We start from the raw sequence: 144,179 nt of genomic DNA on the forward strand, positions 1-144,179 counted from the left end.
AACCACATTAAGCAGCATGGTGCAGAATATAACTTAACACTCCAGTGAACTGTCAGTGGCAGAAGTAATTGGAAATTGGTGGGATAGTTCTTCATGTGATGGGGATGGGAGTTTTTCATGCCCATTTTTAATAGGCAAATAGCTCTCAGGGCAGCTTCATATTCTGTCATTAATTTGTAAAGATCCTTTATAATGTAGAAAAGTTAAGATAGCAAAAAAAATTTCCAATTACATGTTTAATGACTTGGCATTTGTGCTAATGCTATCTAGCACTAATTCACCTGTTAGAAAACAGTCTATCTTTTAGCCCCTGGGGTTAATAGAGTGCAAAAGCCTAGTCTTATCAGAGGGTGGGAGAAAAGTGATTAATTTTTTCCTACAAATAAGAAAGAAAAGCAAGAACGACAAAATTGATTACGAGTTTTTGACTTGATTTTTGAGCTTAGACTATTTATTAAATATCTTTTTAAAGAAAAATAACAAACTTCGAATTACAGGTGTCTCTCTGGCACTCAGTATTTTGCAGGGAGGCTGGGAGATTTCGGTTCCTCTGTACCCAAAATGAACACCCACAGGAGAGAGGCATAGACCCACATTGTGTCATGGGGTTGTAGCTGCGATGCAGCATAGCCTGCCCTTGAGATCGAGGCCTGCTTCACTTCTGTATGGAAAGGGGATCCAAGATAAAAAAAATGTGGATGGATCAGTCAATAGGTGGATGGATGGATTTATCCTGTCCTCAGTCACACACTCATAACTGCACTGAAATCAATAGCAGATGATTAAATACAACTAAGAGCAGAATTTGCTCCACAACAGAAGAGGCATACAGTTTGTGCAAACATCCTTATATTCGTTTACTTGATTTTCTTTATCAGTCACTGTTGTATTTGCATCTTATCCTGAACAGAAGGCTAGCAAAGGCATTTCTAATGATCCCTTCCACTTAAAAGCATTTAAATAGTCTTTGAGTAGTGTAAACTGCATATGTCTACTGACTGCTCTGGTGTGAATTTCTGAGTCCACTGATGGGAAGAGAGGCAGCGTTTAGTGTGTTCATGCCACATCTTCCTTTGCTTAATACCAGATTTGTCTGTGTCAAGGCTAAACCAGGATTAGCAGCAGAAATACTAAATGCTGTTAGTATTCATGCAGTTTTGCCTATTCCATGTAGAACATGGAGAGATTGGTAATATCAAAAAAACAAACCAAAACAAATGATTGTCATCAGTGCAATCTCTAAAACTAGGAGTTTCACATTAAAGATAAGTGCTGTGTAATGGCTGGAAAACAAGCCTAGAAATCAAGGCTTATCTCCCCTGTTCCTAACTCAGCTCGTGGTTCATCTGTCACAAGCTAATGAAGGCTGAATACTGAGCATCCAGAATACTGAAATCCAGTGATTTCACCTGGAATTGTGTAACCTGGAGTTTTCTGAGAAGTCAGCCTGTACAGCTCACTCCTGTTCCCTTTAGAGTCAATTATGGGTTTGTCATTAATTTTAGTTGGAGAAAAAATCAAATATCATGTCCCCTGTACACCAGCATCTCCCATGTGTGCAATGGAAGCAGCAAAACCCCTTGCACCCTGGGTCCTATGGATGCGTCTCATGCTTAGAGACTTAACACTTGCAATGTGCTCGGTAGTAATCTGGTTTTCACAGGGAAAAAACGTAAATCTCAACCTCATGGTGGGTTTCACGCCATCTAATATTAGCTTATAAAACCAGTATTTAATACAAGTTGGTCATTTAGGCTCTCTTTGCAGTTTTGGGAGAAAAAATAGGCTTGCAAAACATCCCACCCTCACACAATTATCAAAGGTAAGTGTCATTATATCACTCTTTAATTGCTACTCCCTGCTTACATTGACTCTAAAGCAAGGTGATGTTATCAGGCCAGCTTAAATGAGACACTCGAAATGATGTATCTCACTATAACAGCCTAATTGTAAAGGAATTAACAATCTTTTGATTATGGCTTGAAATTTTATTTGGATTCAGATGCTATGAAAACAGACTCCTCTGTAAAAGGATGGACAGATGGGCTAAATTTTGCCTTCAGAAGCATGGTCAAAACTCACAGAATTTTTTTTTTTATTACTATTATTATTGTTTCTTATTCAGAACAACCTAAAAGAAATGTTCAGTTATTTGGGGGAAACAAGGGGTGCAGGTGAAAATATGAGCCCACTTTTATAAAAGAGTCAAGCTTGTTTTCTCTAACTTAGCTGAAAGTGATGTGCCCTCATTCCCATAGCAAGGAACATTTCCTTTAGTGCAGCTGACAAGTTTTTCAAGGTGTTTCTGCACATCCTGTAGGGAAAGCAAATTGTCATCAAAATTGAAAATTCAGAATATGTTTTTTTTTTCTCCCTGAAGGTCCTTAGGGCTCTTGAAATGCTAAGTAGAAAACCGAGCTCAATGCATATGGAGGAGATTTTCATATTTTAAAAGACAGACAGTGTCAGCCGGCAGACGCTGCAACTCCAAGAATCTTCAAAAAGGCAGAAGCAGAAAAGTTTACTGCTTGTTCGGCGGACATGTTATTTTAGCCTGTGTTCTGCAGATTGAGAGGCAGATTGCCTAGGGTCAGAGGGTGACCCTGCCCTGCAGCATTAGTATAACTCCTTTTTCTTTTTTTTTTTTTTTCAAGTGCAAATTTACATTTGGCTGCAACTTGCCTCCTTAATGATGGATCAGCCTTTTGTGCAGGTATAAGCTCTGATTGATGGGACATGGGGATAGCAGAGGAAACTGGAGAAAACAAGTTTATAAATTTGACATAAGATTTGAATCGCAGCAGGAACTCTGCCAGTCTCCTTAGGCATAAAATTGGACTGGCTGGAGATATGTACTGCATGTATGATGTTTCAGCACTTACTGCTTTCATTATATCTTTACTTAGTCAGTTAACAGACTTACTGAACTTGCAAAATCCAGCAGACTTTTCTTTTCTTTTTTTTTTTTAACAAATCTTGTGAAATAAGGGGAAAAAAAAGGAAAAACTGAAAACTATATACCAGCTCCTCATCTGGTGTAATCCAACATCATTTAATTGATTTCACTGAAGTTACACAGATTTACTCTAGCTGATGACCTGACTCAGTAATTACATTTTGCTTTAGAGTTTTTTCCTTCAGAACAGGCTGTGTTGACTTTTCATGTTTCCTATTATTATTCCTTCCCTTTCTTTGTTTTGAGAATTATATGGCTTATTGACTAAACAGCGTTAGAAAACTAAAGTTAATGGGCCAAAGTCTTCCTTATTGTAACTTTATTGAGTTCAAGTTATATAGGGATGAATGAGTTCAGGGACTCCTCCAAGGAGGGTTATTGCAGAGGCTGATTCTATAATAAAAGGAAAGTCCAAGCTTTGTTGTCATTTCAGTGGAAATTAAATGTTGCAAGAAGCCCAGTGCTTTCAGCTCCAGCTGATGTCCTGAGACCTGAGGGTACTGAGGACAAAAAAGTAAAATCTTACCTCATTTTAATGGGTTAGAAAAAAATCCTTTAATAATACAAAGATTGCATTTAATAATACTCCTTTTCATGGCCTACCTATTCCCTACAGCACTCTGAACTGTATGGCCAACCAGAATGGCCTGCTGACACATCCCATCTTCTCCACTGTATGCACATCAACGAGAACTGACATCCGTGCCAGGAGCAAGGAGATACTGTGAAGATCTGGCTCCTTAAAACTGCAGAAATGCAGCATCAGTCTAGATTAGACCCAGTGAATACAGATTCTTATGGATGGGATAAAAAAATAGAAGAAGGTTCCTAACCGGGAATGTTCTGGGACAACCTTCTCATGGGCTTAACAGATCCAAAATCCTTCTTGCTTGTAAAATGGTACTCGAAACAGATTAAATCAGCTGGTGCTGGCAACAGTGAAAGATGGGACTGTATGTGTGAAGAGATCCCTGCTAGTCCCATGTTTCTCTGAGTACAAGGAATGATGCTGTTGTGCTTGGGCAGAAGATTTGGAAAATGAGAACCTAGAACTGAAAGATGATTCTGTGACAGTGTTACTTTCTGAGAAGAAGCCTGGAAGAGAATAAACAGGTAGAAATTATTGTGCTTTTTACAGCAGTGTTTAGGGTCCAAGCCCTGTGAAGCACAGTAGAAATGCATAAGGGTATGTGACTCTCCTCAAAGAACTCTAGTCTAGAACTCTAGTCTAAATCTAACGGTCTTAAATCGAGGAGATATATAAAATCAGCAGGGAACTGAACCTTGTGAAGAATACTGTGGCTTTTTAAAGTATAACATCTTTCCCTAAGCTCAAGTTACTGGTACTCTGAGTTTTCAAATAGCATTTTACTCTATTTATATTATCTGGATGAGAAACTGAATCCATACAACCACCCTTGTGAGAGCCTCAGGTCTCTCCAGGGGCATCAGCTGCTGGCCGGACACTCTCTGTTAAAACTTTGGATGTTTGTTCCCAGCTCCATGTGGTCTAGATCTGATGGTCTTCTGAACACATTAGAGGCACAGCTTTGCTCCAAGGCTTGAATTGAGAGAAAGGTGAATTTGTGGAGCAAAATGATACTCCTAAATTTGAATTTAACTCAGAATGAATGCCTTTCTTACACCTAAGTATTGTTCTGCATGGCTACTCAAAATTATTCCATACCTACAGTATATGAATCAGTGACCTTTTAATGCACCTATAAATAAATATAAAACATACATTTGAAGAAAGCAGAAGGTGTATTCTTTTCTTAAATTGTATTATTGCTCATTTTTAAAGAAATACAATAACAACTGTGTAGAAGTTCTATTTTACTCCATTGTGGTTCTGAAGACCTGCCCATCATTGTGGTATCCAAACAGCAGAAACTTTCTGCTGCATATTCAGCACGTAAAGTCTTTCTCAGGATATTACTAGAGGGAAAAAGGCTGTTGCCAATTCAGTTTTAGTTCCAGTTCATTAGTGACTGAAAGTCATTACCATCCAACAGATGTACTAAGGGTTATGTACAGTTTTTAGTTGTCTCAGTCCGGTTTCTAGCGGACAGATGTCCACATCCAGAAAAGAAAGAAAGAAAGAAAGAAAAAGAAAGAAAGAAAGAAAGAAAGAAAGAAAAAGAAAGAAAGAAAGAAAGAAAGTAAGTCAGACAACATAGCTACCTTCAACAACTTTGCTGAAAGTCTCAGCAAAGAACGAGAGATATGGCTAAACATATGAACTGATCAGTCCTCTTGATTATCGTGATAGTCCTACTAGCAGAAAATAGATGGTACATTGGCAGGAATGTATGAGAAAGCATGCTGTGCTCTGGCAGATGGTATATACTTCTTATTAGGAAGGAGAGATGATTTTTTTTCTGTGGCTATCAATAGAACATGGACTGCAAGTGATACTTTTGCTTCAAAACAGGGAGAATAGCTAAGAAAACTGTGCTAGAAATAGTATTCTGTACTGTACCCACTGTATTCTCAACGCTTAACCTCATCATGCTCCAGGGACCTGACAAATTATCAAACTGAGAAATAGAAAAGTGATGGGAGAGATTTTAACATGAGTGAAGCAGTCAGGAGTGGCACTGCCATGGTTTCGCACTGCTGGCATTGCTCACACAGTTTTTCCAGTGGTAAGAAAGGCACTATCAGTAAGTATCTAAATCTAGGTATAGCTAGTCCGTTTCTCATACTCTTTGTGAGAAAAATAGAATGGATTTTTCCCTGTATATCTTTATTCAGAAAGTTTGCAATTACTTCCATGTGTTGAGTTAAATTGGTGTTTCAAGACAAAACAGGGCAGGGACAAGGCCATGGCAGGGCTAGAGGTGGCACCGCTGTGGTGTGGCAGGGCAGGGACTGGCAGCCCTGGGCTGGGCTGAGATGGGGCTGGGGGCAGGCGGGTGGGGGGAGGCCAGGGGTGGGCAGGGACGTGAAGCCTCTCGGTGCCCTCAGGGCCTGACAGCTTCATCACAAGTCTGGAAGGGCCAGATGTACGTTTTCTGTTGTTAAGGTGAAAATCAAAGTTTGCTTCACAATGTACTTACAGCACCAAAACCCCTAGCTTTCTGCTTTGCTTCCAGAACTTGTCCCTGTTATCACATATATGCAGTTTTCTATTCAGTATATGTGCTAATTCACTTCCGGATTCCTTCTCGGACTAAATTTATTAACCCCCTCCAAGAGGACACCCAAGTAGAGTTGCTAGGATAGCTTGCTCCTGCATTTGCTGCAGATTGGCAGCACGGGAACAAACCGTGCCACATTTGACACCCTGTGATTGGAATAATCCTGCAGTAGGCCACAAACAGGCAACACCACAATATGCCTTCCTGCTGTGCCCTAGATGCCATGCTATAAAAATAATCCTCTTGCAGACTGCAAAACAACCTTTATGTTATATCAGACAGTTTGAGCTGAAAAACACACACATAAATAGTTATGTCTTCTGGCCAGAAGAGTGGCCATTGGCACCTAGAGGAGAACCAGGCCAAACATTATTGTGGTGCAGATACAGATGGTCCCATCCCCAAGGGCCAAGTCCAGATAGCATAGACGTGAGCTATTCACACTGCTTGACTTCGGGGCAGTTGCGGTATGTTTTTAGCTATATAGACGCAGACCCTGACTCCTGAGTGTGCTGAAGGATCCATGTAGCAGCATCAGGGAGTAAAACAGAATTTTCTGGGAGAAATAATAAAACAAAATACTGATTTTGAGCCAGCCAGCTTGTGTTCTTTCTTTGAAAATGTCTCTGCTGTAGTTACTGAAGTTGGGTTAAGGGACTATGCTTTCACTGAAATAGAGTGTGAACATGCCTGAGCTACCTACTTCTGGCTATGTCTGTACTGATAAATAAAATGAGGCCAAGGACAGTTCTCCGGCTCTGAAATAAAGTGCACAGACTGGCTGCATCAACCCTACCGAGCAGCTGACCCTGGGAACCCATGCTACTATACTGTGTGTAGTGTCTATACTATATGCCACACTATACCAGCTGTATGCTAGATACTATACATAACAGATACTATAGATACCTCAGGCAAGACCCTGTGTCAGTAGTACAGGCGATGATTCACAGACATATCTGGTATGTTCATTACTGTGTTCTTAAGTACTTTAGGATCCTTCTGGGTGAAAAACAGGGTCTTGCTGTCTGCCTGTATGATATGATCTCCATAATAGCAGTATCTGAGAACTTATAAATGAAAGGTTATTAATATGAGAAAGCAGTACAAAATGACATTTTTGATTGAAATTGCATCTCTCTACAATTTTATTGTCAAAAATGTCTTTCCAAAACATTTTTCTCGTCTTTTGCCTCCCACAGACCTAATTTATCTATTTAGTTAGACACACCAGAATCTGAGAAAGTTGGGAAATATACCACTTGAAAGCTTTTATAAAAACAAATGCTAATTTCAAAGGTCTTCAGTCCTTTTCTCCCTTAACTTTTTTTCTGAGGAATAAACAGAACTTGAATAATAGCCTAAAAAGTTTTCTTGTAATGGCGAAATCGATGGTGTGATTATTTAACTGATATTACTAATCTCAATAACTGAAAACATATCCAATCTGTAGAAACTGTAAATGTTATCGAAAAGTGGCAAATTAAGATAGAGAAAACTCTTGGATAAAAGATTATCACTTTTTTGAAAGTTATTTTAACATCATCTGTGTAAAGGAATTTGTTCATTTAATTGAGTTTAAGTTACATTTTGCACTCATGACGCACTCTCACTTCGCAATGCTGGAGAGGAAAGGCTTCATTTTAGTGATATGTGGTCCTAGGTCATGAACTTCTCTAATTTTCTAGTTGTTGAGGAGAAGAAGGAAAAAAGATCTTGTCAAGGCACCTGAGCAAAAAGAAAAAAGCGTTGAGGCGAAATGGTCCTTCTTTCATTAAAGAGTTCATCCTCTTCTCCCATTGCAGGTAACTCTCCAGAAAGGGAGAGGCCTGGCTGAAGACGTCCTTTCGTACCAGCCTGTTCACAGCTCTTGATGTTCACATGAAAATGGAGGAGAACATGCTAGTTCCACACCACAGACTGTTTTTCTTGTGATACAAACAGAGTGTATCGGGAGAGATCACCTCTCTCGTGACGCTCTCTCAAGGGTCGTGCTGCTGCACATCATACACTGCAGAGAGCTACACCAAAATGGCACTTTTTATATTTACATTCAGCAGTCCTGAAAAGTTCAGCTACCGTGGTAGATATGATACAACATGAATCTCCTTTTTTTGTCAGTCCCTTGCTGTGTTGCCAAGACGGAGAGAATTGGTGCATGAAAGTAACAATATGTATATTTTTGTTACTTAAAGTACCTGCAATCCTGAATAATCCTCAAAATATTATGAATTTGTTTAAAATCACACAATTGCTTTCAAAACTTAAGTTGTGGGTGATTTTCAGTTGCCTCTGAGTCTCAGGTGTACAGTCATTCTGCATATGTATTTTATTATTTTTTCATGTGAAATGATGATCACAGACCATCTACTGAKTCTGACAGCTGAGGCTTTAGGAAAAACATAACAAATTTAAAAAAAAAAAACCTACCTCCAAATTAAGTATAGTGAGACTCACAGTAAAATCACTGTGGTGAATCCAACAATTAACTTGTATTTTCAGCAACCTACGCAGCGTTTGCTGTACGGTACTGTTATTTGTGGGAGAAGACAGTTGTCATTTCTGTTCGGCCTTTTTTATAGGTGCACGCAACAGTCACTGAGCCTGAAATTATACGGTGTGTGTGATTATCTCTGAAAAAAAACCCACAAGGTATGCAGCCTGGATGTCTGATTTGATAAAAGTGTCGGTATCTTTATCGGATAAATGGGCACCACACACTCATTTCACGTTTCGTTTTTCCCTTCTGTAGCGATACGTATTTTCTGCAACGAATTTTCCCTCACAGGCCGCTTGGCGCATGCGTGCGCGCCACGCTGACCTCCCACATTTCCCCACACCGGCTGGGCCAAGGGGGAGAAAAACCTGGAAAAGTGTAGCAAGGAGGGCGATGTGGAAAGCGGTTGCTCTGGGTGGTGGCAGCAGAGCTCGCAAGTGGGGAAATACAGTGAAATAATGAAGCGTTTGTGTGCTCTGGCCGCCCACAGCCTCGCCGCAGCAAGGATCAGATCAGAGCCCGAGGAGAAGGAAGGTGGTGCTCGGCCTCCCTCAGATGAAGCAGCCCGGGAACCTGAGCCTTGGCACCCTCAGGAGCATCACCTCCGAGGCAGCCATGACGCAGCCCAGCCATCTTGGCTCTTAGGCGGGAAGCGCCGCCATCTCGCACGCAGCATTGTGGGCGCGGCCATCTTGCCGTGCCGTACAAGTGGGGGCAGCCATATTGATGACAGCGACTCGGGCGCAGCCATTTTGGGGCCGCCCACTCGCCAGAGGCCGGCCGCCTGGCGGCCATCTTGGTGAAGGGCTGTTACCGAGGGAGGTGGAGGCGTCTCGGCTCCTTCCTCCCTTAAGCAACATGGTGGCGGCGGCGCATGCTCAGAGCGGGTCGGCGCGCCGGGCTCCGGCGGCGGCGGCGGCGGCGGCGCTCATGCCCGCGGGCCGTTGCGGGGGACAGCACGGGGGCTGCTGAGGCGGCGGGCGGGGGCCGGCGGCAGCCATGGGCGAGGCCGAGAAGCTTTATTATGTTTATAGCTGCGACCTGGACATCAACGTGCAGCTGAAGATGTGAGTGGGGACGGCGGGGTGGCGGCCGGGGGCGGCGGGCGCTGTGTGGGCAGGGGCCCAGTCCCGCCGGCCGGGGCTGGGCGGGGGGGGAGCAGCAAACTTTTCTCTAAACGCGTTAAAAACACTGAAGGCCTTAAGGCCTGGAGTGCAGGGCAGTGCTTTAAGGCAAAGGGGGATCATCTGTTCAGCGATGGCCTTTCGCCGGCGGGTGTTACAGCTCGCCCCGCAGTGCTGGAGGCGGGGGATGATCCGAAGACGTTGTTTCCCCCTGCTCGTTTGCGCGGTCCTTTGAAAGCGAGCTGCCCTCAGTCGGGTGCTTTGTCACAAGCGCATCCTGCAGCACCTGGGGCTGTTCCGCGCCGGGCGCACGCGAGCGGCGTTGCTAAAGCCGGTATTGCGCCCAACCTGAAGTATTCGCTGGTTCAATTCTCTTAAAGCTGGGATTTTCTGCGTCACCGCAATGGGATGTTGACGTTTTTATGGGAGGAACACGGCTCTAAAATGTTATGTACCTAATGTTATTACAGTTAGGTAGTTTAAGCTGTTCTTGGAAACGTAGCTCGAGGAAGTTTGGTTTTGGGGTTTGTTCACCTTCACCTGGACAGAAAATGGTATTTGAATTGGGGGTCAGATGCACGTGTTCTTGCTAATGCATTCTGCCTGGAAAAAATATTGCTAGCAGTTATCTGTGCACTGGAGTGTGCACAGGGCGATGAGTGTCCTCCTGGAATGTGCTATACTTTTCCTGAAAGAAACTTGTTCACCTTCTCTGAAGTGTTTTTGTGGTAATGTTAAATTTTGCCTTGCTGGTAGATTGATTTTTTTTTTTTATTTTATTTTAATGAGCTCCCCCCCCCCCCCCCCCCCCCTTTTTTTTTTTTTTTTTTTTTTTTTTTTTTTTTTTTTTTTTTTTTTTTTTTTTTTTTTTTTTTTTTTTTTTTTTTTTTTTTTTTTTTGGGCCCCCCGCAACTCCTTTTTTATTTTTACATGTGCTTTCACAGTTATTTAATATTCATGATTATGTTTTGCAGGTATATGCATCATRGTATAGCTGAGGTCCGAGGAAATTCCATCTACTTAATGTAACACTAAAATTCTGCAAATTGTTGCAGAGCTTTAATGAAAACATTTGATGTGTATAGTCAACTTAAGTTTAGCTCTGATACATTGATGATTTGAGAGATGACTGTCATCCAAAGCCAGTTACACGTTTTTGTGTTTCTTAAAACTTAAGGTTTTCTCATCAGCTTTTTTTTTTTTTTTTTCCTAAATAGTATTCAGAGCAAGTGTATGCTGGTGTTTGTTGTTTTGTTTTTAAGTACAAATAATAACAATATATATCATCTCATTGTTGTTGTCCTGCTTAAGGTACCTCATTTGATGCTGTCTAAGAATATACAGGTTCTACTGGAAGATATTATCTCTGTTTGAAAGACAAACAAGTAATCCTTCTCCCTGCTCTTCTTCCTCCCCTGAAAGAAAAAATCTATATTTGCTCATCACTTCACAACCTGAGTTTCTCTCAGATATTTTGATTGTACTGCCTGCTGGTAATCAAAGATAGCCTCAATACCTGGTAAACTATATATAAGCTATGAAAACAGAATAAAGTTTTGAATATGGAGGTGTATGTATCCAGAGCACTAACTTAAAATTAACAGTGTCATTTATTATTAATATTTTAAGTGAAAGTGAGTAGCTAAATTTAGGTTTATTTCTTTCTCTCTCTCTCTCTCTTTTTTTTTTTTTTTTTTCCTTCTTCTTCTTCTTCTTCCTCATAGAGGGAGTCTGGAAGGGAAAAGAGAACAGAAGAGTTACAAAGCTCTTTTGGAAGACCCGATGCTGAAGTTCTCTGGACTCTATCAAGAGACTTGCTCTGACTTGTATGTAACTTGTCAGGTGTTTGCAGAAGGGAAGCCTCTTGCTCTTCCAGTTAGAACTTCCTACAAAGCTTTTAGCACTAGGTGGAAGTAAGTGACTGCCTTTTATTTTATATACCTTAATTACTGGCTCATCAGGTTATATAAATAAATCTATATATGTTTTTTGTGCATGTTAAAAAGATTTGTTTTCTATTGTCTTCTTCAAATAACTTAATGTTTCTTCAAGTCTATTTATGTTTATTAAGTGTGTCTCTGACAGCACAGAAAACAGTCTTTTTTGTTGCTCACCCGTTATGCAATATAGTAATTTGTATGTTTGGGTGTGGCTCACTAATAACTTTTTGGGCCTGGACTAGCATGTTTGTGCTGTTATGGGACAGACTGCTCTTGGGGACTACTGGTGAAAGCCTCTGGCCTTTTAATCATACATGCGTGTAACTTGACTCAAAACTACACTTAAGTATTTAAATGATTAAAGCTTGAAGGAAAATACTTAGAAATTCATATTCTCGGGTGAACCTGGATTGTATAAACTAATATAGAGTAACTTAAATTCTAAAGTTTTGTTTAATAAAAAATGTTTCTCTGCAGCTGGAATGAATGGCTGAAACTGCCTGTGAAGTATCCAGATTTGCCTCGCAATGCGCAAGTGGCTCTGACCATCTGGGATGTATATGGACCGGGTAAAGCAGTTCCTGTGGGAGGAACAACAGTCTCGCTCTTTGGGAAATATGGGTATACTGCTTCTTCTTTCGTGATACAAATTTGAACCTCGCTAATGAATAGTAAGACCAGGAGGTTACATTAGAGTGTTTTTCCTTTTTTTTTTTTTTTTTTGGTACCAGGTTAACAGTGCCATGTTAAAAAATCAGACAAATAAGTGATTTACTCTTTTTCATTTGTTTTTTGTTTTCTCTAATATAACTTTATACATGCTACAATTTTTGGGGGGGGGGGTACTGCTAGTGGAAAACCAAAGTTTAGACCTATTTTTAAATCTCTGAAAGCTTGGGGTTTAAGGTAGCAAGTACTGGAATCACTTCACGTTGTATACTTCTGTAGTGTGTAGACTCCAGTACTGATACCTTAACATGTGTTTGATTATTTGGCCTGTAGTTCGGCTGTTAATGTGGTGTTACTTATAAATAACGAAGTGTAATTCAGGAAATCGCAATACTTAAAATTATTAATGTATACGATAAATAGACAGTCGGCTCACTTAACTTGATAACAATAAGCTGGAAGTGGTTACGAGTATTTTGAAAGTTGACAATACACTAGAAAGATCTTGACTAAATGCAGAGTGGATTGAAAAAATACAGGATGCAGTTTAAGGATAAGTGTGAGGCGTTAGTATTTTGTGTAGTTGATTGTAGTCAGTACCGGATGGGGACCAGCTCCCCAGGAAAACCCTGGAAAAGGTCTGAGTTTTATAGTGAATCTTAAGTTGTGCATGTTTAAATATCATGATGCTTTTGTGAAATGTCCAAACACATTGAATGTATAAGCACAAGTATGTGCATCAGAGGCAAGGTTGTATCCTTCTGCTCAACTCATCCATTCAGCTGAAATGTGTCCAGTTCTATGTATTCCGTTTCAAGAAAGTTACTGATAATTGGGAGTCTAGGGGAGTCCGTATTACTGAACATCTAGAAAGTAGGAGTAATGAAGAAGGAATAAGGACTAGTGAGGCTGAAGAAGACGCTGCGGGGACATTTTTTCTAGTAGTAGAGAGTGTTGGAAAATGGCCTTTCTTTGTGTCTTGTCAGTGAATAAGAAGTAATAAGGCTAAATTAAAGCAGGAGAAGTTTAAGTTAGCATTAGGAAATCTGTTCTAGTGATCACTGAATGCAGGAAATGATTGTAGAGGTAGGTTATATTTCTGTTATTGAAGATCTTAGGGCGGAAAACCGGACTGGATCATTTGGACTGTAGTCCAAAGACTACAGGTGTTTTTTAAAACATTAGAGCATAATTCCTGGAGAAAGTTCTAATTTATAAATGAAGTTTACTTTTATTTCCCAGTGTGGAATGGGGGAAGGAGGCTGGTAGAAAGCAACTAACAAATATTTTGAAATTCTGCTTTTTTGTTTATATACATGGAAATCGTTGTAGCAGTATTCCACGAAGGGATTCCATGAATTCAAAGTTAGAAGGTCCTTCTAGTCCAGTACTACTTAATCATTTTTAATGGCTGACTATTTATTTATTTGTAAGTGTTCCTTTCAGTTGTATTTGTCTAAAATTGTCAGGGAGTTAAATGATCAGCTCTCATTGGCGAAAGTGATGCAGTTGATTCTTTGGGGTATCTTTTAAAAGTGGATCAGTGCACACACGCAAGGGGAGCAGGGTTTTGTAGAGAAGAGGTCTGGTAAGTTACCCTACGAAGTTCTGTTCACTGCACTGTTTCAGTTCAATTGGATGGCGTGTTGGTGGAGTTTTTTTTSTTTTTTCTTTTTTTCTTTTTTGAAGTTCAGGAAGCTGCTTTTTATCAATTGACYTTCAAATGAAACTTATGTAATTTTTTAACTGAATTTTTTTTGCAGACTGGTAGACATAAAGCCAATATTATGATCTGCAAGTCAAGAGGAGTTCTTCATGCCTCATTACAAATAAACTGTGAAGGTCAAGCTCTGTCCTCAGTTTACATTTGTACCATCCCATTGACTTTGGGAATTAGCCATTTTTACTCCACTTGCCAAATAACTTATTTCAGATTTACTCATTTTCTTTTAAACTCCATGTGCCAATAAAAATGAAGGCTATATAGGGCATGAGGTGCCAGGCACTTCTGCAGTTCAGTTAAATTATGCATGGCAACATGTGTCTGTAGGTTTGGCAAAAGAAGCTAGTTCATTTTCTTGCAGCTGCTGCTGTGCTTTGATTCCTGACAGCTCTATTATTTTCAATTTACTGAAGTGATTCTGCATTTTTTTCCCCACAGTATGTTTCGTCAAGGAATGCATGATTTGAAAGTCTGGCCCAATGTAGAAGCTGATGGGTCAGAGCCCACCAAAACTCCTGGGAGAACCAGCAGCACAGTCTCTGAAGATCAAATGAGCCGACTGGCAAAGGTAGTGGAAAAGCTTTTCGCATATATCTTAAAGGTTGCTTGCACTTTTAATGAAGAAGTCCACTTAATGAAGATATGCTTCACATATTGTTTTCCGATGTGAAAATTATCTTCCTTTGACTGTTATATATTTCACAGAATTCATACGAAGAAATGAATAAACTAGATCATACTCATTTGCTTAAGTATTGCTTAAAAGGGGACGTGAATACCATTAACAGCATGAGGAATTTTTAATACATGCAGCATTCCATTGTAACTACTTAAAATCCTAATCCTTTGTAGAGAATGAAAAATGTGATCGTGTCTTGACACTTGAAGCCAAAATGTTAGCTCATTCAGTAAGAGTTCTTAACAATAACTTGTGAAGAAATCACAGGTAAGATAGTCTAGTTTCCTTCGGTAGTCATCCTTTAGGTTTAAGACTGTCTGGYGTAGTCTTCAGACATGTATGAAGAATATCTATGTTAGAAGGAACTTGAGTAGAATTCATTCGTTCAGGATCATGAATGTGTGTTTATATATAAAATATCTTCTATTCTGTAGCTTGGTGACAGACCATATTTTGGCCATAAACACAACTTCTGGAATTGATCAATAAACACTACTACTCTGTACTGCTTGTTTGACTAGCAGATCTCCCTGATTCTTCAGGTGAACTTACCTAATCTTGCTGAATGGCTCAACCCTCTTACTCGGTGTGATTTCATCTTAATTTTGGTCTCCTAGTTCTTCCTTGCCTTTGTGCAAATTGAAGTGAAAGAAAGCGCCAGGCCATAAATACGTCCATTTTCTCATCCAGAGATTTATCATGGCAATAAACTAACTTTCATTTAAGGTCTGTCTTTTATAAGGCTAGTTCACCTTGAATTTATAATGGGAAACTCATTATAATATCTTCTGACTTGTAGCTAGTAGGTCATTGTAAAATGAAGAGCAGCACAGGCAGCTTTGATGCAGAAGCACATTGAGATGCAACCAAATAGTTTTCTTTGTTAGGCCGAGAAGTAATATAATTGCCTAACTTAATACTGATTTTGTTGAGAGTTCAGACTAATAGCTTTTTTCCAACAGCATTCTAAAGAAATGAAACTGTGGAAGTGTTTGACTTAACTCTTTGTGGTTTTGCATTATTGGTGGAAACTTACGTTAATCAATGCTGACACCCACTTTAGTTTGCATRTGTTTCTTGGTTTTACCGGAAAGAAACAACATAGACTTTGGATTGGAGAAAGGGAGGGAGAAGAGCTTAGGAGGAGGAGCACAGGGCTTTTATGCACTTGCATCTGCTTAAAGCTTTCTGCCAATCATGTTGCCCCATTTCTTGGTCATAGTAAAATAAATCCCCTCTAGCATTGAGGAAGCTCTGTAGAGGGGTGCCAGCTATCAAGGCTTGCTTATATTTTATCAGATGGTTATGTGAATGGGAAGGTGGGTCTTTGAGCAAAGGTGTTGGATTGTAGGCCTTCCCTGTCCTGCGAGTTCCATAATGCAAACATGAGCATACCCTACTGGTACTTTTCCTTCTCTTCCCTTCATTCCCTTCTGCTCCCTAACTCAAGAAATACAAGTAACTTTAATAAGTGGTGTATTTTAGTCTTGGAATACCTGGGTCCATTCTAGCCTGTTCTTCTGGCAGGTGGGAGATGACTGCTCAAATCCCCTGAGGAAGAGAAGGGGATTCTCCTTTTTTTTCACATCCCAAATGCGAGTTCCAGCTAATGACTGTTAAAGGCTAATAGCATCACTGTCACCATCTTCTGTTCTGAAAGTTGTCTTGGGAAAAACTAATTTCTGAAATATGGAAGTCTCATTTTGTTGTGTTCTTGTATAAAAACATCTTACAGATGCTGCTGGTAAGGAAATTGAATAGGGTTTCTGGGTAGTGTGTGTATGGGAGCTTTCATTTGCACAGAGCTGATGAGTTTGTGATGTGCCATTCATAAGTAGCTGTTGTTCGAGTATAATCAGCTTCAGTTTTTCCTATAACTTACTCATCAGTTGCTTAATGCTTACTGATGCTACTGTATGGGAAGGTATATGTAAATGTAGGTGAGAGGAGCTAATCAAATACCAGATTAATTTGGGTGGACTTTTTCTTGATTTTTTTTTTGGGGGGGGGGGGTAAGGATTTTTTCCTTTTTATGTATTGGACAGACTTATGATTTGTAAAAGTGTCATGATGTTGACTGATGTCCGATACAAGAGGCCAAATTAGAGTCCTCCAGATAATAAATCTTATGAGAGGGGGGGTAAGGATTTTTTCCTTTTTATGTATTGGACAGACTTATGATTTGTAAAAGTGTCATGATGTTGACTGATGTCCGATACAAGAGGCCAAATTAGAGTCCTCCAGATAATAAATCTTATGAGAAGAGCTTGCTAGAAAAGCTTGCTGACCTTTTCTCCATGTGAAAGATAACTCAGAAGCATGTCAAGGAAAAAAAAAAAAAGTTTTTGTTTGTGTATGGTATTTATTATTATGGGGAATTCAGATAAAATTAATGACTAGTTGCCAAAAGAATGGAATCCATGACCTTCCTAAGTAATTGAAACCATGGCAAGTTCTCCATTTCATGTTGAAGTGCTGTATGGTTATGCTATTACAAAACACATTAAAATTGCTTGTGAACTTGCTACTGGTGAAAGCCATGACTTTGTATCCTTAGGGTCATTGTGAATGCTAGTTCTTTCTCCCTGTACTAAGGAGGTTGAATGCGGAGTGTGTGGAATATCTTAATGCACTCAAATATTAATGATATCAGGATTTTATTGCAAAATAATTTACTTTCATAAGTGGTGGGATAATTTATTCCTCTTAAACAAAAGGTACTCTAAGTTCTTTTTTTGATCCATTTGTTTCCTTCACCCCTTCTGCTAGCTGAATGAAATTATCTAATAACAGTGGTGAGCAATGATGCTTCTTTTCCTGAAGAAATACCATTCAGCTTCTACTAAATAAGGCATCCCTTTAGACATCAAGTTTTTTCTTATTTTAAGCTTTAAATACTAATCTAACAGAACAGTTCTTCATGTGTATATATACACTTACAGATCGGAGCCTTGTATGCAGGTGCAACTAGTTGATGTATTATGACCTTTTGTCCTCCTTATAACCAGGTTTAAGAGACTATTAAGAGAATAATTTTCCTTTAAAACACACAGAATGACTTTCCTTTATTCTCTGGTGCAGTGAAAAAGAAAATTAACTAATAACTTGACAAACACAATTTAAATAATGTTTTTTTGCCAAGGGTTTGATAGGCTTGATCCTAAATCTTTTTATGAATGCTGGACATGTATATTTGGTATTCTGAAAATTTTGATGTGTTGATTCCAGGTGGTGGAAGAGAGCTACTTCGAGTAAGAGACAATGTATTTGTTTTTAGGTTAAAAGAAAAAAACAAAACAAAAAAACGTGTAGATGTGGCTGAAATGATGTACACGTGAGGGTGAGGAACTTCTTGGTTGCTGCRGGTGGAAAGGCCTTTCTCATAAGCTAGGTAGGACATATACAAAGATGGAAGTGGTGGAATCCACGCTGCCTGAAACAAAGTTTCGGTTATGCATGCTGCTGGTTCTTTATCATTAGAATATATTATGAAGTAATACATGAGGTAAAGGGCAAGTCTTGTGTCATCCTGTTAGTACAAAGTACTGTACACACTGAAGTAACACTGCTGAGATAGAATATAACACAAGATTACAGAACTCTATTCTGGTCCTGTTTACAGTCCTGCTGGTAAGTTAAAAGAACCTGAAAACTGTTTTTCTGGTTTCTGTGCTTTGGTTGCATCCAGCATTCTGAAATGTTGGTCAGGGTTGTACGTTTTTTCTTCCTTTTCATTTTGTACTGTTTAAGTCTCTGAAGCTAATCTGAAGATTAGCTCTTCCATATGGGATTTTCTGTTCCATAATTCTGTTTAGCAGATAAATACTATAGAAATTTATTAGTTCAGGCTTTACTAGAAAAGAACTATATACTGAATGGAATTAGGTAATTCTTACAAGCTGCAATGGTCTTTGAAAGTTTATGATACATCACATCTTATTACTTCCATAAAGCATTACTGGGGTCTAGAGCTTGAAAAAAATGTTAGGTGAATCAGCTGCCTTAGGCAATCTCATAGTCATGATGAGGTGATGTTTCTGTGGTTCATGGGAAGAGTTCAGAACAGAAGGCCTCTGATGTTCATGGCCAGTTTACTACTTAGTGCTTCTTAAAATGGCCAGTTTCTTGGATATCTGAAAATAATATTTAAAAAAAAAAAGCAGGATTTTTCCCTCTCAACTGGATAGCTCTTTGACTACTTTTCAAATTGTGACTACTTGTGATCGGTTCTTTACTTTGACTGGTAGAGCCAATAACTAAAGACAAAGTATAAAGATTTCCACTGAATATTAATCCTTATTTGCAGAGTTTAAACTATCCCAGGAACCTAGAATCAGAAAAGCTGAATTGTGTAACATACTTGTGAAGTGAACAAATACTGATATTGAGAGCTGAATGCCACACTTGCTTTCATAAGTAATGCGATTTAAAATTTAATTTAGATCTTGAACGGAGAGGCYATTGCAAAGACTGTATTGTATTCCAACTCCTTCTATCTTAAACTATGTTTCCAAGAATATTAAATCAATTGGGATTCTTGTTTGGTACTTGGAGGTTAGGAACCTGCTTCTGAAATGCTGTTAGACCATAGCGTGAAATTTGACTCTAATTAGGGAAGCATATAGGTTCTATCTATTTTCCTTGTCTTTTGAAATAACAAAAAGTTACTTTGTGAATAGCGAACAAGCAAGACTGTCTGTTGTTAGGCATTAAGGGGCAGTTGATTAAGGCGTTAAAGGACAAGGATATAAATGCTTTCCAGTTTATCTTTGACAGACTGATTGGGCTTTAATGGCTTCCATAGTATTGTAGGGAATGACACGTACTTCACTGTTGTTTCCCATTACCCACTACTGATACAAGAACACCTGCAGAGAGGCTGTAGGACACTGAAATTTAATTTAATTATTGGTTTTAATGGTTGTTTGGAGTCTTTTGGAAACTAGATGATATTTGTCTGTTACGCTAGCGTTGCGTCCAGGAGATGTAAGAACCTATTTGATTCCACAGCTCACAATTTCTGAAGCTTAGCTTCCTGTGGATTTACGTCCTGTATGTACTCCCTAGATCCGTCAGGATCCAGACCTGGACATGCATTTTATGCTCTTTTCAAAGTATATCACTAAGTGATTTGTTTGGCCCAGGTCATTCTTGGTAGGCAGAAACTGCTGTAGGATGCCTGTGCATTGATGCCTGGACCCTGATTGCTAAGACACCAGTTCACTAGCAATTTGAGTGAGAATGATGAAACAGTACTGCTGGTGCAAAGTGTTAATCTATTTTCTCACAATGACCCTTATGTATTTTTTCTTATATATATCTTTTTTAGCATTTCTTTGTGATATCAAAAAACAACTTGTATACTTCAGCTTTTCTTATCTTTTCAGATGTTTATAAAGCTGACCTGGAAGAAATCAGTAAGAAGCAACCAATAATCTGTTTGTCCAAGGTGGGAGTGAGGGGGGTCTTTAAGTCATGTGAAAATGAAATCACATGCAATACTGGATTTCTTTTTCTAACCTACAAAAATGATCAGAACTTTTTCTGTCCTTAGAGGCTACAGAAGAGGACAGTTTTTTTGTTTTTTTTCCCCAGTCTTTTGAGGAAGCTGAGATAACTTTATTATTTTTATTATGTCATATTATCTTAACACTGAGTTACTGATTATACAGTAAAAGCTAGGGTAACAAAAATACTTCACTTAAGATGATTGGTTTATACATTTGGGAAACATGCRGAAGGGTTTTCTCATGCAGAAGGGTTTTTTGTTTGCTTGTTTTCTTTAAAGCTTAGTATGAACCCAAACATTTATTTTCTAGCAAGTGAGATGGAAAAACAGATAAATTGKAAGTAAATCAACAAAGATATGTTTGTAATACAATTCCAGAGTCTTAAGTCAGAAAAGGAGTAAAGAACTGTAGGTAGTTTGCTAGCTCCTCTTTCAGTTTAATATCTACTACTGTAATTAAGATTTAACTCTATTATTTTGCCTTTAATGCAAACATCTAGACCAGCTGTCACATACCTGAAGTGAAAACTTCACACAAAAACAACTTCTTTTCATACACAGTACAGACTTTCTACCAACTAGATCCAGTATTCCTGTGTATGGAAAGAGAATCAACTTCAGCTTTATGTGGCTTCACGATGTTTTGACTCTGCCAKCCTCTTAGACGCRTTTAGTAAGTCTATACCTTCCTTTGGTATGTTTAGCTCATTTTAGAGCAGATGAAAATGAAAGTATTTGCTCTAATTGTCCACTAAGCAGTGCAAACCTACCCTGGCAAATCTTAGAGGCTTTTGAGGAAGAAAAAACTGTTTCCTATYGTCAGTTACTTACATTTGTTTTTATTATATATTAATATGTTTGAGCGGAAATGCTCAGCACYTTTACTGAGGTGAGTTTATGTTCATTGTTTATCACTTCTTACTTTTTTCCCTGTCATGTTTCACTTTTAAGGTCTCTAGGTGAAAGATTTGTTATCGTTCAGAATCTCTATTGTAGCTCTTCTCACCATCTGATTGCTATTGTTCTTGAGGTTATGCCCTTATTCAAGATGACTCCATCGTTGTGCATTGAAGCTATAGACTTCCTTTATGCTGCTGAACAGCCTTTTCTAGCTCATAGTGATAATTCTTGATCTAATAAAAGATGAAACTATGTTGCTCTTGAGGAAAATGGTAGCTAGTTGATGGTTCTGTGTGAATTGAATGGAGACAGTAAAATGTGGATATTCATGTGGTAAGGGGAGTAGGGAGGAAGAATGTGTTTGCAATTGTAAGACAGTGGGGAACAGCCCTGTTATACTAGGAAGGGTAACTTACAGCAGAAAAGCAAAATGAGAAGGAAATACCACGAGGTAAGTAATTGGACTGAAAACCAGCTGACCTGCCAAGTTCAAGGGGTTGTGCTCAGCAGCACGAGGTCCAGCTGGAGGCCTGTCACTAGGGTTATAGCCAAAGGGTTGATATTGGGGCCAATATTGTTTAATATCTTCGTTAATGACCTGGATGATGGGATGGAGTGCATGCTCAGCAATTTGCAAAACTGGGAGGAGCAGTAGATAACACCAGGTGGTTGTGGTGCCATTCAGAGGGACCTCAACAGGTAGGAGAAATGGGCCAACAGGAATCTCATGGAGTCCAAGAAAGGGAAATGCCAGGTTTGCACCTGGGATGGAATAACCCTATGCCAGTACAGGCTGGGAGTGGGCAGGCTGGAAAGCAACTTTACAGAGGACCTGAGGGTCGTGGTGGACAACAAGTTGCACATGGAACAGCAGTGTGCCTTTGTGTATTTTTGAAATACCTTCTTTTTACTTTTGACTTTGTAAGTTTTACTATATGAAATATAGTAACTAAGAAAAAAAAAATCAATTTTCCGTATGTGACTCTGCTTAAAAAATAGGATCCTATTTTAGTGTGTTACAGATTCAAAAATGAAGTGCCTGGAACATGTAGTTTTATTCTTTGCCCTGACTGATGTTTTAGATATTAGAAGTATATTTATGGCATGGCTTAGCTGTTTATGAGAGTCTACATTGTGTAATGTAAAAGCAGTTTTTCCAGTTCACTTTTTCCCAGACTTCATACGTTAATGTCTCTGTAAAATTATGCCTTTGATATCCTTTCTCTTAATCGCAGCAATCTAAATATTATCCCTGTATATTTCCACGGCAGCTCACCAAGTCTCATCGACAAGGTCACATGGTAAAAGTGGATTGGCTGGACAGACTAACCTTTAGAGAAATAGAAATGATCAATGAGGTAGGTCATTGTATGTCGGGTTTGTAATGGGTTTTTGGATCTTGCTAACGTGGAAACCTTGTTTAGACGACTGTAACTCAAAGCACTTGTCCTATTTCTTCTTCAACCTCTAGTGTATACATTAAAAGGAAAAATAATTCTTTTAAGTTTCTGAAGTTGACTGGATTTGGGCAAAAAGGAGAATAGACAGCTGTCTTATCAGTTGTCAGCTTCAGTATTTCAGTGAACTTGATCTGAGAAGAGAGAATTAATTAACGAGCTGGGATAGTTTGGAACAAATGCTGTTATGTTTGACTAACTGAACTGTAGGATTTAGGTTGTGATGGGAAGCCTTCAACTCATACAGACTGTGCCTTGGATTTAGGYGTATTTGCGAAGGTTGAACTTTGTTTCAGTTGATGTTCTTTTGGGTATTGGGGGGAAAATACTTACAGAATTTGTTTACTTATATTAAAAAAATAAAAATAAATCCTAGAATTTTATTCCTGAGTGAAGCGTTACCTTCATCGAGCAAAATCATTCCCAAATTGTTAACTGATTGTCTTGCTTAACAGAACTCCTTTGTTTTCTGCTTGGCATTCTGAGATTTTGTTTTCTTTGACTTATTTATACTTAGACCTCCAGGAATCAGATCCTTTTGCACTTACATAGGTCTTTTTATAACCTCATATGAAGCATGTATTTTTTTTTTAATTCAGCCTGTTGCTTATGAAATATGGATTTTTTTTTAATCCTCTTCCCCCTTTTGTAAGAAGCTGTTTTTTCCAAACTCTTGGTGATGTCCCAGACTAGCTGAATATATAAAATTCACTGCTTCTGATTCCTAGAACCGTACTTTAAATGCAGAACCACTTTGCCTGTTTTGGAAAGCCTGATCCATCACTGATGCACGAAATGAACTTGAGTTGCTTATCATTAAAGGGCATGCATATTAATTTTTTAGTAAATATATGTTACTGGTGGTGAATATGTATAATTCCTTTCTTTTAAGTTTCTAAACATTTTTTCTATTTAAGCAATTAAAAATGCATACATTGAGCAAATCTTCCTCTGCAAGTCAATGAGCTGCAAATCTAATGCCTCATATTCTAAGTTAAATTTGGCTTTTTCACTGTTTTAACTAAAATAGTGATTTTTTTCATGTCCTCTGATTTTTTTTTGACTCCTAAATATTCTCCAGTGGGATCCATAATTGTGTGTAATGATTAAAAAAAGAAAAAAAACAAGAAAAAAACAAGAAAAAAAACCTGTTGTCAGCCTGTTAGTCTTCCTTATGGTTTTTTTTTTTTTTTTTCAGACCTTCAGGTCCACAAACTGAAAGGCACTGATGAAAACAGTATGCTTTTATCTGTTACATAGAGGTGTTTATCATGAAGTGTGAATTACCATAAGAATGTCAGGAAAAAGGTGATACGGTTTTAAGTAGTGTTATCAGATGATTACCTGAATAACGGCTATAACAACTGATAATCTAATTTATTGGTTACACCACAAAGGAAATAGAATAATTACTGTATTGAGAATTCTGATGATTGATGCTCTTTAATATAAGATACACAGCTGTGGTGGTTCTCTTTTCAGAGGGAAAAACGAAGTTCTAATTTTATGTACCTGATGATTGAGTTTCGCTGTGTCAAGTGTGATGACAAAGAATATGGAATAGTTTACTATGAAAAGGTATGTGCCTCGATGGTTTTATGGTCTTCTTTAAAAGCAACATTTGCACCCAAAAGTGACAGGTTTTTCCCCTGAGGTGAAATATTCTGCTGCGAGATAGCAGCAGACAGCTGTCAGTGGCAGCTGTTTATGTACATACAAATCAAATGGTATAGATGCAGAAAGATTACCGAAGTCAATCATTCATGTAATATGGTTCGAGATTACAGAATTTAATAAGGGTGAGTGATTAAAAAACTTTTTGATTTATTGTTCCTTCAGTCATCCAGCAGTACTTTCAGAATAGCTTTATGTGAAATTGTGTCTTGTATCAAGAAGAAATGTACCTGTATTCGTTAGTAACAATAACTTACTAAGTCTGTGCAGGGAGGCTGTGCTGGTGAATGTTTTTTTTTAGTGTGAGCAAATATAAATTTACTTTTTCACGCTGAAAGTATTTTAAAAATCGTTTCATTTAAAAAGGGTGAACTTTTGAATTGAGATGTCTTGCTTCTTTTCTCTTGCTGTTTTGTAAACAGCAGTCTCCAAAGCAGTCTCTGAAATTGGTAACTGTTTTAATATTCTCACATGTAAAAAGTGCATACAAGCGTAGATGCCAAGGGGGAAATCCAGGTGTGTTTTTTTCAGTGTGTGTAATAGGACTTTGTCAGTTTGTATGCATACAGAATTACAGTTTCAGAACACCACCTTCTTCCTCTGTAGCTTAATACTTTCTCCGTCAAAATGGAAGCTTCATTCACTACTTGCTTTTTAACTATGTCGTTCTGAGGTATCAAGAAAACTATAGGCTTGAAAAAGCAAACTTTGAAAATGAAAAAGATGCTACAGGATCTCTAGATCAGGCAATACAGTTGCAGTGCAACGTTTAAGGGGAGGCATTAGGCTGTCATGCAGTACCAGCAGAATGGTTAAATTATTTAGCAGTTGAAAAAATCCTTGGAGTTTAGGGAAGGCGCAGTTCACACGAGAAGAATGCTACAGGATTTCCTGTTATACCTTCCAGTCCCCTGAAGGAACAGAATACGAGTATGATGTATATACTGAGTGCCTTCAGTGTTTTTAAGAGTTCAAATCTAATAGAAAGAAAGATTGATAATGAACTTAACAGACATTGGGGTGACTTTGGAAGGCATAATCAATATTTTAATGGACTTGTGCCTCAGAGAAAGATCCACTGAAATAGAAAAAGCAGTATGTCTATAACTYGGTTTCAAAAAAACATTTCACAGAAATTATCTCTTAGGATTTTCAGCATATTTAGTTTCATAAGAATTCATAAAGTTGTTGAGTAATACAGCTATRTGGGCAAGAGAAAGAAAGTAGAAGATAACAATAGGCTGGAGTCCTATTGAGATCAAAGGCACTAACTTTAGGCAGTATCTATTCTAAGAATTTTAAAAAGAAGTGTAATTCAATACAGAAGAAGTTAATATAATGGAAAATAGATAGAAGTATTTTTATGTATATGACAGCATTACAGGTTGATCTAGAAAGCAAGACTGTTATCACATTTAAGATTTAAGAAGATGGTGAAGAATGTAGTACTAAATTGCAAAAAGCAGTATTTCAACAAAATATGTATCCAAGAAGGGGTAGATCAAGAGATAAGTAACTCAGCTTCTGTTTCCTCTGTTACAAACTATAGTTTGTGAATGTTAAAGAAGGAATGGTAGGAATGCTGTTAAACTAGTCYTTTGAACTAGGGTGCTATTGATTATCTGAAACTATTAGTAGTCTTAACTTATTTTTGTTTTAAGAGATGCCACTATAAAAGAAGCTCTTCAAGCTGTGCTTCAAATTGCTGTAGTCATGCCAAAACTGAGCAGCTGATTTGAGAAATTTTCCAAGCCCTTGGAAGAGTTCTGTCTTGCAGACATACARAATAATACATGTGGATGTCCAGACTCTCTCTGCATAACACATACAGTGGTAGCTGCCTTTGTAATGCCTCTAGAAGTAGTTGTTCCACTGAGCACCTCCTCCTGTGTCAAAGGCAAATCTGTGATGACCAGCCTGTGGGCTCTTCCAGCCTTCGTGTTGAAGCTAGTCACTTTGCAGAGAAGAGCTGTAAGGCTGTAGGGCCAAAGAGAATGGGAGGATCGGTAGCTACTTAGCTTGTTTGGGACACTTGGATAAGAGAGAGGATGACTGGATTTTGGGCTGAATTCTCCATTTCATGACTATTTCTATTTTGCATCTGTTCTGTATGCTGAGATGTTCTGGAATCCAGGCAAGGATGTCTTCTAAAGAGGAGGTGCTGCAGTCCTGTAAGAGATACCTTTTTGCAACTTGTTGCAGCATTTTATTTCCTATCAGAGAGCTAGAAGTTAAACTTCAGTCTTAAGAGATCTCCATGTTCATTCTGACAGTGTTGATGTTTYAAGGCATAAGTTATTCATCCTTTCCTCTAAGCAGAGGAAACTGAATACATTTTTATATTGAGTACTCCAGTCTCTGGTTACAGCTTGAAGTTTTGAAGCGCTACTGTCCTATCTGAATGGACCACTTCTGGATAAGTGAGTGCATGTTGACCAAAGGTGCATGTGTTTTTCCTAGCATTTATTGTAGGGAAAGCTTGGTTGCTTGGTTGTGTCTGTCTGTCTCTTTCTCCAAATCATCACAGAAGAGCTTGAAGATTGATGTTTTAAATGAACAGAGCTTGTTTAAAATTTTTTAAWTAAATCAGCTGGTGGAGTTTAAGAAAAAGTGAAACTCTGTTCCTTAAGCAGGTTTTTAGCCCAGACACCTGCCTAGTTTCCTGCAACTCTTTAGCATTTTCTTTGGTAGACTGTATTGAACAGGGGAGTCCTCCAAACCTTCTCAAGTTTTCTTACCTGTAGAATAGCTTGTTTTATAGTATTTTTATAGACTTATCCTGGAACCAGCTAATTATATTGTTTTCTTGAGGAATTTGACTTTACAGGTTTCATTCGTATTTATAACGCAATGGAATTTTGTAATAGTAAGATCACTTAAAATTTATTTACTCCTGTGGAAATCAGGGAAGTATTTTTTTTTCTGGAGAATGAAATGGAACATAAAGTATTGAGACACTTTACATTGTTGCTGTATTGGAGTAATAGCTTTAAATTAAAATGTGCTTTACCTATTTCTCACAGGTACCAACTGTTGAGTGTGGCTAATATGTAGCTTGAGTTCTCTTGGCTCTCTTCATATTTGAATGTGATGTTTCTAAAAATGGTTTCTCTCCCTTACCTCCAGAAACCTACCAATAAAGATGAACTACTCCTGATGTAAACACAATTTTTTTTCCAGTTGTCAGTATGATTTTCCAGATGTAGAAGGCGAGGGAAAGAAGATTCAGACTTTAAATACATGTATTTCTTGACAGCTGTTACTGAAGCTCATTAAAAGTGCATGGAACAAAAAACTATAGAGTGCTCTTGTGTGGAAAATAAAATAATTGAATGCGTAATAGCACATACTCAAACCGTAAGTAACTGCAGCTTGAGGGATTTGTTGATATAAAGTAGCTTTTCAACAAGTTCTTGACCCTCTTCTGGCAGCAGTAGAAAACAGTACATAAATTAGTGCCTGTCTTCCCAGTTTTGTCATACTTCCAATTACAGTGTACAGTATACATATCCAGCATCACCACTCCAGTACATTGAATCTAATGAAACTACGTTCTGTTGTCACCTCTCTGTGAGTGATAGTCGAAGTGAAGATTACTTGTCACAGTTCTGTTGATAAATTTGTTTTCTAGTGTTTACGAAGAACTAGCCTGTTAAACAGTAGCCGATAAAATTTGAGATTCTTTGACTCAGTTCTCAGTTTCAATAATGTAAAGTGGCAGTGGCTCTTTCCATGTTCTCTGTTAACTTAGTTTTAATACAGCATTCTTGATTTGAAGGATAGGAATTGGCATGTAGCAAGAGCATCTCTTCTGATTTTCCATTTAGGCAAAAAATTGCTGTGAACTTCCAAGTACAAATATCACCAACGTTTATCAATTTTCGTTTTGTGTGGGTTTCAGATGAAAACTAGTATTGTTTGAATAAAGTGATTGCACTGCTGCATCCAGTTTTAAAAAAGATCTCATTATCAGATATCCTTTTCATGACTTCAAAAAAAAAAAAAAAGTGATGCCAACAGGATTGGGTGTCCATTAAGGTTTTGAATGCGAGAAGTTGGATCCCATTGATGTTATTTGAAATGATGTTTTGACTAAAGAATGAGATAAGTAGAACCTTCTTTTTAATGGTATTAATGAAACTGGTTTTCAGGAAAGTACATCAGAACCTTGCTGATCCAGAAAATTCTGCAAATTTTGTTGTTTTTAACATGACTAATATTTATATAAATTCACACACACTGAATTTAATGTAGTGCAATCCCTCTAAAGCTCTGTGACAGACTGTCTTAAAGCAAGGTAATGCTGTAGGTATACTCTTGACATTGTTTCCCTCTGGCAAAACAGCAGGTCATCTCTGGCTATGTCTATGTTATCAAAAAATGCAGCCTAGAGGAGCAGATTTGCAGAGTGAGGAAGTTGTTGCTCAAGGCCCAGTATCTGTGCTATGCGTGCGTGCTTTGGACTAGCTCTAATCAGGTCCCATGGGCCGAATAGCTGCTAGCAGTTGGAGCATTTTGCGTGTTCTCCAAGACTTCTGTGGCATAAACTAAAGCATATACCTGATCAAATTCAGGTGCTAATTTAGATACACCTTCAGGCATTGGTATGGTTTAGTAAGTTTGTATGTTCAGGGTCACAGTGATACACATGATGATCTCCAAGTATGACAGAGATAGAGTTGCGTGTTTATCTAATTGGAAGGTAAGTAAAACAACTGACTCTCTTCACCGGCAAACTAATGACATGCTGTTTTATTGAGGATTTCACAAAATAGTGTAATCTGAAAATGCTTTTAACTCCCAACACAATTTGGCCTAGGAAGGTTTTGGCACAACTGGGTTTCATGGCAAATTTTGGCTGAAGCTTAAGGCTTTGTTCTAAAACACAACGAAACAGGAACAAAGTCTTCCCAGTATCTCAGCTGAATAGCTAGGGCTTTTCAGTTTGATGCTTCAACATAATGTAACTGCATTTGAGGAGAGGGGTTTAAAGAACATTCGTCATAATACTCCTTGTGAAAGGTTAAGAAAAGAGAGACACATCAACAGTTTAGAAATCATTCTTTTAACACTAATCTTGGAAAAAATTCCCTAGTCTTGGTTTTAGAGGATATTATATATATACACTGGAAAGCGATGTCCCTTGTCTAGTTTTGTTTTGTAAGTAACCAAATCTTAGGCAATTGCACTTTGTCATTCTAACCCTAGTAAGTTCTGAATGAGTAATCACGGTCGTGTGCTTCTGCTTGCATGGTAGGTACCCCATTTTTGCAAGCTTAAAACCTTTGTCAGACTCTTCCCTTTTGAGCTGCCTGTTTTATCCGAATGTTTTCACYGAGGGAAAGATGCAGTAGAATGGGCATTATTATTTATCAGAGAATCCACATGGGATATGCATGTCTTAAATGCTTCAGTAGGAGTTTGAACATTTATTAGTTGCTAATAAACCCACTCTTTTGTCAAGGTTTTCATGCAGAGCTTTTATGTCAAAGGTCCAAGCTCTGAGGGGAACCTTGTCGCTGGGTTTCTGTATTTGTTCATTGTTTTTATAAAGGTCAGACTGTAGCCTTACTACAGCTTGATTGAGAAAATAATCTATTTGTAGATATCAATCTGTCTTCTCTTGTCCTCAAATTAGTTTGTTCTGTGGGAAGGGATCCCCCCCGCCAAACCTCATTCATTAATATGTCATCATTTGTCTTTTTTTATGTAATTTGACTGTGTAACACTAGTGTACCATGATCTGAAAGTTCTGTCTAATGATTTGGCACAGGTTTTAGTACAGTGTGAGTGCTGATCTGTCAGTTGTAGCTCCTACTCAGTCTACTACAATATTGAAGTGATAGTGTTCTGTTGTAATGGAAGTGTCTTAGCTTTAAACTAATCATATGGCAGCACTACCAATTCTAAGTTCATTATTTAGGCGGAATGGTTATAAATCAGAAAAACTGTAAACAAATGTCGTCTTTGTCCTCTTCACTGTTTGTATGTGTACTCTCATTTATTTATTTAGCAATGGCTAATGTGAAGAGCAATATCTTTGTTTAAATTCTGGGACCATCATCAGCCGTGTGTGTACATATATACATATTGCCTTTAACTAGAAAGGGGATGCGTGTTTGTATATTTATTGTCATTATTCTGACTGTAAAAAAAATGCTCTTTGGAAAGGTATAGGACACTCAAAAATGAAGTAAAAGTATCTTCCTGAACGTGCTTTTGTATAATGTGAGCTTTTTTACTGTAGTCAGCAATGCAGAATTTATATAGCTGAAAAAATGGGCCTTTCCCTGAAAGGATGGTGGTAATTTTAATTAATTCTTGTGCCTCGTTGTTGGTAATTCTTTTTTTTTTCCTTAATATATCTCTTTGCTTCTTTGAAAGTTATGTCTGAAAAGTAAAGTTATGTCTGAAAAGTATAAGACTGACACATATGATTGGAAAAGCAAAGGAGGGGAAAAAAAGGGGGGAGGGGGAGCAAACCTAGCAAACCAGAGTAATTTAGCTCAAATTTTCTGTTTTAGAGGGAAATCTTGATATTTCAAAAACTTGTGTTGCTAATTGAGCTGAAATGCCAGTTTCTCTTAAAATGAAACTTTAAGAGTTAAGTGCTTCAGTGAGATAGGTTCTACTTTACCTATGTATATTTTGGTTTAAAATTAATGAAGATAAAATAGATTCCTGTGGAGTAAATGTTTGGTAGAATCACTTTGCAGTGGTGGTGGTGTGTTTTAAAGATACTCTATCAGTGTATTTCTCATTTGAGTGGACTACTGAGCATCTCTTGACTAAGTAACTTTTACATTTTTCAAGAATTTGTCAGTTAAAGCTGCATATCTGTACGAGTTCTACCATTTTTTTTCCTCTCCATACACATTCCTAATTTCTCTGGAAACTGTACAAAGAGCTGACACATTGAAGATTAAAGATCTGATCTAAGCCTGTTGAAGTCAGTGGGAAGACTCAGTGTTGACAGTAGTCTTTTGATTAAATCCTCTCGGCTGAATTTTCAAAGGTAAAAATGTAGATTAGGTGCTTCAGAAAATAATTCCAGCAGGCTCCTGATTTGTATCTTTAGTGCCTACTTGCCTTTGAAAATTGGGCTCAGTGCTCAGTTTAATTTTGGAATTTCTGCYGTATGTCCTATTTGACTGTGCTGGCATTGAATATTTTTATTAGGATGCACTCCTGAAAATTATTTCAAAATAAATGACAACAAACTTAAGACTTCCACAGAACATAGTATACTGTGTTTTTCTTTTTTGATTTTGCTTTTTTTATAGTCTTTTAAATGAACCGTCCTATAGGTCATGTCGAGTAATGCTTGATTACACTTCTAGAGGAAGACAAAAACCTGCTGGAAAAGAGGAGGAACAATGTTGCTGCTTTTTGTCTTGTGGTGGTGTGTGGTGTAGACTTTGGGGGGGTTTTTTATTTGGTTTTGTTCCCCCCCCCCCCCTTTTGCCTGATTCAAACAGGAAACCTGTAGCTTCTCCCACCAGTTATTCAGCAGCAGGGCTAGACTACCTGTAGAAAACCTATCAGGCTTCTGTCTTAGTGTTGCAGATCTGGACAGCATGAATTCCCAGAAGCAACTGTGTCACATCCCGTGTTGAACCTGCAATCAATAGGCACGTGTATTATCTTCTCAAATTCAGCTGCATTGTGGAAAGCCTTTATGCTATACTGTTTTAAGAAATTTTCAGTTTTATGATGTGGCTGCTGTTTCTTGAAAATGTTTTGAATTCAGTGAAAACTGGACCCTGGTTTTTCTTTGTGCTTCCGGAACACATATGTAAATTTGGTAAAATTGTCCACTCGCTTCCTTCTTTGCTAGCATGGTAATGAATTGCCAAGTGGCATCTCCTCGGATGACCTTTCATCTGCTTTGCCACCTGTCTATCATCTGGCAAAAGCTAACATGAAAATAATCCATTTCTTATGTTCTCTTTTTCCCCTTTATACCCATGAAAAGACAACAGTGTGTAGCTGTTTTGTTTTTTCACTGTAGTATAGTATACAATACACGGATACGGCATGTTGTGGATTTTTTTCCCTAAAATGCAGGATGTTTAATGTGCCTTTAACTTGTTGTTATTCAGGATGGTGATGAGTCATCTCCAATTTTAACAAGTTCTGAAATTGTTAAGATTCCAGACCCCCAGATGTCTATGGTAAGCAATCCGTAATCCATAATCCTGTAATGCAATCCATATTGTTGTACTTCTGATGAGAATTTTTCATAAATGGAGATAAAAACTTGACTGTATTATTGTCTTGAATAGTCTAAAATTGCAGTGGAAAGATGTATTTCACCATTTGAGAAATATCAGTGGGTTCAACTTTTTTTTTTTCCTGCTAGATTAATATGTAATAATTGACTTAACGCTTAATGTTCTATCTCCTTCTTTCCATACCTAATATGCTTGTTTCTGAGGTGTAGGAAAGGGGGATTGTTAGCAGAAGAGGTCAGAGGGTGGGAATGTGAGGTAAGAGGGAGCTGAAGAAGAGAAATGAAATTTAGAAGGTGCAGTAACTTTTGGTCACTTAATTTGTTAAAATATTTTCTCCCTACGCTCTCTTGTGTGTTGTCTTTCATGTAGACAGTGCCTAAGTACAGTTCTAGAAAAGATTTCCATTATTGTGGATGCCAATTCAGTGGGACTGGTATTGGCAGCTTTGGGAACCTTAATGTAAGTGGGCTTCTACTGGCAACACTGTTTTGAGCACTGTGTAATCTAACACTGCAAGAGCAAGTCTGACAATGCTGAAAACTGCCTTGGCTGCTGAAATCTTGTTGACACCGTTGCTCCTATTGTTGCTCCTACTGTTGCTAACATGGTATTAACAGTGGGAATTTTTTTGAAAACGTTTCTCTTGCATACAAAGCTTTAGACTGCAAACATCATCCTAAAAATGTTTGCAAAGCGGCTAGCACATTTGAGTGCTGTCTGAATCACAGATGTGTTGACTGAAACACTTGCGTTTTGCAGCAATTCACCCAAAGGCAAGGTAGGGCTTGTAAATTGTGTGAAGTTTTAAAAATATATATATATATACTTTTGTGGAGTAAGAGAGCATATTCTTGAAAGTGTGTCTTCAAAAAATTTAAATCCAGAAGATGCTGTAGTTCTAGATGTGAATTTTAATTGCCGTGCGTTATTCAAGACACTGGTGAGTCTTTGCTAGACAGTTTCATTTCAGTAGTAATTTTCTCTGGAGTAGAAATATTTATAAATACTAACTTATCCTCTGCATTCAGGAGAACTTAGTAGAAAGCAAACATCACAAGCTTGCTCGAAGTTTAAGAAGTGGACCTTCTGATCATGATCTCAAGCCTAATGCAGCTACGCGAGATCAGCTTAATGTAAGTCAGTGTCATGTAATGACTACAATTCTATTAGGAACTTTTTGGTATTAATGTATTGTGACAATCTGAAGAAAATACGGTTCATCTCAGCTCAAAGGAAATCATTAATTAAGAAATGTTATCAGGTGTTTCTTACTTAGTGATTAGTCAAATGTGGCCCAACTCAGAAATGACCAAAGGTACTTGCTCATTCTTGCAAAATAAGTTAATTGTATTGCTGCATTTTTTTGGGGGGGGTGGGGGGGTGGGGGTGGGGAATAAGAATACCTACTATGCACACACTGTCATGTTGGCATTACTGATAGTCTTAGAAATGCATATGTTTGCCTACGCTGTCAGTTCATTCAGCCTCAACTGGGGAGCCTCACCATGATAGCCTGAGAGAAGTGTGTGGTGTTGGAAAGCCTTTTTCTAACCACTTTTCTGTGTTGTCAGTATTGTGTTTCATCACAGTATAGTCTGTTCACTTAGTGATTACGCCTGTTCATTTTCGCTTTCTGACTATGTTTTTAATAGATCATAGTGAGTTATCCACCAACAAAGCAGCTAACATATGAGGAACAGGATCTGGTTTGGAAATTCAGATACTACCTTACTAATCAAGAAAAGGTAAGTTGAATCACTTCAGGGGATGTATTAATGCAAGAAGTATTGCATCCTGTTTTATCTGCCACTGATTTTTATAATGTTCTGTCCTTGCAGAGATAGAGAGCGTCAATGTCTCAGAAGCTAATCAAGATTTTTTTTGTACTATTTTTTTGATCCACAATTAGTGACTTTTTCCTCGAAAATCATACTAACAGGCTATTCTTGTAGCAATCTTCCTACAAACCCTGAGTGACTGCTTAAAATACTAGTGTTTCCAGTTTTTCTTCAGCAGAGAAAAATGATTAAGAAGTAACTTCTTTCATCTCTTTTAGACAAGGATTTGCATTACCAGAGTATGTACTAGCACACCAAAAGCCCAACTTAATCACACAGCAGTCGAAGCTTTTTAGGTAATGGTGATATAACAGTAACCATTGACTTTACATTTTATTTATATGATAATCCAGCTGCTGCTTTTCAAAATGTGTTAAAACAATCAAATAGCATACATTAAAATGACCAGCTGTTCCATAGTTAATGCTTGTCAATTAACAAAACTGAAAGTCTGTGCTATACTACTGCTGTGATGTTTACCAATTGAGAATCTAAAGTTCTTGATTTTTTTCAAAGCATTTAATATGTGCCTTGCTAATTGGGGTAAATTAGCAAGCCATTTCTGCTGTGTGTGCATCTCTTCTCACCTTTTTTCCACAATATAAGATACTAAAGCAACTGGCAACACTAAGTAATCACTGTGTCCGCCAGTGGTATCTTAGAATTGACTTCTGTGACTTGTACTAGAGGGAATAGGATTGGAAAAGACCTTTTAGTGTCATGTTTTGGTTTACTGCTTACTTGCTGACTGCTGTCAACCCTCTTCTTAATACTGAAAAAATGTTGTGGTAGCTGAGTGTTGGTGAATTTTGTTAGTTAATTTCCATAACTTTATATGAGAAGTGTTCTAGACAGCATCAAATTAATTTGGAAGATACCTGAGCAGGAGTTATACTTCGAGTAGGCATTATCTTTCTAGTAAATGCTTCATAGTCTAATGTGCTGGAAGATCTGTTTAAATGTGTCATATTTATTAAAATACTTGTTAAAATTGGTAATAACAAGTAGTCTATCTCTGTGTAGCAAGCCTTTTTTCCTTCTTTTAGAGAGGTAGCCATTACAAAACATGCAAACAAAATTAAATGATAACACGCTTTTTCCCTTTTCTAGAAAAATGAATGATTTCTGCTCTGTAACTCTGAAATTCTCCCTTAAGTAGGCTGAGTTACATTGGTGAGTAAGTCTACAAGAAAAAGTTTGAGGAAAACCTCAGTTCCATTCTTTATAATGCCTAGTAAAACAAAATATTTGAAATACCATAGAGATCAAAATAGCACAGTATTGCGTAAATCCTTGATCTTCCCATGTTCTGAATGTTGTATGGAGTTCTCATCACCTTATTTCAGGAAGCAGCAGAGAAAGGTGACAGAGCTGAACAGAGGTATGAAATAGCTTCTGAAAACAATGGGATACTTCAGGATAGGGGGAAGACAGTGGAACTGGGGAAACACGCGAAGGGTTTCATTAATTTTTTTGAAAAACTCAAAGGCAAGTAGGTTATTGACTATGAAATTATTCAACAGCAGGATTAAAATAAGTGGCAGTCTTTTACACTGGATATAATTACATTATGAAAGACCTAACTAAAATTGCAAATATGTTCAAAATGGATCAGGTAAGTTCAGGATGGATAGTTATTTTGCTAGCCCTCCTGTTTTTCTTTCAGAACTAATACAAGGCAGCATCACTTTTAACTTGGGTGTTTCAGTAAATTTATTTTTAGTAGGAAATTAGAAGAAAACCGTAATGTTAAAAGTACCCCTGTATAATGATACATGTATATATAATATGAGACATCATTTTTATGTATTTTATATATAATGTATATCTATCATATTCTGTGTATATATATGCAATGATATATGTATAATGATGTGCAGATGATATGTATGGTATACTGCTGTACAATGATACAGGGTAAAACTTGCACCTCGAGCTGAAATTTCAGATTATATTACAATCAAGCAGCGCCATACCGTGGTTCCCTCTTCTTTCCCCTCCCCCAAGCTAGGTGAATGCTACCATGTGGCTTTAAGATTCATGGTGGCATGCTTAAGATAATTATCTAATTGACTGCACATTTGGAAATGGATCAGAGATTTAACTTCCACTTGTTCAGCTTCCTGTAGATCAGCCATGGTGGTAAATATTTATGTTATGATACCGCAGTTCAAATGTTTTGGAATAAAATGTCAGCTTTGTTAAGTTGAATGTGATTTTTCTTAATAGTAAGCCATTTTTGCTTCTCACAGGATCACAGAAAAATTGATAATTTATCCAGTAAGTTAGTAGAAAAAAAACTTATAAAGGCTGCTAAGCCTTTTGTTGTTGTTTATGCTGTTTAGTTTTTCTAGACTAATGTCATTTATGTCAGTAGTATTCTTGGGTTTATGCTTACGTAAATATAGCCTGAATCTAATTTTGCCTTGACTTGAAACATTAATTTCTCAAATTGATTGTTAATCCTGGGTTTTCATAGATGAATTATCCAATTCCTCTCTTCTTAGGCCTTGACAAAATTCTTAAAATGTGTCAACTGGGACCTACCACAGGAGGCAAAGCAAGCATTGGAGCTACTGGGGAAATGGAAGCCCATGGATGTGGAAGACTCTCTAGAACTTCTGTCATCTCACTTCACCAATCCAACAGTTCGGCGATACGCTGTCGCTCGGCTTCAGCAGGCTGATGACGAGGTATTCGTTGTTCTGTGAGTGCATGTGAAAGTCAGCCGATCTAGGGCTTGGAGCGCGGAGTTTTTATAGTCTTATCAAGTACTTTAAATGTTTGCTACTTTTTAAAGTGTTTAAGTGACTATAATAGTAATGGCAAAAAAAAAAAAAAAGTTCAATGTGATGCTGTTTACTGAAAGCTCTTTACTATGTGGAGCAAAGTCTTCCCAATATAAAGCGGCATTCAGTGATAGCCAGCTTTTGCCAAAAAAGCTGAAATAACCATATATTCTACCAGTGATAAATTTTGAATAGCCTACCAAAGATTTCCAACAAATTTGCCTGGTAAATTGAAGTAATATATCATTATACTACTTTTGTTAAAGAAAGTGAGTAGGGAAGCATCTGTGGAAATAAGGTGTCTCTAATGGTATACTGATTAGGATGTGATGAGCTGTGATTTGCGAATGTAGCCCACTTTAATAGAAACTAATTCATAAGTTTTAATTACCATCTATTTTATTTTCTTTTGGCAGTAAAAAATAAATAGCAGGAAGATACCACTGTAACTCTTCAATCAATAGGGATGAAAATAGGGAATATAAATATCTCTAATTTTAGCAAACCCTTTTCTCTAGCCAAGGTGATAATACTATGATGTAAATGTACCTTTTGCAAGACGCTTGAAGGCAACTAAACTGGCCAAGTGGAATAGCAGAGGGAACATATTCATTAAAAATGGCAAGTGATCAAAATCTTATTTTTCAGTCTCAAGTAGATCAGATATTGGGATTTATTACCAAGGATCAAAAGAAATACATGATAGAAGAAGAGGAGAGAATCTGAATTCCTGGTATCCTTGTCCAGGTTTTGTGCTTGAATTCCATTCTCAGAAGTCACAAACTGAATAGTTTGTTTTATATGTGCTGGAAGCAAGTAGGGCAGCCTAACTAAAGAGCATTCTAAAGGAGTAATTGCATTGAAATACATACTTAATTAGCATTTACAGCCTTTTAGTAATGAAGAGTTATTGAAATGAGAACTGAGTATCTTCTGCGAGTCAAACTTCATCCTAAACTAGTTTTTCAATTGTATATTGCTTACTAGTGAGACCGTACTTCCCGCTTCCTTATAGGTCACTCAAAGTTATTCTGCAGATAAAGAGTTCTGAAAAGATGAGAGTTCCAAGCAGTTTTGACTGACCTTTCAATTTCTTTTCTTTTTTCCTCCCTGAGGATTTGCTGATGTACCTGTTACAGCTAGTCCAGGCATTGAAGTACGAAAACTTTGATGACATAAAGAATGGACTGGAACCAAGCAAGAGGGACAGTCAGGGTTCCATGTCTGAGAGCATGACTACATCTGGAACTAGTGGTGCAGAAATAGACAGGTAAAAAGCTAGAATTTGGGGTGGAAAAGCAATAGTAAGTAATGTCATTAGCTCTCAAATTCTTTTTCCCTTGTAGGGACCGTTGCATATTTGACATTGAGGCTTCATAATCTGGAGCAGTGACGTAAAAAAATATTTAACCTCTGAGCTTTCACAGAATGTATTTTCTCAGTACAGATAGTTCATAGAACTCTTACAACTCTAAATCTTAAAGTTGTGGCCTTTGGCCTAATTGTATCGAAAGAAGGCAACGTTTGGAAGAGCAATGGCTTTGCTTTCTTCTGTCTTTGCAGTAAATAGGCTGTCTTCAATGAAACTGTTAGATGAAACTGGACATCGGATTCTTATATAAGAATCTTGATCTAAGAGCTTTGATCAGTCTGAACTGGGAAGAAATTTCTTCCTGCTGCTTCAGAAGAACAGGAAGAGAGTCCTCTGAACGTAAAGGAACCAGAGAGCACATTTTTTGTTTCCTGCAGGAGTACGAAAGAAAGCCTGAAGTGGCTAATTAATGCGGTATTAAGTAAGGTGCAAACAAACTTGATTAACAGAATTCTCTGTTTGAACTCCCTGGGAATAGTTAGTACAAATTTCCAAGGCTTCTAGCCTTAAGGTTCAGTATTTAATCTCTTAAGTCACTAGTATGTGCTCTTCTATTACAAGTGTACTGCTCTGCTTGATCCTACTGCAGACTAGGTGTCCTGGGATGCGTGGTGTCTTTTTGAGGCTGCAGTGCCACTTAGATATTAGTAGACCTGCTTGATTACTTCCTTTCAGGTAAATTTACTATGCAGGAATTTTGCCTAGCCAGCATTGAGTTTGTCTAATCTGATACATATGGTTGCGTTCCAGAATTGGGTGCTTGCAGGTGTTGTATATGAGCAATTTCATCACAAAACAATATTTTAAAAAAAGCTTATACTGTACACTTGGATTTGCTAAGTTTTCATGAATATCTGCTTATTTTCTACAGAAGCTGAAAGCAAAATACTAAGTTCAATACGAGTGAATATTCTTCACGGCTATAAACAAACAGTGTAGTTATCCAGGCAATACAAACAGATGATTTTTTTTTGCTGTTTTCCAGAGAGGAGCTTCAGCTTTTGTAGCTGCTGTTCATGCAGTTTATCTTGAATTGAGGACAAGATGATTCTTTGAAGATACTTCTCTTAGTTTTCTGAATTTAATATGCTGTGGGAAGTGAAATGCATTGCTATTTCACCACCCAAGCAAGAACTTTTCATCACATTAATTATATGTTCTTCTTTATTTGTAGTTCCCAGATCATGAGTCCTATTCCTCCTGTTTCTTCACCACCTCTTACTTCTAARACAAAGGAGCTTGCAGACAATGAAAACCTTGACGTAAGTCAAACGCTTTGTTACCTTGTGGCATATCAAAACAGAAACTTAATGCAAATTATATTCATGGTATTTGAGGGTTTTCTAGTGAACTAGTGCTGTTTCTACTTTTTTGTTTGTGAATATTTGAATCTTCCTACTGTATCTTGCTGAATGCTTTGGAAGAAAGTGCTCTAAGAGTATAAATATGAATTAAATGCTAAGGAAATAGCAATACCTTATGTGAGGGTTTTTTATAGGCCATCTATTCATGAACATGGTCACGTTATCCAAAACTGAGATTGGGCATTGTGTTTTTCATAATAACAAAGTGCTCCCTTTTAAAGGAGAAAATTACCGCAAAGGCTGTCACATGCGCGTTAGGTACTAATAGTTGCATGTAGCTGAAGTATTTTTAAAGCAAAGATTTGTGTGAAAAACAGTTATCCAACTGTATTAATTTCTGCAGTCTGTTCTTCCCAGAGCCTGATTCTTTGGCATATCTTTGTGGACCTAAGTGACACTGATTTACAACTGCCAGGGATTTTACTTTTCTGCTTTTAGTAGAAATTGGGTAATAAAAATGGGACTGAAGGAAGGGAAAGATGAGGTAAAGACAGTTGGGGAATTTGATTTTAATCTCATATGCAGTTAATTGGTCCTTAATCCCTTAGATGTTGCAAACTTTCTTTTGGGATCTCAATATTGTGTAGAAAATAAACCTCAAATGGAGCATATCAGTAATGATACATAGATTTCTCTTTAGTTGGACTGTCAGACCCTGAAAAAGCAAGCAAGTCCTATGTATACTCTACAGATTCATTGCTTATGTTAAGACGCAAAACATCTTAGCAATATTCAGATCTTCTGGATGCAGGAAAGTGTAGCAAATCCCTTCCAGAGTTGAGTGGTACACTTGGATGATAATTGTGTAGGAGGCGAATGTAATGTGTTATAGATGGACATTTTACATTAAAGGTTTATAGTTGGAGATATCACATACTTTTACTGTGTTTGTAAGTATATTACTGTAGAGGCAGACCTTATCTGTAGTATTGCTGCTGGATTTTTTTGGAATAATATTAAAAATAATATGACTTAACATTAAGTTAGGTCAGATTGGATACAGCCTTTAAAAGGAAATGAATTTCTTAAAACTCCCTGCAGTTCAGGGGGATTTTTCCTTTATTTTGTACATCTCTCAAGTGCTCAGATTTCTTATGTAACTTAATTTTGTCTTTCTTAAATCCCTTCCAGCAAGACCTTTGCACTTTCTTGATATCACGAGCATGCAAAAATTCCACGTTGGCAAACTACTTATACTGGTATGTTTGAAACTATTTATTTATAATATATGAATGTCTCATTGAAATCAAGGCTGTAATGCCCAGAAGGATGCCCAGCAAAAGATAAGCTCTGTCTTGAACTTGAAAATTTTAATTTCTGGCAAGATGAAGTAGTAGGTTTAAAACAACAACACACAGTCAAACAGAATAATTAGTAAAAGGAGGACGCTCACTCTTTAAAATACACACACTGGTCTTTAGCAATGCATTAATTACACAGTGATCAAAAAGGAAAAAAAAAATTGCTCACTGTATGGTTTGAATTATCATTCAATTAGTTTGTGGTGGCAGGTAGGAAATAAGCTCGTCTTCTGCTCTGCTTTTCTGTTTGGTTTGTGTTTATAGTTTCTCATAATGTTGGCTAGAGTATTAAAGTTAGTAACTTTAGTATATCAAGAGTGTATTTTATGAAGGATCCTAAAGCACTCTAAGCCTTTTGTGATATCCTGACTTTTTTTTTTTTAATCCCATTTGTGGGTATGTCATGAGCACAAACAAAATGTCTTTGCAGATGTGTGTTTTCTTAAGGGAGAACTTTAGTTGTGAATAGATCATCTAGATAGTGAAAAAGTAAGATGACTCTTAAGAATCTTGTCTGTCTTCAGCTGTTTAAGAATTAAGTTGGATGCCTAAACTGGTCACCTTCATGCCTTCTTTATTTAGTGGAGGGAGTATTTCCAGAGCTGAATTATCTCGTCTTATCAAACACACACACACACGTGTGTGTGTGTATATAAAAACGTACATATGTTCATATATATGTATCTCAATGGACATTTTAGGTGCCTTTTACATGGCTAAAATTAAGTCAAATGATTCTCATTTATTTCCTTTTAGAAGCCTCTAATAATTAATAAAAATATTCATACACTTCAACATATGTAAATGTGTTATATTAACCACAGAAATGCTGTGAATTTGGAATTGGTTGTGATATGACAAAATAAACTTAAACTGTTCCTATAAAAAATTTTATAGGAATCCTAATCTACCCTGAGAGTGGGTCCATTTGTAAATCTGTCTTTTTCTGTTTTATTTTTGATTGCTTTCTCAGTAATTTGAATTTAAGATATTTAAGTGCATGACTTAACTACAGTTCCTTAGCATGCATTTTTTTTTCTAGTGGCCAAAGATAATGTTTGGCTTCAGAATAAAGATGCTATTAAATTTAAATGATTAAAGTAATTGCAGCTGGATTGATGTAGATAGAAGCCAGATGTTTGACCTAATCAGATATTCTGATAATCAGATATTAAGGTAAATGTTGCTAGATTAGCTTATTTCTGTGACATGATGAGCAGAGTTGAAGTTGCTGTGAAATGAATTCACTTCTGTTTATTAAGACTTTTTCTCACATAGCACATGGATATAAACAATGCACTTGTATTTCGGCATCATCTCAGACATTTAGTCTACAGAAAGTTTGAAAGTATCCATAATTCTAAAGTTTTTGTCTTCTGACTGCAAAAAAATCAGTCAATTCATTCTTTGTTTTCTTTCCAGACATCTCAATTTCTCAGTGACAAAATACAAACCTTGCAGCCACTGTTAGAGCTGACGTAACCATAAATCCTCTTGGCTGCTGATCAATTGCTTGTTTCAACTATCCAGACACAGCATGCACCTAAAATAATCAATGGAAAAAGTACAGTAACCCTTGAAAATCAAACCTTATTCAATTATCATTCTAAAGCTATACTAACCTTATACTTTCACAGTGCCTACAGAAGTCAGTACTACTGCTTATTTCTCYGTCTCCTCTTTGGATGTATGAGATGCTTCCTAAAGTGTGAAGCGTCATTCTTGCTTCTTGTTTCAAGACAGCTTTGAGGAACTGTCTAAAAGTCTTTTTTGTTGTTTTGTTTTGTTTTAAATGAGTAAAGATGAAAATGACAGGCTTCGATTCAGTTTTTTATACTTACATTACTGCAATCTAGTGTGTCATTTTAGTTAGGCAATAATGTAGGACAGTGAATCAGTAAAGTTTCAGAAGCAATCTCTAGTTACAGATTTCACTGAGATAATAGTACTCATGAAATAAGGTACTTATGCCACGTTTTAATGTGTACTGAATGTGTTATGTGTATTCAGAAGTGAGCTTAGTAAAATTTGACATGCACAAAGTTGATGTTTTAACCACTTCTAATAGAGTTCTTAGGTCAATATGAAAAATAAAATCCAAAAGTCTTTGTGCAGACAAAACTTAATTTGCTTTGAAAGAAACCAAAGTAACAGTCAGATCTGCCTGGCTATGTATCATGTGTACATTGTAACATTTCCATGCAGTCCAGAAATGTGTATGTTTGTAGCTCTTTCACTGATGTTCCTTCCAAATTTTCTCTTTGTTTTGGGAAAGAAGAATTGGATTGTGGAGAAGGGTGGGGGGTTTTTTATGTAAACTGTTGACAAGTGACTTTCTTTCATTTCCCTTCTAAATATCTGACAGCAGTTTCCAACTTATAATTTAAAATAGAAAAAATATTAAAATAGAAATAGGATATTTTGGCATATATCTTTTACCATATTATAGCTGAACTGAAGTCAGTGTAAAATTATTACAGATAACTAAAAAGAAGGTCAGCAAAACTCTATATTGTTCATTTGATTCAGTCTTGTGCTGTCATCGTTCTTGAGCACTTGCGGAAGTTTTATAGGAGTCCAAGTATCCCAGTACTGTGTTTTCGCAGCAAGTCATCTTACCCCTTCCAATACCACCAGTAGAGGAGAGCAGACATTTCATTTTTGTCTGTTGGCTGCAAATGACCATCTTAAATTGACTTGTTTAACTTTTGTAGCTGAATCATAATTTTAGAAATGAAAACTTATTTCAGAATATAGACTTTTTAGAGCTGCATTGGGATCAGTAAGGTCTCTTCCGCTATTACTGCTGGTAGAATAATGCCAGAGTCTCACACAGGCAGTGTGTGATTTTGCTTTTGCAGGTATACTTAGTTGTATTGCCAGTTTGTAGCCACTATATTATGCCTGGACTGTAGAAGGTAGATAGTGGAACGCCCACTCCCCCCACTTCTCCTGCTTGGTTGGGGTGTTGACTGGGACATCTGACTTGTCCTGTGTGAATGACGCCGCTTCACTGTAAGTGAAAAACCTCAAACTGTTATGTTCTCCGTAGCTAAGCGGGAACTTGTCTGACTATGCAATTCTGAAGCCTTCACATGTTGGTTGAGGTAGATTGAAGTGAAGACTGACTTTGTTTTTAGCTCCAGACATTTAGTAGAGGGCTACTGTATTTCACTTAAAAATTGCGTAGCACAGGAGTACAGCATAACTTGAATTGTTTTTATGCTGCAGGTATGTAATAGTGGAGTGTGAAGACCAAGATACTCAGCAGAGGGACCCAAAGACTCATGAAATGTACTTAAATGTGATGAGAAGATTTAGTCAGGCTTTGCTGAAGGTAATGCTTTTGTGTAAGGAAATACTTAATGGCTTGGGATAATCATCCTTCAAAAAGGCTCAGATGCCTAGGAGCAGGACAGTCATGCATTAAAATCTAAAAAGCTTCCAGTTTTCCTTGAATATTCACTGTAGTAAAACAATAACTTTACTGAAAAATGCAAAGAATTTTTGAGAACTTTATTTTATTGCTTGTTCTCATGAGTAACATATTGATTCTAAAATCCTCTGCCTTTTGTAATAAGTCTATTTCATTAAATGTTTCTTTAATGGAAGTACTTGTCCTTGCAGTGTGAACTTGCAGAGTGCAAGGACAAGAGAAGATAGGCCTGTCTTTTGAATTCAGAAACAATGTTTTTCAGTATATCAGCAGCAGAGGGTGCTGAAGCAGTGGGGAATAAAGCAGAAACAGAAGTCTTCCAACCTGCAGCCTATAATTTATAGCAGATGTGCAGTCTTTGCTGGTTTTAGTGTATCTCGCACTTTACATTTAATTCCCATTTTAGCAATGTTGTTCAAATATCTCTAACTCTTAGGATACATAAGAATATTCTGTGTGCTGTCATGCTTATCCTTACTAACTTATTTTGGCTGTGCGAATAAGCTTGTCATGCATGGATGTTCATGACTAATTATTGTGCATGCAAATTGAAGTACGCTTGTAGGTCAGATAATTGTTTGCTAGTTACAGTGATTCGGACTATGTTTTACAGAAAACATCTTTTGAATTGAAAGGAAATTGATCTTTATTCACTTACTTTTAAAAGTCCATAGGTCGAGGATTAAGGAACAAATTCCAGGGAAAATAATTATGGAACAAAGAACTAATTTTGTTTCTTTTAATTCACTTAGGGTGATAAATCTGTCAGGGTTATGCGCTCATTGTTGGCAGCCCAGCAGACATTTGTAGATAGGCTGGTTCATCTAATGAAAGCAGTACAGCGTGAAAGTGGGAATCGTAAGAAAAAGGTAAGTAAGGGATTGGAAAACTTATCTCTGGCTAGAATTTGAGGAGAGGAATACTAACTTTTCGCTAAAAACTCTTAGCACTGAGACGTGCTAAATGTCTGTCTTTCTAATAAATTTAGCCAGTATTAAACTTAGGAGGGGATTAGGTGGCTTGAGGTTCCTATGTGTTCTGAAAGTTGGTATAGGAACAGAGGCCCTCTGTCTAGTGATACCGTTGAGGGTGAAAGCACGTAGAGATTGGCACTTTCATTTACTGTATTTGGTGAGCCTGCAACTGAGGGGCAGTGGTCAGCTGGCTGATTCACGTAAATACCTAACTCATCTGCATGGTGCTGCCTCTTGCCCAAACTAAAGGCCAAGTTAAAGAGCTTGGGTTTGGGTTTAGGAGAAACACCTTTGGCAAATAGAAGATACAGAAAACACGGAAGAAGTAATGATATGTTAGTGAGATGTTGTAGGGGATGTAGGAAGTGAGCAGAGGTTATTGTGTGAGAATTATGCAAGGATAGATAAATTTCTATGAAGCAAGGTCTCTTTTGTTGCAAGGTTTCATTTGTTCCAAGAGCAGCAAAACTATTCTTTTATGGGGTGGGGCAGGTGTTATTGAAAGGTTGCATTTCAAAGAATAAGCTTTCCATCACAGATGCATTTTAAGATGCTTTGCCTCACCTAAGATATCTTAAGAATATACTTGACACACTGGTACGGGGAGAAAGCAGGAATGCCAAAGAGATTTCTATTCATGCATTTTCTTTTTCTCTATATGACATATAGCAGGGGGGTTTTAAACATTACTTTTTCAGTGTAGTATCAATTTCAGTCACCTTCTTTATTTCTTTAAATCTGCGAGGTATATTTTTGCAGGAAAATGGAACACTTGAGCTTTATATAATTCTTATGAATTTTTATGAATGTGTTGTGCATCAGTAATAAAGTTGTGATCACTAAAAGAAAATGATTATATTCTTGGAGGGGTTTTTAATCCATAAGAATATATTTCTTGCTTGCACAATATAGTGGTAACATTCTGTCAGATGCACTTTTATAATTGCCAAGACATTTCCATGAAACTAAGAAACAAGGCTTTGATTCTGGATTAAAATGAAGGCAGCAGCAATTAACCATTATAAGTATTCCCAACAGTACTGGGCTACCTTGCTGCGTCTTTGTGTTTATACCTGCTTTGTTCAGTAGGGGAAAAGACTAGAGACTTTTATGTATACGACCTTCATTATGTAGGACACCAAGTGTAAAATACTAGGAAAATTGACTGGTATTGAACTTCTGGAATTGAATTTCTGGTATCTACACATATAGGAATATAGAGCAAGCTCTGAAATCGGGTCTATGCAAGCTATTGGCAGTTTGGTCACTGGGGATAGGGAATCTCCTTGAGTTCAGGGATTTACAAGATCAGACCTGACGACTTGAAACAAGTTTTTAAAATAGAACTAGTACTGATACTGGTATAGAAAATAAACCATCTGCTACTCTTGCAAGCAATTTAAAAATAAATTATTGCAAGACTATTGTATCTGACACTTACAAAATGGCTCAACCAGATTTAGACTAGATGGAATATCTCCTTGCTTATTCAAATTACTGCAAACGGAGAATTTTTATTTCACTGGATTTTAAGAGTGAAAACTTTCTGTTCTTTGGAAGAATAAAGAGTTGAATAAATGGAATATTTCTTAATTATTCATATATATTCTTTGTTAAAATACTTTTTGTAATTGTTCATATATACTTACTGTCTGTTCTTTTAAAAAAACAAGATCTGGATTCTTTTATTCTTTTAGAATGAGAGGCTACAGGCATTGTTAGCAGATAATGAAAAGATGAATTTAGCAGATATGGAACTTATTCCACTTCCACTGGAACCTCAGGTGAAAATTAAAGGGATAATCCCTGAAAAAGCCACACTCTTCAAGGTAAATGAGATCTTCTGAATAGTTGAAATGTAACCCAATCTCATGATCACCAAGCTTAGAAACATCAGCTGGCAGATTTCAAGCAAGAGGCTGACATAGCGAAAGCAAAATCTAACTGTAGAGTGTCCTTACAGTGGTTAAATAGCCTATCAGAAAGATTGCTCTTTATTTTCTTTGTGAATTCCCATGCTTTCAAGTGCAAATTTCAAAGCAGTGTTTTTCTGCTTTTGTAAGATCGATGAAGTGTATAGATTAACTATATTCTGCTTTTGAAAAGATAATTTTTTATGCGCAAATGTTCATTAGCGAAGGTTGTTCCTAAAGTGGAGACATGCCTGCTATTTCAGGAGTCCCTGAACTGTAGTTTGCTGGTTTTCAGTGGGAACATCATTTGTGATCAAAGTCATGTGGTGCTGCTTAGTCAGAAGTGCTGCATCTCAGCTGTATATATGAGTCTGTTCTGTTGCAAAGTAAAATTGTTAAATTATTAGAGATCAGAAAGTAATACAGTGATCCATTTAACTTTATTGAAGTGGAATGGCAGGTAGATCCTTTATGTTACCCCAAGGTTAGTAACTCCTTCACAGAATCACAGAATGGTTGAGGTTGGAAGGGACCTCTGGAGATCATCTAGTCCAACACCCCTGCTCAAGCAGGGTCACCTAGAGCACATTGCACAGGATCACGTCCAGGCGGGTTTTGAATATCTCCAGAGAAGGAGACTCCACAACCTCGCTGGGCAACCTGTTCCAGTGCTCTGTCACCCTCACAGTAAAGAAGTTTTCCCTCGTGTTCAGATGGAACCATTCTAAGTCAGTTGCCTGTGGCCGTATGACCATACCCTGACCTGGTTACTGAACGTAACTGAACTGAAATATATTGTTGAAAAGGCTGGGATTACTTTGCATCCTATGCTACTCGGAATCTAAGTTATTGCTTATGTCTGATGATGTAGGACATCTTTATGAAATTTACCTTCAACTCATATAGGCTGCTGCAATCTAATTTTAAGGTGACCAAAATGTACTTTACTGGCCAGGCTGAGGACCAGGAGGCAGCGTGCAATGGTTACAAAGCATTCAAGCTGCCACTGCAACCACTGTTAATCCATCATCTCTACTAGGTCATAAACTTATGCTCAGTAGTTTGAAACATTTTTGACAGGCTCCTTGTTGAATGTGATATAACATATGTCTACTGAAATCAGAGGTGAACCTTTTTCCATGGCTTTCTACCACCCAGTCTTTTAGTTCTAAAGCTTTGGTGGGCTGCTTTGTGCATCTGCTACTTTCCTTGAAGAGGGCACTTGTTCTATTCCATGCTCTTGCACTTCGAGTTGGAGGCAGCCTTGGAAAGAATTTGTCAGACCTTGTCAGAAAAGCAAGGTTTCGCAAGCTTGAGAGTCAGCTTTTAGTGTGAGTGGGATTTAAAAGAAAACAAACAAACAAAAACTAAATGCGGTTAGTTTCACTGTGTTCCTGGAACAGCAACCAAATATTCCCAATCAGGAACAACAGCTTAACTTGTCTGGTAAAAATCAAGTCAGATAGTCTTCTATTCAATGGCCTTTTTTAGCACAGTAGAAAACTTAGGACCAAAAATATGAGCAAATTAAAAAAAATATATATATATATATATATTTGAGAAAATGTGGGTCCAAAACATTCATTGCATGTGAAAATCTTTAATGAAACTGCTCAAATATTAAAGTCTGTCTTTTTTTTTGGATTATTATTGTTTTGGTTTTGAGAGTCAGTTTGGTCAGTTGCAGTATATGAAATTAATCATGTAGGTAATTGATCCCCTTCGATCCATTTTGTACAGCAAAACTGCAAACAATTAAATTAGCTTTCTCAAACAACAATGTGAAAAGACATGCTTGCTTTTACTAAGTAGATTAAGAAAGCAAGCAAATGTTTGAGATGTCTTGCCCCTAGCATTTCTTTGTTTAGTGTATAGTTCTCTCTCTCTCTCTCTCCCTCTCTCTCTCTCTCTCTCTCTCTCTCTCTCTCTCTCTCTCTTCTGGTCAATTTAGATTTGTTTTGTTCTGACCTTTTGCATAGCACTTCTATGTTGATTTGGATTATATGCATACAAACAAAATTTGCATCCTTCTTTCTTTTCCTCTGCTGCTGCTGGGAAAACTTCCTGCTAACTTTTTTTTCCTCTCTCAGCAATGGAAAACCTGAAGAGTTTTCAAAAACATGCCTAGATCATACTCTTGGTAACTAGAAATGGCATGTTCTGAGTCGTAGGTAGTATGTAACTGGTTTAGAAGATTTTTAGAATCAGCTCTCTTCTGCCAAACTTAAGGAACATTAAAGAACTCCTGTTCCTCAGTGCCATGCCATAGGTAACCAAATAGGACTATTCCATATCTTTTTGTAACTGATTTTGATATCTGGAACCCATGATCTGATACTTGTTTAATTCATTTTTAATTTACAGTACTGTAAATAAAGATGATTATTTTAGAATTCCAGTGTAGCAAGATGTGAATATCAACCTTGCTATGAACAAATTTAATAGAGTAATTTTTCTTTTTCAGAGTGCCTTAATGCCTGCTCAGTTATTTTTCAAGACAGAAGATGGAGGCAAATATCCTGTAATATTTAAACATGGTGATGATTTACGTCAAGATCAACTTATACTTCAAATTATTTCACTCATGGATAAGGTGAGAATTACTAACCGATGTCCTTATTTTTTGAAGTTATTGATTCTCCTCGTCAAGAGCAAGAATGGGGAAAAGTGTTAATGCGGCTTAATTCAGTTCTTCAGTTGTTGATAATACATTCCACAGTTTTCAGATCTCTCAAATGGCTTACTCTTTTTTTTTTTCCTTAAGATATAGGCAAAGATCCAAGAAAATGATTGGCAAAATGACTTTTGCTCATCACTGATTCGAGTGAAGAGCAATGGAGATCAATTCGATTATAGAAACTTCAGCTGTTTTTTGTTGTACTCATATTTGCATTTCCTTTCTAGCTGTTAAGAAAGGAGAATCTGGATTTGAAGCTGACGCCCTATAAAGTGCTGGCGACTAGTACAAAACATGGTAGGAGTACCTTGTTTTTTTAAAAAGACAATAACAGGAGGAATTTTCTTCTGTCTGTTCATTGACTGTCATGATATAGTGTTTTCGTAAGAGATACTTTGCTTAATACATCATTCTAACAAGATTATCTTACACATTTGAACTTTTTTCAGTATAAGTCTTGTGGAAATAAAAAAATTTGAGTGACTACAGTATTCCATAGGGGAGACAAATGTTTTCATATAAGAAACCAGATCTAATTTTTGGAACAGTCAATAGAATATGTACAGCATTATCTTTGCTTACTAGCTTGCAATGTAATCTTGGGCAAAGCACATGTAGTACTCCTGTTTATCAGTTTCTTCATTAAATAGAAGAAAAAGAATACTTGGCTACATTTTTAAATACATTGTGGTACTGGATAAATACTTAGAAAGCCATTGATTTATTTTCCAGTTTTCAAAAGTATTTGGAACAGCAGACCTTTGTAAACTGTTTTAGAATCATGAAAAGTAGTTTTAAATTCACTGAACACTGAAAATTGGAGAAAACTTTTGTTTTCTTTGCCAATGAGAAGCAGTTGAGTGAAAGTGTGCATTCGTGTTGCCCTTTTATTAAAGTGCATTATAGAGTTGTGTTGTTTCAGAGTTTTGTGCACTGGAGATTTGTTCGTTGTTTTCTGTCACAGGTTTCATGCAGTTTATTCAATCAGTCCCAGTTGCAGAAGTTCTTGCTACTGAAGAAAGTATACAGGTATGTATTGTGGGGCTTCAGAGTCTTGCTACTCATCAGAGAGTATACATTAGATTTCGTGCATCAGTCTTCTGAGGCCCTTAACTGACTTCCATATATTCTGTTTAGAACAAGAATTCCAAACTGAAACCTAAGTGTACATACAGCAGATTGTTTTAGAAAAATACACTTAAATCACCACGTCAGTATCTCATGACCTAAAAATAATACCATTTAAACTACTAGATTATAATTCAGTGGTGGTACTGAAATTCTGACTTTGCTATACTGATGAATGAAAGATTTCCCCCCMCACACAAGCAATGTTTTATTTGAAAGTACCTATGTTGTTCAGTAGTTTTGGTTGCGGCACCTTGTCAAAATATGTTTTAATGCTTTTTTGCTCCACCAGCTAATAGCTCTGAAATGCATTTCCCTGCCAAGGTGAATATGTAGATCCTCTGATTAGTTAAGAGCAAGCTTTCAGTAACAGTCATGGAATAGAACAGAGACACATAATTAGTGACGCACAAAATTCTTGGTAGTTTTTTTCTTTATATATATGAATATTCATATATTTAAATGTATGTCTTTTATATATCTGTAGTTAACATATATATAAAAATCAAACTGCCAACTGATATATACTATATATTTTATATAGTATAGATAATATAGTATATATCAGTTGGCAGTTTAGTACTTTTTAATGAGAACACAGGGTATTTTTGTTGGATTCAATCTGTCGGAGTGGTGTGGGTTGGTGGATACTGAAGTGTGCATCTGGTCATAGCTCAGTAACTGCGAGCCAAAATAAATAGCTCCTAGCTATTATAACCTACATGTATAAAACCATGGAGATAGCAAATCCTGATCAGTCCAATCAGACAGTGACCAACATCGTTACATATGTTTCTTCAGCTCTCAGCTGCTTACATATTGGGATAATCCCCAACTACATTGACATTCAGTCATCATACAGTTTATGAAGTATTTCGTCTGCAATCCTTTATAATCTTGCGATGGTACTATTTATATTCTAGTCCAGTATATATTTTCATAAAATAATGACTTTTTAGAAATGCATGCAAAATTTTCATTTTGCAGTTATTTATAAATCATACCTATTTAAAATAGATGACCCACTGTTTTAGCTGCTGTGCAGATCTGAGGAGCAGTCCTGCCTTAAAAGAATTATTATTTTAAATAGACAAGACACTGAAAGAATGTTATCTGAGGTTACTTCACAGATGAATGGCAAAATACATTACAGAACCCGGATTTCCTATGCTACTGACAGCGATAAAATATTTGGGCAATGTAGAACAAGGAAATAAAAATTAAATGAATGCTTTCAAGCATCGTGTAAGTTCTGTAAGTTTTGTCTTCCACTCTCCAGTCTTTAGCATTTGGATGGTCTGAAGTCTAATTTTACATGCTGCATATAAAATTTTGGAGCACTGAACTATTCATGGAGAACTACTGAGTACACTGTTAAAATCAGTTGAAAACTTCATTTCTTTTAGGAATTTGGTTTAAGAGAATCTTTCTACTCTTGAATTAAGATATGGCACCAAGAACTGTCAGCTTCTTGAACAAATCTCAGTAAGACTTCTTCATCTGTGGGCGAAGATAATTAAAGCTTTCTCCAGCTCTAACATGTACCACTAAATCATGGTACATGTTAGAACAGGACTGCTTTTCATACAAAAGTTTCTTAAATAGCCTGCAGGTACCTTTCTTAAGTACCTCTTTCTTTTGTAAGATTTTGTTCAATTTTTCATTAGGATTTTAGTCGTTTAAATGTCACTAGGTGCCTAGAAAACTCCTCTGAGTGCTTGCTCACCTTTAAGTTTGCTTACTGAAAAAACTTGTGTATATTATATCCCCAGCATAAGCACATCTTTTTCCTTGGTCAGGCCAAACCCTGTCTTTTTTTGAATAGAGAGGAGGACTGTTTTGGCCTCTTGCATGTGAAATTTCCATTTGAAGACTTGAAGATGTCTTCCTTTTAAAGTTAATAGCAGTAGGTTGTTTTGAGGAATATGGAGAGATGCAATGATGTTAAGCCTTTAAGTAAGAGGTGTCCATGTCCCAGCTGTAGTTACTAATCTGAACTGTTAGTCCTGTTTAGCTTTTGTTAATCTGCTGTAAACTGTTTCCTGTGGAAGTATTTTACCCTCACATTTATTAATTAGTAATTCTTCAATGCATTGTTAGTTTTATGAGCCTGTTATGAATCACAGAATCACACAGAATCACAGAATGGTTGAGGTTGGAAGGGACCTCGGGAGATCATCTAGTCCAACCCCCCTGCTCAAGCAGGGTCACCTAGAGCACGTTGCCCAGGTTTGTGTCCAAACGGGTTTTRAATATCTCCAGAGAAGGAGACAAAGAAAAAGTGCTTTTCAGTTTAGACTTTCAGATCTGTTTCTATCAAGTGTCAGAATATGATGATTAGGATAGAAAGTAAATTTAGCAATATAGAATTTAATTAGCTCTAATTTGGTTAGTTGGGAGTGGTTGTTAGTTTGTCAAAGGAGATTTAATAGTTCTGAGAGGAATACGCTCCTCATTTGGCTTCTGTGGTCTAAGCAGTAAGATTAATACCTGAAAAAAACTTATGGATTATATTAACAGCCATTTGTGGTCTTAGTTTAGGAATGATCAAAAAAGTAGATTTAAAAATTTTTTGAGAGATCTTGTGGAATAAATAAATATGCAATTTTGTTGTTTTGTTTTTTTCTTCTCCCTAGAACTTCTTCAGAAAACATGCACCTAGTGAGACTGGGCCTCATGGAATAAGTGCAGAGGTGATGGATACATACGTTAAAAGCTGTGGTAAGTTAAGAAATTAAATACTCCTTTCCAGAAGAAACCAAAATTTTAGCAAATTTTAGCAAATCTTTATTTGTTTTCGAAACAACTGATTTATTTCTTGAGTTAGGCTACTTTCTACATCTCATTCCATTTGGATAACAAGGAGAAGTTGTGGTGTAGTTTTTATTCAGTAAACTGATTAAAATGTTAGTGTTACATTTGCAGTACATGAAACTTCTCATTGAAGTTAACTTAAAAATAATGTCATTCTATGATGAACTGTTATTTTTCAACAAAAAATATATTTTYGTTATTCTGCTGTATCTGCTCCTTTCCCATTCTCTTTCTGATGGCTCATCCCTTAGGATTATTTTGGACTATTCTGGCTAGTGGGTAAAACTAATAAGAACACTTTTCATTAGTTGCAGTTTATTTATCACCACCTCACTTGCTGCTTAGCTCTTACATAGTGTTGACATAAAACAATACAAATCTGACTGTAATGCCTCTTTGTAAAGTTTCTAAATGTCTTGAAAGAAGTTCAAAATGTCTACATCCATTTTGTTCAAAATACTTTATCTTGCTTTGTCTTAAAGTATCTTAATCCCAATATTGGAATAATTAAACACTAAATTATTGGGCATATAGTTGTATAGTAAGAAAAGAATCTTGTAGTACTAAATACATTTTGTAAACTTATTTTATTACTCTAAATGTTCTTCATATTGCTGATAATTCTTATTATTTCCCTCCCTCATTCTGCAGTTCCTTTGGTATATGATTATTTGTGAATGAGAATTAAGATATGCTGTTGTTAATGATGTGAAACTTCTATCTCTTCAAGAAGGATATCTGTATTGATACAATTTATTGTTACAGCTGGTTATTGTGTAATTACTTATATCCTTGGAGTTGGAGACAGACATCTGGATAATCTTTTGCTAACAAAAACAGGTAATATTTTTAGTAGTACAATTTTAYAACCGCAGTTGTTTAATTTCTGATCTTTTGGTAATGATTTGCTCAATTTTTCTTGGGGATATAACACCCACTGAGTACTCTAGACTAGATTTTTTATTTTTATTTTTTATGTAAAGTATATTGTCACATCTAAGGTGACAAATGGTCAAGTAAATCAAACTTTAGATAGAAATTATTAGTAGTTTGAAGTGGCAGCTGAAGCTTAAGAAAGCAAGTAGATTATTTAAGTGCTGATTAAAATATTAGTATTACATTTGCAGTCCATGAAAGTTTCTCATTGAAATTAACTGAAAAGTAACTTCATTCTGTGATGAAATGTATTTTCAACAAAAATCACATTAGGTAAAATATAACGTGTATGTGGTATTGATATCAGTTTAAGATCCATTTGTACATTTGTAGATAATGGAAGTCTAAATTCACCTAAATACCACTGTTTATAATAAACACTGAATTTCTTTTTAGTTTTTCAGTTTGCTTATTTTACAGTCTTGTGTTCACTGTAACATTTTCTACATTGCTGAAAGCTGGACTTCTATTTTTGCTCTTATATGCAAATTATGCAACAAGAAGATGCATGTTCCCAACTAAGAATGGGTGGTTCTGGGGTTTTTTTTGTATAACACAAGATTTTCTTGAGTCAAGCTGACCTTTTTTCGGAAGTAGCATGGGCATAGCGTGCAGTAAAATTTGACTGCCTTTCCCTAAGATAGGAAATACAGTGCTATTACCTTAAGGCAGGCTTAAAATCATTCATGATGTTTTCTCAGACCTCTTGGTCCAGAGCTGAAAACAAGGATGAAATAATGATTATTTGGAAAGTGACTCCAATTCCAAGTATTCTAATTGTTCTCTATTAATTTAAATTTTCATTAAATTGTTATATTCATATGTCATAGGTTCTTTCACATGCTATCAGAAAGCAATTTCAAGATCTGTTAACTGGATGACTTGTAAAAAGTCTGTGCGGAATGTCTCAGCACCTACTGTACACTCCCAGATACAGGAGGAGTTAGACATGTATTATCAATAGTCGTATGGATATTAGATATAAACTTGATGATTTTACTAAGATACCCATACAAATTCTTGTCCCCGGTTTGAGTGTCTTTTAACCAAAGTGGTTCTGTGAGCTTTCCAAGTCTGTTTTCCTAAGAAGCTAACATGATACATTTCAAAACTGGGAATGCCATAGAAGACCACAGAGCAAGACTGACATAAGCATTTTCCATTGCCTAATGAATCTTTTTTGGGGGTAAAAAGGGACATTTATCCATGTGGAAGGTTTGTTAGTTTACAGATGTGCCTGAATTTAAGTCAACACACTCTGTATAAAAGAGTAGAATATTAGGCACCAGGCACAATTAATAAAAAAGGTCTTGCTCTAAACACATGGGGATCAGTTTAAGTGAATATTTTTCCTTACCTGCTTGGGATTGTATAGGTGTATGCATAGTTATGGATCGTTAGTCATGGTCCAAAGCATTTCCTATAGCAGACACTGCTTGCTACCTCAGGGTAGTAATATTTCAGTATTTTGATTTTGGATAATATACATCTTTCCTGTGTTGGAAGGTAACAGCAAAATCAGTTTGGCTTAGTGGAAGAATTTAAGCAGTACAGCAGAGGGCAGCACACATCCACAGTAAATTCAGAGTCTGAAATTCTTTTCAACTGCTACCTATGCTCTGTCATATACCAGGACATTTGTGGGCTTACACCGATGGTCATGTTTAAAGAGCTTTTTTTAACTGCTAAGAGAAATTTCTTAAATTCCAAATGCAATGAAGACTTGCTACTAAGACCTCCATTTCTTGCTACTGAGAATAACATTGACTCAAGAAGACTAACTTTAGTCTTCTCTTGAAGAATGGAAGCTAAAAGTACCTTTCTTAGTTTAGTTAACATGATCATATATACCTCCTTTCTTAATAAGATTTATTTAAACAACTGAAGCTTTTGTTTACAGTAGGATAAAAAACACTGAATCCATTTGTGGGTTCGCATGTTTTGGTTTCAGATCTATATGGAAATATATATCTCTTCTTCCTGCCCTTCTGTCGGTCCTTCCATCTATCCATCCATAACAACATCTGTGTTGGATTCTTTCCGATAGAATTGTTGCATCATCTTCTAACATACAGGTGACTAGGCTTATAATAGTAGGGTATAAATTAAATATTAAACAATTTACATTAAAGTTCATTAAAAGCAAATTGTTACCTAACTCTAGAAACATATCTTGTGCTGTTGGATCAGAATGCCTGTCATCTAGTTGAAATCATTTATGTCTGGTTTCATCACTGTTTGACCCCTCTAATTCTAGAGATATGGCCTTTTTTTTTTTCTTTTAAGTAACTATAAACAAGAAATCTAGGTTTGCAGATATAACTGCTGTATAATGACACTTCAAGAGCAGCTATAGGAGTTTGTTTAGAAAGAGATGTTTCTCACATAGGGTACTTTCAGTTAAAAAAAAAAAAACAAAAAAAACCTCATCTATCAGTAATGTGAAAAGTTTKTATAAATACTTGCATCAGTTTTATAAAATGTGCATTAACTTGTTACCCTGAAAGTCATATTACATTAATCAACATTGTCTTAAAAGAATATTTATTTTCTCTGAGAACATTCAGCTTCTTATTTCTCCTGAAGATGAAATGTGTTACCGATTCCTGTATGCTTTAATTTCTTGTTTCAAAATCTATAATGGCAGATGTTAGTGCCTTGTAAACACACACTCTGTATTGCAGTGGAGTACTTGGCTTTAAGTAACATCAGCCCCTTGTAGGATTACAAACTGATTTATATATTAATGCCAGTATTTGAAAGGCCAGCCCGTCATTATAGGATCACAAACTGATGTGCACAAGGAAGCCAATGTTTGACTTATCAGTAGGTATCAGTAGCCCTTTGCAGCCATGGCAGGAGCGRCTGGTTGTGAATTTGGAATGCAATATACTAGGTGCAATGTGTTTAGTTAAATTTCATGAAATATGCTATAGAAATATCAAGTGCTAATGTTCCATTTTTTTCTATCTCTTCTCTTGAAGACCCTTTCTTCTGCATTTTTTTAACCTTTCCCTGTTTTTAATGTTGGAGTTGAGATCTAGCTCCTGATGTAGACACGCAGAGATGGATGTCTTCGTATATGCTAGGCATTTAAACTGCAGAACAGTCAGTACAGTCATCATTAGAGCTTAGATAGTGCTTTAGCTATGATAAACACGTGAAGTCTGTTGTCCAGTTTGAGTTTTCTTTGTACCTTCAACTTCCATTGTAGACAGGTTCAGGTTTCACAAAGGTTTTATCATATTTGCGACATTCAAATGACATTCTCGAGTGGCCATGCATGCATATGTATAAGCAGCTAAATCTCACCCTAGTGGTTGGTCAGCTTAATCTTTCAGTGCTCACTAGATCTTTGAGGACTTTCATGTAAATACCTGTTATAGGTTCATTAAAAATAGGTGTCTTAATCTGAATCCTGCACCTGAAATTGGACTGTCTGTAGTAGTAGAACAAGTTGCTACATGGGCAAAACACTGATGTACTGTTATCCTTTAGATTTCTCTGTGCAACTCTGTATCCTGAATAAGACCTTAATAGTTCATACAATCTTTTTTTCCATATTTGCATAGTCTTCAGAAAAGTTAGAACATGTAGCTGATGACTAATGATGACAGTGAACTATGCATTCTGATTTTTTTGTTGTTTTTTGTTTTTGTTTTTTGTTTTTCTCCCCACAGTGGCATTGCTGTATTAGCAAAAGAGAGATTTTAATAGTGGCATCAGAAACAGCAGGGAGAGCTAGGAAACTTTCACCCTGTTTTCATCAGAGGAATTTTTATCCTCTTGATGCAAATTTAAAATACCGACTTAGTTATGTATATTCAGTAAATAATACTTTTTCTATACAAGCTAGATAAAAATAATAGTGACAGCTGTAGTTTACAGAAAGCATATTGCAATTTAGACCTTGATTGTTTTTTGGTTTTCTTACTTGTTGAATGAGTCTTGAATGAATTGAATGAATTGTTCAGTATTAGCATCTAACTCGCTTTGTCTTATACCTTCATCTAAGGATGTTGGAGTTCTTATGCTGGTTTTCAGTAGTTACTCCTAACAGTACTCTAGTGAAATAAAGCAATTTCTATGCTGCTATACAGGAACTCTGTCCAGGACTAGAATTGAGGCATTAGCAGTAAAAGTGATGGACAAATCAGCCTCTSCAGCCTCAGTAAGATTTCATTGGTTATTTGAGGCAACAGATACCAATTTTTAGTCTCCACAAGTCCATGTTTCACTTAATCAAAGCCCACTTCAGTCTCGAGGCTGAAAGGAGCTCAGGTGGAGTTCACATCCCTCGTGTCCTGACTGCTAGTCAGTGAAACTTTCCATGTTTGATGCCATCTTCTTGATCTCTCCAAGGGTCTGCCCCCTTTACTCCATAGGTTAAGAAAACCAAGTGTTCGGTAGGAAAATGTAGTCAATGTGTGGTTTTTTTTGTTGCTGGTGTGTGTGTGTGTGTGTTTTGTTATACAAAAATATCAGCTTTTAGGTTGTGAAATAAATAGTTTTGTGTGCATGTGTGCTGCATAATTGCATATTCCTGGAAGCATCTCGCCCTCTTCCAGTCAGTAAATGCTTTGTCTTTCTTTAGATTTCAGACCAGGTGAAATTCTGCAGTAAAATAGCTTGAATGGAGTGGAGTCATGATTAGGGCCCTGTCTTTTCAGGCGAGAGACTCTGCTTGAAGTCTTTTCACGTGGAGATTTTCCCACTTTATGAAAGAACGCTGGTGTCACCTATTAGACTTSGAGTGAGCTATTTTCAACCCTAGAAATTTCAACAACTGGGGTGAGCTGGGTGTCTAAAGTTTTGGCGTCTAAATACAGACATCTAAGGCCTTTATAGGTCTAGCTCTACAAGAACATAAATATCTCAGAGAATCAAATAGGTTTCATCCGTTGTCTTAAATAACTTTTCTTGATGTTTTTAAAGCAAAACAAAACCCTCTCATCCATATGATAGCTGGAGGACTGGGATTTAGCAGTCATTCAGGAACAGGAATAAACCAATACTTGCAGTCCAGTTGTGTCTTTAATTGCTAAGTATGCACCAATAATTAAGGTGTTTTTCAGATTAAGATATAATAAATGGAAAATGGGTTGGAAGCTGAGGGTAAAAACGTGATGGTCTAAGAGACCAAGACATAAATATCATGGCAGTGACACTATATAGTGAAGGAAGGAAACATGTTGCACAGTGTTCACAGCTGCTCTACTGGGAGGATAAATGATAATCATTTATAAGTACCATACTGTTTGAKTATGAACTAAGAGTTTAAGAGAGTCATCTTTCAAATTCAATTGAAAAGGAGTGTTTCTTCCTAACCAAATTATGTAGCTTTCAGGAACATTTCAAATAAAAACTATATAAATTGGTATGTGACATTGCAAAAGAAAAAAATCGAAAATATCCCCCAAAAAACTCAAACCTTGACAGCTGCCAAAATATGATGCTGTATGTTTCCCCGTAGACTGTTTTTCAGCTCTGGTTATTAGTTGTGGATGGATGGGTTTTTTGTTTGTTTGTTTTGTCATATCTGAGGCTGACAAAATTCAAATCAGTAGTGTTTTGAGGAGCAGTACTTTTGGAGGAAAAGCAGATGATTACGCTGACAAAAACAAACTCCGAAGTTGTTACTRATGGCTTTTTACCTCCTCCCTTACAGATTCATATCACGAGTGATGGCTATGTTAGGAGACAATATGCTTTTCGCAGTGGAAGATCAATCCTGACAGAATAACAGTCATAAATTATATTTGCTGCCCTTTCAGAATTGTGCCTTTTGTGCAAAAATTGCTACACCAAACCAGTATTTTTCTGTTTGAAGTTCATATGATCTAGAACAACTGTTTTATGCAGAGCCAGAGCATTCAAGTTCCTATTTTTATCCTGCTCTGTTTCTGCTACTGTTCAGTATTTCCTGACAGCACACATTGTCAAATAGGTCCCAGAAACTTTCTCTAGCCTTGTTTTTGTAATAGAATTTGCACTGCACTATAGTCTAAAGGCATGGARGGGGGACTTGCAGGCAGATAAGGTGGTGGAGTCACAGTGAAAACAGCTGGTGAGAGCTGAGGCCAAAAAATATATGGTCCAAGACAAGAAAAAAATCACAAAGGTGAATATAAGCCTCTAGAAAGACTGCTAGGAAGCATGTCAGGGTTGTCTTTCTAAATGAGAAGTTCTGGTTATCAGTCTGTTCCAAGTCCTTTTTTTTTTTTTTACTTGGTTTGTGGTTTGTTTGCGGTTTTTTTGTGTTTCAGGTTTTGTTTTTTTGTTTTTGTTTTTCTTTTACCTGATACACTCCCCACTGTCTGCCTAATTCAAGGAAGTAGCCTCTTCCAACATTGCATTATCACATCACTCTTTTTTTTTTAATTGATCTTCTTAATGAGGTTTAGCAGGTGATACTCTCTCTGGTGTGACATGTGGGAGAACACTATCTTCAGAGTCACCAAGTTTGGAGTAAAATCTGCTGAAAGATCCAGGAACCACSTGAGCCATCTCCATCATTAATATCTTGAAAGTGGGATGCTGAGTGACGTACCCTGATACGACTTTGCCTTTGGGTGATCACTTGAGATACTTGTGACCTTTTTATCTTTCTTTTTATCTCATTAAAAGATTTCAAATCATTAATAAATAATAAAAGCTCCACCTAATTTTCAGTAGTGTAATATGCAAATAATTTCACTTAGCCAAAATAAACTGTCCATCTCCATCATTTGTAAGAAGAAGAAGAATGTAAGTCAGGCTTTTCTTTGGAAAGCTCTGAAACTGCARTTCTCCCTCAAGCTGGCTGATCAGTCTTTTCTTGAGTGGGGTAGTGACTTGAAGCAAATGCCAAAGGGAGCCTTGTGTCCTGGTATTGTAGTCTCTTATGCTGACTTAACCGAGCTTGAAAGAGCTGCGTGAATGGAAATGRGTTAAGTCTGTGTTTAGCAKGTGGGTTTGAAAGATATTTAATATRTTTAATATATTAAAGTGAAAGCTTTTGACATATGTTATTTAGAGTTGTAGCCTAAAATCTGCTAAAATTTGAAGTACAGTTAAGGAAACTGTAGTGTTAATGCAGGTTGGCGTCATGTTACTTTCTTTTATACTTTGATCCTAAAAATGAGTACTTAAGTAAACTATTTGATTTATATAATTTATATTGTAATTTATACAAATGTGTATCAGGCAGCTATTAAGAATGTTTTTGAATGTTTTAGATGCTTCTTTGTTATCAATTTAAATTATTAATTAGCACCTCTTATTCCCCATCTCCAGCGCAAACTAAAAAAGATTTAATTACTGCCACAAGAATTATTGTTTTATTCAAACGTTGTCTCTTGACTCTTCAAGGTGACAGGTTTGAACAAGTGAACGGAAAACAGATTTCCCTTCCCCCCGCCCCAAACTTTTTAATTAAACATTTTTTGTAATTGAATGAAGCTCTGTGTGTGTGTGTATGTATGTATATGTATGTGTATATATATATATATATAATCTCAAAGTGCCTACTTCAAAAACTTGGTGTACAAAAATGAGCTCTAAAAGTAACTCATGTAACAATTTGAAAAAGCTGTTGAAGGAAGTTTCTGAGCACAGACAAATAGGTTTGCAAAATGTAACGATTGTGACATTTATCAACTAGTGAATACTTGGTCTGCTCATTAGGCATCCGTGTGATCTCCYGTAGAAAATTGACCATGATGGAATTTATGTATCTTGGGTTGAAGAAGAGTGCTTACGACAGACTTCAARCCTTCTCTGATGACAGAACATTTTTTTTATTCAATAAAATGGACAAAGAGGGATGATTAATTGAAAAATATTAGSTGTTCTGATTTTTCAAGAGTGCTGAGCACCTAAGCCTATCAAAATATTAAAATGAATACAGACTCTACAGGTTAAAAGATCCACTGGAAAGTAGATGTCAGTCCTTAACACTGTTCCCTTTTATAATTTTGAAGCAAGACTTTGTACTTGTATATCGTGTTTTATTTGTGACTGTCTATATAACAATCATGTTAATCATTTTCCAGTTACTTGTTTATAAGATCTTTCATCTTGTATCCACGTTTCATTCTTTTCTCTAAATTAGGTATTAAAGCTAAAGTTGTTAATATCATTAGGAAGCTTTGCTTTAGTTGCAAGACTTAATACTCATATTCATTCTAATAGTTCAAACATGCATCACCTTTTTGACCTTAATTTATTTCCCAGTTTCTCATTACTGCTGCCTTCAGGAAGATGGTTTCTATCTGTCCTAAGGAAATCACTAATGACCCAAGTCATTTTTTTGTTAAACTTATGCATCTCAAAAGCTAGYACCAAAGTGAAAATCTGCTTGCGTAACGTTTTCAGAGGCTTTTTTTTTTTTCTTGCTTTGTATGGTCAATGTTTTCCATTTAAGAAACGGGTCAAAAATATTCCTAGGAATTGGCTTCCTAGGAATTATGAATTGTACTACTATGATTTTCACTGACTATATTTTTGTTCACAATTRTTTAATGTTTAATCTTTAGAATATCTGAATGTCTTAGTGTGTTTTTGTTTTTTGTTTTTTTTCTCTTTTTTTAAGATGCTGGTATTTCAGTTGTTTATTTCACAACATATTGCATCTCACGTATGGTTCAGCACTGTTGAAAAGGGATACATTGAATGCTTCCYGGTAAAAATATGAACAATTTTGTAAACAGCGTGAGGATGATTCCAGATTGCACACGTGCTGTTGGGGTGGGGGGTGGATAGGAAAGGGAATTGAGCATTTGAAGCCAGAGACTTTTACATGTCTTTATCAGGTTGATGCTGCAGAAACATTTCTAACAGGTGGTTAGCCTGCAGTTGATTTAAAAAGAGAAAGATTTGGTCAAGGTGATAAAAGTCTTGCATGTTAATACTCAAAGTTCAAAACAGACTTTGGAGCATTTGAAATATAATTTCAGATTTGAAATGATAGTGTATAATGGGATTTTTTTGAAGTATTTGAAAACTATTAATAAAATTTACCATTGTTTCAAAATTCTTTAAGATTTGAGTAGCTTTGAAATTTTTTTTGATATTTAGTGGCTTCAAAAGGAATCCAAGTTTCCTGTTTTACTTGGGATCATGAGTCTTATTTTCCCTTTGGTGAACCTAACATACAACTGAAATAACATATCTGCCGCAAGCATAAGCAAATGTGATATTAAAAGCAATGGAATATGTGTGTTAATATTTTAATTTGCTAACAAATTCTAAAGAAAAAACACAGAGTAAGTCACACTTGCATAACTTTGTATTTAGTGTCTATTGGCCAGTTTGGACATTGATTTGAGTCTTTGTGGCTATGCTCCATACATTTGGGAGGGGTGGGGGGACARCTTATTTGTTTGTACTCTGAATGAATTTGAGATCAACTTTTTGCTTAAGCCCATAATTTGAAGTCAGAAGCTGAAGTTATAAAATATACAGTTACAAGCCTTAGACAAACCAGTAAATTGGGTTTTTTGAGAGCTGGTGAGCATCTTCCAGAGATTGCACATATAGGGTGTTGGGGTGTTTTTGTTGTTTTTTTTGCTTTTGGTTGTTGCGTCAAGATTTGATACTGTGTGAAACACTGAAATAAATAATTATGTTTGCCTTTCCTTCTTATACAGGTAAACTATTTCACATTGACTTTGGTTACATTTTGGGCCGTGACCCTAAGCCTCTGCCTCCTCCAATGAAGCTGAATAAGGAAATGGTGGAAGGCATGGGAGGCACGCAGAGCGAGCAGTACCAGGAGTTCCGTAAGCAGTGCTACACAGCCTTTCTCCACCTCCGCAGGTAGCAATACTGTTTTGATGCAGAAAGTTATTAGATCTGCCATGAGGTCGGGGAGGAGTGAATGCATTGGGAAAAGGTTTCTGTTCAAAGCTCAAAGCCTACACGTCTACATTCAAAATTTGAGCAAGAACCTGTACAAAGCGAAGGGATGAGAACAACACAACAAATACATATGTGACACTGAGCTTGAATATAATTCTGTCCTTCAAGTTAAGGGTCTTAGTTTTGCTTTTCTAATAACCTAAATAGCTTTTTCATAACTCTTGTAGGTTGTTAAATTGTAGCTTCTATTTTGGATTTTTTTGCCTTTCTTTTCTCTAGTTATTGATGGTAAGTAACTGTTTAAATCATTACTCATTTGCTGCTTTCCTTCCCTCCTTCACTTTAGATTAGTGATGATCAAAATCTATTATTCTTTGCCTTGAAAATGGTGTGTATAAGCTTAGTTGGATGTAGATCCTGCTGGACAATTATTAGCTGCTTATGGTGACAGTTAAGTATGTTAGCAACTTCTCTGGTTACCCAAAGCCATGACACCTAAAATGTTTTTAGACTGTATTCACTTATGAACCAAAGAAACTCACCATCATATTTGGAAGCAACTTCATTCTCTTGAATGACCATACCATTCGCTGTCAGCTTTCTTGCTTTATTTGTCTTTTGGATGGCCGAGTGGCTCAGCTTTGTTCTGTTTGAACAGAATACAGGCAAACGCTCTTGGTCTGTCGAGTGGTTGATTTAGCGCATCTTCCGTGGAGAGGAAAGAATTTCACTTTATCTAGATCACGCATTATAACCTCCAAATTTGGGAGAAAGATTAGTAATATGAAAAGCGTATTCGAAAAGTGTATGTAATATGAAAAGTAGTCAGTAAATGATATGAAATCATATCAAAGAAATGTTAAAGGCAGTTTTGTCTCCTTTTAAAGAAGTGAAAAGGAATAAGGAACTGTTTTTATATACTGACATTGATAATGGATTAAGAGTAATTCAGCAGAACGAAAAAGCATGTTATCAGCAAACAATCTTCATGACTTCGAACAATCAGGCTAACTATTCTGCATTTTAAATATTGTTCAGAACTATTTTGTAATATTGAATTTCTCATACAGAATTATTTCATGTTGTTATGTATGATGAGTTTTTCATAGATGCTTGAGAGTTGCTTTTTTCCGGTAGCGTTTAAACGTAACTATTTTAGTGGAAAGGTCTCTTACATCAATGAAGGATTATTCATTGCGTTAACTAGTTTATGTAATGATTTGCTACAGATCATAGTTAGGTGTGGAGTATAATGGTAATTTTGTTATGAAACTAAGCTGTAAATCAGGATGGTTTCATTTGTAGTGACTAGGCCTATAGCTATAATTATCTAATAGTCTCTCCAATATTTGTTCAGTTTAATAGTAAGTATTTTTAAATGRTTCTGGAAAAATATCTTTAAGGCTTTCAGCAAAGAAGGCAGAGGATGATATTGATATTGCTATAACTATTACTGTATATAAGCAGCTAGAATTAAAAATCAAGATTATTTACTTATTGAAAAAAGAATARTTAGAGGGGAAATGGCTTAGCTCTTACAGTTCTGCATGTTGACACAAATCACTTCACAGATACTTCCAGCTATAAAGTGAGGACTCTTAACCTCTAATTGCTAAGACAAAATGCGAATTTCCTATTTATCATCTCTATCAAATTGTCTTGTATTCTTTTTTTCTCCTACATTTCCCTGAGATATGGGCAGTGCCCTGCATATTTTAAGTGGTGTATTTCAGAGTGGTTCGGTGTTTCTGGAGGAATGCCTGTTGGGTAATGACAACAAAAAGAGTTTAAAAATTTAAAGTGGAAAAAGGCATTTTGTTCTTTGTTCTAGATAAGTAGAAGTTTGCTACATGATCATTGGTTTTGCTGGGGAAAGATGTTTTCCACTTGTTTGATCAGCAATGATCGGTTGTGTATGTCAGCAGTGGTGTAATGAAGGAGCAGCCTCTGCAGGCCTTCCGAATGTGCTGCAGGACAGAACTTGCATCCTCATTTGGGAAGCAGCAGCTTTGTGCACCTCGGTTATACGCATTTAAAGATGTTTAAGTCCTGTTGTGTGTTGTCTTTCTCCTCCCCCTTCCTTAGCGAATTCTCAGTTTACAAATTCTCAACAGGCTGCAACAGAGGAGAATATTATCATCAACATTTGAGTCTTTCCAGGACGAAGTTCTAGATTGCGTTAGTCCTTCCCAAATAAGGATTTCCCTTGTTTTCATCAAGTTTGATGTTCAGTTTGAGTTATTGGGCATAGGTAGTGGTAGGGAAGGAGGAAGTAACTAGTGGCAGCAGCTGTGGGTTGGGCTGAGATTTGCTCAGGATGCATGGTGATAGCCAGCTGGCTGGACTGGGTTGTTTTTCCCTAGTCTGTTCACGGGGRTGTAGTGGACAGAGGAAGGGTAGTAGCACTATAAGAGTGGATATGAATGCAGAAACTCCAGGTAGCAAGCAGAAAGCTGTGAAGTGCTGATCCTTTGGAAGGGTTCTAGCTAGGCAGTGGGTGGTGTGAACGGCTAATGTTAGACAGAATGAATCTGGGCCTTCAGTGGACCAACTGTGAACATCTTGGCTTATTTGCCAAGGATGTTGTCTATGGGAAGGATCAACTTAGACAATCAACTGTCTAATGTAGACAGCTCTTATCTCTCTTTTCAAATCCTAATTTTTGCATTTTTTTTCCTAAATTTTGCAAAATATGTGACAGCAATACTAGAGGCAGCTAATTAATTTACTTGATAGGCTTTTTATATCCCTAGGCCACCATCTGGTTGAGCATCAAATTGCAGAAATCTTGGCATGCAGAGCAGAGAAAGACATGTGGATACTACAGTATAATGAGCARCTCTTTTTCCTGATTTTTGTCTTTTTAAAATTTATACTGGAAAGTATTAGGTAGTGCTAGTTCCAGTTAGTTAACTGTCAACAATTTTTATGGAATTGTGCTTTTCTAGAGAGATTTTTGTTGAGCTGTATTTGCTTTGTAAAATATGGCTAAGAAGCTGTCTTTTTGGGTGGTTAAAATACTTTGTACTCCTTGTAATTGCCAGCTTATTTATATTCGGAAGCTAACTAATAAACAAATGTTGCTGCTAGGAACTCGTTTTCCATCATCTACGAAGCTTCTAGTGATCTTATGAAAGCAATATTCCAGATTTTGAAGTCAGCTACATACTTTTTTCTGAAGGGAGGACTAGATCCCCTTACAGAATAAGGGAAGCTTCAGTTTATATTGAACAGCTTGAAAATTATCCTTTAGCTGCAAGTTGCTCTTTGAATTTCTTGCAAGGGCAAAACAATGTTCTTTAAAAGATTCACAAGTACCTCCAACACCAGCRTGTTAAAACTGAAAACTCCCAACAATGGCACTATTTCTCCTTTTTTATGTTTATCTTTATACTTCAAAAATACAACATGCCTACCCAAGCTATTGCAGTTTCATTGGGCAACTGCAGGCTTAATTTCTGTTAAACTCAGTGGTAAAGGGATATATTCAACCTGTTCTGGCAAATGCTCATGCAGCAACTTGAAAGATCTTTTTTTTTTTTGTAATTATGAAGACTTAATTGTTTGAATTCTAGTTTAGGTGATACTGATGTATCACTGTTACCCATTTTAATAAGTAACTTTTAAATCCATATTCTGGCATATGTCTGTCATACCAGAGGTAGAAACTTTGTCATTAACTCTTAGAGTATTTAAAATTATAATTTGTATTTGGTATGTCTCTAGATAAATGTTATGACAATTTTTAGAAGATTAGAACAAAACCAGAGCAGAATGTATTCAGTTTTGACAGTTTGAGACAATGGTAAAGCTTTCATTGCTATTGTCGGGTATCTTACACTTTTAACATAAATATGTTCAGCTRTTTTGTTATGTATGGCTCTCCTCTTAAACATTACCAACTCACATTATCTAAGACAGTGTGTTCCTTTCTTAAATGAAGTTGTTCACAAAATACTACCTTTTGTACGGTTTGCAAAATGTTTTACCTAATCTGCTCCTCCATTTAGGTATTCCAACTTGATCTTGAACTTATTTTCCCTTATGGTGGATGCCAACATTCCAGATATCGCTCTTGAACCTGACAAGACTGTAAAAAAGGTAACTGGAGAATTTCTTTTGTCTTTCAATAACCAAAATCTGCATATTGTGACATTTTTCAATCACTTAGGATGACTTACAAATAACTGTGACCTGAAAGTGTTTGTTCCTATTTTTTGGAGCCTGAACAATTTCTAGAATCATTGAAGTTAAAGGAGTAAACTCTTGASATCAGCAAGCACACGTACCCATAAATACAGAATAAATCTTTTTTGTCTGTGCAGCAGTGCACAGTCTGTTCTAGCATTGTGTTCTAAGTGATATTTTAACATTCTCCTGAGAATAGTGATCCCAGCCTAGCAAAACTGTTTTAAGAGGTGAAGCAATCAACATTGACTGTATTGTAAAAGATTGTTCTAGCTAGTCTAGAATCCTGCAAGTCTCAGATGATTTTTTCGCAGTGGTTTTATATCTTCCTCACCAAGAAGTCTGTGTTTGTGAATACGAACTTCTRTTTTCTGTGAAACGTGTCCCTTAATTCTAGCTTTGTCCCTCTGCACAAGGCTGATTCATTCTTCTCTGTTTGATGTTTTAACAATAGTTGACATTAAGAGTACGATAAATGTTCATATTGATTTCATTATGCTTGCATTTTAGGCAAATCTTGGCTTTTTTTAAAACCTGATTTACAGTGCAGGCTATCTGTTTTAATTCTGCGGAAGACTTTGTGGAGCCTGACTATCCAATGGAAATCAGCTCAGTGCAATTTTTATTCAAGAGCAGTGTAATTTCTCTAAAATAGGATGGTATTCAGTGCTTTCAATATGCTGTGAAAGCAAAGATTCAGAATCATTAAATTAATATTTCATGTTCTAATGCAATTCTCTTAGAGTTTAAGAAAAATGAATTGTGACCGACTCTAACAGAATCTTTCTTCTGTCCTGTGAGAATATAAGCATTTCTGTTCAGAATTTCATAGTTCCAAATTAATATTAAGAGATCATGTGTCATTCAATTTCATTTCCAGAAAGGCTAGCCAGACCCTGCTGTATTTTGTGGAAAAGATGACAGCCCTCCCACCCCCAATTGTTTCCCCATGAAACTGAAAACTAATTCTTTTCCATATGAAAAACAGTGTTTGAACAATGTATCTCTGTCCCTAAACACTGTTAGGTTTGAATAGGTTACTTGCCTAGAACTTGGAAAATACAGACTTGAATTAGAAAACTGAAACACTCTTTCCCMTGTTGTAGGTGAGGGGAGTAACTACGTTTGTTCTTGAATTCTCTAAGAATAATACCAAAATCTCATGTTGACTCAAGAGACAATAGTATACAAAAGAACAATAGTATACATGCAACACCTTTCTACAAATTTCTTCCTTATAAAGAAAATGTGTTTGCTTCTGGCTTCCTATTGCAGAATGGATAACAGTACATTTTCTGCTTCAGTGATAAAGTATGGGGAGGAAAAAAACCTCTTAGATTTCAAAGTCTGCAAAGAGATATACGGCAAATCGTGGGAGAGATTAAAGTATGCGCTTGTTTTATCAGAAGTCAGTTTATTTTAAGTCTAACAGTTTCTCAGTAAATACAAAAAAAAACTTTGCTTCAGAGGCAGTCTACAGCTATTGCAGGGGCAATTTTGGAATGTTTGTTGTTGACTGAAATAGTCATCAAGAGATCAAACTGACAGTTTCATTGGATTCCAGAGGTGTTGGTCCTTTCATGTTTGCAGGATTGAGTTTGAAACTTGCTGCTTACTTTAATCTCATTCGTCTCTGTCAAGAGTTCACTGTTGCTTGCCGTGATACTGTTCATTCTTGCCTTGAATACTCTCTTGTAGCCTCTCTGACATATATATATATATATATATATTTTTTTTTTATATCACAGTCTCCTAGTGTTCACTGCCAATTAAGATGCAATATCCTTGCTTCTTATTAATATCTTGGCATCATCTTTTATGTTGGTAAAATTCATAGAAGCATTGTCCAGAGRTTTTTCCCTATTTGTTTTCTATAATGAGTGATAGTAGCTTGTCAAATTCTGTAAAATATTTGTAAAGGGTGGGTTTTTTTGTTTTATATAGCAACATTTGAGTATTTCAGGCACTTAGAAAATTCTCTTACTTTGTTTCCCATGTAAGCTTCTGAAATAGCAAATCGAGATACAGTACAAAATTGAAAGCCAAGAATTCTTTTCTACAGCTACTTAAGTATATTAGAGTTCAGTGATATACAGTAGTAAAAATCCCAATGATGTAAAGCAGGATTATACTGTATCGAAATGGAGAACATGGGAGAAAGCAAAACCTAAAAGGAAGTTCTGACACTTGTGAGTTAGATCAATATGGTTATTTCTCAATTCCCTTATAAGTAATAGTGCCTTCTCTGCAAGAAACGGATATATGCTTATTTGCTGTATGACAGTTYGATATTAGATCAAATGTAATAATTTATTATTGTGATACTGAACTCTGACAATGCTGCAGCTTGAAGAATTGTGACTTTTAACCTCTTGACTGGTTCAGATTCATTTATTCTCTTAGAAGCTTTAAAATGTTAGAGCTAGAATTGAACCATTAAGGCACATATTTCTGCTACGGAATTCCAAATGGCTTCAGTGTTTTCCAACGTTGTTCCACTTGGGAAAAGCAAAGATCTTAAAATAATTCGATGCAAAATAAGTATTATAAAAGGATACAGTTACTATACTGAAGATTTTACTTTCTCACGTTCTGTTTACAGTGTGTTTGTTCCTTTAAAATGAACAGGAAGATATTACCAGAAAAATAACAATTTTTTTTAGCTGTTTATAAATGTTGTTTTTGTATGTATCTTGTACAGTTTTCAACAGCCCTCCCTGACCTTTCCCAAAGTGTTATTATTTTAAATAAGCTTTCATGGTTTTTGACAGTTCTGCTGTTTATAACTCCAAAGAATATTCTGTTCAGGTTTGGTCCTCTGCTTTAAGAATAGTACTTTGAATACACAATTTGTGCAAAAATTATACCTTATAATGGGATCTCTAAAGAGTAGGTGAACAGAGGACCCTTCTATAAAGTTGACTTTCTGACCTGCCAGATGCATGTAACTATGTTCAAAGCATCAGAGTAATTATTTTTAGGAGTTCTCTGCTTTTGGTTTATTGATTTCTTTTTTCTATAAACAGTTGCTTTTTAGCAAGTTGACTATAAAATGGTCCAGCATCAGAATCATCTTAATCCATTGCAGAAAGATGAATATGTCATTGCTGACTTTCAGACAATGTGTTTGAGAAAACTGTTTTGGATATTAAATGCCCAATAGCCTGTCTCAAATCAGTTATGAGCTTTGTTAGTAGTAATAAAAAGGGAACTAGGTGTCTTGCGTCCCTTGGGCTGAGTGACAAGTTTGTTCAGTCGTTTAACAAGATAATAGTATACCTTGTGTTGGAAAATTAAATAAATGTTTTCAGCATCTCAATTGATTTCTTTCTCCCCCCCCCCACTCCCCCCCATGCTTTAAAGAAAAAAAATCTATATATATTTCAACAGACTCAAATTAGCTACAGATCCATTTTGGACTGACCTGTAAAATTAAATTACCTTTGTCTGAGTCAAGTCAATAGCCATCTCAACCATGATATCACTTTCATGGAGGACAAAGGTGGAGATTTACAAACTTTTTAATCTGAGAAGGCATCCTGCTTATCAGTGTAGGTGGAAGTTCACGGCGGGCATTTTCCTTATGGCTGCTGTAGCAATACTCACTTTTTGTTTCTGTGGGCTGCTGGGCTAGTGAAGCCGTAGTCTCCAACGCAGCTGAAGGCAAGTCCCTGAGGCAACAAGACAGGTTACCTTTAATGACGCTTGATAATAAATCAGAATACTGCTTTATTGCTTTGTGATTAAACTACAAGGAAATGTGTATGGTAGGAAAAAATATATWTWTTTTTTGTTTTTAAAGCAAGAAAGGTTTATTGRAAGGAGTATTTTGCATCAATTATTTTAACGAAAAGTTTCTTCAGTAAAGTGACCCTCAGTTTTGGAATTTTTCAGTAGTTGCACCTATACTGCCGTTATGAGCAGGTATAAATTTTTCCAACTACATTTATATAGGTTTGTCCTAACCATATTTAAAAAAAAAAGTCACATAATAACATACTTAAAATGAATGTATTCTGAGCTAATTCATTCACTGGCTGAACTGTTTCCTTTGAACAAGATCTGTGAACTTCTATGGACTTCTTTGACATGAATTAAGAAAGATTTTTCTTCTACAACCAGTTTGATACCTCAAAGTGGAAACATTTTGCTGTTGGATATTAGCTTGGGTTCCGGTCTAACCTTCAGCTTTACAAAGTAACCTAATGCCTCCCTCTTACTTCTGATAGTCAGGGAGGTGTTTTATGTGACAGGAAATACCTGCTTGATGATGAAGAGTATGGTAAGATGTAACAACAGGCTACCAAGTCAGGCCTTGCATTGGAAATATTTTTGGTGTCCCCCTTTCCCCAACTTTCAGAAAGTAATACACCGAATTTTTGAAGCCTGAGTGAGGTTTAATTTTTTCAAGAATATGCATATTCTAAATAAAAAATAAAACTTGCAAATTGCATCTCTAGTCATGCAGTATGATAATGATGGATAGAGCAAAATAATTCTAAATAAATAACACTTGCCACTTTGTATGGCTTTGTTTCTTGTATTCTGTTTTGTTACTTATCAGTGAAAGAAAACGATGTGCATTTTCTTCCCGACAGTGTTAAAGTACCAGAAACTCCCAATGATTTCAAATGAAGATGTAGATTTAGAAATTATTAAAATCTGACAGTACCTTCTCACTTGTTTTGCATAATATTTGTGTTCAGAAATTAAATCAGTGCTGACCTTAATGATGCATTCTCACACCTAAAATTGGACTAAAGATGAGTTTGTTGGCATTGGCCTGAAAAAATTAATGAAATCTCTCTGGTTTTTCAAATTTCACAATTATTCTGTCAGTGTGTATAGAAAACTTAATCTCAACCAGCTATCCACCTCCAACGTGTAGTCCCAATCTCACTAGATTAGCTACTACCTTTTAATTGCAGGAAGATGTTTGTTTGTTTGTTTGTTTTTTAGTGACTCTCGATTCCCTCAGTCCAGTTTCAATCTGTTTTTCCCAACAGAAGACAAACAGGCAACAATGATTACCAGCTGCGCAAAAATTGTCCCTTCTCCTTTCACCCCCTGCCCTGAGATTTAGGAGCCTTCTTAAAATTCTTGCTGTTTTGTTTAATGGTAAAGCATTTGCCTTTTTTTTTTTTTTTTTTGGACAAAAAATAGCTACGGAATTTAAAACTAGGGTTTTCTGTTTGTTGTTTTTTTAGGGAGAGGGTCCCTTTCATCTCCTCCTTTTGCCCTCTCCTACTATTTATAAAGAAAACTGTCGCTCAGCCTAGCATGCTTCACCTCATGGTTCACAACACTGTCTGATTTAGGCCTTTTTTGAAAACCCACTTTGGCTCAAAAATGTCACAAAATGAAATTCAATTGAAAAGTAGCAGAAGATTCTCCACAGTTTGCTTCTCCCTTTCTCTGGCCTCTGAGGTAATTGCTTTTAAAGCTTCCCCTATTCACTTCTCTTTTTAYACCTCTCAGGTTTTTCAGGAAAAAGACTGGGCAAAAATCTGTATATACAGACTTGTCAGTGCATAATTGATAATACAATGCCAATCCCTCACTTTTTTTTCTGCCACTTCTGCTTCTTTTTTCTTTTTTTTTTCTGTGCAGCTGCAATACTAATTGCGAATTGTTGCTTTTTTAATTTAGCCCGTGCTATAATTTCAAGTAGCAGTGACTCAAATCTGCAGTCAATTATAGAGCCAATTTTGCATAAGGAAGAGGTAGCCCATTGCTCTTCAGATGTAGCGAATGTATTCAGCCTTATCGCTTCTTCACAAAAAGAAAAAGAAGCGCTTTTTGATTTTTCTRCAGGAAAGCCAGATGGCTTGTATCTGTCCTTCATAGCAAATTTGACCTTTAAATTGGAAAACATCGGGGACCAGTGATTCATTGGCACACAAAGAACTCGGCAGGCGTTAAAGGACAGCGTTCTAATTGACTGAACTCTGTTTCAAATGGCCACTGATTAAAGAAGGTGCTGCAGAGATGCTGCTGCAAACGCCTCACTTATCCGCGAGGTTATCGTGAAGGTGTATGGCGCAAATACCTGGCTTCCCGCAAGCGGTGGGTAGCTGCTGTTTGTGAAGGAGCCCTTTGCAGTTTCGATAACCCCTTTGGGTATAGGCAGGAAAAGGCTAATTCTAAATGATTCTGCAAAGTAGAGAATTTTCCTCCTGCAAAGCGGAGCACCCTCTGTGTTTTCAGGTCAACGCGAACGCTAACTAGGTCTCRCTGCGCTTGGTAAGAAATGAGTGGTAGAAATGTTTGGAAACTGGCAGGAAGGGAGAGGGAGGTGTGTTTCCTTTTGTTGCTTTGACTTTGAACATATCAAAGTAAAATGAGTCCCGTTCTAGTGGCAGAAAAGCTGAAGCAGGGATGTGATTTGACTTGAGGTTCACAAAGAGTTTCTGAGCTACCTTGTTTCTAAGCCTGAGCTAATTTATGAGGAATTTTGCCAGTCTCTTCATTTGGTTTGTAGTAAAACTCCCTGTTGTCTTTCTCCCTTCTCTGCCCTCCCCCGGAGTCAGTAAATGGATAATTAAGTGCTGAGTTCACAATTTAGCGAAACAGAAAAGACTTCTAATGCTTGACATGCTTTCTTAGGCAGCAGTAGATATCTGTCCCTCTTCAGCTGTCTGAAAATAGCAATGTTTGTAAAGATGGAGCTATGAAACATTTCTGAGATCTATTAGTGCTGAGAGGAGATTTAGTTTTATTCCTGTGTGAGAGAAACTCAGTTTTACTTGGTCGGAGTCTGTTCTGCTTCAGTATTTGTATTTACTTCCTGCTCTGAGGAAGTGAGACAGGTTTATTCTTTGTAAAAACTCACATTAGCATTGAGCTTATTTTGCATCAACGGGCGTTCATCTTTCTGTCCATTTGGGTACTAATGCTGCAGCTGCACACCCAGCTTTTCTGTTTCTAGGCTGCTGATTTTTTTGCATGTGTATTAATTCATTTCAAAATCTAAAGATGCGGAATAAATCTCAAAGTGAATTGTGTGTGAGAACACACCTTTACTCCTGTTATTTCTTATTGTGCCGTCTATTTGACTATAAGTTTTTTCGCCAAAATGATGAAATTCTGAGCTGGAACAGTATCATCTTTGCATAATGCAGAGGCTGAAACCCTTGTTTTTGTGGAAGTTCAGTTTAGAGATGTTCACTAATGTTTTTACTGGCTTCTATTTAAAAAAAAAAAAAAAAAAAAGTGCTACAAAAACCTACACAGGCTTGTTTAGAAACTGCGATTTGTTCAAATGAAAGTCTTGAAAACAACAGCTGATGTCGAAATGGCCTTATAAATACAAATATTCATGCAAATAGAGCATCTGAGTAGTTTGTATAATGTGTTGTTTGGAACATGTTGCAATCAAGCAATGGAGAAAGCAACAAAATCCTTTGCTGAAAAAGATGAAATGTGATACAGATTAAGCCAAGAATTTAAAGCCTATTTGTGCTACTTGAACATTGAATGCTGACTACTGGTAACAATTTTAGGGCAAAACAGTAAAAATAATCATGAAAACCTCACTAAACGTTGTTATTCTGCTATTAAATGATTTACCTCAAATTTTAGCAATGGTCGGGATGCTTATGTTCAATACATGTTATGACCCAATCAAAAGCGATGCTGAAGTTTCTCTTAAGCAGCTGACTTCGCAAGGAGCAATCCTTTATTCTAGTGATAAAATTATGTTGCTAGTAGTTACAGTAAACATGAGCGGTGCTGGTTAATCTTGCTGGAAGCAGAGATACTACAGCAGCCAGCGGTCTTCAGAATGACTGACTCACAATTAGGCTGAGAATGAAGTATCGATAGGATTGCCTGAGAAACGCTTGTCATGTATATGTGATCTGCTTGCTCCGAATGTGTTACTGTCTTCTTCAGTAATTGCATAAAGCTTGGCTACAGATGTCCCTGACGCAAGGGTACAGATACTGCCCTGAGAAGTGTAAAAAAGCTTCATGAGAGTTCCTAAAAATATTTGTATTAATGTTGAACCTTAAGTACCTAATAATCCGGTTTAGGTACCATTTCAGCAATGATCTTGAGAACTGCCCATAGGATTGGGGAATGCTTCACGGTTGACTCCATTTTAGAAGATGCTTGCTCATCAAAAACAAATTCCTGAGTTTAATACAAGGATAGCCATGGTTTGTATTATACAGCAGATCAAACTTGATGGGCGGGGGGGGGGGGGGGAGGAATGACTCCACTGTTTGGTGAGGGAGATGGGGGAGGTTGTGGTTAAGGAGCAAAGTGTAAGTGAAAAATCTCAAAACTTGCAATAAAGTGCACTTAACTGCACTAGTAGTATTTCTGAAATGGTATATGATCCCTCAATCCTAGGCCTATCATGCATCCAAAAATACAAAATTACCAAAAGGGAGAAGGATAATCTGGACATAAGTTCACCTGTATGAAGAACATAGACCTTCTATTACCTTACATGCTTAACTGCAGTTTTTAATATGATGGTTGGACATTTTTTGAGGTTTTCCTCTCCTCATTATTGCTGTTCTGCTTTCTATAATGTACTACAGCATTCGGGGGGAGGCATGGCTGGGAGTATTCAATGAAATCAACTTTGTACAAAACACTTGATGTTATTTCGTTCAAAAATTGTAGTCTTCTGAGTTCTTGGAGACATTTCAAGCAAAAATCAAGTATGAATTTATCTGCAGTTAATGCTCTGCAGTGTTCTGGTTGATGTTACAGTCTCTTTGCTCCTGAATTAACTTTGCAGGTTCCTTGTTTCTAGTGAATTATCACATGAAATGTAAATAGACCTAAAAGCTTGTTTTCTGAAATTTCCTATCTTTAAAAGAGGTGTGTGTGGGGGGGGGGGAGGTATTAGTGTTTTCTGTGAAATAGCCAAATATCTCCTGCAGCCTCATGCCCTAATCGAATAAGTTTGCTCCATCTCTGTGTTCTGTTTTTGCATAAACAAATAGTCTGGGACTTCTTTTATCTAGCCCGGAAATGAGGATGTGGGATACAAGTGAGTGTTTACTTTGATCAGACTGTGTTACAATAGTATCCTGGGTTTTCTGCAAAATATGGATGATGTGACCATTTGACACTGCTTTTGGAGGGCTAGAAGAGGGGAAGGTAATTCTCATTTTGACTGGGGCCTGATAGTTCTTTTAAAGCAAAAATGTAGTTAAAACCAATGTCTGCTTTTTCTTCTTTTTTTCCTATATGCTGACACCTTAAAACTCGCGCCTAGACTATTCGAGAAAGCATAATAACGTAGCTGCAAACTCTGATCTCATTATAACTAAAATGCATAAAAACAGCTTTAGCCCATATTAAAAATGAGTGCTGCTGTGTAGGTGCTTTTTTGTCTTTGTGCAACACAAGATCTCTTAGTTAATGCTTGAATCTGTGATCTCCCTAGATACTGGAAAATCCGTGTCTTGGGGGTAGCAGTGATGGAAAGCATAAAGATCTTTCAGTTGCATTTAAAAACGCACGCACACATGTTATTGTGGTGTGTTTGCACCCTGTGTTGGGCCTTTAACTTGGGGAAGGTGGGGGAGCTACTAAATCTTCAGTTCCTCCTCTTGTAATGCTTTTTCTTGAGTTTAACGACGTATTGATAAGCCTTTAATTTTAGATCTGATAATCATGGTGCAAAGTAGTATTTCTTCCTGGTTATATTGTAGAATACTCCTTTTATATTCCTTTTCTTGACTTCTTACCTTGCTGAATTCCCTTTCTCTAAATGACTGCAGAAAGTAAGGATCTGCTTCTTTTTGGTACTTAATTTTTATATACTTCATTTATCAATTCAGCCCAAAGTAATTAATACTTCAGTACTTCCCTCTCACCCCACTACCCCCGGTATTTTCTTCTGAACTGTCCCTCCTGCTTAATCTTCATGGCCTCTTCCCCTTCTCATTCTGACTTTTTTTTGTCTTGGAAAACTGAGTTGTGCCATGATGACTATCAATGGCTTTCTTACAGGACACTTCAGATTAACTGAGGTATGACAAAATTCCTAGACATACAAATTCATGCAACTGAGTTGCTGTTTTTAACCTTCTATTTATTACTAAATCAGACACTATGCAGGTGGATAGGAAGTGGACAACTCTAAGCCTTAAGGTGGAATGTCATGATTTTTTCATCGATGTTGTAGTTCTTTATCCAACCTTTTCATCCTTAAACATTCAAATTCTACTATTTTGAGACCTAATGGAATATATGTTTAAAATTACTGTGTGTATATGGTGTGAGGTTTAAAATTTTCCCTTCTGGAAACAAAGCAAAAGTTCAAATAGATTGATCCAGTATGTTTCCGTTCTCTTTGACTAACAATGAGAAATGACGCTAACAGCAAACAAAGAAGAGTTACTTAATAAAATGCTAAAGTGAGACTTCTGTATAAATAATTCATATAAACTTATAAATAAATGCCTTCATGATGGCCATTCTTAAGTGTTTATAATGAGATAATTGTGTAACTCATCAGAACATGACCCCAAAATTTGCTTCCTTTTTTAAACGCCATACAGAAATCTTGCTAAGTAGCACCTGCTCTGTGAGAAACTATTGGCTTTCAGAATGTATGGTTTGCTTTGCAATAACAAATTGTCAAATAACAATTACTATTGGTTTTGTTATAAGAACCGTAATTCAGTGTATATTAATCTTGCTGCTGGTGTTGCGGCTCAAGAAGTAATTTCTCATCTTGCCATATTTCTTCTCAGGTTGCAGCAGTTGCTTTTAATTGTTGAAAAACTTGCATGCAAAGATGTAGTTGTCAGCAGCTTCTGATCCTGCTGTTAAATTGCATACTTATTTTAAGTTCTAACTGTGGGTAAATTTCTTTCCACGTATTATCGGCGTGCCAGTCTGTTCCTGGGGAAGGTGGTAAATAGTTTAAATAGCCATTAATTCCATATGACTAAGGCAGCATCTTAGTGTTAGTAGCTCCTAGACTTTCTGAGATGTTCATGTATGAATGGATTAGAAGAGGGCTTAAGTGCTTGATTACCAGAATTGTATAAAAGAATTTGTCATTACAGTGGTGTGGGGTTTTTTTGAAACTGCAGTTAGCAATTTTGCTGAATACCCATTGCATCACCTTTTCCATGAGCATGAAAATAAACATGATAGRCTTATATATTCTGATTTGGGAAGGTATTAAGCTTGTGCATAAATATAAGTGTATGAATAGTCTCATTAAATTCAGTTGCATTCTACTGTGTGCTTTACTGGTTGTCAATCCTCTAAGCATGTCTCTGGGAGAAAATAAACTTTCTCTTCTAATCATGTTTGGTATGAAGATGAAAGATCTATAATATTAGGCTGAGATATTTTCTAATTCTGTCTCTGTTGCTTGCTTCCTTGAGAGTTTGAACTTTTCCAGCTTATTCTGTTCTTTCATATTGATCAAAATTCTTTTTGAGAGGAAGTTGAGGAAAAACTCAATTTGTACTTACTTCAAGCACATCAACAGTTATAACTGTATTTTGAATGAAGCAGTGTTATCTTTCCATACTTGGCAGGCTAACTTATGCTTTTTATTGTAGCACTAAAGGGCGATATTCTGGAATACATTTCCTTTGAAAAGGATGATGAGTAATGATAAACTGAAATCTCTTGAGTATTTTGCTCTTACAGAGGGTGGTTGCATATGCATTATTCTTGGTGCATAGGAAGGATAAAAACGGGAAGAGCAGTTCGTATTATCTCAGTAATACAACCTTATTATGAATTGCTGAAATAACTTGTCTAGCATTTTTACCAATACTTGAAAAAATAAATAAATGGAAAGTGTTCAGGAAAGACTTGATTCTGTCTTACAATCAGTCTATTTAATCAAGAGAAAGTTAAGAAATGACTTAGATCATTAGATAGTTGTTACAAAGATTTCTCATGGGCAGTTCTTTAATGTAAAAAAGTTTTAATGGATTCAACTGTTTGGGATGGAAGCTGGACAAATTCAGATAGGAAATAAGTCATGATTTTTAAATAGGGCGATTAATCATTGGAACAACTTACCTAGGATGTGATGGATTCTCTTTCATTACAAAAACTCTAAAAGATACTTTCATCGATAAAGCCAGAAGTTACAGACGATGCAAAAAAACCACTTCATACGGTTATACCTATACCTTATTATGCAAGGGACTGAATTAGATGGACACGATGGTTTCCAGAAGAGCTCACACCATTCTAACTTTATCTTATGAACATAAAGTAAGTGGTTAGTTAGCTATGATTCATCTTCTGCAATTAATGTAAAATTGCTGGGTAATTTTTCAATTGTGATCAGCACTACTTTGCAAGGGGGCTAGGAATTTTAAAGTTATATGTTAGAATTGATTAGAGAACACTGGGATTTTAAATTCCTTAATTTTRTTCTGAGAAGTCATGGACTCATTGCGAGTTCTTGAATAGCACAAATGGTTTTCCAAATTGAACACGCAAAGCTATCAATGTTATGCAAGAAACCTAAATTTTTTTCAGAAGGAATCTGAATGTTTGCCATTCCTGATATGCAGACCTTGCTCCACAGCCAGATCTTCTGAAAACTTAGGAAATGATGCTATGGTATTTGTAGCATTTCCTCAGATCTGTACTTCAGATTATTAGAACTCATCCAAAGTGGTTATTTATGAATCTACCTCTCATAAGTGATGTGAGGGATAAGGTATGTCTGCCAAACTTACTTGGGTTCCTCCCATTTAAAAATAACATAGTTCCTGAAAAGCAAGATCTTTTTCTGTAGATCTGTTTAAGCTGTTGCTGGTTGTGTGTGTTTTGAATATTACCAAAGAAATGTCTGTGGTAAAGGTGCTTGTGCGAGCTAACGTCTGGAGTAGTCCTGAACAATTGCCATGGAGTTGGTTGGAATTCGCAAAAAGGCATTCACTGTATTTTTGTAAATATTCATGGATCAAGGCTTTGCCTGAGGCTGAAACAAGGAAATTTAGATGTTGTTGCTTTATTCTTAATTATAGTGCTGTCAGCTTTTAATTCATATACAAATTGCAAGTACCAGGCAAAACAAATCTAAAATATTGGTACAGTATTTAAAATATGTTGCTGTCAGAAGAAAAAATGATGTAAGGGGTAGCAGTGTCTCCAACCAAGTGTTCATGGATGGCAGATGTAATCGGAGTTGATCAAGTTCTTACCTGTGATGTAAAGATCAATTTTGACAGGACTGATTTCCTCTGATTCCATATTCTCTACTTAATTGCCTTGCAATTTCCAAAAGACAGTTTTACCTGAAATTAAGTTTAGAATGAAGGCTTTCAGAAACTGTTAGGCTCATCCAGAGTCTTTCAAGTTTGTATATGTCAGAGGTGTGGGTTTTGGGGGGTGTTCTGTTTTTTGTTTTGTTTTTAAGCTGGCATTTGCTCTTGCAGAGTGACTTTTGAGTCTTTTCTCCTTTTCACCTTTTCACCTTTTAATGCTTTAAAATAGCATTTTAATTCTGTTTAGACTGGTATGTCCAGGTATTTCTCTGACTTTCTGGTTTGGGACTTTGAAATGATTAGCTGAAGATGAGGGGGAAAAACACCAAAATTTTTAATAGCTTTTTCATTTTCATGATAGTATAGATTTAAAAGTAGACATTTCATATAAAGTTGTGAATTTACAATGATGTGTTGTAATTTAGAAGTAAATTAATTCGTTATTAAATTTCCACAATTGAAGTCATGATATCAGCTACTATATAGATGAACTATAATAGTATATATTGTAACTGGTGAGAGTTTTTTCCTGCATAAATGAATTTCTCCCATTTCTTCCCCCCGCCCCAGGTGCAAGACAAGTTTCGTTTGGACCTCTCTGATGAAGAAGCTGTACATTATATGCAGAGTCTAATTGATGAAAGCGTCCATGCCCTCTTTGCAGCTGTGGTGGAGCAGATACACAAGTTTGCACAGGTGAGGTAGCTTCTCAGTTGGTGGTCTCTCTGAAAACTAAGATGAGAGGTGGCAAACAGTAGGTTCAATGCTTACCTTCATTGTTTACAATGTTTTCTGTCTGAATATGAGAAAAAACTTCTTTAACTGTGAGGGTAACAGTGCACTGGAACAGGTTGCCCAGGGAGGTTGTGGAGTCTCCTTCCTTGGAGATGTTCAAAAGCCATCTGGACACAACCCTTGGAAACAAGCTCTAGGCGACCCTGCTTGAGCAGGGGGGGTGGACTAGATGATCTCCAGAGGTCCCTTCCAACCTCAACCATTCTGTGATTCTGTGATGTTTTAGTTTGTATTCAACAAGTTCAAAGCGTTCTTGCTGCCAAGACTGGGGAGCAGGCCCTCAGTGGTGCTGCAAAATTCCTTGAAGAACCTTAGCAAACATTCTCTCTAAGGTATTTTGGATAAGTATGTTTTGAWTAATAGCTGTGCCTAGTAAGAGAGAAATCTGAAAGTTTGAACCAGATCTGAGCATTTCATGGATTTCATAACAGGTTTTGTTCTAAAATATAAATCGTTTGAGGGTTTTTGTTTGTTTGTTCTAGATAAGTGGATATTTTTGTATGTTAAACCAATATCTCTGCAGTGATTGTATTTTGTCAGGTAGGGCTATTAATAAAAATAGTTTAAAGGAGGTCAGATTTTTGCATGTTCATCTAGGATTTAATAAGGTTTTAAATTGATTAACTGAGATTGAGCATGTTCTTCATTCATCATTGGCTCCAGACTTGTTTGCTTCTGAAGCCRTGGAACAGGGTTACCCAGTACAAAGCAAGAGAGCTTTTAAAATGTGCCCTTGAACTCTTTTTGGAGGAAAATTGGGGAGYTAAGCTCTAAGTTCTGAGGTTAACTTGTTTTATTCCATATAATTATGTCATTTTGGTGGGAAGTTACTCATTATATTCCTAAGTGTAAGACCTGAAAATTGGAAAGCCTGAGTTCTGTGAAAGAAGGATCCAGAACTCCTTAACTTCTGGTCTTGAAGTGAATGAGTGAGGATGAATTGCCTTTTTTCCTACCTTTGGTAGACTTCCTGCAGACATATCTACTGAGTGACAGAATAAACCTTTTGTGCAGTATTCTGAATTGTGCATTCCAGCTGGCTATCTTGATAACTAACAGACCCAGCAGCTTGCACAGCAGGGTGTGCAGAAGGAGGCCAGGAACTCTGCACCCATGTCCTCTGCAACAGTGGCAACGCTCTACAAGGCAGAGTCTCCAGCAGCCATTGTAATGTTGGAGACCTCAACCCAGACAGTTCCTCAGGGAGGAGACAGCTTTGCAGGTCTGGGGCTGCAGGGAGTGTCTGGGGCCTCTTGATGAGGCATGGACAGCAGGAGATGGGTGCTTCAYTCACAGGAGATGTGTGGTGGTGTCATCTGTGTCACCAAGTAAAGGAGCTGTAGGAGGAGATCAGCAAACTGCACAACATCAGGGCTGACAAGAGATTGACTACATCTTCTCCAAGACCCTGCAGATACAAGAGCCTGAACCCCCAACTGTGGTGAAGGAGGAGCAGGCAGTCTGTGCTTATCAGTTTGAGAAATGGAGACTCCCAGGATGGTGAAGGCTGGAAGTTTGTGATTTTTGGAATCAGGAGGATGGCTCCTGATCCACCTGCAGATATAGATCCAGTGCACTGATAACAGATGAGGGGCTGGGAGCTCTGTCCAACAAAGCATTTGAGCCAGCAAACTCTGAGCCATGCAGCAGCACCAGGAAGGAAGCAGTGAATGACAGTAGAGAGAGATTCCCACACGTTTCCTGCTTTAGGGGATGGAGTCCCCATCTGCTGACCTGACCTGCAGACTGTGAAGGTTTGCTACTTACTGGGGGCTTGGATCAAGCATGTTATGGAAAGTCAGCCATGGCTTGTCCAGCCCTTAGACTATTACCCCCTGCTGCTCTTCAGGGGAGACCTGGAGCATGTGAAGCACTGACTACTTGTGTCAAAACTGGGTGGTTTTCTCCACAGTCCTGCCAGTGAGGGGGAAGGGCCTTAAGGAGGAGCAGATGGACCCTGTGGGTGGTGTCAACAACAAAAATTTGGGTCTTCATGACCATAGGACCCTCTTTGAGGATTGAGGACTGCTAGGGAGAGACAGAATCCACCTGACTAAGTTGAGACAAAAGCAACTTTGCCAGCAGGCTGGCCAGCATGGTGAGGACACCTTTAAACGAGGAGCAACTGGGGAGGGGAGGGAGATGACCCATGATCCAGCGAGGACATGGTGGATCTGTCTGGCAAGCAAAGGGTGCAGGATGATGTGGACAAGAGAAACCTCCTAATCAACAAAACAGGGCTGAAAGGGGGCCCACTTGAAGCATACAAAAATAAATAAGTACCTACAGGACACCATTGTGGGAAAGCTCCTCATACCTTTTCTGGGAGATCAGCATGACTGGATGTCTCTCTGAAGTGCTTGCACACTAATGCACGTGGCATAGGGAACAAACAGGAGGAGTTAAAGGTCTGTGTGCAGTTGCAGGGCTACAATCTCATTGGGATCACAGAGATGTGGTGGGACATCTCGCACAACTAGAGTGCTGCCATGGATGGATGCAGGCTCTTTAGGAAGAACAGACTGGAGGAGGGGGAGTTGCCTTTTATGTGAGAGCGCAGCAGGAATGCATGGAGTTCTCCCTGGGGACGAACAGTGAGCCAGCTGAGAGCTTATGGGTCAGGATTAGCAGGCAGACCAACATGGGCAACGTTTTGTCTGTTTGCCACAGACTGCCTGATTGGGATTCATTGCAAGGCCACTCTTGATTATCTTTGAAAGGTCATGGCAGTCGGGGGAGGTTCCTGAAGACTGGAAGGAAGTAAATGTCACTCCTGTCTTCAAGAAGGGCAAGAAGATGGGTTGGGGGAGCTACAAGACTGTCAGCTTCATCTCAGTCCCTGGGAAGGTGATGCAGCAAATTACCCTGGAAAATGTTTCCAAACATATGAAGGACAAGGAGGTGATTGGGAGTAGTCAGCATGTATTTATGAAGGGGAAATCATGCCTGACCAACTTGATAGCCTTCTATGATAAAATAACTAGCACGATGGGTTAGGGGAAAGCAGTGGATGTTATTTATCTGGACTTTAGCAAGGCTTTCCACACTGACTTCCATAACATCCTCATACGCAAACTGGTAAAATATGGACTAGATAAAGGGACACTGAGGTGGATTGAAAACTGGTTGATCTGCTGGACTCAGAGTTGTGATCAGCAGCCCAAAGTCCACTGGAGGCCAGTCACTAGAGGTGGACCCCAGGGTTGATACTGGGGTCAATATTGTTTAGCATCTTCATTAATGAGCTGGAAGATGGGATGGAGTGCACCCTCAGCAGGTTTGGAGACCATACAAACCTGGGAGAGCGACTGATACACCAGATGTTTGTGCTGCCATTCAGAGGAACATTGACAGGCTGGAGAAATGCACCAAAAGGTATCTTGTGAAGCTCAACAAAAATGCTGTATCCTGCACCTGAGAAGGAATAACCTCGTGCACCAGGACAGGCTGGGAGACAACTGGCTGGAAAGCACCTTTGCAGAGAAAGTCCTGGATGTGCTGATGTTCACGACATTGCACATGAAACAGCAGTATGCCATTGGAGCAAAGAGGGTGAATGCTGTCCTGGGCCGCACTAGGAAGAGCATTGCCAGCAGGTCGAAGGAGGTGACCCTCTAATCAGTACTTGTGAGGCCCCATCTGGGGTGCTGTGTCCCGTTCTGGGCTCCCTGTTGCAAGGGAGGCAAGGACCTATTGGAGCAAGTCCAGCACAGGGCCACAAAGATGATTTAAGGGCTTGGCACATCTGAGACATAAGGAGAGACTGAGAGAGCTGGGACTCTTTAGCCTAGAGAGGAGAAGGCTTGTGGGGAGCATCTTATCCATATGTACAAATACCTGATTTGGGGGAAGAAGAGGGGGTCAAGAAGATGGAGCACAGCTCTTCTTAGTGGTGCCCTGTGATGGGACAAGAGGCAATGGGTGCAAATTGAAGCACAGGAAATTCCGTTTAAACACAAGAAAAAGCTTTTTTTACYGTGAGGGTGTTAGAACAGTGGAGCAGGTTGCCCAGAGGGGTTGTGGAGTATCCTTGAAGATGCTCAAAACCCGACTGGTTGGAGTCCTGAGCTACCTGCTCCAGCTGACCCTGCTTTGAGCAGGGGGACCTGGACTAGACAATCTCCAGAGGTGCCTTCCAACCTCAAGTGATCTCTGATTCTTGATAATGCTCTGAGGTGGCAGTGGAAGAATATTGTCTCCACTGCTTCTAGTATTAAAATCCCTGCTGTAGTATGAAGAATGAAATGTTCAGCCACATGTGTATGTGCTGTCCTACAATAGACCACTGTAAGACTATAAAATGTTTAATTCCCCTGTTCAATAAAATTGTGTTCACAAAAGCATTTCATTTCATCTCYGAATCTGTAATGTTTTTTTCCTTAAAGCGCTCTGACACTTTTAGTTTGTGTTTATCAGGGATTTAAGATATTACACTGTCTGTTTGCCTTAAGTATTAGTCTCATGACAAGACGTGGAATTCAGAGGAAAAATGAAACTGTGATCTCAAAAGCCAGTTAGTGTCAGTATTTTTTTTAATCTATTCCTTTTTTCAAAAGGCTGATCAAAATCTGGTACAAACTGATGAGAACAGTTTTTATGGCTATCCATTGAGCTAAAGGTCTTCCACCTAATTTATTGTTTGCTGTAAACTAAAATTTTATTTTCAAGAACAGCATTATAGTGCAGGATAAGCAGTAAAAATGTCATTTTTATCTGCATATATATTTAATAGAGATGATCTTTTTTTCACATGAAAAAGGGAAGTGTAATTATGTGGAAATGTTGCATGTGTTGTCAGTCATGGTGCGTTGCTTTGATTGCAGGATGTAGGGCAGTAGTATCATAAGCAAAGTGAAAAATATCTAGCATCTACATTGAGGTTTAAAAAGAACAGTGCTCATGTCATTGCAAAGATACAAGATTAAATTTTAAAGTGCATCCGATAGGTGCATAGACCTTTCTTTTAATTGCATCCTGACACTCACCTTTTTTTCCTTTTCCTTTAGACATAATTTTTTTACTTCATTGTTTTTAGGTGACTGCCAGACTCTCCCAGATAATTGTTATTGCATTTGTGAAGCTGTATTAGTAAGTCAGAGTTTATGGGTTTGATTTAGGTGACCTTTTCTTTTTCCAGTCAGACTTGTTCTTGCTGGACTCTTTCAGCACTTAACAACTGCTTTTAAAAATCACAGGACAGATTTGTTCAGAATAAAGATACCCAAGAATTTAATCCCAAGGCTTCTAGCTCCAAGTAAGTGTTCTGAACCATAGGCTATAACAGTAGGCACACATCACATCTTCCGTTCATATTTTGGGAGTTTAAAACACAAGCTCTGCTCGCATGAGTGTTGCACTTTGGATAACAAGAAAGCAGATGTGACAGCCTCCAGCGTAGGCCTGCTCAGATTGTCTTGCTTCAGGTTTTTCACCCTTCCAGTTGGCTGACGTTGGACTCCAGCATGGAGGCTTTGGGAACTGCTTTTTCTGACGTGCTGAACCCTCTGCATGTGCTATAGAGTTTGACAGCTATGTCCTTCAGGCTTTCCTATTCTCCTCTTGGGATCAGGGACCTAAAATGTAATGCGTTGCTTCGTAAGTACCTAAGGCATCTCTTGGCTCCACACGATGCAGGATTCTTCTGCTAGTTTCAGAGCTGAGATTATTGCCTTTATTCATGTTCTGTAAGTAACTACACTTGCAGGCTCCCCCCTGCAACAGTATTTAATGCTTATAAAGATGAGGAGGATACAAGAAGAATAGTCAGAAGTGAATCATCAGTTGACAAGAATTTGAGGACTATTTACATCAAAAAAGAAAAACCTTACCAAAAAAATCCATCAGAATTAAATGTAATAAATGTCTGTTCTGTACATATTACAAGCAAGGTAGGGCACTTCAGTGATATTTAGTACTTCATTAGTCAAAATCATTATCTTTACTCTTTGTCTGAGGCAGCCTTCTTTTTAAGAACTTGCTGCTGGAGTCTTTACAGAGTCTGTAAATCGTTGAACAAATGAACAATTAATGCATAATTGAATTTGCAATAAAGTGGTCATCTTACACAATGGCCAATTGAAGCTTTCAATTTTTTCATATATAATGCTGCATTGAATTGTCAATGGCCTTGCTCTAAAAAGTATTAAAAATTGTCTTAAAAAAAAAAAAGCTCTTAGGTATTATAATGCATGCTTAAACAGCAGATTAGCCTTAAGTCATGCAATTTTTCATTTGAAATGCCCTTCATCATGTGGTTTGTTATTTATCTGTATGTATTTATTCTTACTGCCTCCAAAATAGGCCTGCAAGCACTCGCACACACAATCTATGCTGTCTGTTCCACCAGTTAAGAGTTTTTCAATAAGGTTGGTTGTTTTAGTAAGCATTGTGTATCAGTGTTCAGTATGTCGCTCTGTAGTAAATAAAGCTCTTGTATAAAGCAGTCTGTATATTTTGGCATCYGATTGGTACTTTTCTTTTGTAACAGTATTGTAAATTGGATTCAGTTCAAAGCCGTGCTATGAAGCCTTTACGTTAGTTTTTCCGTGTATCTTTAATCTGTTATCTAATCACATATTCTAATCACATATCACAGGCCTTTTTATATGGTATTTTTTTTTCTCTCTTAGTGGTTATCAAAAAACTGGTGTCTCAAAGTAAATTCAGCATGTAGAATATAAGTTGGTAGTACTGTACAAGACTTCTCAAGAGGAGAAAAAACACATACTAATTTCAGTTCATATTGGTGAAGACTGGATAGCCGTTTCTCCCCAGAGAGACATTTTCATTTTARCTTCTTTTTCCCCCCTGCAGAGGAAAGAAACAATCTCCAGTTGAAGTGACTAATTTCCTATTTTATTTTCCTTGTAAATTTACAAGTTGAGTCAGTTGCATCCTGGGCTCAGGTTAAGTAGTGATATAAAAGTGAAACCGGGGGGGGGGGTGCTAAAATGTAGGTGCTTGATTTAGGATTATACTGATGGTTTGTGGCTCTCTGTTTAGGAGTGAACTCAGTTTAAGTTGTAATGGTGAACTGGCTTTAGGTATCTCTAAGCATTCCTCTCCCAGTGCTGCTGCAATCCAGAATGCAGCTGTGGTTTCTTTCCCTCAGTACAGAGCTTCTGTGCTGTTCCTCCTGCTGGAGGAGCAGATCTTGCATGCCAAATAAAATAGGGGAAACGTAACAGCAGGATTGTGTGAATTAACTATTTGTCAAGTGACAGATAGAGTTGGTTTCCCAGCTGTTGGTTCTGCTGAAGGGTTGTGAAAATCAGGTGAGTAAAGTGCCTTTAGGCACTTTACAATGTTTTAAAACCCAAAGTTCAATTTGCACATAACTTTTGTTCTCTGTGAGTAAACCAGGTTGAATGAATGTCCTGCTGTGTTTTTTGTTTTCTTTTAGTATTGGAGAAAATAAGCCTTTCGTCTACCTGAGGTGGAAAGGAGCCTCAGCACGTGATGAAGAGGATTTCTCAAGCACCTTGTGGACTTTCCCAAACAGCTTTAGAAGGCAAAAGCTGCACATTTGGTAGCRTGGAGAGCTGAGAGCTCAGGAGACAGAGCAGCTTTTTGAGTCTACGTCATTTGAAGGCTTAAAAATAACCATGTTTTAAAGGAAAATGTTTGTTTATACCATCCTTTAGGCTCAGATATTACTGCATTTCTTTCTGGTGAAAATAATTGAGCCATAAAGGTTGAAGTAAGCAACTTCCTCCCAAGCCAAAGATAACTGGAAGAAGCTGGCATTAAATGGTAAACTCTTGTACCTGTTAATATATTTTCTTATTTAAAAATGGAAATTATTGCTGTACTGAACATGGCTGTGTACAGGATACAGCAGAAAGGCTACAGTTCCTCAGTGCAGAAAAACACAAAACTATGGCAATCTCCTCTCCTCCCCTTTGTACCTTGAATAAGTTTTAAATATAATTCATATGATCCTTTATTTCCTACCTTGGGCAATGTTATAGACTAGAAAGRACAATCATATCTTCCCTGCTTACAAAAATGTTTTTAACTGCTGATAAGTTAGCCAGCTGTAGGCAGCCAATTAAATCATCACTAACAGGCTCAGCAACCAGAATGCACAGTGAGCAGTTCAGTGTTTCACACTTTAACTCTGAATGTTTTCTGTACAGTGATTATATATTCTTGACTCTAATAAACTCTTTGTTGTTGCAGTCTTGAGGCGTTTTGTTTTGTCTTTGTAATCTTACCTGCTGAAACCTAGCACGCTAGAAGGTTATGTTCATAACTCTTGGATTTTCTGTAAGGATTTTAAGTATTCAGTTTGCTTGATGCAAGAATAAGGCCACTAAAGAAATTACTTTTGTGCCACACGTTGAGTTCACAATGAATCTGTTTCGAATGATCAGCAATGTAATTAGCTCTTTATAAATGTGTGGATCTCCTCAAAGGGTGCTCTTATATTCATGTATTTTTTTTTTTAATAACAGTAATTTAAGTCGGGAGGAAAGCCCTCCCAATTATAAAGGTAAGGACTGGTCTGAATCTGGTTGATATTCCTGAGTCAGGCTTGCTTTGTGCTTCTGCTGACCAACAYCCAAAGGGCTTTGATGGAAGAAAATCCACTAGGGCTATAATGGACCCTTAGAGTTATTTCAGTATATTACCCAAAGTTGTTAGTTAAGCCCAACACTGGGTTCAGCCCCTCTGATTATTTGCCACTTAGAGGATGTATATTATCCTGGTTACTTACTGCTTGTGTTAGCTGGCTAAACACAACAGCCCAGAGGAACCACAGTAGTACTTGCTGTCTTCAGTTTGCTTCCCTCTGAAGAAGCAGTAATTACCCTTTCCTTGCGTGGGTTTTTCTCCATCTTGGTTCATCTGKCAGAAATACAGTGGAGCTGTATGGGCTCTGTGACCTTTGTGAAGAGAATCAAAGAAGCAATTCGGACTAAAAGGTTTGGGGAACCTACGTGCCCCCTTTCCATTTCAGAGATAATGGCCCTCAGGGTCATCTTTGTCACAGGGGTGAGAGCCTAGCTTAAGTGAGAAATATTGTTTTCTAGAAGGTGTGGATTGGGAGGTGGGAAGCACGGGTTGTGCTCAGAAGATAGTGGAGGTAGGAGAGGCTCCTGGAACCCACTGCTGTTCTTGTCCCCACTGCACATGAGTGTTTTGYCTCGTTGACAGTCCTGTGGTAGCTAGAGAATACTGTGTTGCAGTACCCAAGAGGAGGGCAGGTTCATGAACAATATGTTGACACTTTCAGAACAGAAGCGTATGCATCAGGCAAACCAACCAGCTTGTCTACCCTTTGCTCCACCTTCAAACAGGTAACAGGTCATTGAGCTTATGTTGTTTTGATGAAGCAATGATTTTTATTATTCCTTTCCCCTTCTTTCTCTTACTGTCAGTACTGAGAAAATACCCAACTGTCCTCAGACTGTCCTGGCAGTTCATTGAAAATTGCATGTCAGTATGCTGGTGCATATGCTAACTCCAGCACTTGATGGAGTATCCACTGTCTTCCTGATGGATGAAGCAGTGCTTCCTCCTCATGCAAGACAACCTCTGAATGTGGCATTGGAAAGAGGGTTGCATGGAACAGACTATGGGACTTCTCCACTAATTCTTTTGTGAGATTCCTCTGAACCTTTGGCTTTCCTGGAATCCTGCATGTCACATGTATTTATACATCTATTTATAAATAGAGGATGAAGATGCACTTTGTAATCAAATGCTCTGTGTGGATTTTTCATCATCTGTGAGTCATAATTTTCAAGAGGCCTCTTCACCTTTGGCTAGGTTCAAGGACAGCATAGCTGAAGACATGAAGGCAATATGTCCTGAAAGAGACGCAAGATGAGTTACTGCTAGGAGACTGAATTCTCTAGCAAGACACGTAGATGCAAACCTGAAAGCAAGGTAAGAATTATCAGCTCTGCTCCCAAGGAGGAGGAGGAGAAACAAGATGTRCTGTGGAAGTAGTTGTCCTTCCTGGGGTTTTGTGCTGCTGCTGGAGCCTCTGTATCACAAGAGGTGTCAATTGCCCATCAGTGGCAGAATCCCTACCTCTTCCCACTACCTTTTTCTTGTCCATACTCCCTAAAGGAGCTGAGGCCCCAGTTTGACTCCTCTCTATCCTTCCAGTGGTCAGCTCACTAGAGACACTGCAGGGACTGGGCTGGTAGGGTGTTCTTTTATTTTATCACWCTGTGCATTCACTCTAGATGCTTTGCAGTAAGTGTACGTCTGTATTTTAAATGGTGTGTTGACTTTTACGCAGACTTGTAGGAGAATGGGAGTCAGGGAGAGGAATGGARTGGAAGCAGAGATATCTTCCATTACAGATGGCTGACCAGTAATCTTGCAGATATCAAAAGGGGAAAGGCATATGGAGRGCAAAAGGCAGAGTAAGGTAAGAAAGCTGGGTGTCTGGCTTGTGTGGGGAAGGAAAGTGAGGTTTGGTGGGATGCAAGGAGCTGGCTGGGTGGATTGCTTTTTGGATTGATGAGAACAACTTGTTCATTAGAGAAGGGGTTTGAGAGAATTAACTTTTACTATTTCATGTGAGGAAGAAGGTTAACATTTCTAGTTTGTTTTACATGTTTGGAAGAACAGGAAGAAATGAGAAATGAAAGTCTATTTATTAGAGAGGGGGAAGAGGAAGGGTATGTTTCCAAGTTGCATGAGGGGCAGAAAGCATCCTTACAGCTAGGAAAAAAGAGCCATTTGTCAGACTATATTCTTCCAGCCCTAAGGTAAGAGTGCGCAGGTGGCTTCTTGCGCCTGCCTTCTGTCCCAGGAGCCACGGTTGTAGGGGCTGGCAGCGCCAGGCTGGGCATACACGAGCGGAGTGCCTTGTAATGTGACCCATGTAGAGGAAGGTCATTAGCACCCTAGTGCAGTTTGCACATTGTACAGCATTTGTGGTGCTCCTGWCTGTGTTCTCCCACCTGCCGTACAGTTGGGCTCGCAGAATTATCTGTCTTGAGGTCAGTCAAGTCAACACTCAGCTATCACCCTGCTGCACCCAGGCCTTGAACATGTGTAAGAAAATATCCTCTGGGTGTTGAAATACGGGCTTCTGTCTAATTGTAGAAAATAGTAGGCAGTATCAGCCATGATGTCCTCTGGCATCCTGACCCCTCTGATGGCCATGTCCTTGGAGTTCATTGGCATCTTGAGTTTCACTGGTGAAACTGGTCCATGATTCTCTTACAGTGATTCGGAGATCTGCGGGCTAAGAGAATAATAGCCTCTACAACAGATGGCTTCATAAAAGAAGTCTTGGGGTTGTCTGAACAAGTCTGAGACAGCACCCCTCGCCTAGCCTCCTAGGTTTGGGAATCAATGTGGAATCCTTCACAACCTTGAGGATGTGGCTAGTGCAGACCATACACCTTTAAAACACCTTCAGAATAGCATCTCTAGCAGCATACCTATAGTGGACTTCCTGCTTTCGAACTTTTGYTCCACTTACTGGTGGGAGTCTGATCTTGTAAGGCTCCACTGATCAATRGACTGTTGAAGATGGTGTTTGTATCACMCTAGGGAYGTAATCCTCAAAGTTACATAAGCTACATACTGAGGGCAGGCTCTGTTACAAGCGTTATTCAGTGTACTTCTCTTCCTCCTACCCAAGACTATTTATGAACAATACGGTCATGAGCCACTCTGCACCAGTAGACCAAAGGAGCCAAGGATAACCCCTTATAATAAACCCAAAAGGCAATATAAACCTGATCCTACAGCTTGTAACATAACTTAGAGAAACAAGTTAATCAAACTTCATCCTCAGATTCCACTTTGCAAATAGGTTTATAAAGTGTTAAATGTAACTTTTATCACCACATTACAGATGAAAGCACAGTTGTTCACTAGGTCACTAGTATGGTGTTTGAAATGAATATAATAACCTGTTCATATTCTGGACCATGCAACAGTCTATGAAAACTGTATATTATGACAATTTTAAGTGTTAGCACGTGAACCCAAAATGAGATCCRAGTATGATATGTAAGGCTTAGAAAGGCACTGACTTCATTGTAAATCACTGACTAGTTTACAAATGAAGATTCTGAGGCACAGAAATGAAAAGGCTTGTTTAAGGCTTGTCTGAGTCAGTTGAATAGAATCCAGCCAGTACATTCATCTGTTTTTCCTAGTTGCTGAGCTGTATTTTGTGACCTTGCATATTTTTTCAACATATTTTTCAAGGAATTTTGTAGAAGATGAACCAGCTGAGTGCTGACAAACTGTCTGGATATGTCTCTGATCCAACAAGTGACTCTTCAGGCTGATCTGCATGTACTGTTCCCAGCTTCCATGAACTCTTAACATGAAGAACAGCACAGCAGTGGGACCTCTACAATGTACTGGCTGTAAGTAAATGCATGGAGTCTTCTCTTCTAAATACAAACACTTTTGAAAATGCTTCTCAAAAGTTCACACACCAATGGAGTTGTTTTCATTTTATTTATATATATATGTATATATATATATATGCGCGCGTGCACACACACACACACACACACATATATAAAATCCTGATTTACAAAATACTGACTATTTGTAAAATCAAATGGCTATTAGTGTTTAGCGCAGTACCATTATCTATGCAGAGCAAAACAAAAGAGCAAAACCAGGGGGAAATCAGTTATTTTTAAAGGGAAAGGGTTTTTTTGATTTTTTTTTTTTTTTTCCCCCCTTCTTCGGTAGTGTAAAGCCTTGATTAACAGCAGTAGGAATCTTTAATAGTATGTCTATGTTGGCTTTACATCTCCATGTGGTCCAATACTGCATCTATATTATGTGTCTGTCTCTAATAACTGAATCTCTTGAACAACTACTAGAACTTTTGACTTGAGGAGTACAAGTCTTAAAGGTGGATAAAGTTCCTGCATGTTTCATAAGGGTAACTCTCCTAGTCAGAGGAATGTCCCAAGGGGGATGTCACACAGTGGTTTCAGCTTGCACATGTGTATACACAGGAGAATCTGCATAGAGTGAGGCTATGAGCACCGTCACATGCATCTAAGCGCGATGCACCACTTGATAGGAAACTGGACTTTAGCAGCTGTGGTGCTCACAGAATGACTTGTCAACAGTCACCCTGTAAAACCTCACCAGGAAGTGGAAGAAGAAACAGTACACTCAAACAATAGTTTTGCCACAGCCTTGTTTTTCCCAGCAGCTGTGTTTTGTATAAATAGAGTTAAAATGTACTGTAAAGCCAGCTTGTGGGTACTTTGTTTTCCTTGCTACATTCACTTTGGTCTCATCCTGATTTTATTTTTTCCTGGAATCCCTACTCTTATTTCTCTTGGGATGGGGCGGCGAAGGAGGATTAAATTGTTCCATCTATTATTGGTCATCTTCAACTGCCAGTGCTTCAGGTGGCACAGAGCCTTCTAATTTTCCTTTTTTTGGAAGAGGCAGTAATTGCCAAAAGGTATTTTGTGAAAAACTGAGAGGGATGGGTTCTTTGTTTTAATAAAAAGGCAGGTATCCTTTTAGCAAGAATTGTCCCTGTTCTTACAGACTGTTACCTGGCTTTGTTATCTTGTGTGTAATTGGAAATAAAAAGCACTTTTGCAAGGCTTTTGGGGGATAATGGCTCTGGATGGGGGAAGGAGGAGTAGAGAAGGGGAATCTAACACTTCTTCTCAGAGTCATGGTAGCAGCAAAGAGAGGTAGTATTGCCAAATGGTCTCCCTTTTGTAGTCAGCAGAGATTTTACTCTCAGGGCCTGGTATCATCAGTGGACGGTAAAATACAGTGGTTATTATGAAGTATCTTGAGCATGTACATTTAAGGAGTCTTAAGGGAGTCATTGAAAACAGATTGCAGGTAGATTGTGTTAAAAAAGATTTTTGTAACCTCTTCAGCTGATGTGGCAATTCTTTGTAATAGTGGAGCTGCTTCAAATACAATACTGGTGCCCTCCTGTCCTTCTAAGCATTCACGATTTAGAAAGGACTCTGCTGGGGGGGGGGGGGCAGATTTCACATTGGAGGGGAAAATACTGAACCCCAGTTGCTTCTAGAGTATCAAGCAGTGATGTGCTTTATCTGCCTGGATGCTAATCTGAAACTGCAAGAACGCTGCTTGCAAAGGCTCATCTAAACGCAGACACCAGTCACTTCAGCTGAGGTGTGGGATGGTCCTTTCCAAAGTGGATTAAACTAAACCACAATGAGATACTTAAATTCTGAATAAAAGCTTTCCACAATTAGAAGTTGTGCAAAATGTAACAAAAGCACTTTGAATTAGTTTCCTTGACAGAAATGTGGTGGGTTTTGTTTTGTTTTTTTTTTCCTTTGCCCCCTGTCCCTTTCAGCGATGGTGGAGGATCAGAAGGTGGCAAACCTACAGACTCATTCAGGGGAGAATGTTCTATTCATAAACTACAGTGCACAGAAAATAAGAGGGTTGAGCCAAGATGGAGACTCTAGGGAGCTCTGGGATCAATTCTTTCACGGGCAAGTCATCCAGTTTTCTCCAGCCTGTATTCCTTGCAGTGACAGTCGGATAATGATGCTTTACCCATCTCGTTCGGTGCTTAGACATTTAATTGGAATACATAACAGGTAAATCATACAGATGCGTATTCCACAGTGTCAGACTACTACTTCTGACCTTGATCTATAAAATAGGAAGACCATCTTTTGCACAGTCCTTTCTTCAGTGTATCTTCTTTCACTAGGAATCAGACTGTGAAGTTAATTGTAACCAAAGGCTTTTCTCTCCCTTGTCTATTTAATATAAAATCTCTCATTGATTAGAGTCTGAATAATCCCATGTTGCCACAGTTTTTTTTTTTTGTTTTTTTTTAATAGGTATCTTCCTGGTACAGTCATATATAAACAGCTTTGTAGCTGAGATGATTTGAGGTAATTAGGGAAATTCTCTGCTCTTAACAAACCATTCACAAACTGCTTCCCCTTGAGCTTTGGGTGCAATAACAAGCTCTGTGTCTGTGTGCACGTATAGAAGGGTGCCTACTTATCTTGCCTAGCTGCTGTTGCAGTGCCCCATGACAGTGTCCCCAGTACAGGCACAGGCTTTGGTTTGGTTTTGTTGTTGTTCTTCTTCTTCCAGTAAATATTGGATTTTTTTTTTCCTTATCTGGTGATGTCAACTGTACTAATTCAGTCTGGTAAGCTGTCTGCCACCGTTCCAATGCCATATCCTTGTCAACTGACACATCAGGGGAGGATTTCTGACGAAAGCACAACAGGTCGTGTAGCCACTTCTATTCCCTGAGGTAGGCAGCTTCCATTTCAGCTTAAACTTGGGCTTTTTTTTCCAGTGGCTGTCCCTGCTGAGAGCCATTCTTGTGTCGATAATTGTTTCACTTCTGACACTTCAGGTCTGATCATGCAGTGGCTGACTTAGATGCAAAGTTTTCTGACCTAGCAGAGGTGAAGGAGGAGGCAGCTGATGCTGTAATGATCATCTGATTCATTCCCCAGCCTCAGGGGTGAGGACTACAGCATGCATGGGAGGAAGTTCTTTCTTCAAAGCAGTGATTCAGCTGAGGTCTCTGACCAGATCACGCCAAGGCAGTGTTACATTGAAGTTAATTCAGTTTCTTTTCCTAAAAGCACAGCAACAGTGCAGACCTTGAGAGAAAGAATGAGGTCTTTTTAGAGAATTGGCYATCACAAGAGCTGTACTTGTTGAGATCCTAAATGGGCAGAAGAATGTGGTTATATACTTAGGAGGTGTTTTGTGAGGCTTGTCTACACAATTCAGTACTTAAATCTGTAGGTGGTAAACTTTCAAGGATATTGGGCCATATTGCGTTTTTCTTTTCCAAGTTACAAACAAGAAGTGACTGACAAAGCTCTGAATGGTATCTTACTCTGAAGTGAGGCGATGACAGGTCTTAGCTCTCATTTGGCTTCAAACTTGACAGGATCTGACAGACACTATTTTGAAATGGGAGTCGAGAGACTGTATTACAGTCCTGACTATGGCTCCCTTCTGCCATTGGCCTTGAAGATTTTTCACTGTTTGAACTTCATTTCCCTCCCAGTTCTATAAACTCTGTGGCACAGAACTCATTTTTAACTTGTCTCACACCAGAAGCACCATAGCTTGGGGCTCTAATTTCAGCTGGATCTGGGAATCTGGATCCTGTCTTAGGAAGATGTAGTATAAAAAGGGAGAATGAAAAGACTTTATTTGTTTTCATTAATTAATCCTTAAATTCCGTATGTACAMAAAAGAAAGCTTAACTGAATTACAGCAAAGTAAGGTGATTAGTTTTTCAGCTGAAGCAAGCAGTAGCCAAAAGACATGTTGTCAGATCTTTTTATGAGGGTCCAAGTTTTCTGCTTATGCATCCAGCTTAGTGGGTACCTGATTCTGATTTAATATGCTGCAGCAGTGTGTACRTCTTTTCTTCAGTGAGGATGTATAGCCAGAAGGGTAGCTTAAAGCTGTACATTTTTTCTGGTTTAGCACTATATGGAGTGTAAATAGCTTTGTAGGTGTATAACTGAGAACAATGAGTTCCAAGGATAATTTTTTCATGTACAGTTAGAGCTATATGATAAGCTAGAAAACCTTGTTGAAGACTTGTAAACAAGCATAAATTACCACACCCACAGTTCAGTCTTAGATCTCCATTACGCATGTATACAAAAGTACAAAGTTCTCCCTAGTACAAGAAAGACATGGATCTACTGGAGTGAGTCCAGTGGAGGGCCACAAAGAGGATTAAGGGATTGGACCATCTGTCATRTGAGGACAGTCTGAGAGGGGTAGGATTGTTTAGYCTGGAAAAGAGAAGGCTTGGAGGGGATCTTATCAATGTATATAAATATCTGCTTGGAGGGAATAAAGAAGATGGAGTCCRACTCTTCTCAGTGGTGCCCAGTGACAGGACAAGAGGCAATGGGTGCAAATTGAAACATGAGAAATTCCRCTTAAACCTAAGAAAAAGGGGTTTTCTTACTGTGAGGGTATTTTGAACACTGGACTGGACTGATTGCCCAGAGAGGTTGTGGAGTCTCTATCTTTAGAGATATTCAAAACCAACTGGACGTTGTCCAGGGCAATATGCTGCAGGTGACTCTGTGTGATTCTGTGAAGTTAGATCAGATGATCTCCAGAGGTCCCTGCYAATTTCAACTATTCTRTTACTCTGTGAAAAGGCTCACCTAGCATGTGTTTTCCCACTATTTCGTTATTTTACATAACTCATGTTAAAATTACTAGTCATGTATCTACTAGTCCTCCTCAACAGCARTTTTAGATTTGATCCTTCCTTTTGYTCAGTCRTAAAAATTGCTTTCTTTATTCCTCAGTTTTTCCCATATTGATTTCTGGTGCATTATTATTGTAACTTGCCATTTTCAGGCACGTTGTTGGTACTAATACAAAGGCAGGCACAGGTGTGGTGGTAGTTACCAAGAATGCTAATTTTTGCAACTGCATAGTGTTGCCCTTGGACTAGAATCTCTCTGAAGATGGCCTGAAGCCTGGTGAGTCACTAGGTAAGCTGTAGTTAAGTATTTGAGCAATGTACTTTACGGGTGCAGGAAACAGGAATCTAGGAGCATTGCAGCCAATGCCTTACAAACACAGATTTGGGGCAGTAACCCTACTAGGTTAGAGCTGCTAGATTTATGCATGTTCTAATCCTGCAGATAAGAGGATCTACAGGATCCTGTTCAATTCTTTCCTGCCCTTGGAAAACTATGGAGTAATCTATCCCTTCCCATTTGTTTTGCCAGRCAAACAAATAGGGATCATCAACCTTTGATTTCTATTGTGACAACTGGATCACAGATTAGTATTTCTAAATCAAGGTGTCTCTATCTTGGTGTTTCTGTCTAAGCTACATCCCAGATCTAGCCAATATCCCATTTGGTCTCTAGCTACTGCTCCAGAAGAGCATGGATATCCTATAGCTCTCAAGTTATATCTGCCAGCCTGTCATGGAGGTCTTGGCTAACCCCAGCCATTTCAAAGGAAATTGTGTGCTTACTTTTAGCCAGATTGAACCAAGGGTCATATACCTACTTTAGGATGAGCTGGCTCCCTAGTTGCTAGACTCTGCTGACTGTACTGAATAGATTTCCRTGGACCATAGTGGGAACTTAGATGCAGGTATATATGTGATGCTGAATTTCCCATGACACCTATGTTTTCTAGTTTCTTGCAAGGCTGAAACAAAAGGCATACCAAGCTGGATCTCACACTCCCAGTGCTGGGAGGCTGGAAGTTGGTATCATTTTAAGGAAGTCTGAGGTTCTATTTCTCCGCCCTGCACCCCTCCCTGAGCCCCCAGGCACTTCTGCAGTAGGCCATTTCCTCCTCTAACAGAAGATCACAGTCACTGGCACACAGACATTAGGATTCTGGGTGGAGGACAAATCACCTGGCTCAAAGAGACTGCATGAAATCTCTGTGACTAAATATGAATGACTAAGAATACCATGTCCCAAAGTGTGTTCAGCACTAGGGACTAAACATCTTCTGTGAAATTTTATTGGAGATCATGGTGTGCCTGGTGGGTCTCAAATAATTTGAAACAGGCTATATAGCACTCTGGGGGTAGCCCTTCACAGTCTTTTGTGCTTGGCTAACCAGGGTATGTAAGTCTGTGAGCAGTGGAATTAGCCTGGGATGTGGATTAAGTGTTCATCCAGTTCCCATTTAGGCTTTAATTTGTTTATATGGTCACACACTTGTTTTCTGAGAGGAGTTGTAGGTACAGGAAAGTTCAGAGAAAGGGTTAATCTCGTTGTGTTTTCATCTAGCTGTTAACTTTGAAAAGGTCTTTGTTTCCATGCACCCAGTTTCTTCTGCAGAACTTCAGAGCTCCACCTATAATAAGTATTAGGAGTACAGCCCCATCACCAAACACTGAGATACCTTTCATGGCTACAAATGTCAGTAAACTTACTTAGAATCATGTGGATGAGAGGTCTTCCTCCCAGAATTGTAGGAGATGGTGGTGTCCCAACAAGAAAGACTGCTTTTACTTGAATTTAGTACCAATGATGCTGCAGCAGAGGGTACCAGGTTTCTGGAAATGCCATCTTCTGAGAAACTGGAGCAGAGTCAAATGTATTTCACACTAGGCACATTAACCAAGCTTAAATCACAGCTGAGATAATCACATTGCCCTAGGAGATCAACAAGCTGTTCTGTTACGCCCAGCTTTGGGCTCTAAATCATCATGTGGTATCCAGCTGCCGTGGTAGCTAGGCTTCAACTGTGCTTGCTGTGATCTCTATTCTTTACCTGCTCTCAGGTGTTTTGTGACGCTTAGAATAACAGATGTGTTCAGATATTGGTAGTGGAAAGATGCCAGGTGAGGCATAAATTATTTACTTTTATGAGCTAGAGATTTGCTTGAATTATATGAAGTTATAAATGGATTTCTACTGATGCTGCACTTTTTGAATGTCTCTTGAGGCTTTTATTGATTATTTCCCTCCTATTTGTTTAATTCCTTATAATCCAGCATGATTGAGGGAGGGAAGGAGGCTACTTTATTTTTGATTTGGGTTTTCAATCAAAATAAATTAAGAAATGAGCTTTACTTGAAAAGAATTTGGAATCATTATAGTGAATTTCTTCTGGCACAATACAGAAAGGACTTGATCCCAGTGCTCCATGGATATAATGCCAGCTGTTTGCCATTTCGTATGTATGAACAGTTTATCCAGTCTTCTTGAAATCCCATATATCTAGCATCAGGGATCCAAGTGGTTCTTATTTCATCTGTTGCTTCCATCTGTGTTATCTTCTCTTGACCTTTTAAATTTGTAAGCTCTTCTGAGCGAGGACCACATCATTAGGTTTGTAAAATGATTGTCGCCGTAAGTCTGGCATCTCTAAGCACTCCTATAATACAAATAATTACGGAAAGAATCATCATGACAAGCTTAGCTGAAAAGGCACATGTACGTACAACAAAATAAGGAGGACACTAGATATCTGCAAAGAAGAGAGGATCTGAAGCAAATATTTTCCTTTTCATAGAGATAATACACCCTGCACCTTCACTTTGGTCTACCTGAAAATATGAGGAAAAAATGATGGTTTTTTTAGTTTTCTAAATCAAACTGAGAACAATTATAAAACTGAACTGTTGTTGTTAAATCAAACTGTATTAAACACCCAGTGAAATCCTTCAAGTATTCCTGCTCGCCTGTGTCCAATACCTTATTTTGGAGAAGGAAACAGTTACTATATTCAGACCTCTTTTCACCCCTTGCCAACATGTCAGACAGTGCTAGAAAGAAATGCCTCATCTAAAACAAACTTCAATTAGAAAAATGTTATTGTCAAGATGGCAGCAACATGTTCCTTCAAACTTCTAACTCCACACCAAGAGGCTGTGTTTTGATTTACAAAATCAAATAGCCAAGACTTGTCTGTAAGAGAATAGTCATGCCTTTGGCCGTAAGTGCTTTTTGAGTGCTTCATGGCCTTTTGGAATGAAATCCTAAAATATGCCAATTCCTACCTCATTCATGGCAGACCTCTTCCTACCTCATGGCAGACCTCTTTTCCTACACAAAAGCCATTTATGATCAGATCTCTCACAATTTTTCATCTATTAATCTTCATGTCAGGAATCTCCTAAGACTTTCTGGAAAAGTGAAAACAAAGCAAACCATGCAAAGATTTAAAATAAAGCAGTCTCTGTGGATGTTTGTCTTGTACAAGGAGTTCCAACTACTTCAGATGCCTGCAAGCGTCAAGTTGTAGGTCAGGTTTTCCCTTGTGAGCACACTCTCTGTCTAGAGACAGCTCTGAAAAGTATCTACGCAGTTCTAGAGACAATTTCTGTTTTTCTGTCCCCTTCTCTTTTGCCAGAATTTAGAACCAAGCCTTGTAACTTTGTTAAGGGAAGGTACTTTGTTAAAGTACCATCCTTCCAGATACATGACTCAAGTGTTAATTGATTGTGATTTCTGTTGTGTTGAGCTAGYGTTTACTTTACAGGGCTATCTTACAACAACTTGACAGCATAGCCAAAACTGAATTTGCTGCCCTGGGAATAAGAACTTGGGTCTCAATCACTCCAGCCAGGAGTGGCAGAAGACCAGTAAAAAGCCTTAGAAAGAGCAGTTTTTTCCTTTTTTTTTTTTTTCTTTTCTTTTTTTCTGCTGTCCCTGGGGTGAAAGGTGGTTAACAACTGCTGCCACCTTAGAGCAAGCTCATCCTCTCTTGTCCTCTCTTCCTGTGTCTCTGCAGCAGGAGCTGCCCTCCCTGTGTGTCTTAGCAGTAGGCAACCTGACTTTAAAAGTTACATGGCAAAAATGGGTAGTGAAGGCATGGCTGTTCTGCTTCCCCTTCCATTTCACAAGCCAGAAGTTTTCAGCCTTTGTATTATTTACTTTGCGTATGGCTAACATTGTCCCCACAACTTTTATAGAGGTGCCCTGACTCCTCTGCCATTGACTAAACCAGCATGTGAGTGTGGAAGGCATTCCAATAAGCTATCTGTAATCATCTCAAAAACCACATCATCTGTAGTATCAATATATTACTTCAATATCACGTCTTTAACACATACATTTCCTTCCCTTTTTGTCCTTGCTTTTCTCCCCTTTCTTTTGCTTTCCTATTTTGCCATAGGAAAACAGTTGAAAAGGAGCAAAAATACAAACGCAGAATAAAAAACTTTTTTGGTTTTTGTTTGAAATATCAAAGCAAAAACTAAAGAAAGGATATGGGGAAGCATTAGAAAGTGATTCTAATAATAATACCATAAGGAAAAATTGGCATTATTACAACCCCATCTGTTAAAAGGCTCATTCAGGAAAGAGATTGTAGAGTTGTAATAGGTAGTTTTATGAAAACATCTTTTCATGCTTGGTAGCAGTCAAAAAGCAATTGAATCTTGGGAATAATTAGAAAAGGAATAGAGAACATACAAAAAACATCCTCATGCCATGTGTGTGTGTGCATCCACACACTGAATGGTCATCCCATCCCAAAATGGATATAGTAGAACTAGAGCAAATGAAGAACAATAAAAGGAGAAGCAAGGGCAGGAGATGGCTCCCAACACTGGCTTAATGACTGGACCAGGAAACTTCGGTTGAGAAAGAGATGGCTGAAGAAGGATATGACGGAAGTCTTTAAAATCCTGAGTAATATGGAGAAAATTGAACAGGAAGGGATTGTTTGTTCTCTTTCTTAAAAAACAGATGGTATCAAAAGGAAATGAACAGTTCAAATTTATTTGTTTGAAACAAATAAAAGGAAGTGCTTTTCACACAGTGCTTAACTGAACTGTGGACTCCTTGTCATAGTGTTTTGTGGATGCTAAAAAGCAGTTAGAGAAATGCATGGAAGAAAAATACATCAGGGTCAGTTAAACACTATTACCTGCAGTTCTTGAATTTTCTGAACCCACAAGTCATTGGAAATTGAGAGAATACACCAGAGGTGTATCAATATATTTTTACTCTTTTCCTTACCCTTCCTTAGACTTTTGGCATGGCCACTGTTGAAGACATGATGCAATACAGCTGACCTTGTGTAGATGGTCATATGTTTGAAAATATAATGCATATGCACTTTTTGGTCCCTTTTCACTGCAAATGCTCTGTAAAAAGATGCTAGCATAAGAGAGGAATGGGTGTTTATCTTAAGAAAAGAAAATATGTCTTGAACAGAAAAAGAAATTATTTGCACAGAGGGCAGATTTCTTGAGTAAGCAGATCCCATTCTCATGTCTGCTTGTGATGAATGCTGTATTTTAAGACCTTTATAATACAAATTGTTTAATATATAATGCAGAAAATTCCATATTGAAAACTATTCAAGCATAAGTGAAAATTTAATATTATCTTCAGGGGCTTTATGTAACTCCAAAGTGTATAAGTATAGATAAAATGACAATGGAGTTAAATGGAAATTAGGAAATCCATTTCTCTTCCAAGGCAATGGGGTATATCTGCATATTAGGAGACGGGAGAGTTTCCTGTTTTAAAAAGAAAATCTGACGATTTTAAGAAAATCTGGAGCATATGGTGAAGAAAGGGTTCAATCATGGTTTATTCTTAGGCAAAATAGTGAAGAACTTAATTTACACAAGATGGAAAACTGATGTTCTCTGTAACAGAGTGAAAGTGAGGAGATTGAGCCTTGGGGGTTATTTTGTTTTTGACTAAGACAAATAAGGCAAATCAAAAAGCAACTATAGTCTTATCCTAGTGTGGGGAAGGAGAAGTCTGGATAAGAGACTTTTTTCTTCTTCTTTCCTTTTTGGCTGGAGACCTGTATATTCAAACTGAGAAGAAAGGACAAGTTGAAGTGACAGGATTTTGTGTGAAGAATCTGTACAAGGTTGAAAATGTTGAAAAATTAGACAGCGTGGGGATTAATTGAAGTCTGGACAAGAAAGTTCTCTCTTGAAGATGAGAGCAGTTGAAGCCGCCTTTGAACTGATGTCAGTGGGACACTGTGATTAAATACATCTTGTTTTTAAAGCACTGCCGGTCCCTGTGGAGCAGTGATTAGGAACCCAGATCAATTATATGTCGGTATGAGTTTAAGGCTGCTTTTTTCCTGCAGTTGTCYGCATTGCAAGGCTTTGGAATGAGATGGTAAAAAGAAGGAACTCCAGGTTACTGACCTGGAAGAGCTGTTAGTTTTGTTTGGGTAAGAGGGGCCCCATGGAATATCACATCTATTTCTTCTTCCAAGTTCATTCAAGATGGTCCAGCTGTTTTTCTCCCCCCCACCCCCATCTGCCATGAGTGAMTACTGACCTGCTGTGGCTGACAGCTGAGCCTGGTGCTTTTTGTGCCTTCAAGCTGTCATGAGCTTCATCTGGAGAGYTGAACACAGCTGTAAATGCTGTAAGTTCCCTTGCCTATAGTTGATTGCTTTGATAGTATTCTTCCATCATGTGTGATGACAATTAAATAACATTTAAAGCATCAGACACAAAGGAAACATGAAGGAACAGTGCTGGATGCAGAAAAATGCTTTCAGTATTTCACAGTAAGGTCATAGTTAGGGAAAGGGAAATTTCAGGAGGAACCTGAGTGCTTGAAATGGCTTTTAAGCACAATTTGAGTGCCTGCAATGCTGACACCACTCACTGAGTCAGACAGGACTTTGACAGATCTCTCACTTGTTCTCTTTGACCTTAAAGTTTGTGCCTCAGGATGAGTACAATATTATCCTTATTTTGCTAGGGTTAAACAACTTAAAAGCTTAAACCAGKACTCTGAAAGCAGGTGATCCTCTCAGTTTGTGACAGACTCAGTTTTATGGATTTGCTCTGAGGAGGTATAATAACCCTCAGGAAACTCTAACATTGCAGAGTCGCACCAGCCACACCAGTTGTTTGGTAGTTTCAAAACTCTTCCAGAAAAAGGAGGGCCAAAGTCAGTGCCCTTTCTGGGTTTGAGGCTGCAAACCAGAGGCTGAACTCCTTTTTCTGAGCCCTGCTTATTTCCATGGACTGTTCCGTGATTTCYCTATGAGAACTCTGGTTTTGTATGGGGTGACTAAGTGAAAGTCCAACATTACTCTGGAGGCTAGAGTAGGAAGGTGACCAGAAATACCCCTTGTGGCATGGTCAGTCCAACTGCTGGAGCTCCCAAAAGCAGCTGCCATTGATGACTGAAAAGTGAAGAGACAAAAGAGGAAAAATGCCCCCTTGGAAAGTGTTTCCATATCCTTTATTCTTAGTCCATAGGCTGCTATCAACTGTATGTGAGCTTACATTGTCATATAATGCAGAAAAGACACCGTAAACATTGGCTGGTGAAAGATCTTATATATAGCATTTATGAACACAGAGATCTTTGAAAAGCTACTTGTAGTCCATAACACAGTCTATAGTCTAGCCTATACTCTTGTGACTCAAGCCACTCTCATACAGTTTGGACTGACTTTGCAAAAACAAAAATAATGCTACTTTTGTTCTGTTCAATCATCCTTCCATGTAGTGACTTGCTGTGAAAGCAAAACCTGGCTGTGCTGACAAATGAAACTTTGACAGTGTTGGGTTTTCTCCCTTTCCCTAAAGAACTTATAGGTGTATTTGTACATGTTTGCTTTCTTCAGCTTTGTCTGTGCATCTGCAATGGAAAACTGAGTCCTGATAAAAAATATTCTGCTACCTGAATTCTCTGTTTCTCGGTGTCTCTTCCCATGGTTTGAAACTTTCATTCTCCAAAACTGTCAGGTTTTTCATTAGCCCAGGATTTTTGCCTGTTGGTGTTTTCAGAGCTCTGCTCTCAATTGGTAAAGCTATCCTGTTTAGCAGATTAACCATAGTATATGGAAATAATATTCGCTAAAGAAAAATTCCAGAGTGAAGTAGCAGTGCATGAGGGTCTGCTCTGGAAGGAACAGTTTCCCCCTGAAGTTCTGTAGAGCTTGTTCTGGGACTCTATTATAAGCCATATACTGTTGCCTCCAAGAAACTGTCAGTGTATAAAAAAGATCCCAGTCAAAAGGGGATTACTGGGTATAGGTCACACGGGCAGTGAGACATGAAAAATGATGCACCACTTCCCATGGGAATGATTTAGTGGTTCAGCACAGTGGCCAAAGAAAAAAGCCTCATTTAATTCTGTTTCTTCCTAAAGGATGAGGAGAGGACATCTGTGCTGTGGCTCAGGACACGGAGTTCAAATCTTACTCATAGTGACTTTCTGTGAAAGGGGAGTGGAAGGGGAGCATGAACAAGTAATTACAGGCTTCAATGTACATGAGTAAGAAATATATATTAGGACTGAAGGCATACTTAAATTAAAGGATGGCAAGTTCAGGTAGAGAGGTTCTTTTCCTAGCTCTGTCAGTGTCCTGTTGTTTGAGTTTAGGTTAATCTAGGTCCTGTGTTATACAGAAAATCAGATTAAGTGGTTGCAGAATCAAAGAGAAGCTTTGAAGTTGCTCAGGAGTCATATGAGTGAGTCATATGGGCCCAGCTAGTTATAAGTATGTTCTTCCTTGCGACGTTTTCTCTAACAGCAAAACTAATTTGAGGAAATCTTTTCTTTCATTTGTCCCAAAGTCTCAGTTGTGCCTGTGCATGATACCGTGCTGCCCTTTGGCTGGGCCACTGTAAGATTATATGGGGTAGTCCTGTAAAAGCACTGATGAAATTATCTGACTTAGCAATAAAACCAACAAAAAACCCAGGCCTCTCTTAAATAAAGAAACGGCGACAGCAGAATGGATAAAGAAATGGGAGGAGAGCAGAACTTAACTCAGAAAGGTGACGTATGCAGTTAAGGGTACATACAGGGGAAAGAAAGATATGCCCTGCCAGCATTCAAACATATGTAAATCGATTTCTGTGCACTGCTTGGAGTGTTGCAGGATGAGTGGAGAGGGCTCCCGACGTGACAGGGAATGAATGTACCCACTGAGCAGGACTGTGGGAGGAAAGGGAGACCCTGGAGCTCCTCCTCCCCCAGTTCTTGGGGAACATCTCTCTGCTTTGAAAGCGTATAGCTATTTCCAGTCCCACAATGCTTCTTAGCAATAATAACGGTGCTGCAGTTCAGAACCCAGGAGGTGTCTGCTTTTCCCATACAGCAGACTGCAAACATCTGCTGTCCATTCTGCACAGTCCCCAAGGAGCGCAATTGCTCGAGTTCTCCCGGTTAGTGCAAACATAATTGAAGGCAGCAATGCGGTGCTTCCTTCCTCTAAAGATAGCTGAGCTGTCTTTCCAAATAGGTCCAGTCCTTTCTCCGTTATCCTGCTGCCTTCTAAGGACTTTCTGGCAGTGGGTTAAATGCTTTGCAGAAATCATGGGCTGAAGATGGTTTAGACTATTGGCTCCCATTCAGCTTGATACTTTGTCATTTAATTTTAATAATTAAATAATCCAGTGGGACAATTCAAAGGCATAGAGTCCTTTAATGAGATGGATTAAACTTCTTTGAAACAAGAGGTTTAATAGCCATTAAAAGCCGTTAGGCTTCTGTATTTGTTCACGTGTGCCAGCAAAGTTATGCATGAGATGGCTAGGTAATAGGGTAAGCTAAAGCTGTTTTCTAGGAGAATTGCACATGTGAAAGAAAAGTAAGAAAAACATCACAGAATCAGTCACAAAGAAGGAGAAAAAAGCCATAAAAATGGGCATCCAAGAGAAGAAGGCAAAGACAGCTGTTAAATTCTGGCTGAAGGTGACTTGTAATAAGCAGCCATGCTACTGTTCGGTTTCTCTTTTCTGGAAGGAAGAGGGTTTTGATGTGTCTTTTGTGAATTGGAGGCAATARAACAGCCAGAACAAAAGCAAATGGCAGTAAAAACAAAAATAAATCAACAACAACAACGATAAAGTCTTATTGTAGCATCATCATCTTTCTCTGCTAAGGACAGGAGAAAATATGCCTAGGACCTAAAGTTTGGCCAAGTCGGAAAAGGGGCACGGTCTAGAGACTAGGTTCTAATGTGTGTAATGCTGTTCCTTGGTGATTCTCTTGCTGAGTTCCCAAGATGTATAATTCGTGGCAATTACCATCATTTCTCATCTTGGATGGCTGGACTGGGACAGCTGGGATTTGGTGTAGTACTGTGAAATAGCTCCTTTTCTTTCTTCTAAGTTTAAACTGAATCCAAAGAGGATCCTCTTGGACACCCAAAATAATGCGCTGTAACAACTTGTTCTTTGACTAGTGGAAGTATTGAAGAACTGAAGAGTCTGGTCTGTTATGAAGTAGTCTCATAGCTGCATTTTCTTGTGCTTGATAAGGTGGAAATAGTGACAGAAGGGTTTTTTTTGGGGGGGGAGGGGTGGTTCTAAAGCTAGGGAGCTTACAAAATCTGGTGCAGATTCTCTCTTTAGTGATTGTTGCTCTCATCCTGCAGGTCTTTTTAATCAGCAGAGATATTAATAAGGTCTCCCTTCTTGGCTCAAGATTCATTTCCATGTGTGACCGCAAAGCGGGAAAGGAAGGGTCGGATACTGGCGTGTTCTCGTTATACCATAAAACACACATTTGTGTCTTTGACACCTTTCCAGTCCACCACATTTGGTTGAAATTGGCCACCAACTTCAACAGTTATACTGGGAAGGATGGACAGACAGATGGAAAATGATAACATATTCCTCCCGACTTCAGCATAACACCACTAAAAATAGTGTTCCTAGCTTTGATGTCTGTTAAATAGAATTGTATTAGCCAATCTCTTCCCTACAAATCCCCCAAATAAGGCTGATTAAGAGCTTAGATTTTATAAAAATCTAATTTATGAACCCAATTTGGTGACTCTTTGAAAAATGCTATTTTATCACTTAGGATCTAGAAAGAAAGCCTTCATCTTTACTATGAAGTTTTAGCTCTCCCTTCTCATCTACACTGAACAAACTAACTAGTCTCATTACATCTTTCATTAGTGTTAAATTTAAAATCATGAACATTACATTTATATGGCAATTCCACCTTCTGGGRATTCCCTTTTAACTGTCCTTAAATGTCATTTTGAAGAGAATGGGGCTAGTTTAGCCAGCAGTTCCATGGATATAAACACAAAATATCTGTTATGTGATAGAGTCAGGAAGTCTGGATCTACCCCTGCGTGTTCTGGCCTGCAGTTTATTGCAAGCAACTTGAGTAGTCTGAGCCTAATGAAGGTTTTAAAGTCCTGCTACCCAGCTTGAGGAGCCCTCAAGTTTATAGCCAACCCAAACAAGCCAAAGAGCTACACTTTGCTGGGATYACAGCAGAGTTCAATCAAGGTGTAACAGTTATAACAGCTCTACCCAGCTTTGCAAATCTGGCTTTAAGCATTCCAATAAATTACTATTTCCAAAGCCTTGATGGTTTGTGATTTCATGCATCTCACAGAGGACCAATTTTTTCCAAGATTCAACATCTGCAAGGTGGCTGAGTGGCTGTATGCGACACCGGGAGGCAGAGAATGATCCTTGCGGCTAAGGCAGGGATACAGTTAAGGGCACAATAATCTTTCTCTCTGAGAAGTGATGGAAAAGCTCCATAATGGAGCAGACATTCCCTGAACTGTACAGATGTCACATTAATGCCGTACCCAGGTGTACAATGGAAGCTAATTGAGGCAATCGAGCAAAAGATTGGTGCATCGCAGAAGATGTCAGTCCTGCACGGAGAACCCAGGTGTTCTCTGGGAACTAATTAGATCAGGGAGTGAAGGCGAGACGAGTCTTTGACAGRGGAGGCAGGAGGCTTGGGAGGGAGGAAAAAGCAAAAGAAAGGAATAATTAAATTAAGGGGTTTGGTAGAGCAAGGAGGGGGGATAGTGCTGAGGAAAATGCACAGTGTGGGGCTTTGCGGGAGTCTCTAGGATTTGATGACAGTCCCGTGATGACATGCAGGGAGGGCTGCTCTTCATTGAGGCTTGCCGCTGCTGTCAGTACTTCCCAGGCTTGCATTTGGTGGCAATGCAAGCTGGCAGCGTTTGCAAGCGACTTTGATCCAACAGAGCCTAGGCTTGCGATGGAGTAATCGAGGAGGGGAGAGACACTTTGGGGAGGACTGAGGATGTGCACGATCATTCCTGGCCTGATTCTTGTTGATTGCTTCGTAATCCTCCCCACTCCCAGCTGAAATCCCTCATGAGAAGACAGGCAGCAACAGCAGCAGTGACCGTCCCACCACTCTGATAGAGGCAGGTTTCTTATATGTCCCTTCTGCCCCAGTTTTGAGGGTACTTTGCTGTGTGTGTAAGCCAGTGTGAAGGCTGGTCGGAGGTGCTGCTGGAGTACGGACCTTTGTCAGTGATGGATGTGAAGTGTTGGGCACACTGAGAGCTGGACTCTTCCCACCTCAGGAGCCAACTTTAGGACACGTGGAGTGACACTCTTCATCTCTCTCGCTCTTGATTACAAAGGGGGACCAAAAGCCCTAACTTAGATAAGATGTCTTGGTTTTAGACTTGCCAACTTTAAGTGAGATAAAGCCTGAGCCAGGGATGATATCTGTTTCCTATTCCAGTAGCAATCACAAAGCTTTGCTGCATCAGGGTATCGTTGCTGTTGGAAGAYGTAACATCTGCCTGGAGAAACTTGTTTGCAATCCATGGGTCACCTACTGTAATTTTAGGCTGTTTTCATATTAAGTGTCAATTTTGTGCTTATTAAGCTAATTTAATGTTTGTTTTTACTGACATTACATAAGAGAGATGTGGAAATGATGTTAATTCTGAATTTCTTGTGGAATTTGGCTTGTTTTGCCACCACCTATCTGTATTACCGACCTTCAAAACTGGAGTCTGGGAGATAAAGACCGATATTTTTATCAAGCCACCTCTCTGGTGCTTAGCTTTTGCCAGGCAAACTGATGAAAACACATGTGTTGAATTCTATTCACATCTTTTAGAGGCACAGAGAAAGGTCTAAAGTAATCAAGCAATAACTATCCTGCGATACCCTAGCAAAAGTTAAGTGTTTTAGACCTCTATTAGGTGTCTCTTGTATGGCTCTTTATCTTCTTGTAGCCAAAAAAAAAAAAAAAATCCAGAAGGCAGGGGGAGAAATACTTTATTTTTCTGAATAGTGGTTTGTTTAAAAAAAAAAAGAGTCTGTAGGGGGTATTATGGGGCCCTCTTTTTAAATGCGGACTTAAAGTGATTTCTGTCAGCTAAATGCCGAGGAACACATTCAGCTTCTCATTCATTTTAGACATCCAATGTTGCAGGAATGACTGCAGGCCTGGGAAGTGCTCTGGGCTCAGTATTTTTAGTTTCACAGAAGACCCTGAAGGTGAATTTTGTGGTGTTTTATACACGAGCGATCTTTAGAAGCTAGGATTTCTAAACTGCCTTCTAATTCTTTGTTGTTCAGGGAGACATGAAATTGTTTCAGCTGCTTCCAGTGTGTTAGAAATTGAGTATATATTTAACTCACGGTAGTTTTCATGACAAGGTGTCTCAGATCTTTAGCTGACTCTTTGGATTTCCGTTTTCCCCTTGTAATTTCCTCTTAGCCTCATTTAGAGGCTGTAAAAACGTCTGTAAAATCAAAATTAGGTTAGAGCCTTAGTTTTAAGAGATCATTTATGTGCATTAACTCARGGAAAGGGAAAAAAAAAAAAAACACYTTGGCATTGAGCAAGGTCCTAACTGCAGTGCAATCACATTGAACTGAATCCTTCCAGAAGTTTGTGTCCCCAGGCAGAATTGGCATGGCAAACCATTTGCCTGAATGGCTCCTCTGGGAGTAGTTTTATGCTACATTTTCTTTGGCAGTGAAGCCAGCTTAAGAAGTTCCCCACTGTCCCTTCAGCTGTGTTGACACAACTGCGTGTGGGGTTACAGTGTAAACCAGGTCACTGAAATTAGCTGGGTTAAAACAAACAGTGAAACCTTTTCTCTATTTTTTTGAATCATTTTTGCAAACCTGTCGTTTCAACGTTTTGGCTTGTGCCATGGTCTCCGTTGCCCTGGTACAGCAGAGGGGCAGGGAGGCACAAGGGCAGGAAAGCTTGGCTGGGGAGGGAAGGAGGGATGGGGGCTGTAGGAAGGTCTTTAGAGAAGGGAAGTAAAGAAATATGTGTAGCTTTATTCTTCCTTGCTGTGCTGTTTGCCTTCTTGATAGGCAGGGTATAGCTGGGTATATAAGAAAAAGCCAGTTCCCCTTTCTCAAGGGGAAAAGGATGGGCTGTGACCCCAAATTAGAAGGCAAGAACCAGCACAGGAATACTATAGACTGCATGCATTTTCCTGGCACATATGATGGATTCCTTTTTAATGCCCCCAACACTTTGTAATTTGAACTGCTGCCTGCTATTTATTTTACTTCATTCTGTATCATTTCTTCGTGCTTTTTATCTTCCTTCTCACTGCTCCTCAAGTTTTGTATTTCTAGCCAGGCTTTTATAATATTAGGAAGTCTTTTCAGGACAGTAAGGTGTAGGTTTATGGGGAAGGGGGAGTTCAATAAATTGTATATGCAATTTGTAACTGTCAGAGTACAAAATTCAAATTACTTAAGAAAATAAAGCAAATGTTTGCATTTACATTCCATACTGGGAACTTATATTTAAAACTGAAACTAAAGCCTTTATCTGAACTGTCAGTGTTATAGATGGTGCCTGTATATATATAAAGATTTGCATAGCTTTTATCAAAGTGATGCACTTAGCTGATTTAAGATTCCAACCTTTTATTTAGGAAGAGAAAAGATAATATTTTAAAAGAATATGAATTTATTCAGGCCAGTCCATCAATCTGTCTTTGCATTGGTTCACTTTGGACMCTGGAGCCCTTTCTGTGGTTGCTTKTTTAGGATATGCAGTCTGCAAGAAGGATGCCGAGTCTAGTCTTCCATCTTGGCTTTCAAACTCCATCTCATAAAGTGACACTCCTCCCATGATCTTTTGGTACCAGAAGTACCTGCACATGATGGTGAATGCCTTCAGTACTAGAAGATTAATTTAAGAATCTGAAGATTAMTTTAAGAATCTCCAGCTGGAGCAATGAGGGTTTTTTTTGTGAAGCTCCACATCAAGTTCAGGGTTGCCTCTGCTTCATATCTCCTTTAGATCATCTGTAACCTACCGGTCATTGTGTGTTGTGTGACCATGCTCTGTAGACGATGCAAATCTACTGCAATTCTCCCAAAGTGTGAGTTCRTCATAGTGTAACTCAGTCTGTCGGAGCTGCCTTTCCTTGCACCAGCGCTGGGTAGTTGTGTGTCTACACAGTTCAGGGAGCAAGCCAACTGAAAACTGATCTTGTCTCTTTTATAACATTAGATTTYTTACAGCCAAAGGTACTGAACTGATTTACTGAGCAAGGTCAGGAACATGAGGGCTGGTGTRAGTGGGCAGGGTGTCTGATTGTGACAGTCCCAGTTTAGATCACCTTAACCTGCTGTGGAGCAACCCCTTTGAACTATCTCAAACTGTTGATACTGAAGATTTTAGCACTGAAAGTGAGCAGTTCTGTCCCTGGTGTCCAGCATATGGTGGGATGCATAACAACCTTAACCAGGGAAATGATATTAAGGGATATTCAATCCAGTGCACTAAAACATAATAGGATTGGATAGCAGGAAGTTTAGGTCGAATAAATTCAAATGGAAAAGAATGAATTCTGTCAAGGTGTTTAAGCACATTGTAAGCGTACCAAAGAAGGTAGTAAATTCACAGTGGAATTTTTATTCCGAGACTGGATGTCTTACTTGATGATCAGCTATAGTTCAGCTACCTGCAAGTTATTGGGCTTGATAGTGTTCAGTTAGAAAAAAGGAAAGAATAATTCTCTCCACCACAGTGGGTGAAATTCTGTGGCCTATGTTAAACAGAAGGTCATACTTTCAGAAGGCTATGATCAATTCTCTTTTGAGATCTATGAATCTCTGCTGGTAGGTGTTTTAAGGTTGCCATTTGCTATGTGTTTTAGTGAGTATGTGAAGGGAAGTCCTGGACATCCTCTATGTTAAATTGGTTGGAGTTGTATTAATCTCTCAAAAATTATCTAGCCTTTGAACATGTTCCCCTCAGTACAAACAGTAACAACTTGAGGTGTCATCTAAGCATTTCCAGGTTGCTAGMGCCCTAGAATTTGGATTATAGCATCTATGTGTTATGTCCCATTTCCAAGAAGGCAGTGGAAGTTGGACACAGGCACTTTCAAGTTTAGTCTTTTGTTCCCCTTCACCCAAATGRACTCCACAGGCTCAGAATTAGGGAGCCTGGATTTCCCTCTGGGGAGAATCCAGTGACTAAAAAAGGTGGTTCGAATAGGAGTATGAACTGAGCAGAGAGAAATCCATAGTAGGTAGTAGGAAACACTGAGGTGAGAGGTGTCTGAAAGCAGTGGACAAGGATGTCTGTGGAAAGTCCAGTTCTGGAATACTCTCTAGAGAGCAGGCATCAAGTTCTCCCCTTCCCTGCMCTGGCCCCACCAATGGCAGTTCCCACCCTTTTTTGCTGGTAATCTATGTTAGGTTACTCAGTCAGGAATGGGAGTTCAAACTCCACCCAGTTAGGCTGGTAGAGTTTATCCTAAGCACCAGACTCTCCACAAGGCTAATCAAATCACAAAATAGCATTCATCCTTTCTGCGGAAGGTCTATCACTGTGCCACAGAAAAAAACACAATCCTCTCCATTATAAAATGATCCTCTCCAGCATCTTCACTCTTCATTGACATCTACGCACTTCCCAAAGCCTTAGCAAATGTTTAATATAAAGCTAGGATCAGGGTTCAAAAATTCTTCTGGCAGCTATATGTTCTGTCTTTTAGGCTGATTCTGCTGCAATTGTTCCCAATCTTCACTGGCCCATGGACAGAAATACTAAGCCAGAGGCATGCTGTGACCTAGGTAACACGTTTCTCTCTAGACCATAGTTATAGCTTCCTATGAACGTTAGTAACATTGAAGGGTCTTCTGGACAGTGTATTGTCCACAGAAATGTGACAGGAGCGTTACAGACTCCCRTGCCCTTTAGTCTTTTTGTTTACAAAGCCCTGACAGCAGAATTCAGCTTGCTCATGTAAGAATCTGATTTATTTTTTTAAAGATGAAAATCTATCCCCCTCAGTTACAGAGAGCAGCTTACAATCTTCATGTGAGAGAGAACCAAAGGCTCACAGCACAAGGATTTTGTTTTCTTTTTAAATATTGTGATTCTTAAACTTGATCTCATGATTTCTGGGGTTGGGAAGGGCAGACTAGTAGTGTTATCCTGCCTCTCTCAAATGCACGTATCTCCTGGTGTTTCCTGCTGCTCTGGAGAAAAGTAAATTTTACTACTTGTTGAGATTATGCAAATACAATGCAACGAAAATTATAATGTGTTATGTCAGCTCTGGGCATACAGCTGCTGTTCTAATGCAGGCAAAATCCCCCACTGCTGTCCCCTACTAAGAAGCAAGCATCTCATCTACTTTCTTTGTTTCCTCTCTTTGATGTTTTTATGGAAATTAATCATTTGACAGCAGCAAAGGCTTGCTACTGGCCTCCTGTGACTTAGCTATCTATCACGGATTTATACGATAGTATAAAACCTTCTTACATTCAGATCTGTTTTGATGGTTGTTTAAGAAGTTCCTGAGTTATTGTCTCCCTCCCCCCACCCACTCAAGCCATGTAAGGCTTAGGACTTGCTGGTTGTCCATCCATGGCCACCATGGCCATCTGAAGTGCATGTGGCCATTGGTACTAAACTAAACTTGTGCTGTTGCTTAAGCTCAGGTTCCCATCTTCCTATCTCCCGCTGGAGATAAAGGAGAATCTCTTCTACAGCTTCACACTGAGCCTACAAGACACATCAAGGCCATAGCAATTCTATAATGCAATCCACAGTTTGGTCTGGGAATAGCTATCTCTTTGGCATGTTTGTTAGGCTGTGATCTCTCTGAAACAAAACCTGTGGCACAGATCCAATACGAGTCTGGTGTGTAACTTCTCACTGAAAGATAGGGCTGTTTTGCAGAGAAATGGGCAGGGAACTGAGGTGCATGTTAACTGTCCAAAAGCTAGGAATTTAGTCAAAATTAGTCATTCAGCAGAGAAACAGGCATGTGTTTCTTGAAAGAGATGCCAAGCAGGAGCACAAGGAACCCATTTGACTGGTTTACACTGGACACTTAGGCACATAAACTAGGTGAGATGAGTTGCAACCTACATGATCTACCCAAGTTACACAGTAACTTGTAACCACAAAGTAAATGCATGTCATACTGGAGAAATCTAAAGTTCCCTGTCAATGCCTTACCAAGACAGAAGGCTATTGTCTCCATCTCTCTCTGACTGAAATCAGTGTGATGGTTGATACAGAAATACCCTTATGGATTTGGTCCTATATCTTCTTGTAGGGTTGTCCAACTCATAGCTAAGAACTTCTCAGTCCTGTTTCAGAGACTTTTGCCATATTGGTTGTGTCATCTTTAGCAAATAATTTTGCACAATAAAAGCTGATAGGTAGATGAAAACGGTCAGTGCTAATTCTCCTCAAATCTCTATTATAATAAAGTTTGGGGAAATTTACTTTTGGTAAGATTTAGCGTGGTCCCCTGAACTGAACATCTCTGCTACATGTGGTTGGAAGCTCTCTGAAGGGAAAAAAGTGTTAGGTACCTTATGGACAACCTTCCGTTGGTGTGTCCCCATTGGGCTTTGGCGTGCATTTGGAGCAGATTCTACTTCTGTTTCCTACAAAAGAAATCTAGCTGACACACAACCAAACTACTCTGATAGCAGAACAAATGAATAGTAAATGGAGGCCACCAGGGAATTTGTCTCAAAATCATGCTACAGCTCCAAATCAGATCATTGCAGCTGCTGTCAAACAAATAATAGGTAACGTGTTTTCTTTTTTTTTACTGGAATAAAGGAAAGGGCCATGTTGCCACTAGAGATAGGCCCAGAAAAAACACCAGATCAATGCTCTCTACTTTGGGATCGTCAGTAGTCCCATTTCAAGACCATAGTCTGTCAACTCAGTCCCATAATACAATGGTGCAAAGAAGTGTATGTGTTTTCAGTCTTTAGCAGCTTGATTTTCCAAGCTTGTTGTTTAACAATCAAAATCAAATCCAAGCATTATTCCTGTGCTGTTGTAACACAAGTGTTATATTTGCCTTTTTTTTTTCCTGACAGTGTATTAATAGGAAATGCCTATTAATAGGAAATTAATAGGTATTAATAGGAAATAACTGTTCAAACAAGTTAAGTGGATCATTAATGGGATCAGTATCAGATTACATTAAATTGTGATGGACTAAAACACAGGTTGAATTCCTCTGCTGAAGTAGTCAGGTTGGAATAACRAAAGTTTGGGGAAAATAACATTTAAAATATTTRTAAGTGTTTTTTTTTTCCAAAACTATTTCCATAAATTCTCTTAAAATAGGGCATATATCTTCAGTCAGCTGATGGAACAACAATTTGGCACTATTTAGTAATGATGACTTAAAGCTTTTGTAATAGAAGACAATGCAAATAAATAGTTCTAGTGAGGTGACCACAAAGTAGTCAGATCTCTTAAGGAAAGCAGGCTGCATTTCGTCTCTTCTGAGATTAAATCTTTGTGAAGGCTTTCTCACTGGGCAAAGAGAGAAGGCTTCCTTGTCAAGGGGCTCTGGAGGTTAGGACTACAGCTTTACAGAGGTAAAGGATGGAAAGAATGGCATTCTTCTTAAGATAATAGGGGTGATATTTGAAGGACTGAGCTTCTCAGTTTTGATTCAGATCGGCTATGTCCTCTTGGGTAGATAATTTACGCTTACCGAATGGAGACATCCAAGTCAGACTATGGGGAATCTGAGTTGGTCTGGGGAGGAATAGAAAATGCTCCACACTTTTTTATCAGCATGCGTTCTATATACGATTACATTTAAAGGGGGGKTTTGAGTGTTTTGAGATCAAAAGCTATTGGAATTAGTCATTAGCTTCTGAATTTCTATCTCAGAAAAAAAATCCAAAAAATTTAGAAATTGCTGAAAAGCACTGAGAGAACAGGCATGAAAATAAAGCAGATATGGGGATAATATACTGGTCTTGTTGGTAAATATCTGTTTCATTTTCGTATGTGTATCAAAGATCTTGTATCTGTTCTACTAACTGAAATATTGACACCATACCTTTCTGACAAAGACCTTTCACTTCTTGTGGAGCATTATCTGTGCTGCAGCTGGTGTGGCAGAAAAGGATAAGCTGATTCTTGAGTTTTTCTCTATGACCTAAAACCTAAAAAATTAAGGTGTATTGACTTCAGTACTGGACCGTGTTGAATATTCAGAATACTTGAATTCATGTACTTGTTACCTCCAAAAGTGAAGCAAAAGAAAATAATCCTTATGAAATCTGTTTTACAAAAGAAGCATGGTTCTCATGTTCTTACATGTTGTAAATGGCTGAAGCTACATGCTTATCCTTGCCTGATGGGCCATCCAGAGGAAGGACAGGTGATGGATTTCAGCACATGAAAGTTTTCTTCCAGCTTTTGCCTTTTCCTAGATAACACGTAACACCTAAGTTATAAGTCCAAACAAATGAATTTTTTAAAGTACTTTTTCCTTATTTTTTCTTCATTGAAAGAAGGGCCATATTAAGAGATATTTTAAATATTATTATGAGACTAATATTGATGATACCTCAATAATTCCCCAAAGTAAATACAAAACTTATATTGATTTAATCAGTGGATCCTTCTGCATTGAAAAAGACTGTTATTCTAAAGCCACAATTGCATACATCTAAATCACTGATCTTGTTCTAAGTCCTTAGGGAGATTCTACATTATGGTGCAAAAACAGAGGGTAGTAATTAAAAACAACTGTAATGTATTAATAGTGGTGAGACTTGAGGAAGGACCATTAAAATCACACAGTAGGAGCTATTCTTTTTTAGTGTAAGCCAAGACTCCGTTATTACCTGTTAGACCTCTCCCAGGAAAAACTGCCTGGACATCAACAGAGCCACGTATGTGGATATTTGCTTCCCTCACCTGCTGGGTCAAGCAAGACCATGTTGGCTAGAACACCCATGGGGTCTTACTGGAAGGAAGCCATCTCTTCATTAAATGCAATCAAAGGTAAAGAGTACAACATATTCATTTTATCTACTATCAACCTCATAATTCGATTTCATTATGTATTGTATTAATGCAGTGGTTTGGTCATTCCGAGTCTATTGATTTACTGATTTAATTTTAATTGTGACCTCAATTTTACCATTGCGTTGTTCAGTCTTTAATTATCCTAGTAAAATGGTAGTATATTAGCTCACTAATAGGCACTCTTAAGTGAATATTTGCTTGCTCATCCTTTTAAATAAATCCATTAAAATATACAGAACTGTTTTATTCTGTCTGCCTGCAATGTGGGTCATGCATTCTGAAGATACAATTAACCTCAAGTGAGAAATTTGCAAGCCACTAAGTTATTGCATTGAAAAGTAAAACCAAGGTCTTTTCACCTTATTATGTAAGACACTGCAAAGCCTTCAGTTTCTTGCCGGAAAGACAATTCCAGAACACAGATGAAAAGATAAGATGACATGAGCAGAAATGCTGAAGTTTGGGGTATTCTTTTTAACCTGTTTTCCATTATGATATCACTCAGGGAATACAGTACCACGGAGGGCCCATCTGGTGGCACTATTACCTGCAGTCTTTATTTCACAAACAGAAGGACAAGTCTTACACAAGAAAAAGGGAAGGAAAAGGACAATTTGCTTTAATGGAGCTATTCATGTTGCAGTGGTCAAGCAAAATGGTCATTTTATGTTCCTGTAATATTACAGTCTTTTCAGTTTCACTCTCAGGATTTCTGCAGGTGGGAGTATCAGATTTTTTGCTTCTTTTCTTTTTCTTTCAGTTACAACAAATACCAGAGAATAGAAAAATGTCTCCTGTTAAATAAATGCCCAAATGTGCAATCATTTACGGATATATATGGATGTGTATGTCGTGTGTGCGTGTGTCTATTTTTTCCCCCCTTTAGTATCAGAAAATTAGTAATACTGAGCCTGGTAAAATTACTAACATTTGTAAACAGAAATTCAGGAATTAGAAATGCAGGTGTACAAGGTGCATAGGTATGTGCAGGAGATCTTTTATTTATTAGTTCTTATTTTATACTTTAAACCTACTCAGTATGCTCCTAGTTGAAATTGCTTGAAAAGACACCCTTGCTGTTTCATACTTCATGTGTTAATGAAGAGTTAATATATCCCATTTTCTTGGGCTAAATACACCCCTTTGAAGTCACTAAGATTACTGAATTATTAGTGGCATAGTGGTGGAAGCTTGGTTTCAGTTTTTGTATCCCATCAAAGGCATCATGGAGATGAATGGTGTCTGTTAGCTCCAAGGATTGTGTGGGCACAGTGAGAAACTCTCTCCCCATTCCAGTTTATTTTCCTAAGATCTGGCAAGTGCTGCCCAAAGTCAGCAGGATAAAAGGATCATCCTACAGGTCAAATTTAGCCTAGAAGATATCGACTAAACCACCAAGACAAAGAGTAAAGGTCAGCTCTGCAGAGCAACTGAGAATGGGGGTCACTGATGGTGACATAGATGTCTGGAGCCATTATAGATGCTGTAGGATCTCCAAGACATCTCCACTATACTGGCAGATATGACACAGGAACTCTGGAACACCCATGTCCCGTTGGAGAGCATGTGGGCACCAGGTGGGAAACCCTATGGGATTTAAAATGGCGCTAAACCTTTTATAGGGATCTGAATCTCTCCCTGAGTGTTACAAGACCTTCATAAACTCAGGACACCRCAGTCACCTAGGTAATGAATTCAAAAGGGTTGCATTCAATAGAAGGGACCAGGGTGCAGTGAAGGTGGGATATTTAAAATCCTGCATCTTCACATCAGTGTCTGAATGTGGCCCTTGAGTTAGAGCTCCTTCCACCTTCCGTTCCTGGGTGCCTTGTCTTGTTATTTGTTTGATGCTGGCTTTAGCATTCTTAGGACCATCGTGTGAGCTAATTTACCTTGCTAAAATGGTAGACAGTATCTCAGGGGAAGGAAGAGTAGGTAGTTTTCTGCTATTTTAATTAATGAAATTGGTTCAGTACCAGGTCTTGCACAAGCCCTCAAGGGAGGGTTGGGATTTCATGGCTGTGAGAGAGGGACAAGAAAGAAGGACTGAGACTTCTTCTGGCAGCAGAAACCCATTATGGTGTTTTACCTGCTTTGGAAACAGTACCCTTTGTGCCTGCCATTGGAGGTCTTTGGCAATGTCTTCACTAGGCGTGCTGCCTGTTTTCAGGCCCAAAGCCAGCAGCTCCCCCCCAGACATGGTGTGGGAGGAAATTTGGCACTTCCCTCAGCATTGTGTTTCACCTGTGGAGTTCGCTACCTAACTTTGGGGTGCTGAGTGACTTATGTGGCTTTTGAAAATGAGTCTTAGCCACTCTAAATAGAAAAAGTGTTCCACACCTAGAAATGATAGATACCTTGGGGCATTTTTGAAAGCAACAGCAAACTGGGCACCTAATTTCAAATGAATGCTTGTGAAAATCTTGCTGTAGTCTCCAACTTCTTTTTCAAAAAGTTATGTGATAGATCAGCCCAAGACTACCCACCTACCCCTCTTAGGCCATGAGCTAAAATACTTAACTTAGTAGGGATGGATTTTGATTGTGGTTGCTGGGGAAGTTTCACTGAGTTTAAGTCCCCTTCTTAATCAAGTCATTAACTTTTAACGAAACAGTGGAGAAGAGTACAATACAGCAGCAATAAAAATAATTAGGGCTGGTAATGCGTCTTTGTTGCTGTCTGGGCATTTGCAGAGGAAATTTGAGTTTGACATATACTGTTATTGTCATACTGCGTTAATATTCAGACTAATGGTTGCGCAGTGAATCTGTCTCTCTTTTTCCAGTATAATGTGAGACAAATCTACACAAGACAAGAATATTTATGTGTCCAAAATGCAGACTTTTAACCTGATACAGTTAGAAAGGTAGTTTGTAATTGAAAATTAATTCATACTGGAAAGTGCAGTCAATAGACAATTACTAAGATACAGCTTGAGTTTATTGCTTGAGGAATTTTGCACAAGATTTATAACAACTAAAAGCAATTACCTTTACAAGTAAAGAATAGTCTAAAAAGATGAAACTTAATTACTGTAAAACCCTTAAAACATTCTTTATCTTGTATAAATAATCATCAACAAGACAGTAACTAAAAAAAAATTAGATGTGAAAGTCAGCATGTTATCCACATCAAAATGATTATAGAAAAATCCCCCCATAGTCCACGATTTTGTTCTATCAGTTTCTCAAGTGCGGCACTCCTGTTTTGCTCCTGATGTAAGAGACAAAAATCAGATCTAATGTTTGTGAAATCTGAGGCAAGTAGGCCGAGGTAGGTCTTTGCATCTTTCATCCAGTATATCCACTCTTTATGTCCCACTGATAAGCTCAGAAACATGAAAGCTGCATTTTTCCTTCAGAGATTTCTGAAGGAGCTTTGCTGAGTGCATGAATTTCCATTAGTAAGAATGGAAATGTCATTCTGGGTGTTGACCCAAGCCAGAATCAACGACCTGCTCAAAGCTCTGCCTCATAGGAAATTCCTAATGGCACCAAAAYGGGATTCTTGAAGTAGGCGCCATTCTGCATCTCCTCTTGCCACAGAACCTGGCATGACAGGCATGTTCAATGAGACCTCTCACTGAAACGACATCCTTGGGACAAGTTACAGTGGGGACAAGATGCCTACTGTAACAAAGACTAAGTGCTAATTCCGAAAGTGAGGTACTGAATGCATGGCATGAAGGCATTTAAAAGATGTCAAAGTTAAAGAGTCTGTAAAGACGCAAAAGCAAAGCAGCCACACACAAGAGGGAGTCCGGACACCAAACTGATAGTGGAGATGGTGTATGAAGATTGCCTTTGCATAGTGGGAGACCCAGGACATTGGTCAGGTTGGATTAGTACTGAAGAATGGAAAGGAGAAATACTCTTTCTTCAGATTCTTGGCTGGTTTGTTTTCCGCATACCTACAGTCCCAACCCCTGTGAGATGTGGTTCCGAAAAGAGGTCTTCCCTAGGCTCTGCTGTTGGGGACCACTGTGTTTTGAATTGGAATTTTGGAGGGAGAATTTTTTTTTCTTTCTTTTCTTTTCTTTTCTATTCTTTTCTATTCTTTTTTTTTCTCCCCTCCCTTTCATTACAGTGTAGCTCACAGACAAAACAGATCTCAGTTCTGTGACCCAGGGTCCTTGGGCATTAGTGCTATTTCAGTCTCTCTTCTTCTCTGCCTGTGATACACAATAGTTTAGACTCCCAAGGACAGAAATGCCTGTCTCTAACTAGGGTGTAGGGTCAACATAACATGGAAGAGGTATACATTGGTCTTTTATGATACAAAAGGTCAGATAAGATACTGTAATATTTCCTTTTTTCCCTTTAATATCTGTGAAACTCAATTTGAGTGCTTTGGTCTTTTGGTGAATTAATGTTTTCATAATATTTATGTCTTTGTCCCAAAATTGGGTTGGGACATCAAAAGTCCAGAGTGGGAAAGTTATTTTCCCGTTCCAATTTTAATGACAATAATTAACTTTTAGCTATGTTTTTTGTTTTTTTGTTTTTTGGGTTTTTTTTAGGAAGATCTGTATGTGAATAAGTGTTTAATGCTTGATGCTTAAGATATGAAGATCTTCAGCCCAAAACCTGTGAATATATTGTGGTGCCTGCAGGGGAGTTTTGCTTCCACACACAAGTGCAGAGAAGAGAAACCGTAGGCATTTCATTCCATTTTCTCCCTGGAGTGAAAGGAAGCTGCAAATTGGTTATGGAGAGTGAAAGTAAGTGTGTGCGAGTGGAAATTTTCCTCTGATCTTCTCTCTTCAAATTACTTCTGAGATTAAAAGAGTAATTAAAAAAGAAATGCCACAGGAAGATTTATTGGCCAGTGTGTCTAGAGCTGCGGGTGTGTGCTGCTTTTGCTGGAGCTGCAGCAGCCTTTTGGTTTATATTAAATGCTGGGAGGGAATCTTTAACAACTGTACTGAACCTGCAGGTAGTGCTGAAGTGACACAGGGGAAGGAGGAACGTGCTAGGGGCACATGCAAGCGCCTGTGCTTATCTGCACGGCAGCACATCGCTGGACGCAGCGGGGTGAGTTTTCCTTTGCAGACCCAAAGCAGCACCCCTAGGATTCCCTCCCTGAAGTGTGTTGTCTTTCTCTCTCCCATTCATGGTCTTCCTGAGTAAGACTAATCGTAGTAGTAGTTGCCGTGAGACAGACAGACAACCCTCTCCTAAGCGATAAACCTGAAAGCAAAACATAGTGTTATGCAGTGATAGGATATAGATTAACACGGGAAGTTTTTCTGTTTAACTGATCACGTGTAACTGGGTACGGCTCAAGACTGCCGCAGATGGATGTCTGACAGTGGGGTTAGACCCCGTATGAAAGAGCAGAGCCGTTGTGTTGTGGTCTGTCTGCTCCTTTTTCAGGCACGAGAGGGGAATCAGTACTTGATGGCAGAACGGATCTGGTCCTTTGTGAGTGGCTTTGGCACAAAAGGCAAAACGTATGCACGGGCTATTATGCATAGACCTCCTGGGTGACATCTCAGCACTTGATTACATTTTAATTATTTTTGTAATGTAAAAGTGAGCCTGCTCTCCTGAGAATAAAGAACTGCTTTTATTAATCTAACAGTTTATAGCAGAGGWTCACCAATTAGCTGTAGAATTTTTATTATGCTATTATTATTAATAACAAAGAGCCTCAAGGACCCCCATTGTCCGTAGTGAATTCCATTGGATCAAACAGTCAGGTGGTTCATTTTCACCTAGGTTTGACAGAGAGACCAAAGGTGGTGTGAACTGCAGTGATCTGAGAGGAGCTGGGCAGATAACTCCATCTAATATATCCYATATATCCCAAAATCATCAGCTGCTGAGAACTACACAAACAGATGCAGAGAGAGTTTGCTGCCAAACACAAMCCAAAACCTGATCAGCAACTACCTTCCCTAATTTCTGTTATTATTAGTAGTGGCACAAATGGACTCCCCTGCAGTTAAGGCTACCTTTACTGGCCATTTGATTGGAGGCTAAGAGAAAGTATTTGGGGGGTGTATCATAAATACCTCACTTGTCTCTAGTCACCTGCAAATGGCCACTCTTGGGGAGAGTGCTGCAGGGCTAGCTGAAYATTTGATCCAACACCAGATGGCTGTTTTTGCATTCCTTTATATTATAACACTGTGTTTTAAGCTTCCTATGACTTGTCCAATGTTTAGTCAGCCTCAYAGGCCAGACATCTACAGCCATGTCTTAGAACAAACTCGGGAAGAACTRCTCCTAAATACTTCCTTTTTTACACAGACAAAAACAATTCTTACCACTGTTTCTCTGAAAAAAACTTAGCCACTCAACATTTCTTCAAGAGAGGTTGAAGCGTCAATGGTGAGTACTTGCGGTATCAGAATTGTATATGTTGGCTTGATCTCTGACATTTCCCCAAGATGTAAAAAAATCTCTGAAAAATCTCACACATGCATTTCTGAAAACCACTATCTGTTTAGAGCACGTCCCATTGCTGGCTCTCTCCTTCCATGCTGCCCTTCAGAGGGAGTTTGCCTGTTCCTTCCCAGCATGGCAGAGGCTGAGAAGGAATTTTCTCCACCRTTACTGTTGCTTGGTGTCAAGATTTAGTTTGAGGGAAAGAAATACCATATGTGACCAGATAACTAACGCATACAGAAAAGATTGTGAAGCAAAAYCTCTATGCCAGCTTATCTACAATTTTCAGATCTTGATACTGAAGCCTGATTATTATTCTAAGAATGTTTTTGGTGATTGTTTCTGGACATAGAAACTTCCCAGCAAGACAGAGAATTTAGCTACTAGAACTTTATTAAGGAGACCAGTTTCTTTTTGATAGCTTCTGCTATGAGAAGAATTTTATAAGATTAGTGTCCCTCTGAGCAATTAAGTAGCAGGGTCCCCTAATCTCTAAAGTCATACCCAAAACAAATCGAGTAGTAGACACTGCTTCTCTGGGATCATAACAATTATTTATTGCTTTTAATAACTCTGGGTTTGCTTGGATCTGTCAGTATGTCTTTTTGTACTAGTGTCAACAGAAGTAATTCTAACACAGTCAATGGAGCAGTACATTGGTGAGATGAAATCAGAATTATGCTCAATGTATTATGATTTTCATGAAAAAGAAAGCCTAGAAAGAGTCTGTGGAAGTTMAAACCCTGTAGTTTACTAGCTCTTTCAGAAAAAAACGTGCTGGCATAGTCTCAAGTGGTTATAAGGCTTCTCCCACTCATCTACATCTAGTTTTAATAATAGAATTTAGAAACACTTTCACCCTTCAAAGTATTAAAATTCAGAAAAACGTTCATGTTGAACTTCTTTGGTTTGACCTTGTTTTTCATCACATGTAACACGGGTCAAAGTGCAGCTGCGATTAGGAAGGTGGGAAGGACCTAAGGCAATTTTCCTCTCGCATGAAGTAGACTGGGTGCCACAATGAACAATACTAATAAGATGAACTGTAACCTCTGTAGCCTATCTTGCACCCAGGAAATCCATACAGGGAGTGCAGACCAAATAACCTCAGTGCAGGAAACACAGACCAAATAAACGTGGTKGTCCCAGCTAATGATGCCACTAATGAGACTTCACCCCTTGTCTGCTTCGGTATTGATATAATGATCAGTTACAGGCCTAAACCAGCAGGTTTTTCATGCATTGTGCCCAAAAGCTTCTCAAGGCCAGACCCTGAGGAACGGAAGTTCAAAATCTGAGGGCCTTCACCACAAATTCTAGGGACAACGTTGATATCTAGCACTGCATCTGCCACAAGGAAGGCAGGACTAGATCCAACATAGTACTCAGGGGTCTGAAACAGGAGGATTTAGACAGAAGTAAAGAACTCAAGCCCAAAACCAAGATACAGCCTTTTACACCTATTCTTCCACCTGGAAATGCCACAAATGCCACGATCTCTGTCTGTTGGACTTTGGGGTTCTCTAGGCATCTCRAGTTTGCTTGTGCAGGTGTCCACAACTGCCCCACACTTGACAGCTCAGTGCTTAGCTCACACCAACATCTGATTAGGGCTGAGAAATTAAACCTTCCTCTGGCCCGTTCCGTTGACAACAAGAAGTGACGTTCCCCTTGGCAGTGTGCCTGGACTGGGAGCCCTGTGCGACACAGAGGCAGCCGCTTGTTTTTACAGCAGTTGTTGGGATTAGAGGGTGCTGCTGGTCAACTTTAACGTAACAGCCTTAGGAGGGCAATTTAGTACAGAGCCATGACAAGGTTCAGTGAGACAGTATCTCTGCTAATAGAAAAAGCTGTATCTTTGTCTTACGTCGTTAGCTTATCATGCGTTGCTGTCTTTAGTCAGGAGGGTGAAAAGGGGTGTAAGTCCTGGCTCTCTTTTGATGGGTTTTGCAGCAGCCTGTGCGTGTCCTGAAATCAGTATCTCCTCTGATTTATGTGCATGAGTATTATGGTACAATGGCAGAAAACCTGTGATGTCTCCRCCTCTCTTTCACCCATCAGTGGCACTGAACAGATTTCTAAAGGAGTCTCTTCAGGACCTTGTGCTTTTGGATCTACTACCATGGATGTTACTTCATTTACTAGCAATTTCTGATTCTGTTTGCAGCTAGTGTGCATTCTGCATGTTACTAAATACACTTTGGAGTAGTTTGTYCCTATTTGGATAAGAAATCCCTAGGAGAAGTTGCATGTACTTATGGCAAGATTTAGTCTGCTCACAAAAAGTGTACTCAGCATCCCATTTCACCARATGCAGTGCAAATGGACAACAGCAGATAGTGTCACTAGCCAGAGATTCCTGGATAAGCATAATCCCTACCCGAGARTTTCCACCTCTGATCATCTGCCTGGATCGCTTGCATGTGATCTCCTCCATATTCTGGCTGCAAAAAGTGCAGCTTTTGACTTGTCTTCTAGCACAGGAGTCCCAATACAGGTGCAGTGACTCCAGTTATTGTTGGAAGTGTAAACAGGGAGAAGTATGGTCTGAATCAGGGAGGGGCTCATGAATGCAAATTTTGGAAGCTATTGATCTAGCCTCCATGTTTTTGAGCAGGCAGTGGGCCTCCAGCCCTGTGGCTTTGTGCCTAGGACAGTTGCACCACTATCTGTATCCAGTTTCACTCCATAAAGACGCTTGGTCACCTCATCTGTTTGGGCAGGAAGAGTGCTTACAGTAAGTTTTGGCTTGATTGTATTTGCCTCTCAGAGCCACTTGATGGCAGTCATTAGCATAACAAAATTACATGTACACCCATATGTGTTTGCATGTGTTGATAATATACTTAGATGATATAAATAATTTTTTAGGATCAACAACAGCCTATTCTCTGCTCTATTGTGCTTAGTGTGGTAACCATCTCCTATACACACACAGAAGAAATAAATGTTTTGCCATGTATTTTCCTAGATTTCTGTAGTCTTTACAAAGTATTCGTCAGCTTCTCAAAGCTCTTATCAAAAGCAAATTCCTCATGAATCGTCACATGCTGGATGAAGCCAGGCTGTTCCTGAGCAGTGGAAGTAAAAGTTTGCCAACATATTTTCACAGCCATCATGATAAATGATATCCACAAACAGTCTTTGAAACTTGTAAGTCTTACTTGTATTACACTTGCATAAGTGCACATCCTCCCATGCAAAGCGCGTTCTGGAAACTGTGCGTGCAGAACTAGACAACCATTACGCACCAGCACAGGCTTCTAAGGATGGTCAAAAAAGGACAGAAATACCAGCTCACCAGGAACAGAGGATTTCTCACAGAATAACCATCTCTCTCTGACCTCTCGGTCCTGAATCTTGAAGGAAAACTACTTGTCCACCCACCCCTCCAAAAAGACACCCCGAATCCCTGAAGAGATGAGCCTGTGAATTGGAATTCATAACTGCACTCATTACTAAAAATCATGGACTCAGGAGAGAGACTGGCTTAAGATATGCTACAATTTCCTCCTCCTTTCCCTTGCTGCCTCCTACCTTTCCCAGAGGCGATAAATCACCTGGCTCTGCTCTCCCCATAGGAGATAATCACCTCATCACCTTTTTCCCTGCAAACACTTACTTTTGCTTTACAGATACCAGCAACTTTTTCCGCTCAGATGATTTAACTAATTAACATACCAAGTTCCACTCAGAGCAATTGCTCTCAACGTGAATTTACCACTGACAGTTGCTGCTTCTCTTTCAAAACAAAAGAAGAGCTTGTGTGTTAGGAAGCTTGACTATTTCTCCATCTGTAACAGCCATTTTAAAAAAGGATATTACCTTTCCCTAAACTCTCACTAGCGCTTAGAAACACACAAGAGCTCTAGGACCATTCGTCCAAGGCACGTTTCATGCCCTGAGGATTATAGCAAGCATTTTAAATGCAATTTTTTGATACTGAGATCTCAAATGAATAAGTTACCTTTTGCTGCTCAAGCCTGGACCAAATTTTGATGGACGGATCAAAGACCTTTGTTCTGAGGTATCTCTGCTGACCCCCCTGGGAGTGCTGGGCCGGGGGTCTGGTAGGTTGAATAGCGCATAGGGAGGTGGCAGACAGTAGATATGACTYGCTCCTGTCTCTGAACACTAGACTGGCCTTTCATATTTGCAAAGCAAACGAATTCGCTGCCCAGGCTACAGATATTCTCCTTCCACCCCAGACTCTTTCCATACATTATCTGCAATGGGGTGAACACTGTGACGGTATTTGATTAAAGGCTAATGGTGGTCAACACAGATTCACAGAGGATCAGAGAAATGATGGGTGAAGGAACCCCAGTGATCAGTGAAATTGGAGCACACTGAACTGGTTACTCCTAAGGCCATCAAAGGAGAAGGATTAGCCCATTGACCCTGCTGTGAACCCACCAAGAGAAGACAACGAGAGAAACTTTGTTTGAGTGCTCTCCCAACTAAAAGGGATTTTTGCCTACAGGGGTATAGGACCTATTAAGGGGGGAAAAATTTGGGGATTGAGTAAAACAGTGACATATTTTAAGGGGATTGTTGCTTTTCCTGAGTCTAACTCAGAGAAGGTGCTGGCTTTTTTGATGACTTAATTTGAGTACTAGTCCCCTCCCTGCTTTGTTAAGGAAGAAGAATTATAGAGGAGTCAGTCCCTGAAAAACTACGTCTTTCAGGCTGAATGGCTTTATTAACTGTGAGATGGCCTCTCCGAAACCATGCTATTATGTCCCAACCATTCTTGAAAGGAATTTGCCTCACCATTTGGAGTTTACTGGAAGGTTTATGTGAGGATGTGTGCTGTGATTTCAGACAAATTTAATGGAGTTTAAAATATAACTGTTCCAATATCAAGATGCTGCTCAGTGATTTTTATGTTGAGGGTTTTTATTAAATCCTTATAAACAGGAGTATCTGCAGTCTCTCTATCTGTCTTTCTTGTCATCAGTGGAAATACCAACAAGATTAAAAGCCCTGTAAAACTGAAGAAATACAAAAATCCATGTTGTCTCGTTTAATTGTCTGGACTGATCTGAGCTTCAAGAAAGCACGGACTAGGCTAGGACTTGGAAAATTCAGCTACAGTCCCTTCTGATGCTGACTTTTTATGTAATGGTGGGCAAGACCTTAAGCGCTAGTTGTACAGAAAACTTTGTGCACTTAACAGTCCTGTGTGGTGGCTGCTCAAGTCTGGGGATGCTCCATCTCCCTGAGAACTTAAGTTTTCACCAGTTCCTTGATGCCTAAAGTTTTTCTCTGGCCCTGTTCAGGAGTGAGGAACATGTCTGTCACAGACCAAGGTGCGTCAGGAGTCACAGGTGGTTGTTTGCAACCTCTCTATATATCTCAGGATACTAGGCAGTATACTGGGCACTTAAATAGTATTTAGAGAATGGATCTGGACTCCTACTTGACATGACCTGACTTGACTCTGGGCATCATGATGTACTAGAAAAATTGGATTTCCCAGTACAAATATTTAGGGGTTGGATGAACTGTTTCCCTAATCACATTTTTGCTGAAAATTAAGAAATGTTTGTGGGACTCCTAGATGGAAAAGGGCTTTGTTTTTATTAACATTTCTAAGAAAAATAACTCATAACTCTCTACCGGGGTGCTGTTTTACACAGTACCTTATATACAGACTCTTTGACACTCTTTGGGAATGTAAGTATTCAAGAGGACTCAGACCTCTGTTCCCAAAGGGAATTAAGCCTGAAGCCAGCTCTACACAAAACAAACAATTTAGGTATTTTTCAAGATTCCGATTGCAAGTTCAACGTTCTTTAGAAAATGCTGCTCTAAGTCAACATCTAGGTGCTGATTTATAGATGCACAGCTAAGATTAGCTTTAAATGGGAGCCTAAATTATGATTCCTAAGTCTCCATTTAGACACAAAAGTAAACATTTAAAGAATGCTGAACACAAGCCAGCTTCTATAAAAATCAGCAGTCAGCAACTCTGGAAATCCATCACTTTTTTTCTCTACACAGTCACGATATTCTTTCCACTGTTCTGCTTACTTTCCAGACAGAAAAGGTAAATTGCACTTATTAGGACGCCATCACATGTGTAGCTCATGTAAGCCTTTAAACGTAGACTATAGGAACAAAAGAAGGGAACACAAAATTTCAAGCAATCATGCAGTAGAAGGGTAGTCCAGAGTTGTCTACTGAACGTCTCTCCTCACATACCTCATTCACTCATGCATGCACATAATTCTCAGCACACTTGGGATATATAATAAAATCTCAGAAACCTTGTTCCAGCTGTAAGATAGCATGTCAGGAGCCTGTAACACTATGGAGTTTTCCAGTTTAAATTCTTAGCTGGTAACAGGGAGTGGATCATATCCCAAGGGAAAGAAGGAACGAAAGAAAAAGGGAAGGAGAAAAGAAAAAGGGGAAGGTTTTGTTGCCAGTTTTACCAAAGGACAAACATTCCTTTCTTTAGGAAACAAAAAAATTTCTAAGGAAAAGAAAGTTTATAGGAAAGACTTTTTTTTATAGCTCCAAGAAAACTTTCTGCTGTAAGAAAACTTTCTTTTGTGCTAAAGATCTGGCTTAGCTCTGAGAGCATGAGGAAGACACACCAAGCAGCCACCTGAAAGATCTGAATGCAATGAGCATCTGAAACCCTGTAGTCCTCTAAAACCGTATTGCCATTGCTAATAGCAGGCCACAGGCTTTATACTGAGTTTGCAAGGCCTCAGGACTGAGGTTTGTCAGAGTTACTCTGTCTGAAATTTTCCTGATTTGCCTGCAGCTTTGTTTTACTTGGTTTAGCTGTAACAGCGAATTTTCTAATTGACCAGATAGCTATGGCTAATTTGTTTTACTTTTGTTTATCTTTGTATGGTACCACCATGTTTTACGACTCAAAGATAATAATGAACTATACAGAAATACAGGCCGGAAAGGACAGCAGAGGCCTTGAGAAGTAGAGACACCGGATGCGGCATAGAGGAGTACAGGCATGGGGTGATAATAGATGGGGCACAGGCTGGCACGCAGACCCCACAGCTATAAACAGCTCACCAATGGTCAGTTAAAGAGAGCAGACCAAGAGCTGGACAAAACTTGTTTCAGGGGTGACAAAGTGAAGAAAGAAATAGCCTCTAACATATGTAAAAGGCACCATACATAGCAAATTCAGATTTGCTGTGGAGCTGTAGATCAAGGAAGAAAGAGCAAGATGTAAAAGCACATAAGCAAATGTATAAAAATGACCCGAAGTGGATCCTGGATTGAGGAAGACACCATCAACATGAACATCTTATTCCTCCCAGTGAAGGACTCCAAATGCTGACAACTCATCGCAACACCCCACACCTCCACCACCAAGAAAAAACACCGACCTTGGGACCCTGAAGAGCAGAGGAGGGATGAGCGCGAGAGCAGGATAAAGGGTAAAAACTGTGTGTAGCAATCTTAACTATATTATTATTACTGTTGAAACTTTTGCATAGAATATTATTTATCTTTCTGTAGTAATTAAATCTGGACTAATAATCTTTCTTGGTTTATAGTGTTAAGATTTCAGTTATATTAACAATAAATTCTTGTCTCTATATATAGGGTGTGTTTCCTGTTTGCGCATAAACAAGATTTTGAACCTAACATACCCTGGCCAGTCCCTCACGATCCTCCCTTCACCAACCGAATTTCTGATGTCACCAAGAACTTTGGGAAAAACAGGTATGCAATGTTTCTGGGTATCTGACAAGTATGGACTTGCACCTGCATGTCTATATCTTTCTAAGAAAATTCAAGCACCATTTTGTTTGCACTATTGAATCCACCCTGGCTGAGTTTGTGTTTCATCTCTATTTTTCTTGCTTCTCTTTTTGTCTTGCACTTTTTGTTGCCATCTTTGGCTCTTCTCTTTAATAAGTTTGCTATTTGACAATTCAGTGGTAGATATTGAGGATCGTTAGACCCAAACACACACCAATATCTGCTGTTAGCTAAACTGCTGTCAAACAACATTAAGCTTAGAATTAAGGAATTTCAGTTCTAAAAACACAGTTTGTTGTTCCTTGATCTCATGCCAAGTCTTCAGAGCTGTTATCACAAGCTACGTATCTCCTTTACATCTCTGGGAAGAGAAGAAAAGAGGACAAAGCAGAGAAAAAATATCCAACTATAAACATCATCCATTTGAAGGTGCAAAATAAGAAAATGCAATACAAAACTAGAATCTTTTAAAAATGACTGAAATACTTCCTAAAAATTTTATTTTCCTCTTTTCTCATCTTTAGCTTAAATTCATTTGTTGCTTAAGTTTATTCTACTTATCCCAGATGGTAAATATGGTGTCATACAGGTTTAAAAAACCCCAAACCCCAGGGACCTAATCCTAGATTGGATCAGCTGAGTTTTATCTGAAAACTGTGTGTTTTCAGAACATGCAGTGATTTCATCATTACTCCGCATCTGGATTAATTTAATCCTTTTCTGTTTCTTTGGGGAGTTTAGCAATGCCCTTTATAGCAGGGCTTTTTTCATCTCACGATGGTGTTGTTACACACAAGTTGGCCTTTGATAATACAATCTTGTTTCCATGGTCTGCATCCCTTTGAAGGGGAAGTTCTGATTTAATTAAAGACTGTAACTGTACATTCCCTGTACGGCTACGTTCAGAAGCACAGAGCACTGTGAGCTTCCTTAGCTTGCCCCAAACTGAAACAGATTGGTTTTCAAGTTGACAGGTTGAGGTGGAGTTCCCTGTTGTCCGGCCTGATTTGCTGTTATCTTATTGTCAGGAAATAGCCGGTTGCCCCACTCCCAGCAGGAGCGAGGAGGGGTAGCACCACTGCAGTACACCAGTTGGACGGCTGGAATACTTCTGCTGGTATCCGGGAGCCACACAAAATGTGGCATTTCCCTCTTGGGAACAAAAAAAAAACCAACAAAAAAGGAAAAATCAATATATAGAAATTAATGTGCCTTTGTGAAGATTCAAAACAGATGGGGAAAAGGTCAAGGATTCTTTGTTGCTAAGTGCGTTTCTATGACAACTGCAATATGTATGTTATGAGTGAGCGATCATTTGTTCCAGCTGCTGGATCATTAAAGTGGTAGCATCTCCCGGAACACTGGAAATGTTATTCATGGCTTATTTACTTTTTCTTTTCCCCTCTTTAAATCAAGGTTCAACAGGTAGGAGTCTGTAAGCACATGAAAGCCTCAGTCAATCAGAGCATGCTAAACCACAGGTCTGTGTGAGTCCATGCTGCACAGTGAGTACTTCAGAGGATGCTGGGGGAGCTTAATAAGGAGATTAGGGAGATGAAGATTAGTTCCAATCATGCAGTTCAGTCTGTACACATCTGATGTTGGATGCCTTTTCTGTAGAACTTATGGCATGACTTCAGAGAAGTCTTAGACTGTCACGGATGAGTGATGCACTTCACTCGCAAGAGAGAAGCAATCTCTCTTCAGTCCACTGTAGAATGAGAATAACAATATGTACAAAGACTTACAAAATGTTTGGATGTCATTTTACAAAAAGTTAATTAACTAGAATGACAATAGCAAATTACTCCTTTCTTCACACGTTGAAATAAAAGGACAAAGTTTTCATCATAGCCTGATTTTCCATGCTCCATTTACTACAACAGCATGAGGATCTGGTGCAAGAAGCACAAGTTTCGTTGGGTATGGGATTCAAATGTATGAGCCTTTCCATTTACCTCATTTTTACTAAATTTATTTTCTATTGTTTTCATGGAAGAATAAAACTATAACAGGGTTGATACAGGGTCAATATCCATTGCCAGTGAAATTGATGACCAAGCTGGGTATTATTTCTGTTCTGTGAATTCATATCTGGAAAAGGTGACCACATCAGTGTCTCTCAGCCTACCACTCAGTCATTTCTGGTTGTACGTGAGCCACTCTGTCTTCTCTTGCAGCGCTGTAGCTGACAGCCAGAAAATGCCTCTCTAACTTTCAATATGCCGTCTTGTAAAAAATTTTAAAGTCTATTTATTGATTAAAAGAAAAAGGAAAAAGAAACAGTCCTAAGGAAAAATCTGTATCCACAAGGAGTGACTGCTTCTCTAGACTGATATCTTCTTTTTGATCTTGTCTGGGAATTAAAATGTCCTCCATTGTCTAGAGCATTATAGGATTTCTTTGGAAACCCGCTGTGCAAATCCATTACTCCCAACAGGTGAAATTTAAGGGTAAGAGGTGTGGGGGGAAAACTTTATGCAAGGAGCATTAGGAAACTCAGAACTTACATGCTAATAGACATGACAGTCCAGAGAGTTTCCATCAAAAGACTACTCCTAGCAGGAGACTGAGAAATTGCCCTATTGCAGTGACTTGGTTTGGGCTTGCAGCAGAGTTAGCTTCATTTAGCTGGGAAGTAGAAGTCATAGCAAAACCAGGCCTTTAATATCAGAAGGCCAGGCAATAACATAGGCTTGAGTAACAACTTTTTAGTCTGTCCCCTGGCAAATAATCTTCCGCATGTACTTTTTTTCTTATGCTTTCTTTGTTGCAGCTGGTGGTAGAATGAAGCAAAGAATAAAGCAAAGCGGCTGCTCTGTGTTTCGGATCCCATCCATCTGGCCTTGCCTCACCATGTGCAGTGATAATGGACTCTGGTATTCAGATCTTATTTTGTTCTTTGAGAGATATGCAGAGGGTGGTATTTATTAAATTCAGTGGAGTGTGGCAGGAACAAGGCTAAGCATCCTGAAAACTGRGCATCCTTCAGTGATTTAATATCTACTGTGTGGTTGATTGTCTTTCTGGAAGACTGGGCTCAACAGCCCTCTGGATCACAKTTCTTATCCCAAAGTTTAAGTTTTTCACAGTCAGCTGTAACATTTCTCCATGCTGCCTCARATGATACCGCTGAGTGAAAGAAGAGCTTATTCCACACTTTGCAGCCGCAGCCTGATGAGATCACTAATTAGGTCGGTGGATTTAGCTTGGTGACTGTGCTTGTAGGTCTGGACTCATATCTGCTCCAAACGGAGTACAGACAGGGCTGCTAAACAGCACAAAGGTTGGAGTGAAATATCACAAGGGTTGCTCCTGTACTTAATGAACAATAACTGGATCACCTACCTTTGGGAGAATGGGAACTAGGAAATTTGGGAAAAGAAATTTGCTGGGGAACRTATCTCCTGAGGAGCTAGAGTGCAGCTGAGGAGGAACTGGAGCTGTTTGTACAAAGCTACAGAGGTGGGATGAGAAGTTGATGCCCTGGTAGCTCAAGTTAACTACCTGAGAGGAATGGCAGGGAAAAGACAGCTTGAAGAAATGGGACTATTTTGTCAGCTTTGGAGGAAACATCAGAATCATATGTGTCCCCTAGATGATATTGATTTCCAGGGCCTGGAAAGTGAGCTCAAGTTCCTGAGCCTCGTCATCTGCTGTCAGAAAAAAAATGTCTCATTTTTATCTAGGTATATCCATATGAGGACAGCTTATTATTTCTGTCAGTTATTCCCCTACTCCAAATATGTGGCCCAGTCCAGTGAAAGAAGCCAATCATGCCACATTTTGGAGTTACTGACTTAGATGGCTGGCTCCCTTTAAAAACCTTGGAAGTGCTTTTAACTTTTCTTTGTTCTTTTGATAAACTCTAATCACACTAAACCTTGACTAAAGTAGACGAATTCTTTACCCTTACCTGTAATATCTGAATGGCTCCTTCTACACCRGGGATATAAGGTGGAAAAGAGTTGATGTTTCCCATTTTTTGTGCCAGGTAGACACAAATATTTGTATTGTTCCCAGTGTAGGCCGGATACATTTTGGCTTGCTGGATATGAATTGCTTGAGCCACAAGCAGTCTACTCCTATTTCTGTAGCACTGTGCCCACACTGCTAAGCCTTATGCTTATATAGCTGTTGTGTGGATGTACTTATTTTTTTCTAYTAGTTCAAGGATTTCTGCATTACAGTCCATTTCACAGTACGATCAGAGYGGCTTACCCAAGATCAACTAAGTTTTCTAACCCAGTGGTGAGCACTTTAACTACTTCTTCCCTGCTGCTTAGTATGTGCTGTACAGATGGAGGACAGGGAAATGGGGATCAACCTTCTCTTAAAAAAAAGAAAAATTAATGGCAAAAAATATAGGCTTAAAAAAATCTATTTTCATTCTCTTGCCAAATGCCCCATTTCTACCAGTTTCGCAGCTGTTGACCACTGTGAGGTTCTATTGCAGTTGTGGAGAAGAAACATCAGAAATTTTTGGAGAGAAATTTTCAACTCTGGTCTGCCTGTGTTAAGTGAGAGACTGTTCTGATAAGGCCAGACTGGAGAAGCTGCCAGCCAGACTTGACAGGAGCCATGAACTCTTGGAGGCCTCACACTCATTTCACTGCAAGTGAGAAGAACAGCCGATACTCACGCACACTCACTTGCCCCGTCACATTTCAGTGACGGCACGGGTCCCTCTTATTTGTCAGTCTGGTCTGACCAAACATGAGTTATATAACTCTTTCCCTCTCTCTCCGCTCATCATTATTTGTGACTATCTCCTCCTACCTGTTATTCTCTCTTCCACAGCCTTTTACGGGAGTGGATTTATCAAGGGACAGAAGAGACTCTCCTGAGTCTTACATTGTCCTTAGACCTGCCTGGCTTCCTCCTCCCTCCCCAGCCYGCTCAGGGCATTAGACTCTGATCTTCCTATGCATCCAAATCTTCTGTGTGAATATATGCATATGCTCCACCACGTTGCAGAAGCRATGCTGATCGCAGATTGCACATTTGCGAGCCCTTTAAGAGGAAGTTACCKTAGTAAAACTTAGTTAAATCTTCACTTCAAAGGCTAACAGCTATGAAGAAAGTAGAAAAATAAAACACCRGTTAGAGCAATTATCAACATGTCTGAGGGCAGAGTGAAGTTCCACATTCACAGACGTGAATATAAATAAGAATTTGCAATCAAACATCAGTTATTTTGCAAGGCATATGCTGAGAAATTAATATTCGTTCAGGAGAAAAAAAAACAAGAACATATTAATCAAAAAATAGATAATTCTTGATCTAATTTTATTTCCATGTATATTCGAATACACAAATATTGCTGGCTTTATTGTTAGCTGAACTTATTGTTAGTCAAGGTGGAAGAGAAACCAGCTATAAACAGAAAGCAGGATTTCCCAGACTATTTAATTTTGATAGTGAAATGAAACGGAAGAATAAAGCTCATGAAYGATAGGTGAACACCAAAGTTTCCTCCTCACTCCTTGTATTCATTCTTGTTTGCACCCCTTGGCCATTTATSTTTTAACATAATCTTTATTTATAATATTTTATTTTGGCAGCCTAAACTTAAGAAGAGAGAGGAATTTAAATCATCTAGTCTATTCTGTAATCCCCAAACCATATACTTTTAATACTCCAAACTGTATTTAAGTGAAGAAAGTATCTTTTCTTGGCTGAGATTTCTGGAGAGTCTACCATGTAAATGTCTACCATTTACCACTGGTAAAAATCTATATAAAGTAGTTCTTCCTGCCTCACTAGCTCTAGCTGTGACTGCACTAACCTTGGAAAAACTGTGATTTGCCTGCAAATAGGTACATAGATAGATAGATASATACATACATACATACATAAAGTAAATATGATAGGGTTTGTTTGAATAGTTCAGTTGGTAGGATCAGGGCCTACATGAGTAGACCTCTAAAATAGATTCTTAATTACCAAATCTTTTGTCTGTGACCGTTTTTTCTTTTCTCACCCACTGCAGAACCTTTGGGACCCAGATGGAAAGCTCTGATACAGCTCAAAGCCAAACGGTCCAGACCTACTGAACCATCTGGGAGGTGAGCTCAGGTCTCCCCTGTAAGCAGCCCAGGCGAAGCATGACTTCAGGTGTCACCAAAACAGTTAGGAAAACTGATGCGGACCAGCAGGAGTGACAGAAGCAAGTGGCAGTAACAGCTAATTAACCCCCAAATGAGTACGATCTGGGTCACAATTCGCAGGACTTTGAACATCGGTACTGCCCTAACGTGGGCGGCTCATTACCAGGCTAACGCAAGGGCACCTGCCACCCCATCAGATTGGGAACTGTGTCCACAGCATAAAGAGGCAGCCCTGCCCTAGGAAGAAATGTCCACTGCTGGATCCAAGGGTACCAAAAGCACTTCCAAGCTTCCTGAGTGTTAGGCAGTGTGTTTTACTTGGAAGAGAAGCCTAGAGAACAACCTGCCTAAGGATTGCACCAGCAGGCTTAGAAACTGCAAGYTGCAAACTCGACTGGTGGGTAACCTGAGGCCGTAAGCGTACTCTAAATGTCATGAACAGCATCCATCTCATTTGCCCTTAATCATTTTTTGTTCACATTTTAAAAATAGAAATATAAGTGCTGAAAAAAAGAAGTACAATATTTATTTTGTTAATTGCTTAAAAATTTTATTGATATTCAGCTCCAGGGTATCCCTTTTCTGATTTACTGTGTTTACACACTTCTGATTACTATGCATCATAGATGTGAAATACTTTTCTTGAATTGAATAGCTTCAGAATAGCTCTCTGATGACAGGGTGCTTTCATTGCAATCAGTAATAAAATTCTCCTTAATTCAGGGGAATTGATAAGCAAGCTCTCTGTGTGTTTCTGAAACTTTCTTTCARTAATGTTTTAATTCTAGTTCCAAGTTTGTCTTTTAAAAAAATCATAATAATTTATTGCTGTAGGAAGCCCAAGYAGGATTTCTCTGTTTTAGGACTCCTACAAGAGAATTCAAGTAGGCATAAGCTCAAAACAACAGGCATGAAAGACTCCATCTTGAATTAAGGATAATATCTCACATTTCAAAATTATAACTGGAAGTTGTTTACTTTTGAGAATCGAATTGTTCTTCCATTAATCCAAATACTTTTTTCAAGATATTTTAAAGGAGGATTGTGCATTTTTGAACTAACATGTACTAYAGAAGTACAGACTATCATTGATATTGGTTAACCATTTAGTCCAAGTTTTTCAATTATTTAGAGAGTATTATTAGTATTACTTACARAAGTTTTGTACTGTAATCATAATCCTTACCTATTTCTGCTAAGGTCAATAAGAATTTTTGCCTTCTGGGAGAGTTTTACTGTGTTTATGGTTTCCTTTGTCTCACAATTATCTGTTTTGTTTTACATTAATTCACYCTCCATTCATCTGCAAATCACTACAGAAAAAACATAGTGCAACAGTGTATCCAGTGAATACTTTTTTCRCAACAGTGGAACTTTGTGAGTCAAAAATAAAATAAGTTAATACCAAATTCAATAACAAAAAAAGAAGAGGGAAGATGTTTGACACAAAAGGACTAACTAAGTGCTGTGCATACTGAAGTAGTTAAGAGTTGAAAGAAATATGGGATAAGAATGTGTATGTGAAGATCTGAGAAGGAAATAATGAATAATAAAATATGATGATTTTGATAATTGTTATTTTTCTGCACCTGGCATATCAGAATGTTACAATAGATGTGAAAATTGCTAAAGTTACATTTCCACGTTAAGAATCAAAATGTGAACCAATATTAATGGGAGTAATGACTTTCAATGTTTAAAAAGTCAATAGAATATGGTTTCTTCAGTGACAAAGTAATACACATCCCAGAGACATGAGTAATATTAAGCCACACAACTCACCATCTGACTGTGAGGAAAGCTGGCTCTCCATTAACTGCTGTTTAAATATATTCAGCATGTTTAAAGAGATAGCTGATTAACCATCCAGCATCCTTTGACTCTCTGTATAGAACAGGAGCTAATGATTTGTCAAGTGTCGGTGGCCGAAGTCTTACAGGTTTAATGGGATGCATGCTACATAATGTCTGCAGGKTTGATAAATTCAAGGCGAATGGCTACAGCTGGAGCTATGTCGTTGCAATCCTCAGGAGAATGTGTATGGCTGCCAGAAAGCAAGATGATCTCACACCATTGGAGTAAACAGTACTTTTGACCAGCGGGAAGTGGAGTTAGGCTAAGGCAGCAAGTGGAAATCTCACTGAAAAACCTCCTTGGAAAAATACCAAGTTCAGACTTGCTCAACTGTTTGCTAACTGGTAGATCAGAAGTAAGAAGAGTACCTGGAGACCTTCCAACATGAAGGAAGGTCTAGGACAGTGTGGGAAAGAAGGTGAAGAGCTTGTAGGCAAGTTAAGTGACAAATAGATCCTTAGAGGTTTTTGTCAAAAATGCATCCTCTTGACTTGATAGGCACTTTGA

General features: G+C 38.4%; 1 protein-coding gene and 1 long non-coding RNA gene across 16 annotated transcripts; both read left to right on the forward strand.

Moving 5' to 3' along the window:
- Positions 1–9,539: 9,539 nt before the first annotated feature.
- PIK3C3 (phosphatidylinositol 3-kinase catalytic subunit type 3) lies at positions 9,540–91,277 on the forward strand. Of its 15 annotated transcripts, XM_026090672.1 has the most exons (26): positions 9,542–9,663; positions 11,445–11,633; positions 12,138–12,281; positions 14,491–14,620; positions 22,412–22,498; positions 24,080–24,175; positions 32,374–32,445; positions 32,875–32,964; positions 33,534–33,638; positions 34,158–34,250; positions 36,851–37,036; positions 38,248–38,402; positions 39,679–39,766; positions 41,000–41,067; positions 44,401–44,506; positions 45,358–45,474; positions 47,277–47,408; positions 49,957–50,085; positions 50,397–50,466; positions 51,134–51,198; positions 53,934–54,018; positions 54,877–54,951; positions 64,677–64,845; positions 68,898–68,988; positions 82,866–82,991; positions 90,493–91,277. In XM_026090672.1, the coding sequence occupies exons 1-26, from the start codon at positions 9,596–9,598 to the stop codon at positions 90,505–90,507; spliced, it is 2,751 nt and encodes a 916-aa protein (XP_025946457.1). In that variant the 5' UTR covers positions 9,542–9,595; the 3' UTR covers positions 90,508–91,277. The 15 variants fall into 15 exon arrangements, with proteins under 15 accessions (XP_025946462.1, XP_025946463.1, XP_025946461.1 ...); XM_026090674.1 differs by lacking the exon at positions 47,277–47,408 and having other exon boundaries at positions 9,541–9,663; XM_026090673.1 differs by lacking the exon at positions 32,875–32,964 and having other exon boundaries at positions 9,543–9,663.
- Positions 16,882–20,827, forward strand: LOC112977862. The gene is made up of 3 exons (XR_003257653.1): positions 16,882–18,122; positions 20,119–20,180; positions 20,741–20,827. It is a non-coding gene; the product is annotated as an uncharacterized LOC112977862 (long non-coding RNA).
- Positions 91,278–144,179: the final 52,902 nt, after the last annotated feature.

The sequence above is a fragment of the Apteryx rowi genome, unplaced genomic scaffold (assembly GCF_003343035.1).
Source record: "Apteryx rowi isolate R43461 unplaced genomic scaffold, aptRow1 scaffold_87, whole genome shotgun sequence".
In the NCBI taxonomy this organism is placed as follows: Eukaryota; Metazoa; Chordata; class Aves; order Apterygiformes; family Apterygidae; genus Apteryx; species Apteryx rowi.